This window comes from Callospermophilus lateralis, chromosome 18, assembly GCF_048772815.1.
Source record: "Callospermophilus lateralis isolate mCalLat2 chromosome 18, mCalLat2.hap1, whole genome shotgun sequence".
NCBI lineage: Eukaryota > Metazoa > Chordata > Mammalia > Rodentia > Sciuridae > Callospermophilus > Callospermophilus lateralis.
Genome location: NC_135322.1, coordinates 64,891,250 through 65,033,541, shown reverse-complemented (window position 1 = coordinate 65,033,541; position 142,292 = coordinate 64,891,250). Strand labels below are relative to the sequence as shown.

Below are 142,292 nucleotides of genomic sequence, written 5' to 3'. Positions count from 1 at the left end.
ATAGATACGCCTAAATATTTTTGGAATTTCACCTACTCAGCTCTGAGGGAGGCCGGGGGCCAGATTAACACATGAGCCAAGACCTCAATGTCGTAGCCAAGCTTTCGGGGCCATCGGCCAACGCAGCACCCCCTCAAGGTCAGTCTCGCCTCTCTGCTGACAAAGCCATCCTGAAGGCTGAGCACGCACCTGCCCAAGGCCACCAGCACGCGGGTTTCCAGCCTCGACGTAGAATGGGCTGCACCGGCTCCAGTACTGTTTCCTGTTTTCCTCTGAGTACACTCTTCAACTTTGCAAGCCAGTGTTCTGTCTCAGCTCCAAGGCAGGGTCGGCCCCGTGGACGGCTAGATGGGGCAGTCAGCATAAGGGGGCTTGTGGTGTGGTCAGGCACACAGCACTGGGCGAACGCCAGGTGAGGAGGACACAATGCCCAGAACCTCAGGGAACACTCCCCAGGTGAGCCAGGAAAGACTCAGAATCCCTGGGGGAAGCTCTGTGGCTCCAGGGACCCTGCCCTGGTATCCAATCACCTGGGTCCAGCTGGTCTCCTCCAGGATCAATGCTGGCCACCAATGAGCCTCCAATACCAAAAAGCACCTGACCTCCAAGTTCCTCTTCCTGGGCACCTTCCAGAAGCATCCCCACCCTTCTGCCCACCAGGAGGCAAAGCAGACCAGAAGCGTGAGGACCTTTTGCCCCAGCTCTGTGAAGCCCTCCTTAGGGACTTCAGTGACTCAGACTGTCTGACTGGGCAGCTCTTTGCCTGGGTGGGGTTCTCGCCTCCCAATGACTGCCACTGGCTCAGGCCACTGCCCAGCACTGGCAGCCTGGGGTGCCAGCCTGTCCCCGCTAGTGATGAGTTTCCAGGTTGCAATAAGGGAGACCTCCTCCTGCAGCTGCCTGTTGGCAAGAGCCCCTGGCCTCATTTGCCAGTCCTTCAGCCAGTGCCTCCTGCAGGCCCCCCCGCCCCCCGGGAAGGAACCTCAGCTCCTGCAGCCATCCTCTGGCAGCGGGCAGCTCAGCAGTGCGCGTGGTGGGGAGGAGTGGGCCTCCTTGGGGCCGGGAAGGAGTTCTGTGCCTGGCACTGAGGGGGCAGAGCGCTCCCACCTCCAACTCCCTGAAGACTCCTCAGGAAGGACGGGGCTGACTGCACGCCCTGGAGAGGGGACTGGAGAACCATCCAGAGGCACCTCCTGCCCTCGGGGCTCGGGCTCAAGCCTCTTCCCAGTGGTGACTCCTACACCCAGGACCAGCCTCTGCAAGCAGAACTCACCTCTGCAACCTGCTGGGGGCACCACCCGCCCCTTCCAACAGTGGGCAGAACAAGACCCAGATGCCATCCACTGCCCACTCCCTGGACTTCTTCCCAGTGTCCAAGTCCAGGGCTGGTGAACTGAGCACATGCCCAGTCGACCTACTTGCTCCCAGGGACAGCAGAGGCAAGAAGAGAGGCATGCTGGGATAGCCCACTCTCCTGACCCCCTGAGCACTGGCCATGGTACTCCTGAAGGGCTGGCCACGGCCTGCGCCTCCATTGCCCTCTCTGTGGGACTCACACCCAAGCTGCGGGCCGGGAGCAGTACCATTCACCACTGAGTGAGGGACTCTGTGAACTCCTCAGGACTCGGCTGCTTTGAGCCCCAGGCCCGGAAGGGACATCTGTGAGCAGAGAAGGACATCTGTCAGCCCCACAGGGTTGTGCTCATCGGGAATGCCTAACACCGGAGGTGCACACGCTGCAGAGACGCGCCTCGGGGTGTGGTGGGCAGAGGTTTGGGCCAGGGATGTTGCGTGAAAAAAGAGTGGGCAGCTCCAGAAGGAGAGAAGCCCACAAGACCAAGGTGAACTCGGAGCAGGTTCCCGGCCAGCCCAGGGCTCCTCCCAGCCACGGGCAACCACCCCACGAGCTGTCTGCTCTCACTGCCCTGCCCAGGCACGCAGTCCGAGGCCAGAGCAAGGTGGGAGTCAGGAAGGACTGCAGGACACCCTAGGGCCCTCAGCATCTGCTCCCCCGGCTGTCCTGCATCACCTCTGTCAACCACTGCCACACACCAGGGGTGGCGGGCAGGGAGGCGCTGCTCTGCCTGGGCTGGGAAACCCCCCGGCCTCCCTCTCCTGCCTGCCACCCTGAACCTCTTGTACCCTGGCAACAGTGTCCTTCCTGTGGCTCATACCAGCAAGAAAGGGATAGAACTGCTTTCTGTCCTGACAGTGAAGCTAAGTGCAGCCACCCCTGATGATGCTGGGCCCGTGGGCCTCCCAGAGCTTCTCCGCACTGTCCTGTTCCTGGGCAGCGCAGCGGGCGGGCCCCTTGGTAAAGTGGGCCTGGGGGCTGGCCCTCTACTCTGCAGCCCCTCTGTGACAGCCCCACAGTCCCCAGCTATAAGCACGGGTGGACGGGGGCCACCAAGGCCACGGTCGGCCTGCCACCTCCAGCCAGCCAGACACTCCCCACACAGAAGTGGCTGTGAGCTGGGGCCGGGCGGAGGCAGCGCTCTCTGGACAGGGAACCGCCCCACTTCCTCTTGAAGGATTAAGACACTGAGGGGAAGAGCTCAGCCCAGAGCCACACACACCCCCAGCCGGGTGCGGTGAGCTTCCTGGGCTGCTCCCACCAGACCCAAGAACTCGGGCGGTCATCACTGTCTCCCCACTGGGAGGCCCCCTTCCCCGGAAGCAGTCGGTGGTCCCTGTCTGAACTCAGGGTCTTCGATGAATTCCCCTCTCAATGGGTGTGGGCAGCAGAAGGTGGTGACCAAGCCAACCTCAGCCACTGCCACATGGAGAGTGAAGGGCCACCAGTGTCCACACTCCTGGCTAGCTACGCTGTCCACCTTTTCCTGCACCTGGCAGGGCAGGTAAAGCCAGAGCAGGGGGCTGAGCTTCCAGGACAGCACCTGTGAGAGACTTATGGTCAGCCCGGCCCTGGCCTCCAACCCTAGCTGTGGCCACAACTGCCATCTGAAAGGCTTTTTTTGTTTTTGTTTTTTTTGGTACCAGGGATTGAACTCAGGGGCCCTAAACCACCAAGCCACATCTCCAGCCCTATTTTCTATTTTGTATTTTATTTAGAGACAGGGTCTCACTGAGTTACTTAGCACCTCACCAGGGCTAAGGCTGGCTTTGAGCTCTCAATCCTCCTGCCTCAGCCTCCCGAGCTGCTGGGATTACAGGTGAGTGCCTCCAAACCCCGCAGAAAGGCTTTTAAAGGAAAAACGTGGCTTTCAAAAGAAACAGATTAGGAGGTTGCAAACAAAGGAGATGAATAAACAGTGCTGGGAGAAAGCTCTAGAACACGGGTGGTATGAGCCCAGATGCCCCGCTCCCTCCAGAGCACAGGGGCCCTTCCCTCCGGCAACCCATCACATCTGGGCCGGGGGTTGTGCTAACTCTCCCGTGGAGGGTGGAGGAATTGACCAGGAGCCCTCTGCCAAGCACCATGCGTTGATTAGAGTAGGGACATGGGTAGCAGAGGTGCAGGGCAGAGGGAGGGAATGACCCTGGCAGTGCTGACTGCACAGGAGGGCTCCCAGGCAGGGTGAGGCCTGCGGGGGCTGGCGCCTGTCCACATGGCCTACCTCCTGGGAAGTACCCAGTGCCCACACAAACATGGCCAGATGTGGTGGACAGTGCACCCTGGCTTTCAGGTCCTGGATTGTGCAGAGGTAGCCGACTGACAGCTTCCTCTTGGATGCATCCCATCAACACCCATGAGCACTGGCCCCAAGAGTACCCAGCCCTGCCGTCTGGGATCCAGTGGCTTCTCCTGCTGACCAACCTTGCCACCACACCCCCGCCCTTGGCGGACACCATTCATCAGCTGCTGAGACCAGACGGGCCAGAGTCCTGTGCACACGGCATCTCCAGCATGTGACCCTGTCCACGGACATCCTTCTGCTCATCCTGCCCGAGACCACTGCTGCCCTCAGATCACACCTCAAGCACTATTTTGGAATGTCCCTGGATCTGACTTTGTCACAGAGGACTGCATAGGAGCAAGGATCAAAATCCCCCTGAATATCCAAGTGGGGTCCCTCCAGGGGAAAATGGCCAGGGGCGCACTGGAGCGAAGGGCAGGTTAGAGCTGAAGAAGGCCTGCCGGGAGCCTCCAGGGGAGTTTGGCCTCTCTTACCTGGGAGATAGGGACCAGAGAGGGCATTTCACAACAGCACAAGGGCAGAGAGCCCCATCGGGGTGCCGGCTGCGCAGAGGAACCTCAGAATGGATGCAGAGCCACCCACGGCACCATCAAGTGTGACGCCCACAGGCACAGGTGGACTGGGGTGGCCCCACAGGATGGGGTCCTGTCTGAGCGATGCCAGTATCCTCAGTTGAAAGTGGCCACAGTCGATCCACTTGTGACGGCTGAGACCCACAGGCCCACAGCTCACCGGGGCCTTCTGGGATGTGAACCATCTGACGGATCCTTTTCAAGGCATCATCTGGGAAGCAGATGACTCAGTGGACTGCCCAGGTTGCAGGTGGGGTCCAGTGGCTTCCTGGCCAGGTGACCTCAGTGGCTGTTTACTCTTCCCCGAGGTCCAACTCCTTTGACTTTGAGCAGAGCTTCAGGTTACTGGCTTTGGTGGGCTGTCCTCTGGCGAGGACTGAAACCGCCCCACAGACCCCTAGCATACTGGACACAACGAGGTGCTGGTTCCTAAGAGCAGCCCTGGGCACTGTCTGGCACACTGAAGCCCAGTGACAGACTAGGAGATTAGCATCTGTGCCACTGAGCACCCCAGGCAGCCTGTGTGGTCAGCTGGGAGCCGTTTCCACCCCCACCTGCTCACCCACGGAGGCAGGTATCCCAAGCCTGTGGGTGAGAACACGTTGACTACAGGCAACAGGCACCAGGAGACCCACATATCATCGCTTCCAGGAGCAGGAAGTGGGGGCAGTGAGAGTGCTCAGCTAGCCCCCCATCAGGGGTTCCGTGCTGGACCCAAGGAAGGGGCTGCAGACAATGGATGACACCCAGCTGTGCCCTTGGGACTACTTCTACCTACATGCACCTGGGGCTACCAGATGCCACCAGCCCCAGTGCACAAGGACCACGCCAGCCACCAACAGCCATCTCATCCTCAGAGCTGCAGACTTGCAGGATCGGGGGCTGGTGCCACCTGAAACTGAGCCAGTCATACAGGTTTAGAGTGGAGGAGAGGGCTCCCAGTGGGGGTATCTTGGGATACCACACCAGAGAAAGCAGACCATGCAAACTTGCGCATATCATCTCAGGGGCCTGTGGACACCAGAGGGCCCGCAGCGTCTCGCACTCTGCAGCCTAACCGAGCACCTGGCACAGATGCCAACTCCCAGTCAGTCGAAAGAGTCACACATTGACGGGTGCTGGGAGGCTGTGGGGACAGTAGGCACCGGACATGGTAACCACCCAGACTGCAAGGTGCTCCTGTGCCATCGTGTTGGGGGAGACCTCCTGCCAGCGTTGCTGAATATGGGTTTCCATAGCCACTACACCCTCTGTCCTGTCTACTTCAGACATGGGGGCGGGGCCGTCACCAACACAGAGGATCACTCACCAGCGCCTCAGATCACCAGATCGCCCCACTCAGTGGACAACACCGGGGGAGCAGTGTGACTTCTGAGAGCGGTAGTTAGCGGCCCTGTCCATTTCTCCCTTCTGTCCATCCCGAGCCCTGACTTAGACCGTCATGAGTAGGCTGGCCGCCATCTTTCCTGTTGTGACAGGCCAAGGCGCACCTTCAGATGGACCTGAGAAAGCTCCCTGGCTATGTCCCCTGCCTCTGGTGACTTCCCAGGAGTTTCAGGAAGTCAATGCACAGAAGCCACGATTGTCTCAGGCGTTCACTGCCAAATTTTGAAATGGGAACCAGGCCAGGAAGGGGCTGCTTTGAACTGTGTCCAAGTAGAAGGGTCACAAGAAGACCAGTGCTTTTAAATATCATGAAACAGCTGTTATCAACAGCGCATGCCTAAGACAGACATGGACAACTGCCCACTGTCTGTCCCAGACGGTTGTGGCACCCCAGCCCCCTGCTGCCCGCCGCCTCCCTACTTTGTGCAAAGAGCGTCGTGAGACGCACATTTAACAGAACGTACAGCTAATCAGGTTTGTGCGTGGCATGTCCCCCACGTCCACTGAGAGATAAGCCTGCCACCTGGGACATGTCATAGAAAGGGTAGAACAACAGGAGCCACCCGCAGAGAGCGTTGATTGACCAGGAGCCTCCTTGAGCATGACAGATCAGAGCTCAGCAGACTCTGCTCCCACCGCGTGAGTTCGCCTGTTGAGTCCTGGTCCAGCAACTGGATTTTCAATAGGAAAACAAAATACTTTGTTTTGCCTCGAAGCTGTTTCCAGATTGTGTTGCATGACCTTCCCGCGAGTCTGCGAGCGTCCATCACAGAAGCACGGACTGCCCTGCTGGCACCAACCCAAGCTCCTAATGAAAACCCTTCCTCTGGCCGCCCAGAGGCCAGTGCCCTTGCAGACACCGCACTTACCCTGGAGCAGCAGTGTCCCATGCGTGCCCTCCTCTGTGACATACACCTGCAGCAGGACAGCCACAGGTCCCAGGTGCCCCCAGCTTCTGTGTGTTCGGTCCACATCTCTGGCTGTTTGCTCAGGCTGGCTCTCGCGGGGAAGTCTCAAGTTCCAGGCAGCCTGGGAGTCCTCTCCCCTCCACACGCTTAACCCTGCTCTGCCCGGTTCAGAGGGATCCAGAAGGGTCCATCTTGCCCGTCAGGGCGCACAGCCCGCTGCTCTCCCAGGGCAAGGCTGTCCTCGCCTCCCTGCGTTCCTGCTCGCTGGCTCCCTAGCAGACTGGAATGCGTGGCTAAGATACAGGAGGCCGGCGGTGCAGGATGGTGTCCCCAAGGCGCTGGCTTTGCTTCAGGCAGGGAGCACCCCTGAGAGCAGAGACGCACATGCCCTTGTGGGAGACGAGAGCCCTCCTGTCTGGGGCCACCTTCTGTGGGTCCCTGAGGGGAGGCCGGGGTGCTGCAGGGCTCCCTCACCCCTTGGTCCCCAGGGGGAGCCCCCCAGTCTTGGCCCTTTCAGGCCTGAGTCTGCTCGGCTGCAGCCACCTGCCCACATGGGAGAACCTCGTCAGGGGGCTGGCTGCCACGGGGCACGGGGCAGCAGGACCCACACCCTGCCTTCCTCAAGCCCCTGGGCAGCCCACTCTGCCCATTGCACTCCCAGGGAAACTGAGTCATGGGAGCTCAGTCACGGCCAAGATTTATCCCATAACTAGCTCCTGAGCCACATGGAGAGACTTGGGGGCACATGAGGACAAGATGGCAGCAACTGTCACTTGGAGCCACAACACACCCGACGTTCCTCTTGGCTACGTCCCCTGGCAGAATCATGGTCTTCCTCTCCTTCCGACGTTTCTGTTTTTGACGCTTCCCATAATAAGCACATAACTTTTATAACCTTCCTATAATAAGCATGTAACTTTTATAATCCTGACCTCTCCCTCACTTCTCCTCACTTGTTGGATTTTCCTTTGAAATTTCTCTCCTTTTCACTTCCCTGTCTCCTCTGTCATCTTCCCATCCGGGCTGACAGTCCAGCTTCCCTGCATCCTGCGGGCTCCCGCAGCCCCTGTGCCCTTCCTGGGCACACCAGCCCCATACGGGAAGCTAGGGAGAGCAAGCCCACCATCACAGCTAAGAAACCGCATCCTTCACGCCTCAGCAAAAACTGGCTCTGGCTTCCTCGAAACTTCTAGAAAGGACCCCACACTGTGGTCGGGAACATACATCCCCCTACCTGCCAGCCAAAGTGAGCCGGCCCAGCCTGGGGGACAGAGCTGAGCATGTGAGGTGGAGGGGGACCCACTCCTGTTCTGCACCTATAGCTTCCTCTTGGTGCCCGGGCCCAGAGGCACATGCCACCCCTCCACAGGCCCAGGGAGCACAGGGAGGACAACGGCCAGGACCCACGCCTACACTACGTGGTCCTCTGGGGCTCTCCCGTCTGTGCCTTAATGGAGGTGAAACTCAGTTAACACGAATCCACACTTTGAAGCCCGATTTGGCAGCATCCGATGCAGGTTGTACCATCGCCTCTACATGGTTGGGAGCACTTCTTTCACCCCCAAAGGAGAGCCTGCACCCACCAAGCAGCCGCCCCCTGGCCCCACGGACCTGTGAGCCCGGTGTGCATCTGCCTGCTCTGGTGAACAGGTCCTAGGCCGTGCGCCCTGGTGCCCGGCCCCTCTCCCTCCCCATGTGTCCTCAAGGTCCACCTCAGGCCACTGTGTGCGGGCACTCAAGGCTCCACACTTCCCACCTCTGAATGGACCAGCTTCTGCCTTCTGGCCTCGCAGGAGCTCTGGCCATGGAGGCCATCCTCATTTCAACTGGGGGCCGCGCCAGCCCTGGATGTCGAGCTGAAGCTGGCTTGACCTCGACCCCCTCAGAGTCGCTGAGTTCTGCACGACCAAAAGCCCAGTGGGACCAAAAGCAGATCCCAGAAGTTCACAGGAAGCCCTGTCCTGGGTGGCGTTGGATGCTTCTCCCTCACCAAACGCGATCATCACAAAGCAAGTCAGGTGGCAAGCTCCCAAGGCCACCGGGAGGACGGCCTCCCGAGGACCTCACAGCCACAATGCTCATTGGTTCCATTTTGTGACCCAACTCAGTGGCTCTGCACTCCGCTGCAGGTCTCGAGGCCCTGGGGTAGCTTTGCTCCTCCTGGTGCCCAGCCCCGTCCAGAGTGGGGATCACAGCCCCGGGCCACACCAGCACGTTCTAAGCTGCTGGTGTCTCCAGACCCTGCTGGGGTTCGGCTGGAGCACAAGGACCGGGTTAGGACATTTTGGACAACACCTCTTCCTCTGTGGGGCAGAGTGGGCCCCAAGGCAACAGCGTGCCCAACTCTAGGAAAAGCTGAGAAGCAGACTCCGCTCCCAAGTGGTGGATGCGAGTTGGCCATCAGGAGGGCTGACCTGCCTGTCAAGCAGCCATGTGGCAGAGAGCTGAGTGAGGCCTCACGCGGCCATGGGGGTGTACACATGGTGCAGGTCAGAACTGAAACATCCAGGCAGCTGTCACCAAGCGACTTGTCACCTGCCTGCTGGGCTCTCCATCCCCTGGCCTGAGCCTTCGGGAAGCCATTGACCTGCAGCCATCTCCTCCACCCAAAGCCCCGGAAGCTGCAGCCAGTGGAGAAAGGAAGGGGTGGATTTGCCGGTCAGAGCCAAAGTCAGGGCAGCTGAGGGTGGTAGAGGCCACAGGTGAGCTGGTTTCTCTCCCCACCGACCAATCGACTGATAGAGGTGAAGGGAACAAGATGCACCATAGCAGCAGAGGGACGGCCGGGCTGCGGGGCTTTGGCTAGACTGACCCTTCAGGTTTGGGCCCTTTCCCGGCTCCTTGGGGCAGAGAGCATTGCCCCTGGGCACCTGCCTAGGGTCCCAGAGCTGGGCCATCAATATGGCACAAAAACCTGCAGGTCAGGCTGTCCAGAATGAACCTGGTGGTAGCTCCTTGGCTCTTCCACCTGCCCCAATGCCCAAGTCCCGGTCAGGAAAGGAGGGGCAGCCACGAGGCGGGAAGCCAGCCTGTCTTGGGGTGCCAGCCGTGCTTGGGCGGTGGTGCTCCAGGACTTCCCCCCCCCCATTCTGGCTCTCAGATCCCTGGTTCTGCCTCCACTTGCCAGTAGCAACCTGACCCAGCTGTGACAGCCATAAACATCTTCAGACATTGCCACTGTCCCCTGGGTGGGGCACGAATCCCTGGGTCCTCCTGCACGCGGAGGGCAAGGCCTGTCCTTGTCTCCCCATGAGCCCACCAGAACCAGAGCAGAACACAGCTTTCTCCTCAGCAGCCTGGGCCTGGTGTCCACTACGCCCACCGCGCTGAGATCATTCTTAAAATCCCCTGATTGCAGACACAGAGCAAAGGCCGGGAAGAAGCTGGGGCCCCCTTGGGGAATCCTGGAGTGGCCTGGCCTCCCAGTTGGGTGGGGCATGAGGCAGAGGGAGCCTGGAACTAGGGAGAACCTGCACCCACTCAGCCTGGGCAGGAGCCAGCAGGCCTCTGTGGTCACACCCGGAGGTCCTCACAGGGTGGCCATGCGGCCCAGCCCCATGGAGATCCTCATCCTGAGAGTCTGGCCACCCAGGCAGGGGAGGACACGTGCAGAAATGGAGAGACCTCAGGGGCTAGGTAGGGGCTTGCAGGGCTCTGGGCCTAAGCCCTGAGGCAGACCAACCCCGGGAGGGAACTGGGCATTTATTTCCTACTGTCAGGGCTCAGACAGGCCATGACCCATTCAGTTCTTGGGGCAGGGGCACTGTGTCACTTACCCAAGCACACAGCAACTGGAAGGACCCGAGGCCCACGGAACAGAGAAGTGCTTGCTCCCCAACAGAACCAGGGCCTGTGTCCCAGTGCTCCTCCCTCCCCCATGTCCCCCACCCAGGAGGGCTGGAAGCCTTGAACCCTTTGAGAAATCAGGGAGTCAGTGACCAGACCCAGAAAACTCCGGGTTGTGTGGGCTACAGCTCATTTGATCTTGGGGCTCCTTCCAAACCACGCATGGGGGCCCTGGCACAGGGCGAGTGTGCTCGGCTCACCACTTCAGCCCCGTGCGTGATGGGAATCTCTGGGGAGCTGTTTCTACACCCAGGATGCAAGCAATGGCCTCTCTGCTGGGAAAGACAGTGAACCCCACGACACACCCCACCAAGCCCAACACGTGTCCCTAGCTCTGCTGTCCCTGGCTGGTCCCAGGTGTGTTATAGCTGCCAGGGACAGGAGGGGAAGGTGACGGGGAAGCAGAGGAGGAAGCCGGGCCTGAACAGCTGTTCCTTGAGACCTCGGGGCTCTGGGTGACATCTGCTGGCAGCCCCCTAGCCCGGAGCACACCGACTCTGGGCTGGAGGAGGTGGTACGAGGCGTCTGATGCTGCCTGGGTCAAGATCTGCTCCCTGAATTCTGCAGAAAGGGAAATGGGTTTCCATCCCAGGCCGCGCAGCTGGAACCTTCCTGGCCCCAGCTCAGCTTCCTGCTGCTCTGGAAAAAAGTCTCCCTCCTCCACAGAAGCTGCTGGCCCAGCTGGCCCCCATTGGAGGACAGAGGATGCTGGGCTCCTTTGAAAAGTCTGGGGCGGCCTTGAGCTGTGGACTGCTTGGAACTCTTGCAGGGAGTGGGAGGGTCACACACACAGAAGTGGAGCCACCTCAGGTGCTGGGCAGGAACTGGGACTTGAAATGCAGGTCACCTCGCCACCTCCCAACAGTGAGAAAGACCCTGTGCTTCTCTGGGCGCCTCCTGTCATGAGCTGAGGGGTCTGCACCAGGCCTCCCTGGCCCCTGGGGCACGGCCTGCACTGCTGGAGGGGAAGCAGAGGGCTGCAGGCCCACAGGTGAGGCCGGGCCCACTGCGCACACTGCCGGGTGGAGGGGAGGCCTCAGAATTTCCTGGCGTCTGCTCACTGGTGTTGCAAGCAGGGGAGAGTGTCAGGGACGGAGGGAGATTATGTAAGCAATTTTCCTCCTGAGCCTTCTTGGGCACAGTCAGACCAGACCATGTGCAAAAGTATTTCAGGAGACTGGCAGCAGCTGTGTCCCCACAGGATTAACCCTTGTGGGGACCTGGATGGCTCCCCCAGGGGACTGTGCCGACAGGAGACACTGGTGGGTAGGGGTGGGACAGTGTGGATTTGAAGGTGGCAGTGCTGTGTGATTCTGCTTGTGTGGCCTCAACACTGTGCCTCTGCCCCTCCCCCGCTGGAAGACGGGCAGTCGTGATGAGCACTGCTCACGAGGCCAGTCAGGGTTCTCGGAGGAGACTCACAGAAGGCGACTCACAGACGGCACGGCCCACTGTCCCTGGCTCTGCCGGAGGTGTAAGAAGGAGCTGGTGACAACTGCCGCCCAAAGCCCTTGCCTTCCAGGACCAGGCCGGTTTCCAGCTGTGCCCATCTGCCTTTGGGGAGAAGCGGCCATGGCCGGGGTCAGCTGAGGTCTGGGAGGGCCCCCTGTCAGCCAGGCAGGACCTTGCAGGGGTGAGGGCCACAGGCCAGGGAGCTGCGAAACCCATCAGGGGAGCTGGGTCCCCCAGGTGAGGTGGCCGGGCTGGGCCCAGTGCTTCCACCCTCTAACGCAGCGACGGGAGGAGTCCCGTGGCTACTACCTACGCTCAAAGCGCTTCTGTGTCGAGGACCCGAGGGCAGCCCGCAGGGACCTCCTCTGCCTCATCACTGGGTGCTCCTCCCCGTGTCACCTTCTGGCCCAGGGAGAGTCCGGAGTGAAGCTACAGCTGAAGGTGAGGCTGATTTTTCCTTTTACAGCTCAAATGAACGGTAGTGTAAGGTTTCCCACCCGGAGAACCATTCTCTCTCCCCCAGGAAGTCAACCACGGTGGCACTCTGGTAAAGACCTGACGGCGGGTGCAGGGGGACACGGGTCCTGCAGCTGCTGTGGGGCAGCGGGCGTGGGTGGGCACGGAGCAGAGTCCTGCTGCAGCTGGAGGGCAGCCCTGCCAGCTCCAGTGCACTACTCCCCAGCCAGGTCAGGCCTGGCCCCACACCAGGGACACTGCCAGGCCTGGCCCCGCACCAGGGACACTGCCAGGCCTGACTCTGCCTCGTCTCCCCCGTCCTCTCGCTCCCTTCTGCTGTCCGACCACGGGAGCACCCTGCAGCTCTGTCCCCTGGGCAGGGCGGCAGGGCTGCTTGCCTCACAACAGGCAGAGCTGGCGTCCAGTAGGAGGGTCAGACCTGAGGCTTGGGGGCCTGAGGTCCTATGGATCTGAGCTGTGGTCACCGGGCCAACAGGCAGAGGGCCACATGGAAGGACTTGGCCAGGGCAATGAGACCCAGGGATGTGGAGTGCTGCCCAGAGATGCCCTCAGCTGGTGACCAAGAGTAAGTACAAAGCTGGGGTCACACTGCTCCAAGCAGCGGGGCTGAGCGGTCTCTGGCCTCCAGCCTCTGCCTCAGGCCTGTGGCCATGTGGAAATGCCCATCCTGCCGCTCCTCTCAGTCACCTCCAAGCGCTCAGGGACACTCGGAGAACTGCACAGTGACTGTATTGTTTTCACCAGCCTCTGCCCTCTGCTGGGACATCACCTGACTCTTCCCAGGGTAACACAAAGCAGTCGCTCATCCACGAGCAGGCTGTGACCCCTTGTATGCCACCATGTGACCAGGCACAACGGGGGAATGGCCATGGGTCCGGCACCCAGCTCCAGGCTGCAACTCTACGCTTCTGTCCTCCAGGCACACCACAAGGGCCTGAGGGGACTAAGAGCTAGGAAGAGATGAGGGTCCTGTGGGTGAGGGGAAGCCCTACACTGACCTGCCAGCACCTCCCACAGCCAGGTTCACTGAAAAGACAGCCCTGGGGCCGGGGCTGGCCACAGAAAGGTCATAACGTGTCAGCTGTCCATCACTGTGACCAAAACACCTGACATGAACAGCTGTGGGCAGAAAGGTTCACTTAGCTCATGGTTCCAGAGTTTTCTGTTCATGTTTGGCCAATTCCACTGTCATGGGCCTGGGGGCAGAGAAGGGGGGCAGAGGGTGGAGCAGAACTGCCCAGCTCACGGCAGCCGAGAAGCAGAGAAGCAGAGCCAGAGATGAGAACACCCACCAGCATACCACTTCCTCGCCTCTGTGGTCCACGAAGCCTTCAGTGGATTAACCGGCTGATGAGGTCAGAGCCCTGTGGCCGAGTCACTTCCCAGGCCCACCTCTGGGCACTGCTGCATTGGGGACCAGGCTTTCAGCTCATGAGCCTTCAGGGGACAATCTAGACCCAAAGCACATCAGACAGCCATGGGGTGATAGTGAAGCTGCTGGCTTTGTCCAGGGGCAGATGCTCTATGCCTGCCTCCCAGGCGGGGAACCCCATCCCACTCTTCCAGGGACACATGCCGGAAGCCCCTCCTCACCTAGGGCTGCTGCCCTCTCCCGGTGCAGAAGAGTGCAGCTCCACCACAGTCCCCTTGCTGAGGAACCGCATGCTCACCTGTGTTGGTGGCTGCTATCAGGGCTCACTTGCCATCTCATGGCTGCTGGGTTCTGTTGGCTTCAGATAAAACCAATGGGAACACAGTGCCCAACCATCCATCCTCACTAGATGGGCACTAGATGCAGCCAAGATCTAATCTGATTTCAGGGGACCAGAAATGGAGGTGGGCAACCACTGTGGCCCCACACCTCTGCTGGCCACTGCCCCTGCACATTGCCAGGCCCAGGACATGCACATTCCTCCCTGTTCCCATCCTATCTGCTGCAGGTGGCCCAAGGGCCCACTCTCACCATTGTCCCGTGGCATGCCCTGCCTGCTTCCAGATTGCGGGGGCAGAGGACAACTGGCACCACAGGTGCAGAGGGGGCACAGAGGATAGTGATGAGACAGGAGGCTAAGTGGGCGTGGTGGGGAGCGTGTAGCACTTCTCTTCTGATGCAGTGGATGAATGGTCACCATCATCATGAGTGGAAAGGGCTGGGGTGATGTAACAGGGTCAAGACCAAGGGGAAGCCAACGGGCAGCCGGGCAGAGAGGGAACTGGCATGGAAGGACGAGTGGCAAAAATGCAGCCAGTCCAACATTCTCTCCCAGCTCACAGGAAAGGCAAAGCTCTTGGCTTTGTCTAGGTGAGCACCAGGCAGTGGGGGTACAAGGAGCAGGGGCCTGCCCAAGGGGTGACCAGTCCCAGCTCCTGCCTGGTGGAATGAGTGGCCAGGGGCCAAACAAGAAGGAGGCTGCTGTTCTCTATGGCCTGAACTCTCGGCAGCCCTCCAGGGCTTAGTCTTGTGGTTTTCACATGAGCATCATACTCACCTTCGTTTTGATCATTCTTGATACCTTAGATATAGTTTAATGCTATTTTAATGACTTTTTACAGCTTCATTTTGAACACTGCTGGTAGGAAATGGGGCACAGTGACATCCTGTGTAATTTTGATCCCCAAACCTTGCTGAGTACTTTCAACACTTCCATCTATGTTTGGAGTTACTTTGGGTTTCATGTTTGGAATCTGCATCTGCAAGTGATGAGTCTCCCCGCTCCATGCCCAGGGCTTGGGCCCTGCCTTCTCTTCCTGTGGTTCCTGGGGAAGGGGCTTTTCCCTGAGTGGGAGCAAGGTGAGCACTGGGGCTTCGGGGCTGTGCTGGTGGCTGAGGACGGCCTTTCATTTCTAGAACCCTTAACCTCCCTTTGTTTGTCCCCTTGAGTCCTGGGGGTTGAGCCTGCAGTGCAGACCACTGAGCACACCCCAGCCCTTTTGATCTCCTTATTTTAAAGGCCCAGGCTGGCCTTGAACTTGCCACCCCCCTTCCCCCACTTCCATGCCTTGCATTTTTTACTCAGAGCACGTGAATTTTGTCACAACCTACCTGCTTCTGCCAGGGTGGTCACGTGACCTCCTGCTCTGCTCCACTGACAGGTGGAGTCACACAGAATGCCATCTGAGGTCAAACTCACTACTAACTACCGTAGTCTCTATGAGGACCTCAATGGCTTTGCCGATTAGACCAGTTACTGCTGTTGCTGAGGGAGCTCACAAGAGTCCGAATCCGACAGGACCCGCAGCAACCCCCAGCAGCAGCCAGTTAGCAGGCTGGTCTGCGTGTTGTGGGACTGAAACTCACGTCTGGGCGAGACCACTGTGGCTCTCTCCCCACTGATCCCGGGCTGTGAAGCTGAAGGGTGTGCCACCCCCTCCTGTGTCCTGGGCCTTTCCTGCTCGAGCCACGTGCTGCCTGTGGGTTTCTGTTCCTCCCCATTCCCTCCTCTCGGGGTCCACGCTGGCTGGCTGCTGGAGGCCGGGTTGTGCACTGCTGGGTGTAGCCTGACAGCCTTCCCAGCATCCATGCTTGCACCCACTGGGCAGCCCAGTGACAGGAGCTGAGCGGCAGCCCCAAGGGACCCAACCCAAGTGGTGAGGTCCACAGGGGCCCAGTGCCCATTCATCCAGTCACCAGCGCTGGATCAGTAGCAGCCAGGAGCTGCCCACTCTGGAGCCATCCCCAGGGTCCCCAGACTGCTGGTACATTGTCCCTGTGCCTGCGGGATGCCGTCAGCACTACCAGCAGAGACACCCACATGCTGTGCCCCTTTCCCTCCCAGCCCTCTTCTGGACGGCCAGGGTCTTCTAGCTGTGGCTTCCCCCTTCTTGATTGGTTATACCCTGTGCCCAGCACCCTGTGGGAAGGCTTGCGGCTTGCGGGCCTGTGGTGGCCTACGAGCTTCCTGTCCAGGGTGTCCTCAAGGGCTCCTGGGTCTCACCTGCTTCCACCTTCCTCCTCTTAGGACCCCAGGAAGTCATTTCTTTAACATGGCCGATTCCTAAGGGCACCCACATATGCGCCACCTTCTCTGTTCCTCCCACACCTCCCATCTGGGGTCACCTTCCTACTGCCATGGGGTGGCAGCTTCTGCCATCTTGTATACCTCTGGGCATTTAAAAACCTGTAGAATGAAAGCAGTGTGCAGGTACCACACGCCTCCCCCCACGGCAGAGCCCAGGGCAAGCTGAGCACCATCCCTCCTCGCTGCCCGCTGCCCAGTCCAGTCCAGTCACGACGCTGCCTGTGTGAGATGGGCACAAATGGGTCATGGTGTCTGCTCTACACTACACGTGACCCATCTGTGTGACCATGAGGGTGGCTGGGCCCTTCCCACAAGGCATGTCCCATGGGAAGAGCAGCATCTGAGAGTGACCAGCTATGGGGGCCACCCCTGTGTCTCCAAAGCTCTGCAGCCGGCCACCACCCTCAGAGGCACCACACCACCCTCCAGGCCTCCTTGCAGCCTGTCACTGTGCGGGGCCCAGCCGTCCACATCCCTCACCCCCTCAGGGTGGGGCCCAGCTGTCCATGCCCCTCTGCAGCCTGGGTCCCTCAGACCCTAGCGACTCTGGAGGCCTCGTGGTGGTTTCCGTGTAACCAGAGGGTGAGCCCTTCCTCAGATGCTTACTGGCCCCTCAGAAACCCTCTGGTAAGTGTCTGTCCTTTGCCATTTTGCTGTTGTGGGAGACAAAACCCAGCAGTGAACAAGTTGTGGCTGTGACCCTCACTTCTCAAAATGATCGGGAGGTCAGAGCTGCGACCTTGCCTGGGCCTCCATCCCATTCCCTCTGCTGCTTCCTAGAAGAACCCTGTGCCTGGTCCATTTTGAACGCGGAGTCCTCATCTGGGGTTCTTGGTAGATTCCTCGGGGGTCCTATGCTTGTTCAGGGGATGGCTCCCTCCGACCTCAGTCCTGAGCAAGTGAAATTCACAGTCATCCCCACCTTGCCAATCCTCTCCATTAGAGTGGACACCTCTGTGTCCAGTTAGGAGGACTGTGCTCTCCCCCAGGCCAGAGCAGAGTGGCCTTGGTGCCTCCGGCACGTCTCCTGATACTCCGAGCACAGCTGGCCCCATAGCCGACTTCTGCAGTGCGAGGCTCGGCCCAGCACCAGTGAGCCTCGCGACCCTCCTGCAGACCATGGATCGCCTGCGGTGGCGGCCACCACCTCTTCAGTCTGCTCGGCCATGTCCTTCTCACTACCCCACGCTGCCTGTATCCCGGTGGCACGGAGTCTACATTCTTGGCCCTCTGCAAGCTCGAGTACATTACTGGACAAGCATGTCCACTGCCACAGAGCCCCTGCAGCTCTGATGGAAATCACGCTGGGCGCACCCCTCAGGAGGACGGGCCTCTGCAGAGCCCAGCTTTCGATGCCCAAACTGACCACAGCCTCCCTTTTCTTAGGTTTTCTTCACTTCCCTTCAACATTCGTCTGACACCATCTGTTGGACCTGTTTCTACACAGGGCACTCCTGAGTGTATGAGAAACGGCACTTGTGTTGATGTTTGTTTCTGGCAGATGCATGTGATGGCCTGTGGCCAGCAGCTGTGCCCTGGCAGGCTGGGCTCCTTCTCACACACCCACCACCTCTGCAGACAGCTTCATTTCTGACTTCTTGACCCCTTGTCTTGACTCAGCACTGCATTTCTGCTGTCCTGTGGAACCAAGGCTCTGGGCATCCTGTCCATCCATCTCTCGCCTCCCACCTACAGCCAAGGGGGTGTCTGTCTGAGGGTCTTAAGGTTACCTTGCATCAGCCCAAGGAAGTTCCTTTCTAAATTTGCTCAAGCTTCCCTCAGTCGTGAGTGGGTTTTGTACTTTACACATTATTTTTCTGTTTCACAAGATGACCATGTGGTGTTAATATGGCGAACTGTGCTGATTGAGGTTTCAGATCACACACAGCCTTGCTGCAGCCCTGAGCCCAGCCCCACCGGGTCACCACCTGCCAGCGCCAGCATCACAAAATGCCACCATTTTCGCCTTTGGTTTCCGAGGGCTTAGGACCGTCAAGAGGCTGGAGATTGTCTTTCCTTTCCTCTCTGAGTCACCCTGGCCAGGCACTGCCTCATGAGGCAAGGTGGGAAGTGCACTTTGCCACCGTGGCCCCAGGGAAGCCCGAGACGGTGGTTGCTTCTCAACATTCCCCACACTGGCAGTCCTGGAGCCGGGCTTCTCTTCCATGGCCAAGACCTCAAGTCCAGGTGAGCCTTCCTAAAGACAGGGCGGCTGAGACCGCTCCCTCTCCCTGCAGCAGGTTTGCAAAAGGTGTTCTCCCAGCAGCCTGTGGCGTGGACTGGTGGAAGTGGGGTTTCAGAACAGCCTGGGCCTTGTTGTCGGGAGGCTGCGTGGTGACTCGGGCGGCCTGTGCCTGCATTCCCCTCCCTGGCTCTTTGAGCCAACTCCAGTTCTGAGACTGCACTTGAAGTTTTGCTCTCCTCGCTCATCTCCACTTACCTTTAAGCCTTCCTGTTGTGTATTTGTCATTCAATTAAAGATACTTTCCTGTCCATGTTTCCTTTTGTGCAGGAGCTGGGGAAGCACCCACACTGAGCCCAATCTTACCCATCTGACCTTTGAGTTACTTAAGTGTGCTACTTAGTTTCCAAATTTTCTCCCCAGCTTTCACCTTGATTCCACTTGTTCAGGGAACACTCTATAGGACTCCTCCCCTGACATTGGCAGTCTTGATTGATGGTCTGGAGAAAGGCTGACTTCAGTGCTGCCCACTGGAGAGGAGGGCCGCGTGGGCACACCTGAGCTCGCACCTGCACTCGCACCTGCGCTCCCTCACCCACGTATTTGACACCTTCGCAGATTTTCACATGCAGTTTGTAGACATTCGTCGGATATTGAAGCTGAAGTGCTGACATTGTTCTCTCCAGGGCAGTGAAAGCTTTTAAAACAACTTACCTCTCTCCTTATACATTTTAAGGGTTTTCCACTATTTTTTTTACATTTCAATGAGTCAATTTAATAAAGACCCCTTGGATTCATCCACACTTCTGTTCTGTTCGTCCAGCCATTTCTTCTTGTTCCAAGAATCTGTTCTGGGCACATATTCCTGCTTCAAAGAGAACTCCCCAGAAGGTCCTTTATAGGCAGTATCTTCGGCAAGCGACACCTCAATTTCCTTTGTTTTTTCTTTTTAGAACTCAAGTACTTAACCACCGAGTCACATCCCAAATCCTTTTTGTTATTATCACTTTGGGACAGGGTCTTACTAAGTTGTTTAGGACCTTGCCAAGTTGCTGAGGTTGGCCTTGAACTTGTGATCCTCCTGCCTCAGCTTCCTGAGTCACTGGGATTATAGATGTGTGTCATCACATGAGGCTCAATTTTTTATTTAAAAAAAAAGTCATCGACTTCATTTTTTGTAACTTTGAGATATAATTTCATACACCAAAAGCATTCACCTTGTAAAAGTGAACAGGGTCATTCACAGGGTCGTGTGAACATCACTGCTACCTACTTCCAGGATGTTCTCACCACCCAAAGACGACAGCCGACACCCCACCTAGGCCCCGCAGCACTAGTCTGCTGCCTGGTGTTCCATGCAAGTGCAGTCACACAGGGTGGCCTTCTGCACCCTCTTCTCGGCACCGTGCGGCCCCTCTGCGACTTCACCCCAGCTCCGTGCGTGTCAGTGCTGCCTCCTTCACTGTCAGACAACACTCCGCATTGTTTCTCCAGCACCTGCCGGTCACCTGGGCCCTCCCCACCTCTTGGCCATCATGCATAACACTGCTATGCGCACTCACATACAGGTGTGTGGGACAGGCATTTCTGTGTTCTAGTCAGCCTTTCCCTGCTGTGGCCAAAAGACATGACTAGAACAACTCAGAGGAGGAGAAGCTTGTTTGGGCTCATGGTTTCAGAGGAGCCCACCATGGTCGGCCGCCCTGCTGCTCTGGGCCCGAGGTGAGGCCCAACATCACAGTGGAAGAGCGTGGTAGAGGAAACCCCAGTCCACAACAGCATGAGGCAGAGCTCTCACCCTCCAGGAGCAAAAGATAAACCCCAAAGGCACCCCCCCAACCCCGCCTGCCTACAGTTACCACCCAGCTCATCCATTCAAGTGGATTAATTCACTGCCTGGGGCACAGCTCTGCTAATCCAATCTTTCACCTCGAATGTTCTTTGTCTTACACATGAGCATTTGGGGGATCACCCGTTATATAAACCATAATGTTCCACCACGGTCCTCAAAAGCTCATGCCCATCACACAATGCAAAATACAATTATTCCACTTCCAAGACCCACAGTCTGACAGTTCCAGCATTGCCAAAATCTATCTCCAAAATCTCATGAGACTCAAGGCCAACTCATGGATGTTCTCCTCTGTTAAAATCAAAACCAGCTACATGTATCCATATAATGGCACAGAGGAAACATTTCTATTCCACAAGGGAGAAGGAGGGGCGCAGAGAAAAGGGGTAAGACCAAAGCAAGACTGAAATCCAGCTGGGCCAACAAATCCCGTAGCTCCACGTCCAACACCTGGAGATCATGGCATCAGGAGGACCTCTCCACAGGGCTTGTGTGGCTCTATCCTGGGATCGTGCTGGTTGCAGCCCACGTGACCTCTCCTGTGGCTGATCTGTCTCATTCCTGCAGCTTTCCACAGCAGGGGTCCCTCATTCCTGGCATCTCTTAGTCTCAGGGGTCTCCACAGCAGCCTCAAGTTCCTTCTCCCATCCTCATGCACTGCCCTCTCAGGGGCTGCCTGCAGGGACTCCAACACTGCCACCTTGTCCCTGGCCTCTTTGGTCTTCCTGTTGAAATCTCGGTGAAAGTCCCATACCCCCTAAATCCAGCATTCTGTAATCCTGCAGAACCAGCACCATATGGCTGCCACCGAGGTCTCCCACCATCTCAAGCAGTAGCCAAGCCTCCTGGGACATGGCCACAGCAGCATGAGTGCCTGGACAGGTGAGTGTGCTGAAACAACTTCCTCGGCCACTGTGCAGGTATGCTGCCCCAGTGGGTTCTTCTCAAAACAATTTTTACACCTGAGCCTGAGATGGATGTGGTCTTGCCAGTTTGTGAGATGCCTCAAATCACCTTTCCTATTATGTCTGTGTGAAGTACTTAGCATCTCTTTAGTGGTTGTAATCTCTTCAACAATACCTTCTTTGGCCCTCGTTTTACACACATATTTATGGCCAAACTGCAAGTTTTTCAACTCTTTCTGCTCCCAATTATCTCAGTATACTTGCTAAAAGCCACCAGCAATACCCATGCCACCCTCTGAATGCTGTGCTGCCTTGAAATTTCTCCTACCAAATTAATTAGTTCACTAACTTTGAATTCAGTTTCACATCAAGTCTCAGGACATGAGCAAAACGTAGACAACTTTTTGGCAGAATGTAACATGAATGGCATCTAATCCAGTTTCCAAGAGTCGTCTTTCTCCTCTGAAACTTCATGAGCTCAGTCTTCACTGCCCACAGTCTTGTGGGCATTCTGGTCTCCTGAGCAACCTCCAGAATCACCCACTAAGCTCTAAGGCCTCTCCAGCCTGTACCTCTGAACTATTCCACGTTTCTTCCACAAACCAGCTCAAAATGGCCAGGTTAGTCATGGCAATAAACCCATTTCTCAGTCATCAGTTTCTGTTTTAGTCTGCTTTTCATTGCTGTGACCAAAAGATGTGACAAGAACAACTTAGAAAAGAAGTAGTTCATTTTGGTTCATGGTTTTAGACATTCAGTCCATGACTGACTGGCTCCATGACTCTGGGCCAGAGGTGAGATAGAACATTCCTGGTGGAAGAGCGTGGCAGAGGAAATTTACCAGTTCATGACAGCCAGGAGGAGAGAGAGGGCAGAGGCAAGCAGGTGCATGACATGGCCCCAGTGACCAATTTCCTCCCATCACACCCTTCCTGCCTCCAGTTACCACCCAGTTAATTCACTCAGGTGGATTAGCCCAGTGACGATGAGCTTACGGCTCCAAAAACTGATCATCTCCCCTGTGAACCTTCTTATCTCAGCTCACCCATGAGCTTTCGGGGAATACTACTTGGCCAAATCATATCACCTCAGGGGTCTCCACAGCACCTCAGGTGGTCATCTTGAAGGAACTGCTGGGTCACTCGTAGCATTTCTGAACAATAGTTTGCTGAAGACCCAGCTCTGTGCTGAGAGCTGCTTCTCAGACCCTGGCTTCCTCTCATTCACAGACTGCTGCCCTCTACTCTCTGGTCTGCTCTCTCTCTGGTCTTCAGTGTCCTCTCAGCATGGCTTCATTCTGGTCCATACAACCCGGTATATTTTCTGGATTTCAATACCATCTTCCTTCTGTTCTTCATTCTCCCTGGGATCCACCTAGACTGCATGGATTCTCTCCCCTGAAGACTCTGCCTTGGATTCTTCTCCATCCCAAATCCTGGAGCGTGGCCTCCCTGAGGTCAGAGCTGGGAACCTCGATTTGTCTCCTCCCAGGCCCAGCTCCCACAAGTAGACACGGACTATACTAGGTTGCCCTGGCCTTCGCCCCTAGGTCAGGTGTACTCGTGGGCAGGACCCTGCCCAGGAGCCCTGAGAGGGTGGAGTGGGCAGAGTTGCAATAGTTTTAGAAGGCAACCTTGAACTCTTCCCAGAAGAAGGACTGGGGCACCATGTTCTGAGTCGGATTTCATAAACCCCACGCACACGACTGTTGAACAGTGTGGGCAGAAGCAGGCCAGGTTCTGCTGGTCACCTATAATTCAAATCACCCCTTGCATTTCTATTTGAAACTATTTTTTCTGCCTTTCAAAAACCGCAGATGTTGAGGCAAGCCCTGTGGGAAAGTCTTTCTCCAAGGATGCCCGGGCCACACTTCCCGAGCTGGTGCCTTCCTGAAAGAACAAGACGTCTGGGCTGATGTAGAATTCAGTTTGCTTCTGAGGCTCCCCCAATAACTGAAGTGGGCTCCCAACTGTTCCCAGGAATACCCCAAATGCCTGCCACCACTGTGGGAGCCTGGGCAGTGACTGCCAGAGTAGTGTGGGCCTGGGGACAGCATCTGGCGAGGACCCCACCTCAGAAATGGGCACTCTCAGGTGAACCATCTCTTAAGGTGAAATAGCATTGAAGCTGCCTTGGTCATAAATACAATTTATTTCATTAAAAATGCATAATTACAGTGTGTGGGAGAGCATCCCCCTAGAAAAGTAGGTAAGCAATCTTTCCATCAAAACCGCTAGCCGTCTCTTGCAAACATGTCTCCATGGCGCTGAAAAGAGCACACCAGCAAAAGCCTTCTGTTACGCCACTGTTTTTCTTTTTTTTTTTCCAATTTTCTTTTTTGTTATAAACACCATAGCAAATTAAAAAAAGCTGTTTAAACAAAACACCGTCATTCTTGACTTTCCAAGTGTGCTCAACGTGTTTGGTGCTGTGCTCCCCTTCTGGACCCAGCAGCATGACTCAAACCAGGGCCCTCTTGGCAGGGACAGCCAGGGTACCCTGTGCAGGAGGAGGCTTTTGGATGCGCTGCAGAGAATCCGCACAGTCGCTTCCAGGTCAGAGTGAAAACCGGGCATGTGGAGACCAAGGCTGTCAGCTGAGCCAGGCCAGTGCAGTCCTGCTGTGATGGTCCCTCCTGCCTCACTGTATCTGGATTGCTCCATGTTCAAGCTGCATTTCAGGCTGCAGGGTGGGCTGCAGGGTCTCGGCCGTCTGCAAGAAGAACAAAGGAAGACTTTCCTAGAAAAATGTCCACCAGCACAGGTTCCAGCAGTTCCCTTGTCAAAAAGCAGCTGAGGACCTTCACACACAGCGTGGACCACACTCAGGCAGAGCTCAAAGAGCTCCAGCATCGCCATCATCCCGACTTGAGTGAAACACCCAGGACACATCAGTACTTGGCAGCAACAGTGACAGACCCGGCCCATCCCACCTCTCCTGCACACACCCTCGGGACACGGTGGCTACAGCCAATTCCCCATCCGCTTGTCCTGGATGTACTGGGGAATAAATAGGATTAATTAATGTTCATACTTTGCTGGACACATTTACCTAGGGCCTCAGGTATGACAAACTGCTCTCCAACATTTCAGAAAAGCACTTCAGACAAAGCTACATCAAGGACCTGTGCACATGTCACAGCTTTGTCTGAAGATAAGGAAGATTCACCCTATCAGTGACTTAAGTCTTCCCTATCAGTGCCCAGAGCACACTCTAGTGGAGTAAACCACCAGGCTTCTGTGTGCACCCAAAGGTGCAGCTGAAGGAGACAGGACAAGCCAAAGCACCACCAGAAGGCCAAAGTCCCCAGGGGAGCTGGCACATGACAACTCCTACCATAGTTTAAGACTGCACTTTCCAAAGACTTGTGACACTCAACATGCTGTTCCCTTAAAAGAGGGAGGGACTTCTACTTTAGGAGGAAGGACCAGCATAGCTATCACCCATTCTGTCAGCAGAAGCCCTACATGGCTGGGCAGGAATCATGAAAGGAACAAGCCCGTGTCAGAGGCCAGGCGATGCCATCACAAGCTATGGCCACAAGTTTCCGCAGAACTTCAGGGTGCTGATGAGGCAGGGGACAGGCCCTTGCCTGGGACTGAAAATCTTTCCATTGGGAAACCACCTGCCCCAAAGCCCACAGGCAGAGACACTGCAGCCAGAGGTGGCCGAGCTACCCAAGGAAGCACTGAAAGAATGTGGAGGGACTGTAGCAGCTGCAGGATACCAAGGGAACCCAGCACGCCGGAACTGAGGGGCCTCCCCACCAGGTGGGCCACAGAGAGCTGCTACGGGTTCTCCTCCCGACACTCCCTCCCAGGGGGTTGCTTTGTCACACCTTATATTCCTCCTCGGTTTATCTCCAGTGTGCTCAGCCATGGGGTAAAAGCTGACCACCTTACCCAGCGTCTGGCTGTGCTCCCATGGCACGGCTATGAGGCCTAGTGTCAAGCAGCTGCTTCACTGGAACCCATGTTCTCAGACTCAGCCCACTGCAGTCTTGCTGTGAACTGGGAGACTCATGAGACCGAGTGCTGAGGTCACTAGGGTACTGCCAAGACCCTCAGGCTCCAGAGCCTGAACACCAGGCTGACCTTGGGCCACCTGCTTGGATCTGCTGAGCCCTACTTCTTCAGCAACTGCCTCAGAGGAGGATCTGCTCTCCCCAGGGCTCAGGGCAAACATCCAGCATAGGCCCTAAGAAGTTTGGGGCTTTAGCTCTAGACACCCAAGGTTGGTCACAGTGAGACACAAGTGGATCATTATTAGCTCTGGAACAGAGAGAGAGGAGGGGAACAGACCCACCAACTGCGACCAGAATTTGCAGAAGGGCTGGGCAGGCTGGAGGCAGAGCTTAGACATGTTCCCAAAGTGGAGGATAAGAGGTTTGCCTGACTACCTGTGGTCAAATCAAATAAAGCCCCTCAAATGGGAACAGCTCAGCCTCAGTGAGGTCAGTGGTCTAAGCTCCAGCCCCAGCATCGGGGCTCCTGCGTGGTTTCAGATGCAGGCAATAGCACAGTAGCCTGTTTGCTCCAGCAGACTCCTGGCCCTCTTAGAACTAACTGGTGGTCATTCTCATACTAGCAGGTATATACCCTAACCTCAGAGCTAGTTCCAACACCCAGCCGGCTGCAGAAGGTGAGAGTGAAGCTAGGAGCTCAGGCTTCCCACTGGTGGTTCACACTGGTCCCTGAGACAGGTGCGGGTGGGGGGACAACCCAAGAGAGATCACGAAGCCCTCTCACTCAGCACCTGCCCAGGCAGCACTGTGGCCCCTCCAATGTCCACAGCAGTGAGCCTTCACCAGCATTCCCAAAGGTGCCCATATTGGGTTGGGTGCTGCAGTTTCCAGCTTCCAGGAGAAGCCTGAGCATGGCCAGCCCAGGGCGGAGCCCAATTCTGCACAGCAGATGACCAGAGCCTGCACTGAGCAGGTCCCCAGCACCAGGGGAAGGGGGAGCCCCCGGAGCTCTGCAGAGGATTGCAGCCCCTGGATGAAGGTGTGCTGAGGCAGGCGTGGTCAGATATGGGGCCACCCCAGGCCTTCCTATCACCAGCCAGAGGCAAGCTCTCTGTCCACCTGCCCCTGAGAAACAGGCTGGGACTGGCTGGGCTCACAAGCACTCACAGCCCATGGACCGCAGGAGGACTGACCTGGCAGTCTGCCCCACAGAGGTGTGACCCTTGACAGGAGGGGCAGTGGGCTCTCAGGAGAATAGGGACCTGGGCCTTGGGCCCCAGAAGTGAACTCTGAGGAGGAGAAAATAGGGCAGAACTTCATTTTTGCTTCTGAATTCAGATAAGCCTTTCCTCATCTCAAGTATCACTTTAAATCTGGATCTGGGCCAGGTCTAACCTCTCACCTCCAGGTTTCCAAGCACTTATAAAAACAGGTGTCTTCGTCTGAGCTGTGAGCCTTTCAGTAGTAATCTACCTCCCGCCAGGAAAAAGTCAGACAGAAAGCCTCTAAGCCACGTCAGCTCTGTGGAAGCCGGCAGCTGGGCCATCCATAGGAGGGCATCCTTTCCAGAGGGATGCCAGACTTACCTGTGCTGTGGCCGTGTGGTCACTCACTGGTGCCAGCTGGACGTACTGCACCTGGATATCACTACCCTGGAGAGGTGACCCGTCCACTCCGGCTGCGGCAGGGTCTGAGGAGGCCACAGCAATCAGCTGAGCACCCTGAAGCACCTGGAGGGACAAAGTTGGATAGAGCCAGACTCATCAGTACAGGGCTGCAGACGACACCTTCTTCCAGACCAGGACAAGGGTGGCCCCAGGCCCACACAGTGTCCCATGCTAGCTCATGTCCATGTTTAAGCAGCATTTGGCCAGGTGGGCCAGAGCAGCACTGAGTGTGCCCAGGTACAGCCAAGCCCACCTGACCTGCTCATGCCCACCTCCCGCAGACGGCCCCCTAGGCAGGACTTTAAAGTCTCATGTAAAGAGTAAGCTAAGGCTTCCAGTCAGCCAGCCAAGGGACCTGCTGAGGGTGCTCCTGGGAATGTCGACACTGATCAGGAGCCCCCATCACGCAGGACATGATAGGCAAGTGCAGGCCACACAGAAGAAAGAAGTGTGAGCTGAAAACTCAGATCCTCGAGATCACGTGCAGCAAAGCATATGCCAGCAAGAGCTCTGGCTGCAAAGGACAAAAGCAGAGAGGAGCCTCTGGGCCAGAGGCCCAGGGGTAGCCGGCAACAGCACAGACCCCTCTGCCCCCATCGGTTGCTTCCCTCTGCCCTCCTGACCCTGCACAACCAAAGCGCATACCTGGGATGTGCCCAGGAGGCAACAGGGTGATCCCATCTCATCAGCACCCCGCACTGGGGTCCACTTTCTGAGGGGACCACCTGGTGCTCAGGCATCTGAGCAGATAGCCCCAGTCAGGATGACCCAGAGCAGGCAGGATTGGCTTCTGTCTCCAATGGCACTGGACATTCACAAGCCCAAGTTGCCAGGAGCCACGGAGTCTTTACATAGGTCCCACCCTGAGAGAGCCGAGATTCACCCTCAACTCCTACACACAATCTCAGCTTGCACACCTGTGCAGGAGACCCCTCACACAGAGCCTGTCCCCAGGAGGCAGCAGACTAACACAGCCCAAGAACCCAGGAGCAGCTGCACCTTCAGGCACACCCCAGAGTGCTCCTGAACCATGCTGCTGGAGGGCAGACCCACACCAGCACATGCTTGCTCCTCAGTCCAGGCCAGGGCTGGCAGAGCAGGGCCACACACCAGGCCCACCACTTGATTCTGCACCATAGTGGTCTGGCTTCACGTGGTACTGAAAAGCCTTTGTAAATGGAGTGATGGGAAAAGAATCAGAAGAATGCCCTGTGACATGCCTGCCATAGTTTGTTGTGGCTTGTCTCCTCCAAAACACCCATGGCCACTGCTCCAAACCCAGCCCCTCACTGCTATCTGAGGCTCCAGCAAATGAGGGGGTATGGGCTTCTCCTCAGCCTCATGTCCTGTCAGCCATTCCACTGGCCACAGCCATTACTGAAAAGCAAAAGCTTGGGGACAAGTGGCACAGGGCTGCAGGACCAGAAGGACAGTCTGGCAACACTCTGCCTCCCTCTCTCTCCATGAGCTGTGTGTCCAGCTCTAACTACACAGGAAAATGGCTCACCTACATGACTAGAACTCAAGCAAAAGCACTCAACAAAAATGTGCCTGGTACCTCCACCCAGAATGCACCTGCTGCCACAGTGTGCCCAACAGCAGCCTGGCACTGCCCGCCGTCTGTCCCCCAAAGGAGCAGTAGGCAGAGCCACGGCGCACACTCGGTGGGTAACAAACAGGCAAGCGCCTTAGATAAGGCTCGGCCCCTCCTGGGAGGAAAGAGAGCAAACACAACGACCCAGTGTTTTCACAGAATCCATCAACAAAAACATCTAGGTCCCTTCTTCCGGTTCGTATTACTGGATAGAGTTTTATTATTTCTGCCTCAGAGCTATGCTTTTCCAGGCAATGTGGTTCTGCTTTACCTAAGCAGCTCAGTTTAAAATAAAACAGGATTTCAGGAAAAAGCAGAGCTCTTATTTTGGGGGCGGGGCTTTGGTGTCAGGGAGACTAGCCTAAGTTGCTGGGGCTCTCCTGCTCCTGCTGGTGTGGTGGCGCCCCTCTACAGGGCCCTGCCTGGGCCCAGGGCCACAAAGGCTGCTCCATCTGCAGACACACAGCTGAGGATCGAGGGATGAGACAGTGCCGGAATGGCTGCCCATTGTAACCACAACCTCGGAGGTTAGGGACATTCCCTAGATATTTATTTCCCATTAGTAGATGGATTGGACAGTTCTGCTTCACAATTTTATCTTGAATCCTTAAAGTTCTCTGTCTTGGCTAAGATCCTTTACACGAGGAGTGTTCCTAAGTTCTCTTCTCCCTGTCCCAGGCCGACGTCGTCTGGCTCTCGGCAGTGTCCTAGCCGCCATGGCAGTGCTGCCAGGGAAGCCCTGCTGGGGAAGCCCTGCCAGCTGCTCCTGGCCGCATCCTCCAGGTCCCCACTCACACTGGTCCTTCTTCAGCAGTGGGGCAGCAGGCCCACATCCCCTCCCAGCCTGTGTGCTCCAAGCTGAGTGGTTGGCCCAGGACGGATGGACCCAAGTCCATCGGGGAGGCAGATGCACAGGCCCTGCCCAAGAGGGGGTGCTACACAAAAGGCAGGGCAAGGGGGCTCCACCAGGGACACTATTGTTTGGTGTCCTGTTGAGACCCCAGGATCACAGCAGCAGGTGGGGTGGGGGGAGGGGGAGGGGACACTAGAGGGAGAGAAAGTGAGTCTTAAGGGCCTGACAGAGGGCGCTAGGAGCCAGAGATCGTACTGGAAAGAGGTCAATGGGTCTGGGCTGCAGAGAGTCCAGAGCTCCAGTAGAGAAGCCATGGGGCCTGGGCAAGGCAAGGATAGCTGAAATCTCGTGGAGTCAGTGACCGTGCTGCCCATGACCGACTCTTCAACCAGCCCGACTGTTCGTTCTGTTCTATCTCCTTGTCCCCAGAAAATGCCACCTCGTGGTTCAGAATCAGCAAGTTAGGCGCTGCCCCGCACAGTCCTTGCAGGCCTGCTTCCCGACTGCCAAGCAACCGACAACCTTCAGGACTGCAGCCCTGAGAGCAGGGCAGTCGGCCATCCAGCCGCAGGGGCAGCCAGGACAGTGTGCTCAGCCTGCATGCAAGGGCCGGGTGTCAATGGGCACATACAGCCATCTGGCCTCCTGGATCTATCTCACTGTCTGGCTGCCCTGCAGACACACCTAGTATCAGGAAGGCGCCCAGGGCAAAAAGGGTTCAGAAAGGTCTGCTTACTAATTATTTGTCAACTATGCCCTCACACATGCTTCTGCACACCTGCTGACCCAGACCCTCCACCCCGTGGCTCTGCCACACTTCCACACCCCACCTCCAGCATCTCTGACCCCAGGCCTGCGCTCAGCCCCCAGATCACTCTGGTAACTCCCCTAATGTGCTGCTGTGAGGCTGAGCTCTGCAGAGTGCATTGTTATTTACCTTGTCTCAGGTTCCAGGGTCCAGGACCCTGTGACCCGGCACTTATTCATGCATGGCAAATGGAAAATCTTTGGAAGATACTGGCCAGATAAGAAAAACTTACAAACCTGGGTCACCTTGTTTCTAATGGCAGTATCAAGTGTGGCCTATCCCCAGTGGCCAAGGCTGGGAAAGATTAACCTAGGCCCACTGAGTCATGGGTGATGTAGGGATGGGATTCTGGTCAGAGCTTGTGCCAGGGAAGCTCATGGCTCACAACTAGAAAGACCAGAATGGGACAGGCAGAGGGGCTAAGGAATGGGTGGTGACTTTTCAGAACCACACAGACAGAGCCTTTGGGTGGGTGGAGGAGGCAGAAGGAAGGGAGTGTGCCAAGACGCTCAAGCCAGCACCTTGCGGCCACCAACTCCGCCTGGCTGGTTAAGTCCAGCACAAACTTAGAAAAGTTCATACAACTTAAAATTCCAATCTAAAATATTAGGTATTAGAGCATAGTTAAGATTGTGCAATTTCACATTTTAAAATAGCCTTCAGTAAACATGTTTGAGATCAAACTGTAACTACTTTTAATGAATGACTGGAATCAGGCAGTTTGTCTCTGGTCCTGACCAAGTTACTCAGAGATGGTCCTCAGGACATCCCACAGCAAGCCCCATGAACATGGCCAAAAAGTGACTTCCACATGGTCCACACAGCCAGTTAAAGCTGAAGAACTGTAAGGTCTGAAAACTCAAGACTCTAAATTTGCAGACTAGAGTGACTGGAGTGACTGGTAAATGAAAGAAAGGAAAATGTTCTCAACTGGGAATGGATTCCAGAAGTCACGACTTTCAGCATCTCCACTGTTTGGTTTTGGTGAGTGCTACAGTAAAGGACGACACCCCCCATATGCATAGGACTGATGGCTCCCCTCTGCTGCACCACCAGGCCATGCAGGGAGAGGCCTGGGGAAGACTTGTGGATATTAAGAATGACCCCAAGTGGGAAGGAGAGGCCTAGTGACCATCTGCTGCGGTCACACACACTCAAGGTGGGCTGTGTCAGGAGTCCGAGTCCAGCAACCTGCCTGCTATTTGAGGGTACAACCAGAGACGGAGCTACAGTCGCAGCCTCTCCCCAGCTCTCGTGCTCAATTTGTGAACTCCCATGTGTCCTGGAGCTGAGGAGAACTGGGGCATGCTGGGAGTGCCAGTCCATGCCTAACACACTCCCACCCCAGTGCCTGCAGCTTGCTGGAGCAGGATGGGCCCAACCTAAGGAAGTGTCCTTCCCAGAAGAGGAAAACGTGGACAGAAACAACAAAGTCCACAGCACCACCGAGACTGGGCTGTTGCGGCCACAAGCCAGGGAACACCAAGGAGGCGGGAAGGACCCTCACCCAGAGCCTTCAGGGGAGCGGGGCCTGCACTGCCAGTGTTCTTCTTCTGCCCCCAGAATCATGGGAGGGTGCATTTCTTTTAGGTTCGGCTTCCAGGAGAAACCAGTGGTTTTGGGGTCAGAGCACAGAAACACTCTCTCTACTTGAGAGCTCAGCTGCAGTGTAGACACCCTTGTCTACACTGGCTTCCAGTCTTCTGCTTTGTGAGAACATCTCGGCTCCTGCTCTCTCCCACAGCTTCCCAGTAGAGCCTACAGGGCAGCTCTGAGCTCCTTCACAGGAGCATCCAACAGTCTCCCCAAACCACTCCTTTTGACACTCTCCACAAACCCTCCACAGCAGGGTGGGATGAGGTGGGCTCTGGGCCAGGGACCTCCAACACAGCTGGGTCCCTGAGAAGAGCATCTGGAGGTCAGTAGGAATCTGAAGCCCCTCCATTGTTAGGGACTGCCAAAAAAGTGCTTCCACAATTCAGAAGGCACAATTCAACAGGGAGAATGGACCCCTCTGGACTGCTCTGACCTCCTGCAGGGCAGCCCTCGAAGCCATTCAGCCTTTCCTCACACACTTACTGTGCCACTGGACCCCAGCCAGCCCCAAAGCAAGTGACACTGCCTGGGCACCTAAATCTTCGGCCAAGGCCATTTCCTAGGTCATTCAGTATGCTGACGAGCCACAGGGAGAGTGCCACCTGGTCTGAAAGACACCTGGGATATCGAGAGCCAAAATTCTTTCAGTCCCCAATCCCCTCCGAACCAGAGGCAGCAACCAGTGGTGTCAGCAGCGGTGAGGCCTCCTGTCTCAACGCTGGCATGAACAGGAGCACATGCAAAGGTCCCCACCTGTGACAGCTCCCATCTTCAGGCCTGGGTGGGGCTGCACTGCCAGGTTCTCCAGCAGCCATCAGGACTGAGTCACCCCAAAAGGTGAGTCACAAATATGGCTCATGAGCATCACCTCACAGGGCTCCAGGATAGATAGGCAGAGGCCTCCAATCCCAAGCACCTTTTTGAGCATCTGCTGGGGTCTCAGCCACCCAGTAGGCCCAACTATAGGAGGCATATGGTGGCCCCTCCATAGGTACCAAGAGAGGCCTGCTGGCTAACACCCCCTCGACTGCCACCCAGAGCTCCTGTGCTTAGCATGGTGGGGAGGGCTGAGCTTTAGGTGGTGAAATGTCCTGATGGCCAGTCGGCCCTGCAGGCAAGAGTCCAGCAGAGGGGCCAGTCCTTGATGATGTACTATAAGCTGAGCTCGACTTTGCAGAGGGCACACCTGATGTCACAGCAGAGCTGTTGTGGAGCATGTGGAGCCACAGGGTGGCAGGACACCACTGCCAAGACACGTGCTTGTCCCCTGAATAGTACCTGCTTCTTTTCATTCTGAAGCAAAAGTCAACACACCCAGTGCTATCTGCAAGGGCCCTGAGTTGCTGGACAGCTAAATGCCCAACAATTACACCCTAAACTGCCCCAATCTTCCCTGGAACAGGCGCCAGCAGATAAACAGAGACTTCTTCTCGGTCTGGGGATGGGAAGAGTCCTTGAGAAAATGAAGTCCCAGCACTGCTAACAGCAAAAGGACTGGGCCTGGGAGACAGCCAAGGCACAGATACGGCTGCAAGTGCAGGAGGCCGGGGGTGGCCAGGGAGGCAGACGACAGCCAGCAGGACCTCAGCCTACACAGCCGGAGGAGGGGCTCACACCCCCACGGCCACTGTCCCTCCAGGAAGATGTGGTGGACAAGACTTGACCCTTCCTGGCTCCTCAGGCCCAGTTTCCTCAGACTTTGAGTTCAAATGACAGAGGACCCTCTGGCATCCCTGGACTCCTGCGGTCACCAGCATTCCTCAGAGCACAGCACCGGCCCCAGTCCCTGGAGGTTAAGAGGCCACACCTCCAGTCTCCAGAGTTTAGAAAGAGGAAAATGAAAGGCAGGAGAGGAGAGTGGCACTTTTAATATGTCTAGGCACCAGGGGAGAGTCAGCCTTAAAGGACTCCCCAGAACCCAGGTGGCACCTCCAGGCTCCCACCTGCACCCTGCCTCAGAGGCCCAGACCCTGCAGTGGGGAACCCACGGCATGGGTGAGCACCAGGGTGGTGCTCTAATGTGCGCTCCCTTTGAATGTGGGCTGGCCGGCCTTCGCAGCTAGCTGGCTCTCAGCAAGTCCTTCTGAGGGCAGCAAGAGGCTACCTCGAGTCCAAGAGTTCAAATCGCTTGCAGATGGTTAGGGTCAGCTGTGAACACAATTCTTGAAGGGAGTCTTTCTCCAAGTGACACAACACCCAAGAATCCACACTGTGCTCCAGGAGTCCCGGGAGTATGGCTACAGGAAGGAAGACAGCCCAGGCTTGCCTGCTCCCATGCTCCAGGTGGGCGGCGCCACAGGAGGAAGGAGTGGGCTGGGGGGGTCTTCGTCACAGTGACCCCTCAGCCCTTGCTGCTCCACAGATGGAGTTCCAGCTCAACAAACGCCATCAGGACATATTTGAGCTTGTTAAATGCTCTAAGTAAAAACTGCAATCATTCATGACACAAGGGAGACATGGGCTTTCTGGTACTGACAGCACTCTAGGACGGGTCCCTGCACCACTGGCAGCCCGGGCACTATCCTCACAGGCCCTGCAGATGCCACTCTGAGCCCACAGCCACCTTGGGGCTGGGCCATTGCCCACCCTGACAGGCAGGAAACTCAGCCTCCAAAACCAGACTCATACTACTTTGCTGTGCATCCCACAGCCCCCACCAGCCCCCACCAGCCCCCACTCCCAGTCCCTGAGGACCTCAACAGAAGGAAGGGAGGCAGAGACCACATTTCCCACAGCAGGATGCCCTCTACCTCCAACAGCAGGGCACGCAGGCCCTGAGCAGGACTCCAGAGTCAGGCAGACTGGGGCCAGGTGGTCATCTCCGTTATGGACTACCCACGTGGTCCCAGCAGAGGACCCAGCACTCAGTACCCTCTACCAAATAGGACACTGGGCACCTCATCTGCTAGAAAATGGAACAGGGTCACAGGAGGAAATAACCCACAACCATCCTAGAAAAACCTGGAGACATCAAATACAGGACTGCCTGCCAAGGTGTCGTCACCACACAGGGAAGCCTGAGCCTTAGAGCCACACAAGAAGCAGGGCAGCGGGAGCTAGGACTGGCGGGAGGAGCAGCCTGCTCAGAGCTGTGGCCCCAGGCCAGACCCTGGGGAAGCCGGAGGATAAACTCCTCCCCACAGCTGAGGCCAGCAGGGCCAGTGGGTGAGGAAGAGCAGGTGCTGCAGTGGAGGAAGGGTCTCGCAGCTGGGGTGCAACCTGCACACAGAGAAGATCCTGCCTAGAGCATGCCCTAGCCAGAGGCCATGTCAATCAAATGTCAACAGTTGGGTGTCTAGGGAACAAATATACAGTATCCTAATTGACAGAAGAGACCTCATGACTCCATCATTCACCCTAAACCTGGCCAAAAGGACCAGTGCAGGAGACCCAGGATGGGAGGACCAGCCAGGACCTCCAGGCTACAGACAGCACCAAGAAAGGCATGTGGCTATGCAGCCATGGCCCTGGCACTAGCATAGGCATTACCTTGTTTGTTATTATTAGCTCCCATTTGCAGTGGGGAGCGGAGCCTCAGAGGCTGACTTGCCCAAGATGCACGGCCAGTAAAAACAGACGAAGATAGAGGGGGCCTGGACGCCCTTCTCCCAGCCAGCCCTCGCCTGGGACAGACCCGTCAGTAAAAGTGAGATGAGAGCTGCCCATCAAGCGGCACCAAGAAGCCTGGAGCCTCACCTGACTTCAGGAATGACCACCCTTCGAAGCACCAGGAAACTGTCCACACCAATTCCTTCCTCACCAGCTTCTGTTCTGAGGGGAAGTGGTTCCAGGAGAGTCTCAGTTTCTGGGCAGCTCACCTGCCCCTCAGCCCAACACCTACTGAGTGCTGACCACTTCCCCACATTGTGCTCATGGCGCCCCAAATGGAGACTCTGAAAGGACTCGCCCTTTTTTTTTTTCTCTTTTCCCCTATTAAGACCAATTTTTAAGGAGCCACGCCTCCTGCCACTCACTGCCTGGTGTCTATGCAGATGGCTAAAGGCCAAGGCTGGCCAGCAGCTACCATTTGTTGCTGGCATCACCTCCTCAACTTCCTGGATTTGCTGATTCACTGCCCTGGTCCCAGTTTACCTCGCCTTGGCCACTGTTCTGGGACCACTGTTGACTCTAAAGGTTTCCAGGACTTTCTGGCTTCATGCAGCGCACCCACATCACCATTCCACTCTTTCCTTTTGGTATTGTCCACCAGACGATGGGTGACACGAGACAGCAGCACTGATTCCACAACTGGCTGTGCCCAGTGGGGGCTTTGAGGTGCCAGCATAGTGGCAGGGGAGGACAGGTGGGGTGTGGCAACATCCAGCGGGCCTGTCCTCGAGGCAGACTGGTGTGGAAGTCCACAGAAGGCACAACACAGTCCTTGCTGCCCTCCACAGCTCCCCAAGTCAGAGAGCTGGGAACAGGAGACTCCAGCCACTTCAACACGAAGGAGCACCACTGTAGCCAAGCAGCCCCCGCAGAGCCACATCACTACACCTAGGCCAAGGACTCCCACTGCCCAGAGGAACCAGACAGCCACCTGCAGTGCACCCTCAAAGCCAGCAGGTGGACAGAGGAGACGAGGCCACACTCGAAGCACAGCTTCCTCCTCAGCCCTGCCTCACTCACCCCTCAGGGTGAGAGCAGTCCTCATCAGCCCCCGCCAGGCACAGAGCCCATGGCTCTCAAAGGCCACATTTGGGAGCAGCTCCTTCCATGCCCTCTGCCCCCTCATTATCCAGTCTGGCTGTGAGGCCATGGGATCCTGAACTCCTCAGGCCTGACTGCTGACCAGAGAGCTCGGGGAGGCTCAGTGCAGATGACCGACCTCCTGGCCTGGCATCTGTTCCTCTGGCCCAAAAGGCAGGTGCTCAGTACAGTGTGGCAACCTCCTCTCAGTGCGACCCCAGGTCAAGCGCATGGAGAAGAACCTTCCACCTTGACACAAGTTGGACTAGTCAGAGCTCCCAGATTGCCGAGGGAAACCTGGGCCTGAGCAGGACAGCATCAAGTGTCCTCACAGGTGCTCTCCACGGTCATTTCCTTGACCCAGGAGATGAGGCACCTGGAGAAAACACTGCCAGCCTTGGCTCCCCAACAGCCTTCTAGAAGGGTCCCTGGGCTAAAGGATCTTCACCTCCTTCATCAGCAGCTCCACCTGAGCTTACCAAGCACCTACACACCGTAGGAGTGGGCCTGGGCTGAGCCACCCCCAAGAAACCATCCGCACTGCCAAGTGAAGGCACGATGCCCACTGCCCAGGAAAAGAGGCATGTTGAAAAGATGCTAATAGAAAAGCTTTGGAAAGGCCCAGGAGTCACCAAACCACGTTCCAAACTTGATGCTACTAGAAAGAAGCACACAACTGCCCAGAGGTCATGATGGCTCAGCTCACTGAAGCTCTGAGCTACTCTGTGAGCTTTCAGGTCATCGCTGGAAACTGAGAAGGAGCAAACACATTCCACATTTGGTTGTTTAAAGCTGGTCACACATTAACACATCAAATGTCGAACTGTGACAAGTGAATTATACTGCAATAAAACTGTTTAATAAAAAAAGAGGCCTGGGCAGAAGTTCATTCAGGGAAACAGAGACATACTCAAGGGAGAGTACAGGCCGTCTCCAGAGCGAGGAGCAGCCTCCATCTGCCACACCTGAAAATGTCAAACATGGAAGTTTCAAATGTCTTCACTTGACTGCATGCTAACTTATCTACCCTAAGGACTCAACGAGGAATCGTGGATATTGATACATACTATTGTCCACTCATTGGGTACTCTGAGGAACAAAAATGGATCTAATGGTTTTAATACTCCAAGTCTTTCATTTAACCTTTCAAAGGTATACTGAGAACCATGAAGTCGATGCAGACGACCCACTCCCTCCTCGGCTGGCTGGAGATGTGTCTGCTGTGGGCCAGGACATTGCAGCAGCATGGAGTGTGGCAGCCCAGGGACCTATGGGACCTCCTCACAGAGCTACAGGAGGCCCTTCGGACACCGCTGCTCCAGCTAACTGGACCTCGGCAGGTCCCGTGAGGGACTGCTTCTTCCAGGCCCTCTCTTAGAAACCACAAATTTCTTCCCAGCCAGAGGCTGGATCCAGCTCTCTCCGGGCTCCTCTGCTGCGACTTCTGAGGCACAACACCAAGGAATTCACAGGGACAACAATGAGAGCTAAGCACACAACACACTCGTCTCCTGAATCCCCAGTCAGCACTCGAGCTCCTTGCCACCAGAGGAAACAGAACCAGGAGAGCGGGCATCAGGGTCCTGGCACAGCATAGTCGGGGAAAGTCCTCAGCCTTCCCTTGTCCTGCCGCAGCCCACCCCCGAGAAGGCAAGGGACCCACAGGAACAGCTATCCAGGGCAGTCCCCAAAGTCTTGCTCGACCTGGGCAGGAGGATGATTCTGAAATTAAACTGTAGTAGTGGCTCACCTGCAAACCACCAGCTCCTGCACTAAGGCCATGCTCAAGCCGACAGATCCTAGGCAGTCCATGCTGCCTACACTAGGCCTGCCTTCCTCTAAGGGGCTCTGAGCCCACGCTGGGCAGGAGGTAGATCCTGAAACATGCCATGTCCACACTGCAGGCAGCCCCACATCTCCACCTTACCAGTCTAAGACTCAGGAGTGAACATTCTGCTCCCTCCCCTAAGGAAAATGTGGCTTCCACAAGGATCGCAGGGACATGCCACTCCACTCCAAACGGGAACTCTCACCACTGTGCAGTGAAGCCCCTTGCCTTGGACAGGGCAGCCAGCTGGGCCTTCCAATGATCCCAGCTCAGGCTGGAGCAAAACTACCCTTGAGCCTAATAAACCCAGAGTCATGAAAGACACTCACCTAGTTCCTTCCAAGAGCCCTTTTCCACAAGCTGGGCATTCTAGGGGCCACAATGCCAAACGAGGAGGACACTGCTCCCCTACCCTTCAGTCTCTGGTCACCTTTTGCCCACTCCCTAACACCATGGCATCTTTGGGCCAGGAAACACCAGTAAGTAAGCAATTGGGGTATGTTAGGGCCTACAGATACCAAGAGGCTCCTTGAACAAAGTCCCTCTAGCTGCTAGATGAGGCTGCTCTGATATCCCCAGGGCTGTTCCACAGGCTTCCCACACAGACTTGCTACGCCTGGGACCCTCCAGCATCAGGGCTCCTTTTCTCCCTGGAGCCCTTGCAAGAAAAGGGTTTCAGAACAAAACTGCCCTGAGCTCTGTGGATATGGTAGAGTCACACAATGAGGTTGCACCACCAACCCCAAGGGCAACAAGACCACCCAAGACCAGAGACAGGTGACACCTGATTCAAGAGTGCTCAGGAAAAGTCACTCAGTGCTGAGTGACACAGATAATCCTATGTTTTGGATCTCAACTTAAAGCCCTGAGAAGGTACTAAGAAAGAACTAACAAGTATGTTTATAATCATTTTTCTTTAGCTTTGTTACAATTTTAAAAATGTCGATCATGCCCCCAGAATAGGAGTGGGCTGTGTGCAGCCTCTCCACCCTTACCCAGCTCGGGCGCCACAGAACAGAAGGGCCATCCAGATTCTGTCTCTGCCAGGAGCTGTCTTCAAAAGGCTGTGAAAACAACCCTGTGCCCAGTCTCACCCTCTTCTGGCCAGCAAGGGCCTCCCTGGGGCCTCCATTAGAGGCTCTTCAGCAGCTACAGAATTCCTACCAGGAGTGTTTGCTGGAGGGCTGCTCTTTTCCTCCCGAACTAAAGAAAGTAAGTGGTTGGAGTGTGACAGCAAGAGCAGGCCCACCTTGTCCTGACCCACAGCTATCTGCACAAGCCCCACCAGCAGCTTATACACACACAACCAGAAAATAATAACAAATTCAGGGGAGCTCCCCTATGAGGCAAAACTACGGCACAATCCCACAAAGCCAGGACAGTAGTGCCAGAGCACTGCCCTGCCTGTCTTCCAGGCAACTGCATGGCCACCAAGAGGGAAGCCAGCCCTTCCCTCCCAGCTCCCTCCTGCAGGTGCCATCACACCCAGGCAATGCTGGAGAGAAGGCAGGGGAACCCCAGGCAGGGGACGGTGGGCAGATGTGAAGTGAAGACAGAAGAGAACCTACCTGCCCGTCCTGGCCGACGTGGTGGATCTGTAGATTGCCCTGCAAGCAAAGGGAAAAGGAGACACTCAAGAACAGAAAAACAACACCATGACCCATGCAGACAGGCACAACCTCCCATGCCACCTGGAAACATCTAGGAATCACTAATTCTACAAAATCCAACCCCATGTAGCAATGAAAATTAAAAAAAAAAAAAAATATATATATATATATATATTTTAAGCTTAGTCTCTAGGTACTTATTTTTTGGTAAAACAAAACATGCACCCATTCCCTCTACCCTGACTCCAAATAAGAATCTTTTTTTCTTTTTAAACCTTTATTTGAAACACTTGAAATACTTGAGCAATGCAAATGGTACCGATACAGCACCAGCATGGCAGGCCCGAGCACCACATGGCACTCAGACCACACTTCCACTCCTCGCCAAATGAGCTGGGCGAGGCTGGTAGGCTCTGCTCCATGTCACTATGCAGACAATGTAATTACTTCATGTTAAACAAACAACATGAAGGTAAGGATTTCTTGAGATAAGAAGACTGTCTCCATATCCTAACTTATCACAAAGTCACCATTAATGCTACAAGTAAACTGTTGTAATTTATTTGTATTTGATTCTTAATGGATGGAAACAAAAATAATTCACAGATTGATTTGAAAGCTGAAGAAAGAATCAAAATTGAAAGTAAAAACTGAAATTCAAGAATGAGCACACCGGCTATTTTAGCATAAAACAATAAAAAAAAATTGTGTTCATTTTTTTCTTTTACTACAGTATCTATTTTCTCTCCTTCGAGTGACTACAAGCACCTGCCTCTCTTACAAGCAAAGTGAAAATTCTGATTGGATGCCTGGGCCATCTAGGAAACTGGAGAGTCAGGACTGACATGCTAATAGCTGTCTGTCCGCCCCTCCATGTTTATGCCTTTAATGACAACCCATTCCCCCAAGTGCAGCACAGCACTCACCTGGCCAACCTGCCCATGCTCTGCTCCCATCCCTCCACGTGAGTGCAGGCCTGAAGCCTCAGAGGCCTGCTCCCTGTGGGACACCAGCTTCGCACTCACTGCCCCCAGCACCTTGCCCTTGCAAGCCAGGCCTAGCACTCTTCCACCCCTTCATCAGTCCTCCAAAAGCCCCCTGGAGATGCTAAGGCACGGAACCCTCACCCCATGCTCCTTTCCTCCTCTCTGGACCCTTCCCTCTCCCGCTCCTCCTGCCCCCTCCCTCTCTTCCTGCCCCCCTTCATCTCTCTCCTACATCTGCTCCCTCTCCCTCTCCTCCTGCCCCCTCCCTCTCTCCCCTGCACCTGCTCCCCCTCCCTCTCCCCTGCATCTGCTCCCCTTCCCTCTCCTCCTGCCCCCTCTCTCTCCCCTGCACCTGCTCCCCCTCCCTCTCCTCCTGCCCCCCTCCCCGTTGTCTCTCCCCTACATCTGCTCCCTCTCTCTCTCCTCCTGGCCCCTTTCCCTCTCCTCCTGCCCCCTCTCCTTCCTCTCCCTCTCCTCCCTCTCTCTCTCCTCCTGTGCTCCTGGCTCCTTCTCCCTGCCCCCTGTGAGCATGCTTCCCTCCCAGTGAGCCCACTGAGAGCTTCCAGATGTCATCCCTGAGCCCTTCTCCTGGAGAATGGACACAACTGTCTGGGGCCAGCCAGCTCTGGGAGGTACAGCCTCTAGCACTGAGTCCCCACAGCAGCCTGCACACAGTCAGAGCTCAGCCAGTTATCCGCATGCTTCATCGGCAGGTGAGCCCACAGGTACCCTCACACCAGCTCTCACCTGGAACTAAACTTCTGAAAACCTCTGTTCCTCCCAACTAATGCACACCCACTTAATGAGAGCAGCAAGGCTGTTGTAAGGACATGAGGAAAATGTCCCGTAACATCTGAAAAGCTGAAGAGCCATCAGCACCTCTGAGCCAAAGGACCTTCTCCTCAGAGGTCCTCAGAGGCCCTCAGAGGCCTCCAGAGGCTCTGAGCCTCCCAGCCCTGCTGGACCCTTATCTGCTCCACCTTTAGCACAGGGTCAATGAACTCACCTCACTGTCCTGCGTGATCTGCACCTGCTCCCCTTGAGGCACCTGGGCGATGTGGAGGTGGCCCTGTGGGATCCGCAAAGAGAAGACACCAAGAAGCATCAGAAGAAAAACACACCAAAGGAAACATGAAGCGTGTTCCGCCAAGTCTGACCTTGACTCAGGGAAGGCTAGGTGCCGGCCAGTGCCTTGCAGTGTGCACAAGCCTGGACCCACGGGACACTCCTGAAACCCACCTTCGGGACACAGCGTCACAGATACCAGTCACTCCGGGAGGAGCAATGCACCCCGGGAAAAGTGTGCTAAGTCTTTTAATGCCACTAGACAGGTAAATTTTAAGAATGTGAGCAACATTAAAATAGAAGGGAGACAAACTGAGAACAACAGCTTGCTTTACGATGTTTCAGCTTAGGGACAGAAAGCTGGTGGAGTGCCAGGAAGGGCTCTGGCTTTCTTGCAAGAAGTGAGGCAGGCAGTGGAGGGCAGGCTCAGGGCAGCCCGCAGATGCAGCTTTAAGTCAGAGCCCTGGGAACTCCACCACTGAGCTGCATCCCCAGCACTTTTTATTTTTTGAGACAGGGCCTCACTAAGTTGCCCAGGCTGGCCTGGAACTTGCCATCCTCCTGCCTCAGCCTCAAGAGTCACTGGGATCACAGGTGCAGCACCACACCCATCACTCCTACCAAATCTCTAAGAAGTCTTCCGACCCCTTTTGCTACTCCTAATGTCTGCCACAGGAGCTCATGGGGTGTGTGTGTTTGTGTGGAGGGCCCTTGCCCCAGCCCTTTGGGATGACCACCAGCAGGACCCCAGCAGCCCCAGAATAAAGAATTCCAAGTCGCTGAGGCAAGTCTCATGCTGGGAAGTGACCACTGGATGTGACCCTGCATGTGAGCCCATTCTGTCCATAACCCCAGGTGTGGATTACCCACAAAAGGTTAAACTGAGCCACATATGTGCTACTTGCAGTAACATTGAGACACTGTTCACAGCATTGAAAACTTGGCACATCATGAGTTACACAATCCTAAAGAAATGCTATGCAGGAATAAAGGCCGTCGTTCCCATTGAAGGAAGGACCTTTTCCTCCCTCGGGAGAAGGGCGCCTGAGTCTCGGAACTGAGAACTATTCCCTCCTGGGAGGACAGACAGTAGCAGGGACCCTCAAGTGGCCAGGACCTCAAGCAGGTTGTGCACATGTAGATGATGCCCACATTATTACAGGACAGAAGAGGAGCCACGAGGGACCACTAGTCATCCTGTAAGGTGCTTTTCCGTGACAAGGCCATCAATAACTGCCATCACCCACTAGCTCCAAGAGCTCATATTACAATCACTTCATCCTGAGCTGCAGGTGTCCCCCGCCCAGTCCCCTCCCCAGTCTTCCCAGTCGCGTTGGCGAGAAGATACATACTACTTGCACCTGCCCGTCCTCTCCAATCTGGTGGATCTGCACCTGCTGTGCGTTGGCCAGGGCGTAGTGCAGGGCCTGCGGCTGCGGCTGCTGGAGCTCACTGGAGGGTGGTGGGGTACCCAGCATGGTCTCTGTGGGAGCACAGGAGTGGGAGCATAGGGCGTCACACAGACAGCCTCAGTGTAGGTTCCTTCTGCCCCTCAGTTCACATAAGACACACCTCACCCTTGATGTGGATCAGCGGGTCCCCAGTTTCCCGCAGGGTCACTAATAGTAAGTTTGGGATAACTGAAATTTCTGACACAAGACCAGAGAGTGTAAAAAATCAGGGCCACTGTCATAACAAACCCCTGCTACTCACGTAAGCCTGGTCACGTGAACAAAGAGCACCAGATGTAACTGCAGGGATGAAAAGACAAGACCCAATGGTGTGAAGCCCTGTTTGGGCCATCAGTCCATCGTGTCTGCTCCTGGAGCGTAACGGTGACTAGGGAAGAGGTGCCACTGCACAGTGTGGTTACCAAGGGAGGGACAGCATGCCACACTCTGCAAAGGGAGGGAGGAGAGGGCTCCGAGAGTCTTCACCACAGGGGAGTGGCACACGTCTGCAGACACGAGCAGGCCTGGCTCACAGCACGATTCACGCTCACATCCAGCAGGACTTGGTGTCCCGTCACTACCTACCACCGCTACATTTTTATCTGCTAAACTATTTAATTTTTAAAAAGTAATAAACAGGGGAAAGCCTCTTCCACTCAGACACACTTCAAAAACAAAATTTTACTTTGTATGTTTACCCAAAGTAAGATATATTTGCTTTGATGTATGTTCATTTTAATGGTAACGGTCCCTCCATTCAAATTTTCCAACACACTTAGAACATTAAGGGCTTAAGAAATTTTTAATGCATATATATTTTTCTTGTAGAGAGTTATGATTGATCAATTAAAAAACATTTAAACATAAAAATATATTACAGTGGGAGAAATTTTTGTGAAAAAAAGTTAAATGTTAATATGAATAGAAGAAAAATGAAAAACACAATAACAACTCTGTGGGGGGTGGGGGTGTACACACGGCACACTGCTTGGCACACTGCTCGGTGAATGTGAGCCTGGCCCTAGCTGGGCATGTGCTCTGCTCCACCACTGAGCCACCCAGCACTCTGAAGCAGCTCCTAGTAGGCGTCGGACTGCCAAGGCATGTAGATTCTACTGAATACATTTCTTAAAGTAACATAACAATAATAAGATGATAATATTTGCAAAATGATAAAAATTATATTTTTTTAATTACTTCAAACAATATCAAAAATTTTTAAATGGCCATTTTTTAACAAGTTGTGGCTCAGTGGTAGAGTGCTTGCTTAGCATGTGTAAGGCACTAGGTTCGATCCTCAGCACCACATAAAAATAAATACATAAAATAAAGGTATTATATTCATCTACAACTAGAAATTTAAAAAAAAAAATTTTTAAATATGCAAGGAAGCCGGCCTATAATTCCAGCTGCTCGGGAGGCTGAGGCAGGAGGATCATAAGTTCCAGGCCAGTCTCAACAACTTGGTGAGATCTTGTTTCAAAATTTAAAATAAAAAGGGCTGGAGATTGTCTCAGTGTTAAAGCACCCATGGGTTCAATTCCCAGTACCAAATACAAAAAGCAAGAAAAAACATTTCAAACTTCATTATGAGAGGTACAAGAGCTAAATATTTAGAGAACACTACAGCAGCTAATAAGAGCTTTATGACTGATTCCCAAAGTATTTCTGCTCCAATTGGAAAAAATAATAATAAACAATGGAGTTTGATAGTTTCCAATGGTTAAAAATATGCCTAAGAAGAATGGTTCTACTCATACATAGAATTCTAAAAAAATCCTAGAAGATAGGATTTGTTAGTATGATACAAATGATTTCCAAACGGAAGATTCAAATCATTGAAATTACCATTTGATCAAGGGCTCACCACAACTGTATAATGTGAAGACTTAGTTAAATCCATAGTTTAAAGCAGAGTAATTTTAACATCTAGAGCAAAAATCTGCACTGGCCACTTGTTTGTGATCAGGAGCTACAGCAGTGACCAGAGGTGAACATGCTCACACCAGCGCAGGTCAGAACTGCACTGAGGAGGTAGCGGGCTGCCATCCAGTGGGGCAGGGAGCCACAGACAGGGCCCGGCCAGGGCATCCCCCACTCTCCTGGCCTGGATCCTCCCAGCATCCAGAGCACTCACTGAAGGAAGCAAAGGCAGCCGTGCACAGAGTGCAGGCAGTGGGCTTCAAGAGACGGTACTCTTCAACTCTAAACACTGGCCACTACTGTACAGATGCCCAGCCACGGTTTCCAACTCACCAATGAGACTGGTTTTTTTGTGTTTTTTTTTTTTAACATTTATTTTTCAGTTGTAGTTGGACACAATACCTTTATTTTATTTACTTATTTTTATGTGGTGCTGACGATGGAACCCAGGGCCTTACATGTGCAAGGCTAGCACTCTGTCACTGAGCCACAACCCCAGCCCTTACTCAGTGTGTTTTAAACAGTAAAATTAAGCCACATTAAACTCAAGCACGTGTAAACATCTGGGCGGTGTTGCCAGATAGCATGGTACAGTGCTTTCATAAATCAGTTTTTAGAAATTCTCTCGAAACTAGTGTTCTATGACTTGTATTCAATCTGGAAGTAACAGATAATCTTTAAACAGATTATCCTTGGCACAGGATCCCATCTACAGTATTTATTTGTTTTGAAGTTCCTTTTCTGTTGGTTGAGAATTCAAAGGTGAACGAGACAACCCCACTGAATTACAACCTCACTGAATAACTCAGTAAAATGTAATTAAGCCATAATTGTGGCTTAATTACATTTTACTGAGTTATTTCTGTCACCAAAATAGCTTTGTTAGACCAAGAGTAGACACAAAAGGAACAATGGCAGATTCTAGAAGTCCCTTAAAGTAATAATTAAGTCCACTGAAGTTTACAAAGCAGAGAACTTTAAAAAGAAGGTGCTCTCTGTCCTCAACTCACCCGGCACTGTGAGGGAGCACTGTGAGGGAGGGAGGAAGGAGCCTGGGCCTGGGGCAGCAGCAGCCACACTGACTGCTCCCCTGAAAAGGGAGCACTTCAAGCCACAGGGACACCCCTGTGCTGACCACCCTCAGCTGGGGTCTGGCGACTGGCCTTGCCCTCTAGAGTTCACTCCTACTCCAAACACTGGGCACAGAAGGCTGATGGGGCAGTGCTGCTTTCACTAGGATGGAAGTGGAGACAGCTGACCAAAGAGAAGGGCGAGGAAGGCCCGCCCCTGGTACAAGGCCTCGCCTCTCTGAAAAAGCCATATTCAAAAGCCACCTCAGTCAGCCCGCTGCCAGGGTCTCCCAGACATGGCACGTCTGGGACCTGCCCAGGGCTCAGATACTGAAGACCCCCGCACTGCGGCCAGCTGTGCCCCTCAGAGACCAGCACACTTAGTGTGAAGAGACCCATAGCATCTTAAGAGAAACACTGACATCTTGATAAACCATCACTAAACTGAGTCAGACATTCCATTGAAAGGAACACTGAGGACTGGAAGACAGACACTGATAAGTTAAAACAAAAACAAAAAACGGTAAGACAAGAAAAATCACAGACCACCTGAGCTTGAGAGAAAGGCATCTCAATTTCCACCTGCAAAGTCAGCAGCGGACCTGAAGGTCAACCTGCCCAAGACCCTACACATTCAAATGCACAGCCTGGCTCAAGGGTGGGCATGGCTGGTGGTGTGGTTGTCACTTGGGAGCTGGTTAGAAACAGAATTTCAGGTCACTGCCGTGGTATCTGAATCAGAATCTGAATGCAAGGTTTTTCCAAAGTGGTCCACCTGCAAGTGGAGCTTGCAGAAGGCCGGTCCCACACCTCATCCACCTGAGCACCAAGTCCCAAAGCCATCCACCCGATGGCTGGAAAGGTCTACAGAACACATTAGGAAAACATTCATGAAGAATAGGAATGGGGTGCTGGCCGTGAGACCCCATGATGAACAAACCCGGCTGGGCTGCGTCTGCCTCCCACGCCTGCTGGTGCTGTGCCCCTCTCAGCATCCCACCCAAGGCAGCCCAGTTCATCCAGGAGCCACTTCTCCAGGCACCAAAAGGACCAATCACACCCTGAGGTCTCAATTTCAAACCCTTTCGCTTCCAAAGACAATGGCCTCACATCCCAGCACTACCACAAAGCCTGTCTCTGAACAGTCCTTTCAAAGGCTCCAAAACATTCTGTGACAGGGGCAGGCTAGCCCAGAGGCAGCAGTACCTTAATGTGCAAGGTGCCCCTGCCACAGCAGGACTCAGGGAGCTGAGGCGCCTGAGCACAGAACAAGGAGTCCAGCCTTGGGCGAGGAGGCCCTGCTGCCCGTCCCTGCGGTGACGCATTTCTCCTCCTCGGACACACCCCAGGGATCTTCAGTGCCCTAGTGATGCAGGACACCACATCCAGTAGTTTTCAGATTTGTGAGGAGACTGTCCCTGACTGGGACTTTAACTTGGGTCCAGCCCTACCAAATGACATGAGTGAAATCAAGAATGGCACTGTGCCCTGGTAACCCCTGCCCGCATGGTCCACATCCAGAAGTCCACTTGGCGCTTGTGTATCTTCTATTTCTTTACTTCCACTACATTCCTGCTCCCCCTTAAAATGCTTTAATAGACGTGTTGATGCCGGGTCTGTTCGTTTAGACTGGTCTCCCTGCACCCTGGTTTTGCTGGTCACAGTCTCCCTCCCTCTGGTTCTTTTGATTGGATATTGGGCCTTGTGCCTTTTTCCATGTCAGGTGTCTGGACTGTGGCAACTTTTCTCTGGGGACAGTTCAGCCTGAGCAGGCAAGGCCTTCTGGTGCCCCTGCTAGAAGCTGGACTTGTCACAGAGGGTTCTGCATTCTGTCTTGTGGGAACCGGACGCCTCTCAGCCCAGGTGAACTTAGGAACCTCCCTCTGGGCAAGTGCCTCTAGGACTCACACAGGCAACAGAGAGCCTGCCCTCTCCCCACAGCTCTCACTGCCTCAGCCCTCACAGCCCCAGCCCGGCTGTGGGCTACACTTGACAATCCTCACTGCTTCACATTCCAGAGGGGTTCGGAGTGGGGGCAGGTCCCACTTCCTTCTTTCAGGGAGCACAGGCCTGGCCACCTATTGCCCAACGTCCACAAAGCAGCTTCTCAGATCCTGTCCAGGTGTCCTATAGACTTCACTCTGGCCCTGCTACTGCATGGTTACTAAAAGCAGAAATCTCCACCCCTTGAATTAAACAGCATTTTAAAAACTATAAAATTAATACAGTGTTCACTGGAAATAATGTGGAAGCCAGAGTCAAACACAAAGACATAAATGAAATAAAAACGGTAACCCCACTAGCTAGAGACAGCCACTACCAAGATAAGCACACACAGATTCCAACGCCTTCTCCACGCCTCCACACTTGAACAAAGTGGGAACACAGGTGACCACAGCTTCCACCCTGCCGCCTGCCGCCCACTGACAGGATCTCGTCCCTGCCCGGAGCCACGACTCCCGCTGCTGTGTCCATGCAACAGGCACCCTCTCTGTCCTGTGCAGAACGTCACCAGCACAGTTCTCCTCCAGGTCCCGCAGAGCTCCCGTGACAGGACTCCCTAGCCAGGGCAGCCAGGCCCGATTCCTCCTTCACAGCTTCTTCCTGCAGCCACTCACAAGAGCACTGCCCAGGTATGGCTTGTGTGGCCTACACAGCAGCCACATCCATCTCAAGGACCTGGGCAATAGCCAAGGCTGAGGTCTGATGACCCCCCCAAAACAGCCAGGAGGAGGCCGCTTCCGCAAGGATGTGCACACAGCTCCAGACGATCTGCTCTGCAGCTCCCAGAAGAGTGTCTCCAATCAAGTAAGCACTTGGGAGGGCCACCCCGTCCACTGCCGAGCCCTCGGGTTCCTAGAGCTCCTGCCAAGGAAGCTGCTGTGGGGAGTCTAGGAAAATTATTTAATTCCAATACTTTATAAGTGTTTTGAGATGTCTCAGGGTAAAGGCAACAGAAAGGCAAAGTCGCACAGCATGGCTGCAGAGCGCTCTTCCAGGGAAAGCCCCTCTCCAGCAACGCCTGCAGGGAGGCGAGACTGCGCGACTATTTGGAGAAATCTGGGTCCGTAAACTCGAAATCAGAAAAAGAGAGAAAAACAATTTGGTACTCCCCCAACCCTCCACTTGTAGTCACCTGCAAATAATAATGATAGTGTTGCTTGTGTTGTTAAGTCAACCAGACGCTCAGCAGCTCCACGGCAGCAGGAGAGGAGGGTCTGAGCAAACCCTCCCTCTGCTCCGGAACCCACAGGAACTCGGGGCCGAGGGCCAGGGTGTCCCTTGGTGAGATAACCAGGACAGGGCTACTGTGCTCTCTCAGCCTCACCACGCTCGCTCACGGACCCAGAGGGAAGGGTCCCGGGGCCACTGCAGACTCAGCCAGGGGGAGGCCTCCCCCTGCACTGAGCCCCAGGGCTCCACTTGCACCGCCTGCCACAGGGCCTACCTGAGGCACTGTACGAGGACGAGGACGGAGTCCTGCGCGAGAAGCTCTTGACCGCCAGGCTCTGGCCTCGCTGTTTTCGCCGCCATGCTGTCCGGCATTTGGAGTCAATGCTCTGTTTGATTCGATACCAGTCAGACTCTGTGATTCCAAATTTATAGAAAAGGTGACCTGGAAGAACACATCCCAAAAAGAGCAGTGAGGTGCAGCCTTCCTCCAGGGCCCTGCTGTCTGGGAGTGACCTGAACACTGAAGTGGCCAGCTGCCAGAGCTCAGCTACCAAAGGCTGACCCAACCCTCCAGAAAAATGAGCCAGAAAGCACATTTCACCAGAGAACAGTCGGGGGATAAGTGGCCTTCCAAGACCAGGTGCAGGCTCACCTAGTTATACCTCCTTCCAATTCACTTAACTTATAAAGGACCTGGCCCAACTGCATGCTGGGTGAAAGAGGTGTCAGGCTTGCTGCAGTCCCATCCCCCGTCTGCCCCCAAATCATGAACAGTATCTCATGTCCCAAATGCCAAGAGAATCAAATCAGGATCCCAACAATGCAGTCAGATCTGGTTTTCCAAAACTGCACTTGTTACTCCTCTGCCCTCTCGGCTACCCCAACCCTATGGAGCCTGACCCCCAACAGTCCCACCTGCCTCAGCCCCTGCTGCACCACCCTCACAAACACTGGAGATGAACTTTGTCTCCCTGTGCATGCCAGTAAACCCGACTGTCCTGGCACATAGCACATGCCCAGCTATCCCATAGACACAGGGAGATCACAGCAGTCTAAGGCTCTCTTCCGGCACCCTTCCAGCGCCCTCAGCTCTGACACTCGCTAATGGACTCCCACACCTTTTCACCTTTCTCCCTTGAACACAACACCTCTAGGACAGGACTGTGTTGTGCAGTGCTTCTGCCCTGGCACCCCTGCACACCTGGCAGAAGGGCACCACCTACACTCCAACGTGAAGCAGGGATGGGGCAGGTGGGCGTGCACCTTCCTGAAGAGCATCTTGGCAGAGCAAAGTGCCCACGGGCACCCATGTGGCCAGTCACTCTTTCACAGACAGCTCTCAGAGCATCACTGATGGGTATCCAGAGGAGCTCCCAGCCAGCTACGAGGAGATAAGGGTCTAGAAGGCCCTTCCTGTACCCAGTGGCAACGTGGGGATCATGAGGCCTCTGTCCTTCAGCAGGTTCCTCTCTGCTGGCCATCCACTCCAAGGGAACAGATGATACTAAGAACTGTCATAGTCAGACGCTCACACTGAAATACTGTTCTGAGAACCAAGAGCCCTGGGTTTGAACCATCCACTGAGAGTTAACTATTGCCCTGTCCCCACACACCTGCTCCTGTGGGGAGCAAAACACCAGAACTAATCAAAACAAAGGAAGTGTTTGGTTTTTAAGTACTCTATTGAGTATCAGAAGGTTTGCTGTGGTGGTGGTGGTGGTGGGGACAGCTCTTTGAGAAGAGCTCTTGGCTTTTTATATGAGCGTGTCCTTAGGGCAGAAATGAATGGCAACCAAACTCTGTGACTAGATAAAAAGAAACTGGATGAAAATGGGGCAGGACCCCAGCATTAGAAAGAGCAACCAAAAGCATGGGAGCAACACTCATCATCTTACAGAAAAGAATACCTGTAAATTAAGCAGCAAATTTTGTGTCTTTGACTTTCAGGTCACCTCTAAAGAAATCACGGAATCATCACTCAATAAATACTTACTGAGTGATCACAATGTGCTGCGTATGGCTTTACTGCAGGGCAAAGCCTCACCAAGTCAGGACACCAAGCAGGACAGTGACCACTGCAGTGACAAGGACCCACTGCAGACCACAGCCACCAAAGAACCCACCACTAACCAACTACCTTATTGTCTGATTCATGTTTAACAACCTCAAGGAAAAAGAATATTCACCTTCATGTCCAAGTCAAACATCAGGTAGGAGTGTGCAATGGCCTTACAATCCTGCCTTCCAGTGCCACCTGGGGGGGGGGGGGGGGGCCTCCACTGTGGCCCTCAGCACAGCCCAGGCCCCAGCAAGATGCTCAGGGAGGCCAGGCCACCAAGCTGCTGCTCTGCTCAGGCTGCCCCACCGCTGCCTCAGTGCGCTGGGGAGACAGCAGGCAGAAGACACAAAGAACAGAAGTTGCTGGCACCGGCCCTCGGGCACCTGCTACCCACAGAGCCGCACTCAGCTCACTGGAAAGCAAGGTGGTGCACCCTTGCCACTGGCGGGAGCCACACCTGTCCACTGGGCTCAGGGGAGGCCCCAGCCAGCTCTCACCCTGCCCTTGCAAGCTGCCAGGCAGTCTACCCTGGGGCAGAAAACACTCCCCACCATGTAACTGCCTCCCCACCCTCCAGAACTCCTACTGTGGACTTGTGTTCAAATCACAAAACCGGATTCCCAGCTCTCCCTGGCCAGCCTGGCTCATAGTGGACCTGAGAGGAGCTGCGGGGGGACAGGGCAGAGGTAACACACAAGCAGAGCTCAGTCTCCTGTCCTCGGTGGGTGGCACACTCAACTTATCAGGCATGAAGGAATGATAAATATGATCCCTGTTAACAGAATCTCAAGCTCAAGAGAATGCAAAGCAGGAAACTGAGTGTCAGCAACTTATTTCTTGAAATTACAGACCTAACTAGACAGCAGCTGGCTTAGAAAAGCAACAGGAATCCACACAGCTCTGAATGGGGAACTGAGCGATGTGTCCTCATGGTGACACTCCAGGCAGGCGCAGGCCCAGGCCCTCAATATCCAGAGCCTCCCTCACAAAGCCCAGCTGGTGTCCCACTACCACGATTGCACACACGGGTATGAAAAAGATAAGGCTCCTCAGCTTGCCGAGCCCTGGTGCTGCTCTCTGCTGCCTGGAGGCACAGTGTCCAGGTCCCTGCCCATGAGGGGTCTTCTGCTGGTCTCCATCAGTCACAGGGACCTGACCTATGCCACCTCTAGGTCAAACTGGGGTACTCATTGTGCCCTGCCATGCTGAGCAGGGATGGACCAATGGGAGCACCTGTGCACAGCCATGTCCTGACCCCAAGGCACACATGGGCAGCCTCCCCTGTCACCATAGCAGTGGAGAAGAGACAGCACCCAACCAGCAAGTTCAGGAGAACCCACATCCTATACGGTAAGTTGAGCAGCATCCCCTCGAGTTCTCATCCTTCCAAGGAGCTCCGAGTGTGACCTCACTGGGAACCAGGGTCTGTGCAGATGTGATTCATTAAGTGAAAATGAGGTCACACCAGTCAGTATAACTGGTGTCCTTATAAGGAAAGGAGAAAAAGACAGTGGAAAACACTGGAAACAGGCCCTGGGGCAAGGCGGCAGGGCTGGGGCCAGGCTGCCACGAGGCGGGAGTACCAGGAAGCGTCAGCCACCAACAGAAGCCAGGAGAGAGAAAGCCCCAGCAGAGGAGGTACAGCCTGCCAAGAACTGGACCTTGGACACACGGCCTCCAGACCCATCAGAGAACCAACCCCTGGGTCTCCAGCCCCAAGTCTGCAGTGCTCTTTGCAGCAGTCCCAGGACCCCAACACACCCTACAGGGTGCCCCAGGTGGGGTAGACAGATGGCTCCCCAAGGTAAGCGTGCCTGTGCCTTCTGCCAGGAGACTGCCTGCTGAAAGGGGGGACTGTAGCCGTCTGCAGGTCACCTGGGAGTGTGGGACTTTGTGCCAACCAAGCAAACTCCCACCAAGCACCAGGAGATCTCAGGGGTCCCTCATCCATACCAGCCTTCCTCACAGATGTCCCCAAGGGTCAGGGGGTGTCATGCTGATTGTGTTTCAATTCATTTCTGGCAACTTGCAGGTTAGGACTTGCTCTTCTGCATAGTTCAAGCAGAGGCTTATATCACCGATAGGAAAAGCTGTAAGAACCGCTCCTGAGCTCTCAAACAACAAGACACACTCTTTAAAAGAATGTTCCAAGTTTTCACAAAGTTACGAGAATGTGCTACTTTTCATGGAGCACAAACTATTTCGTTATCTGCCTGAATTCTGGGAGGCCCATTGATCCTTGGGAGCCCTCAAAAAGCCAACATCCCAGAAAACAAGTCCCTCTTTCAAATAAACATGTCCCCTCATTTCACAAAGACAGTACTTAGAGATGTGACCTACCATGTGTTTCAAAATGCAGATTTTTGCAGGGGGAGGGATATTGTTTTTCTTTTTGGGGGGTGGTGGGGAGCGGGTACCAGGGATTGAACTCAGGAGCACTCAACTACTGAGCCACATTGCCAGCCCTATTTTGTATTTTATTTAGAGACAGGGTCTGAGTTACTTAAGGCCTCGCTAAATTGCTGAGGCTGGCTTTGAACTTGTGATCCTCCTGCCTCAGCCTCCCAAGCCCCTGGGAGGCACATAAGCATGCACCACTGAGCCCAATAGGGGAAAATATTTCTGTCCACAAACAGGAAGGAGAAAAAAGTCTTCCCTAACTGGGATGGTTGTGGCTGTAGCCTTGAAGCTGTGGATGTCACGGCAGACTCTGAAGGAGCAACAGAGGGAGGCAGGGGTGACAATGCTGGTCTGCTCTTCATCAGCAGCTGAGCTGAGGCCTCAGGAGGTGGGCCTGTGTCCATGTATTTGTTTTGTGTTGTGTTGTGAGGAGCAATCAGCAATAAGTATCAAAGCAAGCACAGGGAGAAAAGGCAAATGAGCACTTGGAATGTTTCAGGGTCCACCTGAACAGACAGTGGTGCCTAACTTGCAAAGGCCTCGCTGACACAGGTGGGCCAGATGGACTCCCACTCATCCTGAGGGCTGCACCCAGCAGAGGGACCTGAGCACGCACTGACCCTTCCCAGTGGCCTCACAGGCGTAGAGGGCCACATGTACTGACAGAGCCCACAGCAGCTCTGCCGAGTTTCTCCCCGTCACTAAGGAAGCTGAGGCAGAGGCCAGCAAGGGGCCAGTAGTCATGGGATGGTCCTAACCAACAGCCTGCCCCTTCCCCACAAGAGACTGACTCCAGCAGGAGCTGCTAAGGGGCTGAAGCGCAGTGAGCGCCAGTCTGGGGACTGCAGGGCAGTGAGCCCTGCACACACTCCATGGCCTCAAGGAAGCGCAGTGAGCGCCAGTCTGGGAACTGCAGGGCAGAGCTGTGCACACACTCCATGGCCTCAAGGTTCCTTGCTTCCCCTGGACCCAAGACCTCTGGAGCTCCACCTGGTGTCTAAGAGGACACACAGGCTGGGCACTCTGAAGGCCAACCCAGGAGCACATGACACAGACCACTGAGCCCAGCGTCCTCTCCAGCACTGCACACGTGGGCCCCCAATCCAGTCCACCGGATGCCTCCACAGCTCTCTCCACCCCCCAGCCAGGCAGGAACTGGGACAGGCCCACTTACACCGGATCCCATAGATGGTGAGCGGGTCCAGCTGCTTCTTCCCATGCTTGCCCTGGCCGGAGAGGTTGGACACGGCCTGCACCTCACGGTGGAAAAGGTAGTCCAGCAGCGTGAGCGCCATCTTCTCGGCCGTTCGGCAGTTGGTGCTGATGTGCAGCATGTCAGAGGGGATGATGGCGCAGCGTACCCTCATCTCAGGATTGTTCTCATCGCCCAGCCAGGTGCCGTTGGGGTAATCCTCTGAAAAAGAGACGGGGTCCTCCGTGAGCCAGCTTCAGGGCATGCTCCAAATAAGTGCTCATATTCCAGATGGCCCCAGTGCTTGGCTCAAACAGGCTCAGGAAAGTTGACCCACAGCCAATCCCCCAACCTCCCTGTGGCTGCAAGAGGGTGGGCTCCAGTCTGACAAAGACAGCAAGCGTCATACCATGCCCACAAAGGTGACCTAGGTTGCTTGCTCCATTTCAAAAAGATGAATGTGGCAGCGTACATGGGGAAGACACTCTGCCCTGCACTCCAAGCTTCCTCGGGAGCTAGACCACCTTGTGACCTCTGTGAAGGCAGGGCACTGAGGGCTCACAACTCGTTGGAAAGCTACCCAGCTGGGTCCTGCCCAAAGCTTGTGCAAACGACCAGGTGTGGCACACTGTAGGCCAGCAGCTGGAGCCGCTACAGTGCCCTTGGGAGCAGTCCAGGACTCACACAGGCCCAGGTCATCCCAACTCGGGCAGAGAGGGTATCAAATAAGCTCTGGGCTCAGACACCAGAATTTCTTTCCACCCCAGCAGTGCAATGAGCTTCGGGAAACAAGCCTCACATCTTTCCGCTGCTTTAAGCTTTGCCACACACCCAGGCAGGAACAGACAGAGGCAGCGGCTTGGCAAGGGCACCCACTTTTCCTGTGCATCCTCTTGACTGTGGGTGTGATGGCCACAGAGTACCCTTGTCCCAGATGAGAGCTCAGTGCACCCATCTCCACTGTGACCTGCCTCTACAAGAGGCCATGTGATAGGGCAGCACCATTGTCATCTGCACTACAGGAGCCCCCAGGAACACGCCATCTCCGCAGTACACCTGAGTCCTGTCCCAGCATTCCAGACAGCTACCCCTCCCTTCCCGTGGCCTCCCTCTGGGCCTCCCTCTGTGGATGGTCCAGCAGTGAGTGTGGCCCCTGCTCAGAGCACAGGTTCCCTAGCATCTTCTCCAGGCCAAAGCTCCTTCCTCCCCAAAAGCGTTTTCCTCAACCATGTGGTCACACTTCTTAACTCGCGATCTCACAGGGAGGAGTGCAGAGTGACAGCTTGAAGACATGCATTGGGCAGGTCTGCAGTAGCAACATCCCCAGAGCCCAGGGCTCGCACACTCTGGCCACCTCTGACCCCAACTCCAGTGTGAGCCTCGGGCCCGCTGCTCTTCTCAGACAGCCTCACCCAGCTCCCTGAACCAGAGGACTGCCGCGGAACATCAGGGACAGGCAGGGAGCCCTGTCCACGGAAAACATGGTCCCTGGGGTGGGGATGAAGCCAGGCTGGAAGCACTGCTCAGGGCGCCTCAGGCTGGGCTCCCTGGATGTAGCTAAGGATGGAAAACAGCTCTGATTTTCAGAACTGAGTAAGAGATGAAGAAGAAGAACCATTTCTCAGAGACACTGATGGTTCAGAAGTGGAGAGGCTGTGCCACGGGTACCAGCTTAGACACAGGCACCATGGTGAAAATCAGCCATCCACTATTAGATTCAGCCTGTGAATAAAAAGTCAAGTGGACACGTGACTCAGAGGCACAGGGAGTCCCCGGCAGGGGTTGCCAAGGTATCACGGGGGAATGCTGAAGACTCCAACTTCCAGGGTACTTACTAACTGATCTGCAACTATGTCTTAGACAACCTTGTGCCTGCCACTGGGTGCAGTGCTCACCATCTAAGGCCTGGCTCAGTCACAGGTCTTAATTCTAAGGCATCGAGCTCAGCAGTCCAGTTGCAAAGCCAGGAGAGTCAGGGCTGGCTGCCCCAAGGATGGAGAAGGAAAGAGAAGGAAACTTAGTCGAAGCTTCAAACAGGAGGTGTTATCACTGACACCAAGAATCTCTGCACTTAATATTTGGAGATTGGGAGCACAGGGACCCACCGTGAACATGCAAGGAGGGGCGGCAGCACCCTGTGCTGTCAGAAGCCGAGGCATTGGCTATACCTGCAAACACCACTGGGACCCAACCAGGCCAGCTGCCGCTCAGTCCTTCCAAAGACCATGTGGCTCCCACCCATCCTGCCCCAGCACCCCAGCTGTACTGACCATCCCTCCACCCACAGCTCAGAGGAGCCAAGGGCAAGGGAGCAGGTTCTCACTTCCCAGACACACTGGTGGGCTCTGTCCTGTGACTCTGCCTCCCCAGGACCCCTCTGGCCCTCAGCCGATGACTGCAGTTTTCCTAAGCTACTTGTGAGTCTCCCTGTGGTCAGCACTGTGTCATACTGGGGGTCACTAGTCACACACCACACTGTCCAGCAAAGCACAGTGAACAAACAAAAAAGGGCACTACTTTGTGTCCCGCTGAGGGCCTCAGGGCTGCTCAAAGACTTGGACTGAAGTCACTCCGCAGCATGACAGCTTCAGGCAGGAGAGCTCTTCTTGCAGGCAAGTTTTCAGAGCAGATTCATTGTCATGAGCCAGTACTGGATTATAGTTTTCATCCACACCAAAAACTAACTTTCCTCTGGCCTTTGTAAAGGCCTGCCCAAACTGTTCACAAATCTTAAAAGCAATATACTGCCTGAGATGGGAGGAATGCTCTGACAACAAATGATAATCAGGAAACCAAAGTCAGTACCCACTGCCTTCTATCCTGAGCAACTATGCACCAGCCCAGCAATGGACTAACCTTCACAGCAAAGAGTGTGCTTCTTCCCCCAGGATAGGGGAGTTAGGTTCATAAGATTTCCACGTGATCCACGAAATGTTACTGTTATGCTACTTACAATTATCTGCTCCATGAAAAGTACCATGATTTGGGGTAGCCAGGACCCTCGGGCCAAGGACCCACTGACAATGAAGCCACGTTTGTACAGCACACCCACGCTGGACACCTGCAGCCAGAGCCCTACCACGTCACAATAGATGCTCATGACAGACCTTCATCCTTCTTTGATGACCACGCGAACCAGTGGTCATCAAAGAAGTATCCGGAATGGGAATGGGGGCCAGAAAGACTGCAAGGGAAGGACATGCTCTGAACTGAGTGAAGATCCCAGGCCTGGAGGACACCACAAGAACCATCCTATTGGGACTTGATAATTATCTGACACAGAATTTGAGAATTTTAGAAATCCATTCCATTGACACTCCACAAACTACAAATTACAGAGACATCAATTTAGAAATGGATACATTCTACCATTTTCTCTCAAAATGCCTTTTTTCTTTACTTACCCCTCCACCATGGGCTATTTTTTTTCTTTTTTTCTTTTTTTTTTTTTTTTTTTTTTGAGTGGGTAATTGTAAATCGGCCAACGATTCTATTATGAACATATTACCAGTAATGTGCAAACACTACTACTTGGTCACTGATTAAAAAGACTAGGTCATCCAGTCACTCCAGAGGGAGAGTCCAAGGCCCTGCCATGGGCCCAGTTCTCTGTGGCTGGACACCTCTGATACCCTGGTTGCTCGCAATGACACAAACAGCTAATGAGGTCAAAGTCTGAAGCATGATGTGCATCCTGCCACACCTGCCTCCTACCTTCCTTGGAGGCCACTGGTGAACTCCTACCTACTAAGCAGAACGTGCCACATGCTCATGACTAAGCCAAGTGTCCCAGGCTGCATGTCCTGCCACCCCTGGCACAGCAGAAACAGAGGCAACAAGCTGGGCTTGAGACCACTCACATCCCAGGCCAGTCTGTCTGGAGTAACTCTGTTCCCTTAGGTCACCAGCCTGGCCATGTCACTCTTCTCAGAGGCCGAATCATGATCCCATGAAAATGTGCTCGTGTATAACAATTTATGCTAAAATACATGTAAGATAAATGTTCAAAGAATGTTTTTGGCAAAATTTCCTCCTTTGCATATGTATGGCTGACATTTTGTAAACACAGCAAATTGTTATTAATCTGACTTGGCAGTGCACAACGCCAACAACATCCTGCAGGACACGTCTGGCAGCTCTCTGACTGATGGCCTCTGAAAAAGAAGATTCCCAGCCTCTGCCTGGCTGCCCTTGCTCAGCACATCACAGTGCCAGAGGCCACCATGCTGGCTCCAGAGCACTCAGAACCCGGCGGAGACAAGAAGTCACCAAAGTACAGTCAGCAGCCAACTTTGATATGCAGGATGAGTCAAGTTTTGCAGGAATTATTAAATGCCTCCACTGCAAGAATTAAAGTGCTTTATTAGAAACCTAACTGAATTCCTTAAATTTTGTGCATTTTAGCTAATTTGCTTCTCTAACTCCATCTGCCCACACTTCCAGTGCTCAATGACAGGAGTGCACCAGGACCCAAACCACCAGTGGAAAATAAACTCAAGAACTGAGTTTAGTGGTCAGTGCTCTGAACAATTAAGAGTTACCTTCTTTCTCATTCAAATGAAGTTTACATCATCAACAAAAGTAAAAAAAGTAGTATAAAACTTGAGCTGTCACCTTTGCAGTATAATAAACTGACTCCACGCCTGATGGAAAATGGCATTTGGAATTCTTAAGTAAACACTGCTTTGAGGGGTTGGGGCTGTAGCTCAGTGGTAGAGCACTTGCCTAGCATCTGTGAGGCACTGGGTTTGATCCTCAGCACCACATAAAAATAAATAAAATAAAGGTATTGTGTCCATCTACAACTAAAAATTAAAAAAAGAAAACTGCTTTGAAATTCATGATTCTGTAGACTTCAGACACTTAAATACTTACACAAGACGACAAAAACAACCTGTACACTTGTAGCTCTTGGCTCTTACCAGGAACCACAGAAACACTCCAAAGACAAGCCTACTACCCAAGAGCACCCCGCATGTGTACTGCTTCTCCAACAGGCACCTGCTGCCCTGATGCTCCCTGTCCAGCAGCTGCTCCAGCCAGGGCAGCACCCGTACTGGGCAGATAATCTGTGTCCCAGCACGCACAAGTCCTACCGAAGGTCAGGGACGCCACTGCCCTCAACAGTGAGTTGATGAAAGAGACCTTCAGGACTGGCTGCTCTTCCAGGATTTACAGACACAGCAATCACTTAAAGAGGACCCTCCGTCTCCAAACAGGCTTCACCAAACCACTGAACCAACATGGCGGCTCAGCTAGCCGAGTTCCCAACAGGACATGCTGCAGACGTGTCCTTCCGGACATGACATGCTGCAGACATGACATGCTGCGGGCGTGTCCATCCCCCAGAGATCAGCTGGGAAGGTGGAACTATCTGAACTCTGACCTTTCTTCAAAACAAAGTAAAATCTTAAACTGGAAAAATGCCTCTAGTCTGATCCTAACACCCTGTGCTACAGCTCAAGATCCCTGTGGCAGAAACAGTCAGCTTTCCACGTGGTCTTAACACTGTGCTTGAAGCCTCTGCAAGAAGCATGTCTTAAAAATAAAAAATCAAATAAAGACATATGTCTTACATGGAGCGGCATCTCGTATTTAAAGAACCTGAACTCAGACGTAAAGAAACCCGTGCTTTCCCTAGGAGGTGAACAGCACAACGTCCAGACACCAGTGCTCCCCACCTTCCTCTCAGCGCCAGGCAGCGCTTCCCCAGCAGACACGTGTGACGCTGACCAACCACACTCAGACAAAAATTTGTAAGGGGGAATTTTTGTTTAAGACTCCCAGGGATGTTTTGCTCTTTAGCTGGAGTGGTTTACACTAACTGAACCCAAGGCCTACATGGCTAACCAGACCAACTGCACAAAATCCACGTGGAGGAGGAGAGCAACCCATCTCCCCTGTGGTCCTGCAGTGAGCCTCACAGGGTTCCACGAGGAGGGAATCGGCTGCACCCTCTTCTCCTCACACTTGGTGAAAAGGAGCCAGTTGCCCTCACCTGGCGGTTCACCCATATGTAAATACATAAAGCATAATTTACAGCAGCCACGAAGTGGAAGTAACTCAAATGCCCATCAACTGACAAAGGACAATGCTGTTCAGCTACGAATGCTACAATGCTATGCAGCTACTGCTGCAGGCCACCACCTGGACAGGGAGTCCATTTAGTGAAATGTACACAGCAGGCAAGCCCCTTGAGACAGAGGGGGGCTGGAAGGGCGAGGGTGGAGGGGGAGTCACTGCTACAGGAGGAGGGTTTCTTTCAGAGAGATAAAAACATTCTAGCTGGGACCAGTGGCACACGCCTATAATCCCAGCAACTAGGAGGCTGAGGCAGGAGGATGGAGTTCAAAGCCAGCCTCGGCAAAAGCAAGGCGCTAAGCAATTCAGTGAGACCATCTCTAAATAAAATACAAAATAGGGCTGAGGGGTGGCTCAGTGGTCGAGTGCCCCTGGGTTCAATCCCTGGCACCTACCCTACAAAAACAGTTCTAGAATTAGATAAAGGTGATGGTTGTATCCTTATGAATACACTAGCCACCATGAAATCAGCCACGTCTGTCCCTGACACAAGTACCCAAGGTAAGACAACTGAGGAGGAAAGATTTATTCTGGCTTGGGTTTCAAAGGGTTTAGTCCATGGTCACCTGGCCCCTTGGCTTTGGTCCTGAGGTAGCACAGCATGTCATGGAGGGAGCACAGGCAGAGGAGGCCGGCTCAACTCAGGGTGGCCCTCCAGGAAGCAGAGAGCCCAGTCCTAACATCCTCCCACTAGGCCCCGCCTCTTAAAGGCTCCACACCTCCCAATAACACTGCAGACCCCAACCAAGACTTCCAGAGGTGCCCGTGGGGGGCATTCCAGAGCAAGTGTCACAACCACTGAAATGGATGCTTTAACACAGTCGACTTTATGGTATACAAGCTTTTTTTTAAAGGTTACCTCTTTTTTCCTCACTGTTCTGCCATCTAACTCCTAGCAATTTAGTAGAAGTAAAAGCAGTTTCTGAAAAAACATTTAATCGAGTGTTTCAGCCATGGTAACCAGTTTCTCTAACAGAAAACTCTTTATTAAGCTGACAAACCTACATCCTGTTTATAGGAAAAAAACCAATAACTGAGATGGGGAAGCAGGAAAACCTTCCTGGTAAATGAAACCCAGCCTCAGAGCTCTGCAGACACAGCGGAGTCGGCCTGGTTCTTGCCGTTCTCCCCGTGTTATTGCTCTGTATTGTTCTGCTGCAGTGCTGGGGTCAAATCTAGGGCTTTGTGCATGTTGTTCATGCTGTGGTAACAATGTCACTTATGGTGGCTACAAAGTTAGTCACAAGAGCACATGAGGGCTCCAGGTGACATGAAGCCTTTCAAAGGCACATGGGGCTGTCTCCACAGGCCAAGAGACAGGCAAGAAGGTACCTCAGACCCCTCAGGAGAGAAGGACCGTCCCCACCTTGGGGCTCCCAGAAGCCCCGGGCAGGGATCCAGGGAACACAGACAGACCCAGCTACCAGCCTTCCCACCCGTCCGTGCAGACCCCGGTCAGGAGAGGCAGCGAGTGCCATAACTAGAACAAACAGCATCTCTCAGCCCAGCACCTCGGGGTCCACGTCCAGCTGCGGTGCAGAGAGTGCGAGCCTGCGGCTGCCAGGGAATGAGGACAGGGCAGGACTGCCACCAGCAGGGAGCATCAGAAAGTTGCTAAATGCATGACCTGGAAGTGACGTCTGTATCAACGTGGAAAGAGCCTACTCTAGAAAACAGTGAAAGGTGAGCTGCAAAGTCATCAGGTGTACACGCGGACACAGAAGGACCCCACACCAGGGACAGAGCCCAGGGGCACCTGACCATGCAGCACATCCCAGGCCATGTATTGTTATTTGAGTAGGCTCCCACTGAGCTGCTTAGGGCCTCGCGGACTTCTGAACTGTCATCCCCCTGCCTCGGCCTCCGCGGCCTCCTGGAGCGTGCACCACCACCACCCAGTTCCAAGCTATTGCACTTCACCTTTATTTCTACATCATTTCACTTTTCTTAGAGACAATAAGTGTGTACTTCTTTCCTAAAATGATGAAAACAAGGCTGTCACAATCACTGTGCTGGCCAAGCAGAAAAGCAGCCCTAGGGACACACCTTCCGAGTTCAAGGTGATGAGGGTGACGTTGCTCCCGATGCTCTGGCTCCCCGGCTGGCCGCAGCTGGACACAGAGTCGCTGGCCTCCGAGCCGCTCTCCCCGTCCTCATAGTGGCTGTCGTCCTGTCCCGGCACCTTCACCACGATGGTGTTCTGCCGCCGCCCGGGAACAGCGCTGGCGGGAAGCAAGCACAGCAGCCTGTGGTGAGAGTGACTTGGGCAACACGCCGAGGTCAGCCCTGACTCACTGGACAGTCCTCTTCCCGGTGACCACAGCATCTGACTGAGCATGGACCAATGGACCAATGTCTCCCCACACAGCTTTTCTATGAAGACTAATAGCAATTTAATGGAGAAACAGTCTGGGGCTGAAAGAAATGGTACGAAATAAAATGAAGGTTTAAAGAAAATATTTACACCACAAGAGAGTGGATCGAGACTCACTGTGACTTGGGCCTGGAACGCGGCTTTCTGGGTGGAGAGGCTATGCTATGAAATGCTGGCTTGAGTAAGAGTCATTTTTAGGGCTGTGTTGGAGGAAAGACAAAATGAAGAGGAAGGGAGCCCAGAGCTCCAGATAGCCCATCCCTCCGCTCAGACATCCGAGAGGTGACTCAGCCTCCAAAACCGCAATCACACTCCCAGTTATTCCCACGGACAAACCATGGTGTGGGTTTCTAAGGCCAGTTTCGAATCCCAGGAGTTCCCTGAGAGCTACTCTCATCACAAGGGCTGGTGGCATGCAGCAATGAAGTCCTGCCAACACAGCAGGGCCACAGGGCCAGCTGCAGAGAGCACTCTAAGGACTACTGATGACTTGCCTTCTAAATGGCCCTGTCAACATCCCTGACCGTGGCCTGCTCAGCACCCAGAGGGAAAGGAAGCACTAGTTCCCTGTTACAAAGTCAAAAAAGGCGTTTAAGGTCCTAGCTGTCCTCAGAGGGGGGAGCTGCCCATCACGCTTCCTAAAGTGGCTCCTCCACTCAGACCGACCGGCTGGACTCGGCCCAGCAGCCTGGCTGGCCTTGGGGCACCCCACCGCCCACCCCGAGACTGCAGCTGCTTCCTACAGGGCTGGACCAAGACAATGAGGAACCAGGACAAACCTAGAGGAGCAACAATCTGCAGAAGAGACTGAGAAAAAGCAAAACAGAACGTTGTGAAGACACAGATGGAAACGAAAAGCAACAATGACCCTCACAGGGATGTGCACAGCTCACAGCATTGGGCAGAGGGCACCTGTGGTGGCTCCAGCCACCCCTGGGTGGGCACCAGTGCTCTCTGTCCACTCCCACTCCACCATACTTCCACTCAATGTGTCTCAAAAGAAAAGGGTGCAAGAAAAAGCCAGAAACTCAACATGCCCATCTCATTCAGCCAACTCAAGAGAGGTGTCTGGTTACCTGACATGCTGCTTATAGGGACAGACAGAATGACCAACTGACCACTGTGAAAACATACTGCCATCCCCCTCCATCACGCATCAGCTCCAACACAGACGTCCCTTGGCCCCTCACTGTGTGGCTGTGAATCAGGGTGTGGTCTCTTGGCCTACCCCCACTCCCACACTGAGCGCTGTACTGGCCCTCCTGACTGCACAGAACCAAGTTGTGCCTGCCAGGATCACCCGTGAATAGAGAAGGACCACATATTTCAACCGTGCCCTGGCTGGGGACATTGACTTATTCTCATCACAGAGGCAGGGAAAGGTGGGGTGGTGCGTGGCTACTGACTTGCTAATGATATTTTCCAGGGAATCCGGTGCCCTGTTGCTCAAGGGGTCTTCCATCTTGGCTACAATGGCGTTCTGCCGATCATTGTTGAGTATTACTGTAGTCTGGGGGACGACGCTACGGAACAAAAGAATCACAAGAAAAAGAAGACCTTAAAACAACAACATTCATTGTCAGCACATCAGAGTCATTCAATACATCAGCTCCCAGTGCCTACTCGAGGGAAGAGGGAGGGAGGGAGGTGGTCCCAGGCAGGCATCAATCCATTTGCACCAGCTAAGAATAAACTCAAAGGGAGCTTCTTAACTGAGAGTTCACCTTCCTAACTCACAGGTACATTCTGCGGGACAGCTGGGCAGAGAGTACTTAATAGCCTGTGCACAACAGGCGGAGGCACCGCGAGTTGTCCAGCATGGGTGTCACACTGTGAAAACCAGCCTGCCTTTCCCGACCCGTTGCAGCTGATGTCGATGTAGACCAGTGTCACTGCGCACACCAGCACTAGGGAGCCAGGGGCAGCCGTCGCATCAGATGGCCAAAAGACACACAGTGTGTGCTACCTGCGGGCTCTCCTGGAAAGCACACAGGCCACAGCCACGGGGCCTTGGGCTGTGCTCTGAAGAAAAAAGATTCTAGGAAAGGTCAATGGCCACAACCCAGAAGCCACCAGAGCCAGCAACACCCTGGAGGAAGCACTACAGGCGTGCAACTGACTCCTGAGGCACAATCTCATTTGTATTTTCAATCATTGATTTTTCAACCCTTAGCACTTTATGGTCACAAGAAATTTTCTAAAGTATGCCTTGCTGTGATCTGTTGGGAAGCAAAAAGAACTAGCACTAAAAATACAAAGTCATACTACCAGTGAATAAAACATCCTTTCCTGGGAAAAAAGACTGTTCATCTGTGATTGGCACACATGAAATCAGCCTGGCGTCACAGCCATATGACTGAACCACCCGCCTCAGGTACAAAAACAGCACCTCAGTAGGCCCCCCAGTCTGTCACAGGACCACAGCTGGTTTTCCAAGGCGGAACATCATTAAAAGGTATTATCTTTCGATCATTCTACTTGTTCTTTGGTAACACGTAAAGTAACCCACCAAACCATGATGAATTATCCACCTGTCAGGTATCAAAAGGAACCGGGTAGGGCTGGGGTTGTGGCTCAGTGGCAGAGCCCTTGCCTAGCACATATGAAGCACTGGGTTCAATCCTCAGCACCATAGATAGATAGATAGATACAGACAGACAGAAAGATAAATAAATAAAGGTCCATCAACAACTAAAAATATATATATTAAAAAGGAACCAGGTAATTTTTCCTTCCTTTTTTGCAGTGCTGGGAATGGAACTCGGGGCCAGGTGTGGGCTTGGCAAGTGCTCTGCGGCTGAGCTGCCTCACCCTCCAGGAGACTCTGACTATCTGATCACTGCAGCCAGGGTCAGCCTCTAACAATCTCATATGTGCCAATCAAGGGACTAAAATGACTTCTATGGGTTTGATATTTATGCAAGCCTATCAACTTTGAATTGTACCAAAGAATATTTAGTACAAAGAATATTTCACTTTTCAAAAGCTAAGCTATGGAACTTCAATATCACATGGAAGAGCAGCTGCCAGGCACACACAGGGCCCTCGATTCCATGCCTAGACTCACACAAAAAAGTACTAGTTATCTAAGGGATGATATGAGAAAAGTATCACAATGATATTAAGTGCCAAAAATGCACAAATAAATGTAGATGTGCACGTATGTGCGCTGGAAGCCTTTCCCAGAAACTGGGGTGGAAATGATGAACTTTCCTGGAGGGTCTGACATTCTGAACATGCCCATGCTTTCTCTCCAAGCCACAGGCTGGCCACAAGCCATGTTTCCTCTTTTTCACTCACTACTTCTGGGGTGCCTGGGATGGAAAGGGATTTTGCAAACAGGATTAAAGTCCTCACTGGTCCACCCCAGTCCACCAAAGGAGAGATTATCCCCGGTGGTCCCTTCAGAGGTCTGTGTACCCCCCCAGTCTGGCCTCCAAACAGCTCCTGCCTGGAGGCCCAGACTGCTATGCCTTCCCCCACCCATCCACAGACTCCACACCTGCTCAGCAGGCCACAACTGTGTGGGTAGTTGCTTGAAATAAATCCCTTGTGGCTTTAGAGTTCTCTCTCTCTCTCTCTCTCTCTCTCTCTCTCTCTCACACACACACACACACACACGTACCCATGCATGCCCATGCCCCCAACTGGTTTTGCCTCTCTGGTTGAGCCCTGACACATGTTTTAAATGATTACAGATTCACAGAAAGTTATAGACAAACAGCACATTGAGTCCTGTGAACCATTCCCCAGCATCCTCCCGTGGTGACACGTGTGTCATCTGTGCCACAGTAACAACATAGGAAACAACCCTGGGGCCAGACCAGAGCCCCTGCCTGGACTTCACCATTTTCTGCACCTGTGTGTGTCGGGGTGTGCCTGTGGCTCTGGGCAGCTTGACCCCAGGCACACATCTGTGTAACCACACGGAAGGAAGCACAGCAAGGTTGGACCAGAGCCCAAATGCTTCTGTGACACACAGAGTAGACTTCCTGAAACAAAATCCACAGAGCAAGCTACCGAGCACTGCTTCCTACACACCAGAACTTTCTAGGGAAGTCGGAATCCCCCAAAGAGAGATTGGGGCCTTTTCTCACTTTTACAAGTCCCCAGGTAATTCTGATGGGAGACTGTTTTAAAATCTGAACAACAGCCATACACAGTGACGCACACTTGTGATCCCAGCAATTTGGGAGGCTGAGGCAGGAGGATTGCAAGTTCAAGACCAGCCTCAGCAACTTAGCAAGTCCCTGCCTCAAAAATAAAAATAAAAAGGGCTGGGGTGTAGCTCAGTAGTAGAGTACCCCTGGGTTCAATCCCTAGTACCACAAAATTACTTAATTATTAATTAAAAGCAAAATTTTTTAAAAAGCTAAACAGCAAAACTATGCACATGTACACGTGGCACCATTTGGAGGTTCACTGAGCTCTCCGGGCTTCCTCTGGACTTGCACCATCTCTGCTGAGCAGTTTACTTACAAGGCGTGGGTCTGCCATGTGCAGGAGACCTGCGTCGCCGCACCGACTCAAGGAGCGCTTTCCAGAGGCAAGCTACCCTGGCTCCATGGCTCATGCAGCTGGTCCTTGAGCCTAGCCAGAGCAGGCCCATGTCTACTATTATAGAAAATTAACTCTTCTCTCCCTTGGCTCATCATCCACCCAAACAAGGGCCATCTCAAGCTTTGTTCAAGTACATGCAAAAAAAAACAACAAAAAAAAGGCTACCAAAATCAAGACACAAAAGTACCCTCTTCTGGGCTAGGGCTGTGGCTCAGTGGCAGAGCACTTGCCTAGTATGTGTGAGGCACTGGGTTCAATCCTTAGCACCACATGTAAATAAATAAAAATAAAAGCCCATCAACAACTAAACAAAATTTTTAAAAAATATCCTCTCCCTGAAAAATATAGTATTTAAACCACTTCTCATGAATTTGTGTTTGCCACATTTTAATACAAAAAGCCACTACCAATCAGTTGTTTGTAGTGGAAAGCTTGGAACACCACACATGCCATGGTCACGTGCAGACAAGGACTCAGGGCTCCACTCCAGGCGGCCCCCACAAACCCAAACCACGTGTGCCCTCAGTTCAGGGCCTCCCTCAGCAACTTAGCAAGCTGCACAGCCGTTGACCAATACTGTCCCATCCCCACTTTGGGAGCCAGGCCACCTGGCACTGCTGACCACACAGTGGCCCACTCTGTCTTCTGTGGGAGGCAAGAGAAACTAATCTGAATACTGAGCAAACACTTGAAGACTGAGCTGCAAAAGGGATGCCGACCTGCACCAGCATGGTGTGTCATCCTGTGCTGGTGCAGGTCAGCATTCCTTTTGCAACTCATGTTAACTACACACCGAGTTCAGTTTGGGAAATCTGTATTATATTAATTTTCTGTTTTTTTGTGAATTATCTCAAAGGAAAAAACGTCTCAGAAGCAAGCTAACACTCAAGAATTCAAATAATTTTTCTGCTTTCTAATTATAAGACAAGATGACAGATTTCTTTTAAAACTCCAGACAGTACACATTCTCCTATGCGTTTTCACATTTATCCTCCTGCATAATGTACAAGAACCTGGGTCAGGCCAGCACACACACCTGTCATCCCAACTGCTCAGGAGACTGAGGCAGGGGAACCTGAGTTCAAGGCCAGCCTTTGCAACTGTCTAAAAATAAAAAAAATAAAAGCACTGGGAATGTAGCTCAGTGATAGAGCACCCCTGGGTTCAATCCCCAGTACCAGAAAAAAAACTGGGTCACAGAAAATAAGATCACGCTCTGTGGGTTCTTGCAATGCTTTTCCAGTCTTAGTTTCAATAAGAGGAGGGGAAATGGAGGGACCACAGAAAAATAATGAAGCCAGACACCCCCAGTCCTCCAGCCCCAGTGTGGCAGGCAGGCAGGCTGGGGCATCCACAAGCCCCCACTTGCCCTTCCACAAGCAGCACTGTCCCAGGAGCACTGTGCAGCCAGACTACACTTCCTGGCCCCCTTACCTGCAAAAGCAGCCCTGCGACCAGTGCTCACTGCTGGACTGTGAACGGAGAATCATACCAGCTCCAGCCCTCCCCTCCCAGAGCCTGAGGCCAGGGCTGGCATGGCCAAAGAAAGGAAAGGCCCCGGGCATGGAGACTCCATGGGCAGCTATGCCTCGAAGGCCACATCCACCCAGCCCACCAGGGCACAGCCAGAGGCATTACCACCTTGCCAGCCCACATCCTAACAGCTCCTACCACCTAGTCAACACAAAAAGCATCCAATTAGCCAAGCTGGGACAAAAACTTGTTCTAAAGGTTTATTGCTATTGCTCACTGGTTAAAGATCAAAAATTCATAAAAGCTAAAATCCAAAAATAAATACTCAAGGATAAGTTAGCATTAAAAATTCCTTTCCAATATACAACAAGATAAGCAAAGCACAGCATTAAACGATCCCAACAGCCAAGTGCTCCATAGAAATGGGAAGAGCCAGGTGCAACCAACCTCAAAAAGTGGCTGCAGGAGGAAAGCCAAGCAGCTCTAGAAGGCTCGAGACCTGGCTCCTCAGAAGTCACACTGCACACCACAGAATTCTGAATCCCAAACCAAGAGCCCCAAGTCAGGACAGTGAGTCGGTGGGTAATGTACTTCTGATAAGAAAGCAAACAAGAACGGGAGACTGACTCAGGTGGACACCAGCACTCTGACCACATGTAAGAGAAGACTTGACTATAAGCCCATGGACAATGGACCTGCGCCAGGACCCTCCACCTCTCCAGATGCCTTATCCAAGATCCGGGTCTCTATCACCTTTTTCCAATATAAGGTTAAAAGGAAAATGGCCAATTCTCGCCTGGGATGAGCCTGGGGAAGCACCTAGCAACACCTGGTAAGGAAGGAAGTGCTCAAACCAAGAAGTCCACCATGACAGGGGCCAGCCACAGAACACCAGAGCCAACAGAGAGAGCACCAATGGCCAGAGCTGGACAACAGAGTGAAGAAATAAAGTCACACGATTCCACCTACTTTAATAAATACCCATGAGTCCACACTGATGTGAATAACCAGCTAGACAAATAAACAGGAAAGTTGAGACAACCGCCTCGTGAAGACAGGCGCACCTTGGGAAGTGAGAACAGTGCCCCACTCCTTAAGTGGAAGCTGGGCACAGCAACCTCCTCCAGGAAGCATGGCAGAGAGGAGAGAGGCACTCCCTCCTCGGGGCAAGTCTGGCAAACACTCTTCACCCAGGCAATCTGCACCAACACCAGCCATGGACGAGTCCTGCAGATGGTGTGGACCTTGATAGGATGAGGAAAAGGCACTTCACCTCTGGAGTGGTCCTCCAACACCCACCATCCCCATGAGATCAGAAGGAAAGGAGAAGACAAATGCCAGTGGACAGACATCCTGCAAAGCACCTAATCAGTATTTCTCAAAAAGCCATCAAAATCAAGGGCAGTCTGAGAAGCTGCTACAGACCAGAAGAGCCCACAGAAACATGGTGTCTCAATGCCACGTGGACCTACACACATTTCAGACACCATGGAAACACTGTGATCAAGATTAAGCTATTTAATTCTGCATTTAGATGAGAAGGAAAAATCACACAACATGAACCCAAGGAGTTCCATATTTTTTAAAGTCCTATATTTATAAGAAACTGAATTCATGATTTCAAGCCTAGGGCCCAGAAGGATCTTTGGCAAATTCTATCAATTATTTAAGGAAAACCAAAGCTGACCCTACAGAAGCACAATGAGAAGCAACTTCCCATCTCACTTTTGAGATCAGCATCATTCTAACAACACAGACTAATATAACATCAAAAAAAGGCAATTACAGACTAATGTGCCCCCTGAGCATGGATGAGAAAAGCCCCCACTAATTACAGCAAGTCAAACCTAGCAGCACACAAAAGAGGCGGCACACTGTGCTCAGGTCAGGTCACCATCACGGACACGCAAGGCTGGCTTCACTGGGAACCAGCAGGAGAGTTCACCTCGTTGGCTCATCTCGGGTAGAAGCATTCAGCACGGGGAGAGCTCCACAGAACAGGGAGAAGGAGGGGAACCATATCCTAGGAAAGAGTACCAGGAACACGTGCAGCTGCTGCCACACGTGACGGCGAAAAGCTGGAGGCTTTATCCCCGAGTCAGAGCAAGGGGACAGGGACAGCCCAACATGGAGACACAGTCCATGCAGTAAAGAAAGGTACAGAAATTTGAAAGAAAGGATAAATACAAAGTTATGTACCTTTTTTTTTTTAATCCTACAGAAAAGCCACTGGAGTAAGTGAATTTAGGAGCTGGAGTGTGGCTCAGGGGTAAAGCACCTGTCTAGCATGCTTGAGGTCCCGAATTTGAACCCCAACAAAAGTTAAAGAAAAAAAAATCTGAACAAGTAGAGATTGAAATTTAAAACACAGAATCTACACGTATGAAGTATGTGAAGACAAATTTAATAATACATTTGCAGTCGTTATACTCTGAAAATTGTAAAAATACTGCTGAAAGAAATTAATGAGTTGAATAATGAAGTGGTTCGATCATGACCCAGAGGTCTCAGCTCTCGGGATGGCAGTTCTTTCCAGAATGATCTAGTCAACACGGTCCCATCCACGAGTTATGAGAGATGCTGACACTAGAGAAGAGCTGCAGATCATGGGAACGCACACACTCTGCTGAGATGTCTGCCCACGGTGACTATCAGCCCTAGCTGTTAGACCGCCTCTGTCATCTGACCATGTCACTGATCCGCTAGGGTGCATGCATGTGAACCTCATGCTTCCTCGGGCAAGCACCCAGCTCTGACATGCACAGGAGATCACAATCAGGCCACCAAAGTGTACAGCTGTGCAAGAGAGTGTAGTCCAAGAAAAGGAATCATAAAATCAAACAGAAACATCTGAAATTCAAAATTAGATAAGAAAGGTTTAAACAAATCTGTCACGACCAAGATCAAACCATTTCTCCAATTCACTCAGCCCTGCCTTTAGTTTGCCACATCCCAAAGCCCATGAAATGCTTCACTGTGGACCAAGAATATCGACGGCCCCATCATGGAAACAGGCAGTGTCCCCAAGCCAAGACCCTCAGTGCCCAGTGGCCACAACAGTGATGCTCAGCATGAGCTGAGCTCTACCAAGAAGCCAAATGTCTACAGGGGAGTGGGGGTTAGGGAGGGTGTACAGAAAAGCCTATTCACCAACATCCATCGACACGTAGAACAAAAGATCCTCTGGGAAATAGAATCAGCAACCAGCATGCTGAAGGTTTAAATCCTTTAATTTAAATCATTCTTAACCACTCCAGGTCAATGGTCAGTTTTGAGGAAAAGAAAGAAAACAATTCCCTTTCCATAAATTTCATGGTACTCATCTCTCTGAAAGAGAAACTTTAAATCACTTTTATTTAAACTCTGAGGACTAGCACTATACAGAAACCTCTTATTTATTACAAATGCTTTTATATTGTAGAAACACAAAAAAGATTTTTTAATTTTAAAAAATAAATAAATTATTTTTAAAAATAACAAACACAAAATTTTTAAGTCAATGTGCTCAGTTAATAAAACACACACGGCAGAAGCCCCTGGCTTTGAGTGGATGACACGGCAGTGCCCACAGTCTCAGCACTTGGAAGGCTGAGGCAGGAGGCGAACTAGGGTCTAGAGTTCAAGGTCAGCTGGACAACACAGCAAAATGGGCGACAGGAGGGAGGGAAGAGGAAGGAAACACCTGGGCCAAGCTGCACAGAGTCACCAAGGTGCCAGCTCCTCAGGATGCACAGGCCCAGGGGACTCTCTCAGCCCAGCTCAGTTGCAGCTGCTGTCGCAACCCCAGGCCCGAGTTGCGCTCACTCCAGCACTCCAGGCTCGCTGTGACGTCCACAACGGGCTTTCTGCAAATGTCTGTGTCTAGCCCTAAAGAAGTACAGGAAAACGATTTTCACATCCGTAGAAAAGCACCTGTCGGCGCATAAAAGGGAGCCTCATTGAGCTTTGCTCTCCACACGGCACCTCAGCATCCACGGCTCCCTCCCCTCCTCCAAGCAGCTTCAAGGTCACAACTTCATGTCACTGCCCACAGAATGGAAATCACACAATATCTGAATTTATGGCACACTGACATAAAATCTATGAATTCACAGAAGTTAACAGAAGGGGGAAAAGAATGCCCACTTCAGAGAATCCAAGACCATTTTCTTTATCCTCAAGTGGAGCACCACTGCTGGATCAGATTCCAACCAACCTCACAAACAAGTTGATTACAAGGATTAAGCTCTAACTTCAAAGAAAACGGGACTTTTCTTCTCTTTTTTTTTCTCCTTGAATTTATTTAAAGAATTTCATCCAGGTGTAGAATCTGAAAATCTGAATCTGAAATGCCAGCCAAGGCTGGCAGTACTCCACCACCTCTGCATTCCAAGAAGGGAAAAGAGTAAGTAAATAACTCTGTTGATAGCAGACTGGTCCAGGCCAGTTTTAACTAGAAATTACCAACAAGCAGAGTGAACCTGTGTGTGCAAAGGGCTCAGTGGTGCATGCTCCTGGCTGTAGGGTCTGGGCCACATACACACTCTGCAAATGAAGGACGCGTGGCCTCCCAGGGGACAGCTGCTAAAGCAGCTCCAGAGGCCTCCTTACATCTCAAAGATCCCCATGGACCTGCCTTCATCTGTGAGATTACACACCCAGTTCTCAGTAAATCTAAACCACACAACAAGCAGTGGGCCCAAGGAATTATAGGTATTTTTAACAGCATTTGACTTAAGACAAGCTACCTGGGCGAGGTGGCACTTGCCCGTAATCCTAGCAGCTCCAGAGGCTGAGGCAGGAAGATCATGAGTTCAAAGCCAGCCTCAGCAACTGCGAGGCACTGAGCAACTCCGTGAGACTCTGTCTCTAAATAAAACACAAAATAGGGCTGGGATGTGGCTCAGTGGTTGACTGCTCCTGAGTTCAATCCCCAGTACCATAAATAAATAAAGAAAGAAGACAAGCTGATCTATATACTTCTTTCACTTTAAATATCTGAGGTCCGAAATAAACAATTCATAGAAGTACCTTATTACTCAAAGGTCAACCAATTTTTACCTGCTTTGGGAGACATTTCCACACTTTGCTACCCACATCTTCAATGTAACTCCCATTTGATGAAACGTGTCTACACATTAGTGACTTTCACTATGTCCTGGGATGGAGTTCTAACCTATCCTAAAGTCTCAGCGAGCATGGACCTGGTCACCACCACACCTGCAGGACCCTGGATCTCACTTCCTGTCTTTGTTTTGCAGGTGAATAAACCAGACCAAGAAGCAGCTGCACGGCTTTGCTGAGCATGTACGCAGGGTGACAGTGACACCCAGAGTCCTGCACACCTTGCCCAGTAAGATGGAACTCCTAAACAAGGCGCTCAAGGCTGAACCACAGCTGGCGCTCCTCCTTCTCTAAGCTCCTCCTCACATGGGGTCAACTCCCTCCCTAGCCCAGACAAGACCACCACCAAGCACTGATGGTGGGATTCCAGTTACAGATCTGACACCACTCTCCCTGGCTCATGAGGTCAGCCCGCCCCAAACACAAGAGCAGGAGCAACGGAAGCCTGGGGCAGCCATCCTGGGAACAAACGCACAAGGCTCTCAGGGCAGGGGCTGCTGTACCCTTCTGTTTCACCCTAGAGCAATAAGCAGAGGTGACGAGATGCAGGCCAAGGTGGCAGCCACGGGAGAGACACCACCATGATTTCCTGGCAAGAGCCAAGGAGGCTGAGATGCACTCCAGCACAGGGACAGTTGCCTGACGGAGCCTTCCCAAGCACCACCTGGGCACAGCACACACTTCTGACTCTGAACCCAGAGTCTTGGTCCATTCAACACAAAACATTTTACACAGTTTTAATATGACTTAAACTTTCTACGAACTCAACTATAAGTCTAAAAAGAAAATCATCCTTGCCTTTAATTTGAAACTTCCTGCTCACCATTCTGCAATATTCTCCCACCAGCTGGTATCTGTAACGTCAGCATAGCCCCTGGGCCAATCTGCACTAAATGAGCACAAACAGCAGTGCAAAGGGTCTTGTCATGGCTGACCATTTGGCACAAAATGTGTTACTTTATATGATATACAACTGTCCTTTTATTCCACCTTCACATTACATTTAGGATAGTCTATTAATTTTTTATTTATAATTCTTACTTTCTACACATCACATTTTAGAATACAGGGGTATTCCGAAAATTGTACTAAAAAGGTACTCGGTCCTTAGGTGTGCAAGCCTAAGAGAGACAGCATGCCAGCAGCGTCTGTGAGGAGAAAACATGGTGAGCTCTGCGACACCCACCTCAGAGAAACTCCAGCAATGATGCTCACCTCGCAGTTGGGACCTGAGAGGCCAAGATTCCTTCAGTGCCAGCTGCAAATCAGGGCCACCAGGCAGTGCAGCAAACATACCAGGGAGGCACGTGAATCCACAGCCCAGTAGGTATCCTCAGAGCTGCCCCAAACACACCAGGACAGGTGAAGCCCTGACCTTCCTGAGCATCTCTGAGCATCCCCAGGCCCCTCCTCTCCCTTCCCACACTCCCTCAGAAGTCCACAGAGCACCTGGTGTTGCTCTGGCCACCAGCACACAAGGGCAAGGTGGTACAGCAGCCACTGGACATGCCATCATCAAGGCCACTACAGCTCTTCCAGGTCATGGCTCCTGCTGTCACCCATTAACACAGGGCAGGAGGCTGCTGTCTTTCCATGGACTCAAGAGAACAGCCCTAAGTAGGAGGATTCCAAGCCCTCACCAAGTACAAAGACACAACTTGCCCACTGCCACAAACATGACTTCTTCTTAGCCAGCTGTGAGAAAGGGCACCAATGCCAACAGGACTCATGGTCACTGATGCCCAGAGCCTGAGTCTTAGCTCACCTCCTGGCACACTGCCTGGGCCTGCAGAATACAAGCAGGCGGAAGACCTGAGACATCTTTCCAATCCAACCAAGTTACCCACAGAGCTTCAACACAGTGCACCAACTGCTTCACAGGTCTCTAAGATGAGGGTCTAAATATTTTCTAACAGGCACAATAAAAGCTACAAATTTGAATGGAAAGTTTATAAACATAAACTCTGTAGAAAAAATATCTAAAAGACCAGTCAGATAGAGATAGAAAAAAGCAAATGTACGTCTGCAAATTTTGGTAGTTAGGTACACAGAAAAGATATATCAGCTTTATGTCAGACAGAAAAGCTCCAGAAGGAGCCTGTATTTGGTTTTGGTCTAAGTGAAATCAGCAGCTAGGAACCACGGAGTCAGATACCCAGTATCTATGGCAGACGAAGTAACAACCGGAGCCCGGGCAAGGACCTGAGCGTTTTTCCCACAGTGGCCCGAAGCTCCTCTGTCCTTACCATCGCACTTTGTTGCAGGTCTGAGTGGCGCCAAGTGGAGAGCCCGCCACCATGGGGACCTGGATAGGGCTATGCTGTTTGTTGGTGACCAGGTCCAGCTTCTCCTCCAACGATTTGCAAGTAGCTTCCAGGGCTTGCAGCTTGGCCTCAATACTATCCAACCGTAAGCATATTGTCTGGTTTATGGAGTACAGGAAAGACTGGAAGTGAAGAAGAGAAACTTTAGGAAGGATATCCTCAACTATGAGAAGGCAGCTCTAAGAACTCCAAACCGCTACTGCGGGATGGCAACGTTCCGGTGGCAGACCACCCCTACAGTGGGACTGGCTTTACAGGCACACTCCAGAAGCATGTAACAAGTGCAGTCTTCTGCACCAGAAACACGACTCCCTGATCATGGTTTTACTCCATGTGCAGTTGCAATTCTCAGTTTGCACAAACCCATGTAATAAACAACATATGGGGTCCTTAACATGTTACTGTGTTAGTAAGTTCACATAGAAAGCTAACAATGAAAACAGATTGCATGTAACATCCGAAAGGTCCAAAAACCACAAGCCCTGCATACCCATATCATGCCAGCTGTCCTGAAAAGATGACTGATGCAGTGTGCTCTGATGTGAGTCCAGTCGCCACCTTCCTGTGGAATTTTGGAACGGCAAGCCTGCCACCTGGTGGCCACCACAAGCAGCACCACATGTCTTGAGGCCAACAAGTCAGCACCACCTTGCATGGCTCCACACCCAGAAAGGATAGACACAGGACAGGCAGGAGGACTCTACTCTCCACCAGCCACCCTGCTAGGAGCCACCAGCAACAGAGATCCCCAAACTGGAGCTCAGGTGCTGGTTAGTGGCAGGGCCCCAGTGGTCAACACTGAAAATAGCGAAGAATGGGAAGAACATGGTCTCGTCTCTTCCCTCTCCTAGTTGGCCGTGACTGAAGGCTTGAGTGCCCAAGTGGACACACTGGAAGGGAGGAGATAGGCCAAGAAGAAGCAGTGATTGCCTCCAGCACGTGGGTCCTGGAGGCACAGGTAGGTGGAAGGGCCCACATGCTGGAGGCAATCATAGAATACCAAAAGTATAGCAGTAGCATACATTGTGTCACACTCCTGATATCAAACCTGAGTGAAGAGAACCAACACTCTTGACAGAGCACCTTCGACAGGCTGAGCTGCTCTGAAGAGCATGTGCCTCTGCCTCCTGCCCAGGTGTGCAGGAAGTGAGGAGCTCCCGCCATCCACACACCTCACTTCCACTCAGCCACGCTCCCTGCAAGACTCCACTCAAGAGTGCACTGTGCAGGAGCTAGGCTGTGGCTGCAGTAGAGCTCTTGCCTAGCAAGCGTAAGGCCCTGGTGCAACCCCCAGCACTACCTAAAAAAGAGTGCACTGTGCAAAGGAAAAGGCCTAGAAACTGTTGAAATCCATCCCAATGCCAACTGCTCTCTACTGGAGCAGGCGCTAAAGCAGTGTCCAAGAGGAAATAAGCCATGGGCATCAGGGTCCACCCCCAACACGCCATCACCAATGCAGAAGCAATGTCAGTGTAAGGGGAGACAGGCATCATCATGGGCACCAACTGTGGCTGAATCCTTGACATAAAAGCAACCCCACTCTTTTTTATAATTTGAAGACATCAAATATCTGCCTCCCATTCTTTCAACATAGTAAAGCCACATTTTTTTAATTCTAAATTATAAATAATTCTGCCTGGGGTTTTGGCAAAAATCACTGTGACACAGTAATAAAACTACTTACCAAAGAACAAAATGAAGAAAGAGTAAGAAAGAGTATTTTTAAATATATCTCTTACATGGAAGCGACAGTGGCCATAAACAGCTCAAAACTTCTCATTAACAGCGCAGGGCCCTGGCTGGGCCAGCCTGGGCTTTTAGCAGCACAGCAGCCTATGCGTGTGCAGCAGTGCCCAAGGACGACCCGGCCTCCTGCCTGTCCAGGACCTATCTGCGGCACACCAGAACTGAGGTGGCCTGCGTTGCTTTTTACTTTAAGCATTTCAACATTATCGACAATGAATGTATTTTTTGTTACAAATTAAACTGCGCTTAAACCCCAGACCCTTTATTTTAAAATAATACAGGGGGCTGGGGATGTGGCTCAAGCGGTAGCGCGCTCGCCTGGCATGCGTGCGGCCCGGGTTCGATCCTCAGCACCACATACAAAGATGTTGTGTACGCCGATAACTAAAAAATAAACATTAAAATTCTCTCTCTCTGTCTCCCCCCCTCTCTCTCCCCCTCTCTCTTTAAAAAAATAAAAAATAAATAAAATAATACAGTGTTACTAACATAACCACCTTCTCTATTTGTCAGTCTGAAGTAGAAATCTCACTGGGAATGTATATCTAAACTATCCATTTAAGCTCAGACTCCTTGGTAACAAAATGAAGGGAGCATTTCTACACAGATACAGCATGGGTAGAGGCAGTGTGTGAACAGGACCACTTTCCACATCCACCGCTCTCAAAGAGCCTCACACAAGCCTCTGACGCTGCAGATGCTGGAACCAGACAGGCAAATTCAAAGATCCAAAAACAGTTTCTTGAGTGAGTCCAACTTCAGGATGTGGGGACTTAAATGACAGACACAAAAGCCATCTGTCACCAACAGGCAGCATGGCCACAGCGCTGGTCATCTTCCCCCGTCTAAAGCAGGCCTATGGATCCACAGGAAGATGCCTCAGTCTAACAGCAGTTACTCTCTCCAACTAAGAAATGGCCTTATGCTCTTCTGTAGTGGGCTGAATAATGATTCCCAGAAACAGGACGTCCCAATTCCCAGAACACATGAATGTGGCCTTCACTGAGAAAAGGGTTTGTGCAAAAGTAATGAAATTGATGAAACCACCCTGGACTAGATTAGGGTGGGCCCTAAACAGAGGCTGCAGTGATGTGGGCAAGAATGGAGCCTCCCAGAGCTGGAAAAGGGGGCGGGGCCCTGCCCACACCTTGATTTTGAACTTCTAGCTTCCTGAAGTATGAAAGAATAAACTTCCGTTGTTTCAAGCCACCCCATTATGGCTCAAAACACTTAGGCACAATACACATAAAGATATGCATACTTTTACCTTTATAGAGGGATCCTGGCAATTGATTTCTAGCCGCTGGCGTTTCAAAGCAGGTTCATCTTCATCTGTCACTACATGATTCTCCAGGACAACTGAAAAATCAATGGCGGACACAGACACTTTAACATGAAAAGTTTTCTAGAGGTCTTTTAACATGAAGACAGTACACAGCACTGACAGCTTCACATTTTACTGGTGCAATGTAAAGTCTCAGGCAACTACCCAGAGCCTTCCTTAAGCCCAAAGAACACTGAAGACACCTAGGCAGGTCCTTCCTAACCTGCGGTGACCCTGCCACCCAACTGTAGGCCTCCCAGCCAGTGCTCCCTGAGCACCTGTGTGAATGCCGACAGGCTTAAACCATTCAATTACATTTCTTTCCAACCTTAAAATAAGGTTTTGTCAGATATCTATAATTCCAAATCAAAAAACCGGGTCAGCCTCAACACACTGCCGTATGCAGAAGCCCCCCTCCACAGTGTGGCTGCAGCTGGGAGCAACCCACCAGTAACTGGTCATCACAGCCTCCCTGGGGCTAAGCAAGTCAACCCAAATTCCAGGCCTACTACCACACCCCAACACCCTTCCTCACATCTAAAATCAAGTACAAACAGTACTGCAGATAACCACAGAGGCAAAGGCCAAAACCATCCACCACCACTCCATTTCTGCAAACCCCATTTCTATCTATCTCACACTTCCAGTCCTCTTTCCAAAACTACTCAATCTTCAGCATTCACACTGTGCAATTACAGGTGGAAGTTCACAGTCCACATTTTATTGGGCTTTATGCCAAGAGCACTTGCTCACTTCACTGCAGGTACTGCTGGAAACCCCCAGCGCCCCTGGTGTACTCCTCTGACCTCTTTCTACAGGTTCACATGTGACACGTGCTCATAGGAAAAAGGGGCAAGGACACCTAATTGCAGTTTTGTCTGCACCTCTCCTCATCTCAGCAATACAGGGACAGCGCTCTGGGTTACTGTCTTTGATGCACTCTGAATAGAAATGAGTGCCAGTATGTAAGAACACATGTCATACACGCAACATGCCACAAACACATTACAAGTACATATATGCATACACGTGAGCATATTTACTGTGGCACTTCTTTTTTTAGTTATCAATGGACCTTTATTTTATTTATTTATATGTGGTGCTGAGGACCCAACCCAGGGCCTCACACGTGCCTGGCAAGCACTCCCCCACGAGCCACAACCCCAGCCCTTACTGTGGCACTTCTGACAGCCAAAGGCCACAAGTCTGAAGCTCACAAACGGAACCACCTGTGCACAGCCTGCAGACCATCCGCCCTCTCTGGAACACAGCCACACTGTGCAGTCAGGTGGGTGAACAGAATGGCCCTCGTTCTAGTGGCGCTGACTGACCCCAACCACCTCTCTACTACCACCAACCACCAACCCCATCGACCACAGACACCCACTGCTATCCTGTCCAGCCCTCAGATGCCACCTTGCTTAGAAAGCCATTCCCAGAAGAGCAGGAACTCACAGCCATTCACACTGTGACCCCAACAGTCAGAGAGCCACCCCTGTAATGGACCGCTCCTCCCTGCACTTTCTGCACAGGACCGCTGCCTGGGTATGTTCAGAACACAGTGCACAGGCCTCTCGGTCCCACCGCCCCCTACACATGCTGAGTACTCCTCCCAGACCTCAACAGCAGGGAGAGCACCCGTGCCTTCAGGCCTGTGCACTCTAGATGACCCCCCTCAGAACTCAAGCGCCAAGGGCTCCAGCAGGCCTGGGGCCAGGGCAGTGTGCAGAAGCAAGGGGTCTGGAGCCAAGGACCAGCTCTCATGGAGCCCAGAACTGGCCACCCACTCAGCTTCTGCACACAACTCCAGCCTTGCCGAGTTCTCACTTAACAAAGAAAAAAGGAAAGCCCGTGCCGGTGAGTGCCTGGTTAGTCAGGGTTCTTCGGACCTTAGCTGAAGCCTCCTTACTCTCACTTGAAAACTGGCAGCAAGGCCAGAACTGGGGGAATGGAGATAACCTGGTGATCTTTATTTAACCTTCTAAATTCCAGAAAGGTTCAGAGACTTGTCAGGGGTGACACAGCTGGTTCCTTTTTAACTAAAGAAATTAAGAATGAATGCATGCTGCTTGATAACACGGAATGCCTCACAGCTGCAAGCAAAGGTCAGCAAAGCCAGTATGTCACAGGCAGTGTTCTAGTTGGAGAAGACAGAGGTACACATGCCAGCGTTCCCACAGGACCTTTCTACCAGGAGTGGGACTGCAAGTGGCAGTTATTTTCTCTACTGTACTTTGCTATCTTTGCACACATTGCTCTTTACAATTATGCATGAATTACCTTCAGTATTAAACAACACGACTCCTTGTTCATTTTAAAGCCATCAGGATCAACTGGAACAACAGGCCTGATGAAATCAACGATCTTGCATACTTTCAGAAAGGTAAAATACAACATGTGGTAGGTACATGCAAGATCAAAGGAACCTAGAAACCTTTGACTTGAATATTACTGGGGGAAAAAAAAAAACTGGAAGAACAGACACACCACCTAAAAGCAGCTAGGCTGCCAGGACTCTGAGAGATCCTTACTTCTTCTTTCTTGACTGTCTTTCACACATTTTGGTCATGTTACACAGCATCAGAAAAACTAATACACATGCCCGATGCCAAATCAATCCAACTTGTATTTATATACTGTGGGGCATTCAAAAGTAATAAGAAGGTAATATGGAAAAGCCACAAAGCTCTTCAGTATGATTGTTGCTTCTCACTCCTGGGAATGTTCTAGATTGCATTTCCTAGTCTCAAGGAAGTTAATGGTACGCGTGTGGCCAAGGCATGTGAGTTAAATCAATGCAAGCACTCTGAGGCTAGCCCCACGTTCCCATATGAACTCATCCATGCTCCCTCACTTCCAACAGCTGGTTCCAATGCCCATAGCATCTCCACTGGCCACACCCAGGGCAGGCCTCGGCCCACCCTGCCTGCCAACTGGGCTCATACTGGACTGCCTATGTCTTAAGCTCTACAAGGATCACATTTTTTTGGTGACGGAGAATCTTAACCATGAACCTACTCTGGATGCAGACGTGGGATGCAGGGCATTTGCAGGGTGTGTGCACATGCTTCTGGACCAGAGGTGGCAAGCTCCAAGTGTAGACAGACCACAGGGCCTCTGCACACAGGAGGAGCTTCACAAACAGGCCAGGAACTACACCTCCCATCATTTAAGGAACAAGAATGTGACGCAACCAGGATGAAAGGGTCCCCAGCCTTCTCTGGGCATATTCTACCAAAAGATTACCTGGAAGGCAGAACTGTTGGAACTTTAATGTTCAAAGCTGCTAAAAACAGGTGATGAAACTTTTTCTTCACAGCATTGCAGTACGTACATGTGTTTTCTAAAGAAACAGTCATTCACCTGCCAGGTACGAATGGACATTTCTAAAACTGGTAGGTGTAGTGATGGTGCATCTTGTAATGAGTCAAATGACTGGGGAACAGCACCTGACGGCTGCTCTCACACCCCCAGCTCTGCTCTTTGAGCTCCTCCATACCACAGTGACTTCCAGATGGAGTTTCTCCAACTAACACCTCCACACCACGCAAGTGAGACAGCATACTTTCTCACAAGACTAAAACTGCTCTGAGTTCTAACATTCCTGAAGAATGGCCAGGCAACCAAGACACTCAGTGATAGTGCTCTTGTCACTTTGAGCCCAGCCAAGCTGCAAGCACACAATGGTACAGCCTACTAAGAACTCTTGTAGCATGAGTAAGTACAGGCACAGTTTCTTCAGAGGAGGCTCCTGTAATGCTGAGGGTCACCTCTATGAGAGGCCTCACAGTACAGTATCATAAAGAAAGTGCCTGCTTAGCAGACAAGAGGAAGGTAGTGCTCAAGCACTGTCAGCACAGTCAGTCAAGCTGTTCTGGAAAATCTTGTTACCAAAGCACTAAACATATATAAGCCAGGCACAGGGGCACACTCTGTGATCCCAGTGACTCGGGAGGCCAAGGCAGGAGGACTGTAAGTTCCAGGCCAGTCTGGGAGACTTAGAAAGACCCTCTCTCAGAATGAAAAATAAAAAGGGCTGGAGGTGTAGTGCCCTTGGGTTCAATACCTGGTAACAAAAAAAAGTTAAACATATTCAGCGATCCTGCTTTTGGGAACTTACCCTACAAAAACATTTGCTAAAACATAGGTGCAGGGTTCTTCCCTACATGACTGTACACAAAAGAAAAGCATCAAGTAGCATGGAATGGCCCTCCAGAGGGCAGAGCTCAACACACCAGGGGATGTCCACACATAGAACACCACGTGGCTGATAAAAGAAGAACCAGCCTCACTCACCCTCACCAACACACAGCTTCCACAGTCGCTCAAACTATCAACCTCTACACAGGGCAAGTTGGAGATAGAAAGGTGTGGAACACAAGAGCCACAGGCTCGCATGGTGGACCCACATGCCTGTCAGAGAGTGCACGCAAGGTGGCAGGATGTGCAGAGAGGGCAGGTGCTGGGCAGTTGCACATCTGGGAAGGACTTGGGGGCCAGAGTGGTCAAGTGAGTCAAGGAGAGCTGACTGTTCACCCACCATGACTTGAATTCTCTTTTTTAATTTTTTTTTTTTTTTTAGTTGTAGTTGGACACAATATCTTTATTTTATTTATTTATTTTTATGTGGTGCTGAGGATTGAACCCAGTGCCTCACACGTGCTAGGTGAGCGCTCTACTGCTGAGCCTCAGCCCCAGCCCCAGCCTCAGCCCCAGCCCCAGCCCCCATGACTTGAATTCTCATATGCAGCATGCGTCACTGTTGCCTCTGCTTAATTTAAAAGAAAGAAAACTATTGGAATAAAGAAAATAATATTTCACCTACTGTCCCACAGCTCTGTACCTGGATGATCAGGACTCAGGTCTTCCACTGCGATTTGAACCACATCTGCTAGGTCCTGTTCTGACATCATCCAGAAGGAGCAGAGAGGGGCCGGCCCACAAGCAGGGGTCCAGCTCACAGGGCGCTGGGTGTCTGTCACCTACAAAACAAAACCAAGAAAGCAGAGAGGAACATTAACAAGTATGACCTGTGAGCCAACAAACTCCCACCACATGTGCTGGGGAGCTCCGTACTGTGGGTCTGAACTACAGGATGCCTCCTGCCCGGACCACGCAGGGCCCACTCTGAGATACAGACCCAGCTTGGCAGCACCACTTGGGCTCTCTTCTCAAGGGCAGGCCCAACCCCACTGAACAGCCTCACTTTCCCACTCCACTCTGTGGTCACCTTCAAAGCCAGCTTCCTAGTGTGGGTTTGGGGAACCTCACCCCACCTGCCTCCTGCAACCTCCTGCCCTTACCTGCTCCCCACAGGCCTCAGCCTGCTCTGACTGCCACACCCCAGAAAGACAGTGTCCTAGCTGCACAGCACCACTGGTCTCCAATGTGACCTCTGGTCCCATGTCCAGAATGTCTCCTAAGCAGAGACATTCCATGCCTGCTCCCATACCACATGGCACTGGGATTAGGCCTCAAGAGACTTTGTTTTCCAAAAACAGAAATGAGGCCACATTATCCCAAGTACAGTCTATCAACTCAAATCTAAATAAGTAATTTCAGAAAGACTAGATTAGAAGGAACCCGAGCAAATAACACAATAGAATACAAATACAAAAAGGAGAGAAATGAATAAAATTTTAAGAATGTAAAGAAGAGAAATAGATGAAAAGGTTTTAAGAAAAGGTAGCACAGAAGAGAGTAAAAAAAAGACCCAACATGCATTTAAGAGGAGATTCTACAGGCGAAAACCAAAGCCATCAAATGAAATACTAAAAATGCAATACAAGAAAACTCTCGTGGGCCAGGGGCGGCTCAGTGATAGAAAAATATAAGGCCGCATCAACTCCCAGAAACAGCAACAGAAAAAAAGAAAACTCTCCCAGAAGCTGTTGCGGGGGCGGGGAGGGGGGGTAAATCACTAAGGTGGGGGATACATTCTAATAAAAATGTAAAAATGCTATTCAAAAATTTCTTTACACATCCAGGCAAAAGACTAAATGACTTAGTAATGGTAAGAAAATTAGATGCTGGGACTGGGGATGTGGCTCAAGTGGTAGCGCGCTCGCCTGGCATGCGTGTGGCCCGGGTTCGATTCTCAGCACCACGTACAAACAAAGATGTTGTGTCTGCCGATAACTAAAAAATAAATATTAAAAAATTCTCTCTCTCTCTCTCCTCTCTCACTCTCTCTTAAAAAAAAAAGAAAAGAAAAGAAAATTAGATGCTTACATCAGAACAGAAGAGAATGAACTAACATATTTACAATACTAAAGGAAAGGAAATGAGCTAAGAATTCTACACCAGACAAGATCACTCTCAAGCATAAAGGAACAAGCTGTGACCAACATGCTGCACTCAGTAGGTAGCATCCCATGAGCACTTCCTGAAGAACATGCTAAAAACAACTTCAGGACTCAACCCCTGGAAGAGACGCACAGGAGGTCAGTGGTGAGCTCTGGACCCACACGCAGGGTAGGCCCAGACAAATCCCACAAAGGAGACAGCACAGCGTGGATGATACCCGCTCCCAACACGGCAGAGCGGAACACCTAAATGGGAGAAAAATGGGAAGCCCATACCCAACTGTAACAATTTCAGCAATCATATTGAGCAGTAGTATTTACACTCCCTTCTGGGAATGCTCTGTGTACAAATGAGCGCTATTATCATTCCTAATGTCTTTAAGAGCCTGGAGAAGCAGGTACAGTGATACGAGTCAAGGAAACTCCTGGGGGCTAAGAACTGAAATCCAAGTACAAACTTCCATGCATGTTCATATACACTCCACCTCTGTCTACTACAGAAGTATGGAAACAGCAATCAACAGGTGACCACCTGCACCCTTGGAGCCCAGGTTATGGTGCCAAAAGCCGTCTCTCCCCTAAGGAGACCATGGAGACATGGAGACATGTCTGATTCCAAGTCTGAGGCAAGTAATACACAAGCTGAGCCTAGAACATCCTGCAATGTCACATCTAAAGAAAGACCACAGAGTTGTGTCAGAAAGACTCAGGGGCTAACGAGAAGAAGTCAGTCCTCCTCAAAGGGGGAACAAATTGACCATCAATAAGAATGATAGTTGCAATGGGGTTAAATAGAAATATTTTTAAATTCATTAATTTGGAGGGTACTGGGGAACTAAGCATAATTTTTTTAAAAAATAGTAATAATATATCAAGCGTTTATCCTGTTTTCCTATACAAATTGTGTCACTCCTCTGAACAGAATTATCACAGCAGAGAAATGAAGAAGAAATGGTCATCATTTTGCAATTCCTAATAATTTGGGAATCTGGACCCTGGAAAGGCAGGGCTGGTAATATCAAAAAAGAAAACCAACATCATTTGCCTCATTAGTGAGGAATACACCACTGCCCAGGTGGAAGCTCACCACACAGAACACTGGCTCTCAGTAACCTCCTGCAGCTTTTTTTTTTTTTTTAACATTTTGTTTTTTATTTTTTTAGTTGTAGATGAACACAATATCTTCATTTATTTATTTATTTTTATGTGGTGCTAAGGATCGAACCTAGAGCCTCACACCTGCAAGGCAAGCGCTGTACCACTGAGCCCAGCCCCTTCTGCAGTTCTAAAGAGACTGCTCCAAGTTATAGCGGTTTCACTCACTATTTTTAACTTTCTGATGGTTCTCACACACACTCAGTAGGAACCACACTCAAATACTGGTCTTTCCTGACCCTCTGCTGATGATGGGCAGCCAAGGTGTATACCCTGAAGGTTCCCACTGCTCTTGGTGTGCTAGGCTGCTAGCCAGGGTGCTCCGCAGGATGGAGCACTGATGCATTTTCAACACAGGACCTTTTCTTTTTGGTGGGAGTACCGGGGATTGAACTCCAGGCACTCGGCCACTGAGCCTCATCCCCAGCCCTATTTGTATTTTATTTAGAGACAGAGTCTCACTGAGTTACTTAGTGCCTCACTTTTGCTCACTTTGAACTCACGATCCTCCTGTCTCAGTCTCCTGAGCCACTGGGACTACAGGTGTGTGTCATCGCACTCAGCTCAACAAAGTACTTTACACTTAGGGTTGGTGTACTAGAAGTGACCCATGGCAAGTGGTGGAACAGCCATGCTACCCCTCACAGGAAATGGAGAGGTCCGGAGAACTTGCTGAACAACACCACAGAGATTCAGACAGCAAAGCAAACCCAGACTGGGGGCATGCCACAAATAACCCATTAAACCACAGCTGAGCGGTACTGGGGTGGGGAGTACCAGGGATGCACTGGTCAGCTTTTCACTGCTGTGACAAATACCTAAAAGCAACTCAGGGGAGGACAGGTTTATTCTGGCTCTCAGTTTCAGAGGTTCAGCCCACGGTCAGCTGGCTGCACTGCTCTAGGCCTGAGGGAGGCTGAACATCATGGTGGAAGGGTGGAAGGGAGGCAGGTTGCCCTGCCCACAGTGGCCAGGAAGCAGAGAGCGAGAAGCAGATGCACTCTTCCAGGACACAGCCTCAGTGACCTACTTCCTCCAACAAGATCCCCAGCTCCTACAGTCTCCACCACCTCCCATCAAAGCCATCAATTATTAATCCATCAAAGGATTGAACCATTGATAAGATAAGGGCCCTCATGATACAATCACTTTCCAAGAGGCCAGCCTGAACATGTCAGCACTGAGGACCAAGCCTTTCACACGTGAGCCTTTGGGGGACGTTCTAGATCCCACCATAATAAGAGGCGTGCAGAAATTAAAGGAGACTTCAAACATTAAACAAAAACAGTCAAAACTACAGGACTGAAGAGTAGAAACCTGGGTAGTGGAGCTCTAAAGACAGGTGCTGTCCCACAGAAGCAAGGGCGTGCCAAGAGCAAGGGTGGCCGGCCACACGCTCCTGGCCTGGGTAGTAATGGGGGCATGCGCGGCCTAGGAGGCGTCCTAGTCCACCTTCCCTCTTCTGATTTCTATGTCTGCATCATACTCAATAAAAAGGACATTTTAAAAGGGAAAATTCAAACAAACTAGGAAAAAATATTTGTTGCACACAGGCCAAAGAGCTAATTTCCTTCCTTCATGGCAATAGAAAAAAGGTCACAAGCCTACTCAGAGTGCACAGCACGTCATCAAGTGGCATCCTCAGCCTTCTGTGTGCCTAGTAATGCACAACACAAACGAAACACCATCTCTCCACAGGTGTGCCAAAGGCCACCCAGGAGATACTATGGTAGTCTCCAACCTGCAGTGCCCAAGGCCAGTGCTGGGACTGTCTTCGGCCATCTACCCGGTAACCAGCTCCAGGTACTGGGGTCAGACAGCGGCCACCCTGCTTGACCCAGGTGAGCCTCCAGGCCTAGTGTGTGATGGTGCTAACCCATGTCAGGACTTGAGGGAAGGTTGCCTGGCAGTCACACTGAGGATCCATACCTCACATGCCATAAATCCTGTCTTCTCTTCCAACCTAAGCAGCAAAGCCAAGACTAGCTAAGGGATAAACTACACTTCTTAATGAAGGCAGCAGTCCTCAGTCAGATAATGCCACCCCACCAAATTCTGCATTGGTGGATTTAAGACATTTTAGGGTCACAGGCTGCTTTCAAAATTTTTTTTTAATGTTTTAAAAGACGATATAAACTCTTTTCTGAGAAAAAGCACAAAAGACAGGCAAAGTTTTACCAAGTTCTAGAGGCTACACAAATACCACAACTGCAGGCTGCCTATCCCAGTACCCCTACCCCTTGCTCCCCAACGAAGACCCCTAAGCAGGGCAGAAGGCCACCAGACAGATGCACCTCTAGCCTCCCCTACAGCAAGCTGTGGTCATGGGACACAGAGAGAGAAACCTCTGGAAACCACCTCAAAAGAGAACTGGCATGTGGCCTGGGCACTTCTCCATACCCTGTTCAGCTGGTTTCCAGGCCTGGGATGAGGATAGGACAAAAGAGCTGAAGGGTGGGGGAGCTGCAAGGAGGAGCCGCAAGGAGGAGCTCGGGCCCTCGCATTCATGGGACTGCCCACTGTCCTAGGCTCTCTGCCCCAGGACATCCTCATAAGAAAATAGAATAACCAACCTGTGATTTTAAACCAGGCATGGTAGTACACACCTATAATCCCAGTAATTCTGGAGGCTAAGGCAAGAGGATATACATTCAAGGTTATTCTAGGCAACTTAGCCAAACACTATCTCAAAATAAAACTTCTTTTTAAAAAAGAGTTTGGGATATATCTCAGTGGTGGAGCACTTACCTAGCATGTGCAAAGAAAAAAGAAAGAACAAAAGAAAAAAACCTATTTAAAAATGTTAGCCCTGGAATCACATTCACGGATGGGCCTGGGTCCACACATTCCATGTTAAATACCTGTTGGGCCAGGGGAAAATGACCAATGCAAGCTTTACCCTGGTTTCTAAAAGCTCTGCAAATGGCTTAAGAAAATACTGTGAACTCACCATAAAACCCTGTATCCTAACCTCCTCCAAATGAGGAGTTGTTTACTCAAAATGATTCTGTTGCCAGGATAGAGTCATTTAAAATTCTGTTAACAGTGAAGGTTTCAATAGAAAAACCAAGGCAATGAGCCCAAAAAAACTGGAACAGAGTAATGCCTGTGGTTGCCATTTTGGCAAATTAAACGTGTCATTTCTCAGAAGTCCTGGGGATAGTCCAGTCTTAATATAATAAAACAGCTGGGTTGAGATCAATGTTCAATAAAGACTTAGACAGTTTTTCCTTGGAACCTCCATCTCCCAGGGTACACGTGGAAAAAAGGGCACCCCCAGCCCCCAGCAATAACCCAAATGCTCCACAGCAGCAGACAGCGAAGTCAAGGGTGGCACAGCCATTCACTGCAGTCATGAACAAAACAGACTGACTTAACTACACGTACCAAGAAATGTAAACGGAGAGTTCCAGAGCAGCACATATGACACAACACCCATCCTTTCCCTAACAACTGCACACGCGTCCCAAGTCCACAGCAACTGCATGCAGTGCCATGTTCCAAGGCCTCCGCCAGGAAGAGGCACAGCCAGCAGGAGCTCCCTCCCTGGTGCTCTACCTTCCAACCTACTCAGTTTCCATAAGCGACTTATTCACTGGTCACCTGTGGAACTCTTTTCCTAAAGCAAAACAGTGGTAGATGAGGCCAACAGCGTCAAGCCATCATCATCTGCCTCGAAGCCCCCTCAGTGCACAGGCTGGGGAGAGCCCAGCTACACAGGGCCACAGAGACAAGCCACCTCAAGCCCAGCCATCCTTGAAGCCCACGGGCACTCTGGGATCCTAGACCCCAAGGCACACTTTCTCCACTCCCTTCAGACCTCCACCCCTTCCTCCTGTGGATTCTACCGATGACCTATCAAGAGCTCCCCTAACTCTGCCCCACCCAGCTTGGCTGGCCCCATGTCTCCCGGAAAGTCATACTGCCATCTTCAAAGCTGCCTCTGTGTCCAGACCAGTTTTTCCTATCTTCACGGCCCCCGGCAGCCCATGCCACCAGATGTCACATGACAGTCCATTCACCTCAGTTGTTCTGCTCCAGGAGATCCGTTCCCTCAGGGATCCCCACATTCCATCCTCCATCCTCCCTGTTGCTCCTGTGGGACTTTGCTCTGCACTGCCCCCCAGGCCACCAAAGTCTGTTTCTGATGACCCTGAATTACCTCCCTGCTGCAGCACCCAGGACTCAGTGCTGGACCCTCTGCTCAGGGGCAGTGGCACCTGACAGTCTGGCCTTGTGGCTCTGAAGCTAGGAGCTGCAGCTGCTGCATACCAGGTCCACCTCACAGTGCCCTGGGATAGCTCCCGGACTGCTCGCAGGTCAGCACATCTGCACTGAGCTCGCAGCACTCTCCAGGCTCTCTTCCCATCTCATCGCCCAGCGACTCGGGTCAAAACCCACTGTGCTGACTGGTTCTTCCTCTGCCCTCTTGCAGACTCTGGCCTCATCTCACCAGTCCGCCACCTGTCCAGACCCAGGTCTGTCCCCTCTCATCTAGACTTACGCACTGCTCTCTTCTGGTCTCTTGCTTCTGCCTGCCCAGTGATAGCCTCCAACACAGCTCTGGGATCACATTCAGCAAGGGTCAGTCCAGTTCCAGCTCCAAAGACCTTGGGACACTCCTGGGCCCTCTGAAGCAAATGTGGGCAACGACACTCTTATAAGTCCCCTTCAGGATGCTGCTCCTTGCTCACTCCATCCCATTAGCCCCCAAGTTCTTCAGGCAGGACCCAGCACAAAGCCCTTCCAGCCAGACTTCCACCTGGTCCCTCGTCCCAACCTGGGCTCCCACACCATCTCCTCAGTGACCCCTGACCACATCCAACTGAGCCCCATCAGCACCCACTCCTCGACCCTTTCCTCTTAACCTTCCACATATCATAGTATCCGTCACCTAGAAGGGAGCCCCACTGGGGCAGGAGCTCTCGTGGCTCTGCTCAGGGCCTAACACGAGTGTGCAGGCACCAGCACCCAGTTATCATACCCACAAAGAACCCAGAAGAACATTCTGCTCAAGTCACACACCGCACAGGTGTGGTGCCAGCATTCCCATGGAAAATCCCGCTGAGGGGAACCCTCACTACCCTGACTCGATCAGGGCATGCTGTACACATGTGGCCACACCACGCTTGAACCTATGAATATGAACAATCATCATGTTAATCAAGAACATTAAGTTAAAAATTAATAGAGACCATAGATTAAGGTCTTCAAAGTTCTTTGTGTCTATGTTCTCATTTCAAGAAAAGCTGCAGTATAATCACCTACATAGATCTAAGTGGTTACTTTAAAAATGTGAATGAGGGGCTGGGGTGTGGCTCAGTGGTAGAAGGCTTGCCTAGCATGTGGGAGGCACTAGGCTCAATTCTCAGCACCACATATAAATAAATGAATAAAATAAAAGTCCATCAATATCTAAAATAATATTTTTTAAATAATGTAAATGACCCATTGTTAACAGTGATGATAAAACAAGCTGTTATACATGTCAATAACATACAACAGTAGCTGTTCATCAGCTGAAATAGGTAACAGCAAATATATTTTTAATTTTGCTGTTACTCAAGTATTTTGGGAACCCATAAAATAAAACCGTGAAGGCATCAAAACAGGAATAAAAGAAAAGCTATTTCAATTGAAATAATTTCTTTTTTTTCTTTTTTATATTTATTTTTTAATTATAGGTGGATACAATAACTTTATTTTATTTTATGTGGTGCTGAGGATCGAACCCAGTGCCTCATGCATGCCAGGCAACCGCTCTGCCTCTGAGCCACAGACCCAGCCCTGAAATAATTTTTCACAAAACAGCTTTAGCAGTAAAGGTTAAAAAAGAAAACACTACAGATTATCAATTCTCATTATGTGAAAGGAAATAGCAAGAAAAAATAACTCCAAAAAGCCCCTGTGTTCCAAACTGGGAGGAACAAGGGTGACCCTGGGGCACCCTTGGTCACTAGTGAACAGCATCACACAGGTCACTTGGGAGGAAAGACAAAATGGATTCTTTTCCATCCAGTTTTAAAGCACAGCTATTCCTCATGGAGCTTTTTCTTACACTAACCTGTGATGAGAGCGTCCATGCTGCATATGATCTGAACGAGGCCACATCCACAGAAAACAAGAAACTACAATTCACACACACAACCTCCCAGGCTGGGGATGCTCTCCTGGAAGGAGCAACTGTCTACAGAGAAGCATCCCATGTAAAACACATCTACTGCTAGTCCAACCCAGAAGAGAGATGACAAAATCCAACTCCCTGCTGGCAAGCAGCCTTCGAGCCAGGAACAGCCCAAGCACAAGAGACGGGATCCTAAACCTAAGGCACCCAGTGTGTGCAATAGCACACAAAAGGCCCTGGAAACATGGCAGCATGGTAGGGAACCTCACCTGGCCACATGATGTCCCCATTCTTCATGCCATGCCATCTCCCTCTTAAGACGTCTGGCCAATCTGACTTAGAATGCTTAAGTCCACAATGCCAGAAAAATTAAGGACAGCAATTTCATTTTCTCTTGGAGAAATCATTAAGCATCCAGTTAGAAAGCTATGTCTCCAGGAACAAGGAAACATGGGAGATGGAAGATCACTCCATTCAACTTAACACTTTTGTGATATAAGAGCTGTAATAAAATAAATAGCCAGTGTGAAGTCAGCAAAGAAATCAACTTTTATTAAATGGAGATATGTATAAAACAGCTTACTTTTTTAGCCCAAAATTAGTCTGAGCTAGAATATGCTAAGATTGAAATGGGGGAGAAATTTTTAAAAAGACTGTAATAGGCTGTTCGGGATGAAGAACTCAGGAAGAAGCCAGAACTACTTTTTCCTGGGTATCCACATATTCTTGGGAAACTTCCGGCAACACTTAATTTAAATTTAAAATCAGGAAAGGAGGCAAACTGGCCTCAGGTCAGGTCCTCCCCACTTATGTTCCTAATGTTTGATTAATCTTCAAACTTCCACTTCTATTCGCCTGACACAGGTACATGTCCTCAACATGAGCCACGGGGGCAGGAGCGGACAGCCCTGCTGCAGTCCTGAGCCGCAGCTGGCATCAGCCTGCAGGGTGCCCAGCCAAGCAGAGGGCAGCAGGGCAGGCTGTGGCAGGTGCACAACAACTTCCCGGCAGCCTTCTGGGACAGGAACACACCCTGGTGCCTAAGTGTTTAAGCAAATAAGTTCAAAGATCATTATCACAACTCCAAATGCTTGGGCAGGAGTTGAATTTTTAAGTGTATGGCTAAAAGTTAACCCTGATCACATTAGTATGCAGAATCTAGAGACATGAATGAAAAGGCTTCACACTTTATGGCAGACACCCTCTGACCTTTTAGTCTCAGGACCCCCTCAACATTTTAAATTACCGAGGCCTCCAAAGAGCCGTGCCTGCATTCTTATCCCTGGCAATATTCCATATTTGAAATTACAGCACAAAAAATGTAAGACTATTGATTAGGCACTGTTGCTTAATATTTATTATTTATTACAAAAATAAATAAGAATTACAAAAATCAACATATTACAAATGAACAAAGCATTTTTTATGAAAAATAACTATAGTTTCAAAAAAACAAAACTTTATCAAGGGACATTGCTTTGCACTTTTACAAATCTCTTTAATGCCAAGTTCAACAGCAAGGAAATGCATCTGTTTCTAAACTGTTGAGACGAGTGGCTTTGGCTGATCCTGTGACAAAAGCCCAGGCTCACAAGGAGACACCAAAACCCAAGTCTTTTATTCTTCCTTGAAGGCTAGCTGCAGTGTGACCCATGAATACAGTGGTGAACTTCCACACTGACCACTCTAGGGTCCACCCACTTGCCTTGCATAGGAAGTGGAGCTTTTGCCCAAGTGTGACCTGTGTCCATCACCGACAAGACTTGCTGAGCAGGTCTTCCTGATATTGCAGTTACATGACATCATCCAGGCAGCCACCATGGACAAGACACTGAGAGAGAAGAGGCCCTGCTCAGCAAAGCAGTAAGGGATACAGATGCTGTCAGCCTGCTGCCGCTGGACCTTCCCTGCAAGCATTTCTCGGCTTAGCTCTGTGCCTCATAACGCTGTCTCTGGGTATTTTCTTGGGGGTCTCAGCAACCTGTCCCACTGCCCTCGTGCAACTGGGCACTGTACATGCCAAAAAAGCATCATGATCATTAACACTGGCCCTGACATCCTCCTTGAGGGTACTGCTGGGCTCACAGTGGCAGATACAAGCTTTCCAACAAGATTTTTACTTAACAGCTCAAATGATGTCACTTGCAACAAATCCCATTAGTGGTTTTCTTTGAAATGACAGGCTTCCGATCATTTTGTAAAAAAAAAGAAAAGAAAAGAAAAAAAGAAAAAAAAATCAGGTTGTAAATTTTTCTTTCACAGAGGTTGAGCTAGCAATCCAACTGCAGAGGCCTGTCCTGGAAACCCACCCGCTGGGAATGCAGGCGTGCTTCTGCACACTTCACCTCATCACAGAGGATCAAGAGGCCTGCTCAGCATGAAAGTCTGAGGAGAGGAAAGCCATCGAAAGAGCTGGAACTGGACTCTATGGGGAGGAGCCCATTGCAAGAGCACCACCCAGAAGTTACCGACAGGCTGGAACTGGAGGGTCTTTGGTTTCTGCTCAGCTGTGTGTGGTCTGGGAGAAATTTACTTAATAGAATGACTTCACTACTTTATCAAGGACATTCTGAGTGTTTTTAACTGCAAGGCAGTGGAGAACAGGACAACACAAACATAATTTGGGGCCACAGCCTTGATTCAAGCTTAAGCAACAGCAATCTTGCCCATCACCAACTCCCTGGCACCAGTGCAAACAGCAGCACAGAGAAAAAGACAACCATGTCTAGGCTATTGGCACTCAGATCGTCCGTGCCAGCCTCCTAGAGCTGAACTCTCCTCACCTGACCACTGGCTTCTTTTCCCTATAAGAACTGCTCAAAGGGATGCCACCCAGGCTCCCAATTGCTCAGGAAGGAAGCCTGCAGGCCCTGTTCCTCTCCTCATCTGCTAGCCTTCAATACTGACCCTGGCCAGGTACTGGTGGTCCCCCTGCTGCCAGTTCCCCTGATGTCCCCTTCTCTGCTCGTACCTGTCATTGACGAACACTCTTGCCAAGGCCCCGGGCTGCAAATGGCTCTATGGTGTAAATGCCACCTCTGCAGGGCACGCCACATTTACAGTGTGCTCCCTGTGTCCCTTCCAAACCACAAATGGCTGAGCAGGAATCAAGCCCTCCAGGCCAGCCTGTCAGTACCTTCCAGACTGTGCTCTTCAATAAGTTCCTCCCTGTGGAGCCCAGTTCCAGCATCTTCTATGGCCATCCTCCACTTACAGCATTAGCACCATTCCTGTGTAGGGTCCAAACCCTTCCCAGTCAGATCCACAGCCAGCCTGCATGTGACCTTGCTCCATTTTTTCACTGCACAGAGGCAACTGAGGCCATGGGTGGGAAGATGGGGTCCACAAGCCAAACCCATTTCCCATCTATTTCTATGAAGCCCGAGAGCCAATAATGGGCTCACAATTTTAAATAGTTGGGGGCTGGATATGATGGCACACACCTGCAATCCCAGCTACTCGAGAGGCCAGGGCAGGAGGGTTGTAAATTCAAGGTCCACCTGGGCAATTTAAGGAAACCCTATCTTAAAATACAATGAAAAGTGCTGGGGATGTAAGTCAGTGCTCCTAGGTTCATCTAGTACTGGAAAAAGTTGTTAGTCGGGGGGAGTGGCTCAAAAGAAGAACAATATTTCATGACATGAAAATTACACAAAATTCAAAGTCCAGTGTCCACAAGTAAGGTTTCATTGAAACATAGCCTTGGCCGGCTATGTCCACACTGTATGTGGCTGCTCTCACGATACAACAGCAGACCAAGGAGCAGACACCCTATGCCCCACCCAGAAAAAAAAACACACCTAGACTCTGGTCCTCAGCAGAAAAGTGTCCCAAACTTCACGGCAGGTATTTGGGGCACAACAGTGACCTCAATAATGATCTTCATCCTCATGGTAGGTACTGCACCATTCCCAATTCTCTGTCACATGCAGAAGTCATGCTAAAGCCCTCTTGGGAGCCTCACCCCTCATTCCCAGCTGCCAAGGCCTCCTGCTCCTTGCAGAATCCTTCCCATTCATAGGGCTAGATTCCACAGTCCCCAATCACTCTGGTCCAGCTCCTCCCTTTGGCAAACAGCCATGCACCAGGAGTTGACGCTGGGCTTCACTGGTGGGCTACCTGTTGTAAGGAAATCAGCGGAACCCCACAGAAGTCACACACCACTGCATGAGAGATTAAATGGTAAACTGCAGCTAACACCATATGCTAAACTTGGCCCCACTATCCTACAGAGATGGTCTTTTTACAACTTTATATATGACATCCAAAGGTACCTAAGTCCAGTCAAATGCCACTCACAACAATCTGCAGCTGGAGAGTGGCTGCCATACTTCAACTGGAATCTGCAATATGAAATAACCATGCTCACCTGCACTGCAGAACCACGCTCATCTATTTTTAAATGCTAGCTGTGGGCTGATAAACTGACTTGGGTTTAGACCCAAAGTTTGAAAGCTAATGCACCTGAAATAAAGCCAATCCCAACTTCTTTTTTTTTTTTTTTTTTTTTTTTTTTTTTTTTAAAGAAAGAGAGAGAGAGAATTCTTTTAATATATTTCTTTTTTAGTTCTCGGCAGACACAACATCTTTGTATGTGGTGCTGAGGATCGAACCCGGGCCGCACGCATGCCAGGCAAGTGCGCTACTGCTTGAGCCACATCCCCAGCCCAATGCCAACTTCTAAAGACTCTTGAGTTCAAGAGCACTGGGGCGCATGGTGTAAGTGGCCAAGGAGCGCTGCAGGAACTCCCACAACCACCACGAGGTAATCAAAGCTCCCAGAGCTGGAAACACAAACACAGGGAGGTCACGTTAAGGAGCACCTGGCTACTCCAGGAAGCAGTCTGGAGCACCTCCGCAAGCAGCCTGCTGGCCCTGTGCCACAGCAAGCACTGGCACAGTGAATGAGGTGCGCTGGACACAGGTGACCTGCCTCCTGAGTCTTCAGCTGCTAGCCAGCAGTCACCTGGGCCCCAGCCCATCACAGGGGGTGGGGAGTTTGAAGAGCACTGTGCCTGGAGACCACAGTTGTCAGGCAGCCGCTCCTCACACTAGGAGTGCACCAAGCCTCTTGAGCCAACAACTGATCATCATAAAGCAGGAAATATTCAGAGCCCTGCGGGCAGCTGGGCACATGGCCACAGCCCACCTGGACCCAAGAAAGCTGATGGTGAGGTTGATCCAAATGATACATCTAAGCATCATTTGAGATGAGTGAGAAAAAAATGTTTTTAATTTGAAAGTAATTTTTTGCGCTGACCTGTTCTTATAAGAAATATTGGCCCTAAAATTATAGAAATTCATACTAAACACTGCAAACTAACCTCATTTAAAAATAATTTATAGTGGGGCTGGGGATGTGGCTCAAGCGGTAGCGCGCTCGCCTGGCATGCGTGCGGCCCGGGTTCGATCCTCAGCACCACATGCAAACAAAGATGTTGTGTCTGCTGATAACTAAAAAATAAATATTAAAAAAAAATAATAATAATAATTTATAGTTCTCAACAGTGTCACCGAATAACAATCAATGCAGAGGAACACAGCCAAGCACAATTCACCACAAAACATGCAGTCAGGTCATTTCCCTGAGGCCAGGAGGCGCTGCGAGCCTGAGGCCCCAGGACCCCCTGAAGAACCAGGGGGGCTGCAAGCCCAACCAGACAACACAAAACCAGAAGAGTTAACTCTACCTCCAACAGTCATGAACAGCAACAAGGATGGGCACAAAGGCAGAGGCAGGGACCACAGGCCACAGCTGGGAGCTGGGCTGTATACTTCACACCATCTAACCTGTCCATGTGACAGGCAGCTGATGAGGGAGATCCAGCATGGGAAATGGACACAAGCGTGTAAGCAGGTCCCCAGTCCAGCCACAGAGCTAAGTGCTAGGCCCTACAACCCAGGTCTCTTAGGACAAGCATGACCCCTTGGGCTACTGCCTCCCGAGTCAATGAGCCAAGCAGGGCCTCAGGCCTCAGCACTATTGGGTCTTGGCAGCCTTCCTCAAGATCCTCACAATAAGACTCTCCCTTTTTCAATCCCTCCCACAAAAGATGCCCAGAAAACCAGAAAGCCAAAGACTGCCTGGATCTGCTCTGATGATGATAATCTTAAGCTGTCAAAACGTCCACACAGAGCACATAAACGTATCAAAGATAACTTTTGAAAAACTATGCTAGCCAGGCATGGTGGCGCACACCTGTTATCCCAGCAGCTTGGGAGGTTAAGGCAGGAGGATTCCAAATTCAATCCCAGCCTCAGCAACTTAGCAAGATCCTATCTCAAAATAAAAAGGGCTGGGGATGTGGCTCAGTGGTTGACCACCCTGGGTTTAATCACTGTACAAAAAAAAAAAAAAAAAAAACATGCTAATAGCAAGTGTCTTAATGAATCAGAATATTTCTTGCAGACATTTAAGAACCCGGGACACTTATATGCAGTGGAACAGACTTCCAAACCCATGCTGTGTTTCTGCAGGAGGGCAGCAGAAGGCACAGAAGCTAGAAGGACGGACGTCCTTGGTGGGAAGCAAGGGCGTGTGCTTCCCACACGTGCATATGCGACCCACCAACCTTGGGACTGCCCTGCTATTTCTGAGAAGGGCCTTCTCACAGCCAACAAACCCTCAACACAGCGACATGGCTCCTTGGAGGGAGGGCCCTCCACAGGCCACAGGACTGCTGTCAGGGCTACAAGCTGTCAGAAGTGTGGTGCTCGGACCAAGCCAAAGTGGGAGAAGACAAAGCACCCCAAGCCAAGAAAATTCTCATCACGACTCTGGACTATGACAGCAAGAAACTGATGTAACACTTTAAGATGACTACCAACTACTACTTAACTTCTTAAGTGTAAAGGAAATCGAGATGCTGCATTGAAAATAAATTATTTTTCATTAAAGAGATATAAATGTATTATCTGCCTCTCAGGAACGCTTTTTTCACCTTAATCCAGTAAAGACCTGACCTTTAGAGTTTAAAAAAAAAAAAGATAAATAAATGTCCATTGATGTACAAACACACACTGGAAAATGGTCTTTACCCAGCCCAATAGGAATGTATCCGCCCATCTGACCTACTGGCTCCTTTCAGCCATGGGCACCCTGCTCTCACCTGCAACAGTTGGCCTGGACAGACTTTGAAAACCCTGTAGTAGGGGCTGGAGATGTGGCTCAAGCGGAAACGCGCTCGCCTGGCATGCGTGCGGCCTGGGTTTGATCCTCGGCACCACATACAAAACAAAGATGTTGTGTCCGCCGAAAACTAAAATAAATAAATATTAAAATTCAAAAAAAAAAAAAAAAAACCCCTGTAGTCTCTGCCTCCCCAACTACCTGGCTCAGCCTTTCCAAAGATAGTGGCAGTCAGAAATGGCTATTCAAAGTGTTTTTTTGTCAAAAATAAACCTACCAAAAAATTAATAAATAAATAACCCTACAAGCCACACACAGTGGCACACATCTGTAATCCCAGCAGTTTGGGAAGCTGAGGCAGGAGGATCGAAGTGTTCAAAGCCAGCCTCAGCAAAAGCAAGGCACTAAAACTCAATGAGACCCTGTCTCTAAATAAAATACAAAATAGGGCTGGGGAGGTAGTTCAGTGGTCAAGTGCTTCTGAATTCAAATAGATAAATAAACCTACATAATTTTAACTTTACTGAATCCTATTTTGTAGACAGTCTGGTGCCCAATTTGTGATGTGAGACGCAGCAATTGTTCATGGGGAAAACCACATCCAAAGTCCACAGAAGAGCCTTTTTCTCTTGCAATAAGGGCATCACTGGGATTGCTAGTAAAATTTAAATAAGATCTACTTAGATAACAGATACCAAAATAAATTTCCTGATTCTGATAACTATATTATAGGTTGTATACGAGAACGTCTTGTTTTTAGTTAACAGCAATTTAAGTATTTAAGAATCAAGGTGAAAACATGGGAAGATATAAGCAAAGAGGGAGAGCTGTCAAGTAGATGAATAAAATATAAAACATTAATGTTTCAGAATATGGAAAAGACTATAACACAAGTTTTTGTATTTTTCCTGTGATTTCAAAGCCTGAAATTATTAAAAACAAACATATAAGCCCTATGCCTATTAAGAGACCTTGGGGCTTTTTTCCAAAGAAAGGCAGTGATAGAAAAAGGATGGATGCACTAACCATGGGAGCTGGTTTACTTAATGCTGATCACACTTGAGAAGGGCTGCCACAGACATGTTGGAGGCAGATGTTCCCTATAGAAACTGTTTATGACCTATACTCTCAGCGCCTTCACCAGAGAAATTAGATGTTTCAGTGGCTTCCCCCAGATCTGCCCCACCACCCAAGATGGCAAGTTGAGAGCCGGGGGGTGGGAGGCACTGGCAGAACCATCTGTAACAAGGGACAGCAGAGGTCCGGGGGAGACCGTGTTGAATGGGCTTTGCAGAGCACCTGCACCAAGTTGCTCCTCTCAGCCTCTCACCGAGTCCACTCCCACCCTGGGCACACTTTGTCCAGCTCCCACTGGTTTTAGTAGAAAGCATGGGGTCCACAAACTACAGTCCCTGGCTCAGCCAGCTGTCTGCTTCTGTAAATGTTTTATTGGGGTACAGCCTTGTCCATTCTGGCTTTCAAGGCAGAGTTCAGAGTCATGACAGAAACCACCAAGCCAAATACATTTTCTTATCTGGTCCTCCAGTTACTCAATTTCAGCTCTAGAGCTCCCAAGCATTTAACGACATGGATGGCATCTTCCCAGTCTTGAAACTGCATGGAGACTGAAGAACAAATCAATTGGGAACAACACTGGGAGGATCTGGGGTTGTTTCCTGCAGGGCTGGGCCAGAGCCTCCTTCACTTCCTGTGAGCTACAGGGAGAAATTCCTGATTTGGATGGAGAGTGGATGGACAGAAGCCCCAGTGAAGCAAAGAAGCAGGCCAACTGCTCCTGAACAGCTCACGAAGCAAGTCAAACGGAACTTGCTGTCAACCACTGTGCTCGTGAGGCAGCCCCAGAGCCCACCTTTTTGCTCATCTTTCACCCCTTTCAGCTTATCTCCCTTACATGGATGCATTTTGTACAGATCTGAATTGTGAAACTTTAAAATACTATAAAACATAAAAAATTAAACCCTTGCTTTGCAGAAAAAAATGAAATTATTTGAATCCTACAAATCTTTAAAATCCACATTGTTTTAAAACTGAAAGGCCTATTACAGTCGGGCATTGCTTAATGACAGGGATGCAAACTGAAAGCTTCATCTTTGGCAATTCCACTCTCCAGTGGACCTCCCAGGTGTGCCTAGGTAGCCAAAGGTCAGAGGCAGCACCACCTTATGGAACCACAGCCCTATATGCGGTCCCTCACTGTCACCATTCTGCAGTGTAACCACGATATGCAAGCTGCTTGTGCCCGCTGACAGCAGAAACATCTAACTGGAAATAGGACCCCAGGCTTATCAGGTTTGGTTTGAAACCACACAGGTGTGAGTCACTTGAGATCTTCAGGAGGCATCCAGGTGCAAGGGCAGCATGGCAGCAGTGGTGCGCCATTCCCCAGGACCATCCCTGGCTCCCACCAATGAGCCATGCTCAAAAGGATGGACTGTGTGGACACCCGAGGCCATCCCTAGCCTAGTCAGCTACTGCTCAAGCTTGCAGAGCTGCTCTTCATGAAGGCAGCAGAACCATGGCCTAACGCCTCCCCTGGGTCTTTAGGTTAAGATGACTTAGCTTTCTGCCACGTCTGAAGGAGACGTAGTTCATACCAACAAGGAAACACCAACAGCACACACAGTTTTCACTTCATTTTATCCAAACCCATTTCCTACTAAACTTTGCTTCATTTGATGACTTTCCATCTTGAGGAAGAAAAAAAAAAGAAAAAATCACTAGAAGACACAGCTGCATTCTTGGTGGCACACAGGTCTTTATTACTAAAAGGTTATGTCAGCACAGGGCCCTGTCCAAGTCCTCAGAAGCCCCCACCAGACAGGTTTCCCACCCACTCAAGTCACTTTCTATGCAACAAACCACCCGAGGAAAGGCAACGGTAGCCTGAGTTCACATGCACTCCATTCCCCCTATCAACCAGTGGTTTAGCTAAAATCTATCCCAGTCTTTTCACCCTCTTTGGCCTTTTCTGTCTTCTCTTTCCCAAATACGAAGCTCCTTACAAGAAGCAAATCTCACTGTCCACTCCACCATGGGGGACGATGTTCCAGCACATGTAATAAAATTGGACAGCTCTTGATCAGGCGCACAGGATACAGAGAAGTCAATTCAATAGGCACCAATTTCATGACTTTACAGTATTTCAAGCATACAACCTGCTTGTGTATGTCAATGTTCCGTTATATTTTAATTCAAGAATATTTCCAGGCTCCAGGCTCCAGAGACGCTAGCTCCTCCACTGGGATCCAGGGCCAGTTCCAAGCTCCACTGACTTATTCCATCCACACAGGATAGCACTTCACTCTGTACCGGGGATTGAAGTGAAGGGATCAGTGTTTCTGTATCTCTGCTCCTGAGAAGTAAGGGCAGAGGGGTGGGCAGAGCAGTCTTGTGCAACAGACCCATGAAGTCAAAGCCAAGGCCCAGAGGGATAAAGATGAGAGGATGACTTCACTTTGGAGCAGATGCCTGCAGGCTGGGAGGGTGTACAGCCTTCCCTGGCATGTTTCTGCCAGGGGCAAAATGAGCTCAAGCAAGCGTGGCTTCTTAACAGCAGAACTGAAACCAAGTGATTCCTAGTAGTTGCTTCTTGAATTCCCTAAAACTCCTCCCCAAAAGGAATACTTCAGAACGGTTCACGGCACTTCTACTGAACAGTTCCTGGTGTCTTTTTTTATGACTATCATACATACAAAGCAAAACAATAAAAATCTTTATTTACCATGCATATGAGGACCTTTTAAAGCTTTTATCTGGACATTCTTGTAGAGACCCTCAGTATATATTCTCCCCAAGAATATTTTCTTCCAGAGAAAATGTTTTTCAGGATTTCAGCAGCTGAAGGGGTACTGTAAGTTACATGAATGTTTAAAAGTCAAAGACTTCCGTGTCATGTAATTAATTTACTTATGCAACTAAGGTAGGGTGATTTACATAGTACAGATGACAACTATGAGGAAAAAAGACAAATAAGCCATACCGAATGCCATCAATAAAACCATCATTGCAAACTCATCTAGAATGTCTCCTGAGCACCTACTCACTAACTCACAAAACAAGGTTTTGGGCCTTTATTTCCTGGCACGGAGGTCTTTCTTGAGCGTTAATGTGCATTTGTATCACCTGGTCCTCTTCTTGCCAAAAATTCTGAGTTTCTGACCTTCAGGACCAGGACACTTGTGAGGAACGCTGGTCAGTTTTGTCAATATCCCTCAACATTTCGTTTTGACAAGACTGCACGTCTGGAACCAGCACCAGAAGTGATGTGTCCTCGGCCTACATCATGGGGGGTTGACATCGAAGTCTCATTACCAGTAATGTTAACATTGGTAGTTGATTGCATGCTTCAGGTGGCACCTGCTGAGTTTTTCCACTGTATAGTTACTATTTTATTTATAAATACCATGGTAGTACCATGGTAATACTTCGGGATTAGGTAAATAACCACAGGTTGGAAAAGGCATGACAATTAAATTAGATACTGAAACAAAAAAGGGCATGGTGGTGCACGCCTGTAATTCCAGCAACTTGTGAGGCTGAGGCAGGAGGATTCAGAGTTCAAAGGCAGCCTCAGCAATTTAGCCAGGCCCTAAGCAACTCAGCAACCCTATCTCTAAAAAATACACAACAAAAAGGGATGGGGATGTGGCTCAGGGGATAAGAGCCTCTGGGTTTAATCCCCAGTATCAAAAAAAAAAAAAAAAGTAGAAAACTGAATTGAATAAGGTCTATAACTTAGTTAACAGCCCCAATAAGACATTGTTTCTGGTTTCTATATGGCTATTTCATTATGTAAGATGTCAACATTAGGGGAGCAAGGGAAGAGAGTGGGGAAATAGACAAAGTAGTTTTGTTATTTTTCTGTAATGACTAAAAATTACTTGAAATTAAAATTTTGCCAAGTTTAAATTCTGGTTCCATAGATCTGGTGATTTCATAAACTCAATCGATGCAATGCTGATCCATGCTGTGGACCATTCTGCTAGCAAGCCTCTGGCAGACAGAGCTAAGATACTCTCACACAACTGGCATGTGGGAGACTCACTGGACTGCACCGAGGCTGTGCTCCAAGTGACTGCGGGTATGCCTCAAACTGCGGAGCGCTGAGCCCCTAGCCCAGCTCGGCCCAGTGTACATGGTCCTGGGAGAACCAAGAGTCTGAAATCGCAGTGTTTGCTGCACAAGTCTGACTGACCCTCCCCAGCTGAGCCTGAAGCCCCTTCCAAGTCTGCAGAGCCAGAACCATTCTCTCAATTTGAGACAGCTACAGGAAGTATGGACCTGACACCTTTCCCTTCTGCTGGTGGACATATCACCAAGACTTCAAGGAGGTAGGAGAGTGGGGTGAAGAAAAGTTTTGAATTCCTGCTCAAAGTGACTGACCAACTTATTCTTTTAAAATGATTTTTTTATTAATAGAGATAATAAATCCACAAGAAAGAGAATGTGGAGGCAAGCAAAAGGCTTCACTAATTTCTGACAGAGGATCCAACCCAGGCCACACAGGGAGTGGGGCTCTAGGCCCCACAGAAGCCCATGGGCAGGCTGAAGACCTTGGCAGAGGGGGCCAGGCCTGCCTCCTAAAGTCAGCCTCTGCTAAGGCCGCCACAAAGACCGGTGGAGTAGACCCCAAGCAAAGAGGACTTCTAGAGAGAAGATGCACAGCCCAAAGAAAATGTGTAAATTTGGAATTCCAGGTCCCACTGTACCAAGCTCCCAGAGGAAACCCACCCATTTTCAAAACCAGCCCCATACAGACCCAGGGTTCTGTGCCAGTTTCCTCTTGCCTTAGACAATAATAATGCAAATATTGGAGGAAGACCTACCATGTAAGGCAAGAAGCCAACATTTACCCCCCCCCCAAAAAAAAAGTGCCATTAAACAAGAAACTTAAACACAAGAGAACCTAAAATAATCCTCACTTCTCAGCGTCTAGGAAATAACACATTCATAAAACAGTTGTCTATTATAATAAAGAACAGGACACATACATTTTTAGAAATTAAGTTTGTAGAAAAAAATATTTAAAACAAAGCCAAGTACCATGGCACAGTCCTATAATCCTAGTGACTTGGGAGGCTGAGGCAGAAGAATCACAAGTGCCAGGCCAGCCTGGGCAACTTTGCAGGGTCCTCCTAAGCACCTTAACAAGACCCTGTCTCAAGACAAACTAGAAGGGCTGGGATGTAGCTCACCGGTAAAGCGCCCCTGGGTTCAACCCCCAGTAGTGGGGAAAATTTTTTAAACAGGATTATAAAACAAATCGAAGTCCTCCCTGGAAATGAAAGGTAAAGACAAGGTTCAAGAGGTGAATGTAATGCTTATCACCCACTAACAGGAATTCTTCAAAGAGGAAAGAGCCAAATGTTAAGGGAAAGCTGTCAAGTGACTCCAGAGAAGTGCCAGAGCTTAAGGACAGCAGCAGGGTCAAAGAGCACTCGAGTGGGACTCCACGCACTTGTGCACACTATGAATTGTCATAAAGCCTAAGACAAGATCCTAAGGACGCCCAGGGAGGGAAGAGGCTCCCTCTCCAAGGGGAGGAAGAATACCTGGAAGAGGCTCCCAGTGAAGCGATGCAAGGCACGGTCAAAGCCAGCCAGGTGCAGATAAGGGAAACTACGGGACGGCACCTGGGCAGGGCTGAGGAGTGACTGAAGCGGACAGAGGGAGAGGGCCGGGGAGGCCGCACGGAGGAGCCACTGTGTAAGGAGCCAACGGGAGCAGAAAATGCAGGGAGAAGAGGCGGCCGCTAGGAACAGCAGCGACAGAGCCGCCCAGGAAGCGGAGCGCTGCGGCCGCAGAACAATGCCGCCGTGCGGGCGCACTCGGGCGCCGGGCCGCCCTCCGCGCACGCCGGGCGCCGCGGACGGCCGCACCGGAAGCGAGGCGGCCCCACGCGAGGCCTCGGGCCGCGCGGTCGGGCCCCAGCGCAGGGCGGGCGGCCAGGAGACGGGGCGCGGCCCGCGGGCGGCGGGGGCGCGCGGACTCGGCCGCGGCGGACGCGGGCCCGCGAGCTCGGCGCCCCGCTCCCGGGCGTGACGACGGACACCGCCCGGCCCCCGTCCGGCCCCGAAGAGCGGCCGTTAGCGGCCGTTGGCGCGGCGGGGCGGGGCGGGGGCGGACGGAGATCTCGCTCTCGCTCTCGCCCCGCGGGAAGGGGGAGTGGAGGCGCGACCGGCTGCGGGAGCTGCAATTACCGTGTGGGCTGCGGAATTCTCGTGGTGTTTGTCGGGGAGATGCGATAATGGCGTCCGTCCTCGCGAGAGAAGCCGCCGCTCTGCGCAGGCGCCGCGAGCACCTCCCCGCGCCCCGCGCCCCACCCTCCGCGCAGCCTCCCAGGGGGCTGGGGCGGGTCTGGGACCTCAGGGGCGGGGCTTGCGCTGGCATCTTCTGCGCGCGCTGGCGCTGGAATGTGCTTGATGAGCATGCGCACGCGTCCCTCTCGCCTGTAAGGGTTGGCTCCCTGGAACGCCGACTTCCCGGTCTTACGCCCGGGCTGCTCGCCAGTGCGGGAGAAATCGCTTCAGCAGGCAGTGTGAGAAATGTGCATCCTCTCCAGGACCAAGTGAATAGGCTTTGGCTCCCCCGACGACTACACATCCCAGGATGCCCTGCGCCGCCCGCGCGAAGCGTCCCGGGACTCGTAGTCCCCGCGTACGCGCCGTGCATGCTGGGACTTGTAGTTCCCCCGGAGTCCGGCCACCGCGTCCCGCGCCCGCACCTAGGGCTGCTGGGACTTGTAGTAACGCGCGCTGGGCTGCGCTGTGCGCCTCGGGGTCCGCCTGAGTTTGGTGCTCGCCCACCTCCCCAGTAGCGGGCAAGTGCGCCGTGGAATGTGAACCCGCGGTGACCGAGTGCGCGCTTGCCGGGGTCGCGCCCTCTCCTCGCGTCCCCGCCCCGCGTGCTGGCGACGGACGAGAGGCCTTGGAGCCCCTGTCGCCCGGAAAGCAGGTCCTCCGCCTGGACTCCGCCCGCGGTGCAGAAAGGGCAAAGCTGGGGCCCGATCCAGCCGCCACAGTTAAGCCTCCTACCCAGAATAGCACCCAGGCCCTGCGACCATCCAGGTTCAGGACGCCCTGGAATAATGCTGGGCCCAGCGATCTCCCCACTGTCCGAACCATAGGCCTCGCAGAAGAACACCGAGCCTTGGCCACTGTTCAGGTTAAGGCCCAAGAATAATACTGAGGCTCAGACATAGGCTGGTCCTGGGCATTTAACAGCAAAAGCACCTTAAAGACCTTCCAAGGAAGGGACCATGGGTGCTGGACAGACAGTGGTGTTTAAAAGGGACCAGTCCTCTCCAGAGGCCAGGAGGAGGGTCAAAGAAAGGAGAGAAATTGCTAAGCAAGATCTCCTGCTGAAAGGGGAAAGGCTGGGTCTAGAATCCGGTGAACTGGAATCCTGTTGCTCAGCATCCATTTTGAATATAAGTTGGACTAACTCATGCAGAAGCAGGGCTCAGTTCCTCAGGCCTTGGGCTGGTTCCTGGGCCTGCAGCCTGCTTGACTGGTCCTGCTGACCCCAGCCCCCTGGACTGTGTGGGCATGCCATGGCCGCCATCTCAGTCACTCCTCACCTGGAGCTGCTGCTTGCTTTTCACCCTCAGGGTGAGGGGGTTGTGTGTTACTTCAAATTGTTGGGAGGTGCTGACTACAGGCACAAAGCACAGTTACATGACCCCTCAAGTGTTTTTGTACAACTTTGTGTCCATGGGAAAGACTAATAATAACAGTCCTGCTAAGAAAGTGTTCACAGTTACCACTTTTGACTGGCCTCAGGTCCCAGGTGTGAACAGGCTCCCACATGGTGTGAACAGTCTGGTTGCCTTCTCTTTCTAAAATTATGCTTCATTGTTCTTGGTAAACAAATGCTGGCTTCCTGGTCAATTATCCTGTTATCAACTATCACCTGGAGCGGCTCCCTGAGGCTCCCTAGGTTCCCTGAAGACATCTACAACCCTGCCCCAGGCCTCACCTGAAGATGCTAGTGCTGATGTCCTGGAGGTTCAACCAAATCCCTGCACCAGGTGAGGGGAGAGAGATACAGATAAAGGTATCTCAGTCTGCTCTCCATCCCTCCCATCTCTGAACTCTGTTTTTTCCCATTGCTGGGCAGAGTCTTGAGAAGGGTCCCCGGCAATGACACACACACGGCTACCTTAATAAATTTCCTTGGAGAGACAATGTCTGTTTATCCTTAATTTCTGCAAAATTCCCATTGCTCAGGTCACCTGGCCATGCTGTCCTGATTGGCTGAGCCTGAAATATGTCAGAGAATGGGGTCAGCCCACCCCTGAGCCATGTGGACGGGGGAAACTCAGAGGAAGTTAGCAGAGGACAGGGCCCAACTATCGCCGGCATCAGTAGCCTTTGTCCTGAGCTCATGCCTGAATGCACAGGAACACCAGTGTCCACATGGGTGTGTCCATTTGGTGGTCCTTTCCTCCCAGCAGTCCGTTGACACACCTTCCAGAAGGAGAGGCTGAGTGCTTACAGGAGCACAGGAAGCTCTTCACTCTGGGTTGCTGGCTGCCGGGTTTCCCACCTTCCCTGCCACCCTTCAAACGTGGGACAGACGGCAGTTGAGCCAGCACCTCAGCCAGGCAAGTGACAGTTTGAAGCGCCCTACATCCTTCAGCATTGCTGCTGCAAAGCATCCCTTGGGCATGGATGGCAGAGGGAACAGGTGTGTGGTCTGCAAAGTCAACAGAGGTGTGCAGGGGCTGGGGATGTGGCTCAAGTGGTAGCGCGCTCGCCTGGCATGCGTGCGACCCGGGTTCGATCCTCAGCACCACATACAAACAAAGATGTTGTGCCTGCTGATAACTAAAAAATAAATATTAAAATTCTCTCTCTCTCTCTCTCCCTCTCTCTCTCTCTTTAAAAAAAAAAAAAAAAAAACAGAGGTGTGCACCCAAAATCATGCTATGAAAAAATTCAGGGGAGAAGAAATGAGCAAATGGGCAAACCCACCAAGAAATGTCCATGTGTCTGGAAATTTTAATCCAATGCGGGTCTATCCTATTTGTTTTTAACTAGGATGTAACTGCCCTCTGCGCTTTGGGATTGTCAGGGGAGCATTCGGTTGCATATAGAAATGGATTTCCATTTCTGTCACATAAAAATAAACACTTCTCTGGGAGCAGTGGTGCACCCAATGTCATCCCAGCGGCTCAGGGGGCTGAGGCAGGAGGATGGCAAGTTCAAAGCCAGCCTCAGCAACTTAGTGAGGCTTTAAGTAACTTAGACCCAAAGTAAAAAGTAAAAGGGGCTCCAGATGTGGCTGGATGCATGAGGCACTGGGTTCAATCCTCAGCACCACATAAAAATAAAAAAGATATTGTGTCCACCTAAAACTAAAAAATAAATTTAAAAAAAAAGAGATTGTGTCCACCTAAAAATAAAATATAAAAATAAATTAAAAAAAAAAAAAAGAATGAACCGCCCCTTCACAAGAGGGATGCAGGGAAATTTAGGGCTGCTGTCGAAGGGTGGGCTCCCAACTTCCCTGGCCACTCAGTTGTTTCCGTAGAAAGCTCTCCAGCCTGTGCGTCGATCAAGGAGGACTGATGGATGAGTCATCTGGCAAGTGAGGTGCGAGGTGGACTGTGCTCCGTCTCTGTGCTCTGTGAAACACTTGGAAAACAGAACATTTCAAAAGACCAGAGAAAATAAAAATGGAAGTTCCGTTTTTTTCTCCCTGCACTTTGAAACATTGTCTGGGCCCACAAACTCCATTTCAGAAAGCACAGGCCTGGAGAAGCTTGAGTTAAGCTCTGGGCTGAGGATGAAGAAAGCCTCACACCAGCAGAGAGGAAAGACCTCGGGACCTCCCCTTCTCCACCGCAAAATGCCCATAGTTTCCCTTAGCCTGCCGCGGCAGGGTCTGCAGACAGCAGGACAGCGCGGGTGTGGAGAGCGCTGACAGAGTTAGGGAGGGCAGGCAGCTAGAGACTCAGGAAGGGGTTCAAGTCCAGTCAGGCTGCTGGCCACATTCCTTCTTGTCCAGGGCACTCCATCTTCTTTCTCTTCAGGCCTTCAACCGATGGGATGAGACCCACCCAGATACTGGAGGGTGAGTTGCTTTATTGAAATCCACTAAGATTTAAGTGTTAATTGCGCTATATAGAGAACACCTTCATAGAAACATCCAGAATGATATTTGGTCAACGTTCTGGGCACTACGACTCAGTCAAGTTGACACATAAAATTAACTGTTTCAACTCCACATGAGAATTTTCAACTCTAGCAGACAATTATAGACCTGTGACGCCCACTGAATGACACTTTGTGTGCAGGGTAGACACAGGAATTTAAAGGTGTCCGGTTGGGTAAACATGAAAGCTCTTGGTTGGAATGCAAAGGGAGTGGGTGAGAGACAATCTCCCGGAAGGCAACTCGGCAGGAATATCACAGTTGAAGCATATTTGTCCTCTGACCCATAAGTGTCCCAGCTAGGAATCTCATTCAGCGATGTTCAGGACAGTATCAGGTACAAGATCAAAAACAAAATGACATTCTCATCTGTTGAGCTAGTCGTTGAATAAATTTCAGTACATCTTTCATTGGAATATTCTGTCATTTTTAAAGAACTATGCACCGATACAAAGATTATTAGGATAAATTATTAAGTGGCTATGGGTGTAGATCTACCCGCATGAAACAAGAGGGCCGCACTGTGTGGTCCCTAAAGCAGTCCACCCTGGGCAAGGCGGACTTCGCGGTCCACTTCCAAGCTGCTCCAGACATCTCTGGGGTCTGAATGTGCGCTGTTCGTCCTTTTCCAGGACAGAGATTTCTGTCGGTACGGCCGCAGCACCTGAGGTGGTGTGTAAGAGGCACCTGCCAGGAGGGGAGGGACAAGATGACGGATATTTTCTAAGCAAAGCAGAGACCATGGGACAGGAAGGAAGACCCAGACCCACAGGACTGCATGGATGCCGTCGGCCTCAAAGAGGGAGACTGCGGATGGTGGAGTGGCCAGGGACAGGCTGCAGAGGGCAGCTGACAGCTCAGCACAGCAAGAGCCCAGCTGCTGGCTTGGGCCAACTGAGCCTCGACAAAGCACTTAGCCTGCAGCCCCAGGAGGGCTTGCAGAGGGCTTCCTGCAGGCAGGACACTGGCGCTGACATTAGTGAATGAGTCGAGCACTTGCAAAGGCCCCTGTGGAAGAAGAGGTAGCCCAGAGGTGGCTCTGCCGTAGGAGGACAGCTCACGCTGTGAGAAGGGCTGTTAGAAGCACAGGGCCCAAGTGACAGCCCTTCCTCTGGCTCATCCTGGAGGTTTGCCGCTCTAGGGTTCTGGGGTCCCCGCCCTCCCCAAGACCACAGGCTGACACCAGAAGCAGCAATCACAGCAGCTCTGTGGACAGAGCTGCCGAGGGAGCAAACACTGGCACGCCAGGCGGTCTTCCTGTGGCCTGGCCTCGTCAAACATCACAGGCCATGGGGCCAGGGTGACCCAACAACCTGCCATCCACATGCAGACCCTTTCATGCCTGAGAGCAGCACGGTTGGTGTTTATGCTGAGACAAGAGGCGCTACCCACAGGCTCTTGCTCCAGGGGGGGTGACTGGCATCGAGTCGTGTCTGTTTAGTGGAAAGGGGCCTCGCAGGTCCCCCAGCAGCCCCGAGCAGACAGGCCACCTGCTCACCTGCTGTGTCTCCCTGTGCCTGCAGCTGGCCCCACTCCTGAGCTTCTGCCCCATCCTAGCTCACGCACCCAGCAGAGCCCTGTGCCTGCTGCTGAGTGTCCTGTGGCTCCAAACCAAGGTCAATACCACAGGGAACCAGGACTTTGCCCGTCCACCCGCTCTCCCGTCCTCGCCTGTGCTCACAGCAGCTCCCCATCACGTTTTCTAACTCCCTGGTGGACTCACCAAGCTGTTTACCAGACCAGAGCACAGTGTCCTGAGTGTGTGTCCCCAGCGAAGGCCACTTGTCCCCATGCAAGCACTCCGAGCCAAACCACACACCATCTCACACAACAATCTGGGACAGGCACGGATTGAAATTTAACCATCTCAGGGGTTTGGGTGAGCTCCTCAAAGAGGCGGTATGCCCCACTCACTGTCCTGACCAAAGCGTGGTCAGAAGGGGAAGTCACCCTCCTTGGGGAACAGCCAGAGATGTTCAGGGTCACGGTGCTGGGGAGGGACCCCTGCAAGCCCTCAGCTGTGGCCTTCTTGGTCAAGCAGATGTGGGGAGCTTCCCAAGGTCATGCAGCAAGGCCAGCACGATGGTGCTCCCAGCGTCCCTGCACCCAGAGAAGTCAGAATGAGGCAGGTGAGTAGCTCTGCAGACGCCCCGGGTGCTGCTGGAAGTCTGTAGAGTCGCAGGAAAGTTTCCAAAATGAGAGCTTCCCAAGCAAGCCAGCTTGGATTGAGATTCCTGCTGTCTCTTTTGCATTTGATGACCCTGAGTAGGTCATTTACCCTCCATTTCCTGGGTCCGCAGGAGGGTGTGCTGCTGGGAACAAGGGTGCTCAGTGCTCTCGACCTTGGATGGGCCCTTCCTCTTTCTGGTCTTAGATGCTTCCTCTGTGCACCGAGGGTCGGCGTCCACGGCTGTAGGTTCTGTTCTAACTCGAGCATGTCACTTGCTCCTGCAAGAGAAGGCGGGGCTCCTGGGCAGACCCACTGGAGATGGCACCAGTGACACTTCGGGGGGCTGACCCACAGCCCTGAGCCTCAGTGTCCGCATCCGTAAAACAGGCATGCCTAGATGCTGTGTCCCAGGCACAGGGGCACGACGAGCGTGTGAAAACCTGGTGCACACCAGACTCCGGGTGGACATTCCAGCCTCTCCAGGGCTGCCCCGGAGGGACACCAACCTGATGTTGAACCCCGTCTGGAAACCACAGGAGCCCCTGGGCTCTGCACTGGCTCCGCTGGGAGGCAACTTTGGCCTGCGGTGGGGGCACTTGGCCTGAGGAGCACGCCATCCCTGGGCACTCCTGGTCCAACTTCAGGAGGACTCTGGTCAGGAGCTGCTCTGAGGGGCTCCCAGGAGTCAGTATGGAGAGGAGAGCCATGTCTGCACCCCACAGAAGGGTCTGGAGCAAAAACCTCATTACCCACCTTCACTGTCCCATCCCCAACCCCTGTCCCTTCAGCAACAGGGACATTCCACATGGGGTCCCTAGAGTAGTAGATCACCTGCCCCCCCCTCCAGACCTGCCTCTAAGGTCTCAACAGGGAAGGGAAGACACTCATGCAGAATGTGGATCTCCCCGGGCCCCTCAACACTGATTCCCAGAAGTGACTTCCACGAACAGCTTTGGGCCAGCCTGGGACACTGCTCCTCGCCCACAGAAATGTGATTGCAGGCGCTGGAGGCTGTTCAAAATACACTTCAAACCCAGCCTCCCTTCTCTTCTTAGCATACCCCTCAACAGCACCAGAACACCAGACCAGAATGCTGGCCCTGTCACCTTGTAGCTGTGTGCCCCTGGGCAAGCATCCTAACCTCTCTGAGCTGAGTTCTGTCACCTGTAAAAGGTAGTTAATAACAGCTTTCACCGCACAACGTTGTTGGAAGAATGAAGTGAGGCGCTTCCTGGGAAGGCATGGGGCAGTGCTTGGCCGAGCGACTACCCGCTGGAGGGCAGCTGCTGCTAGGGCTGCTCAGGCCCAGTGCGGCCCCTGCGTTAGTGCCGCGTTACCTGGCATGCAGCTGTCGGGCGTCGCCGCCATCAGTAACCCGGCTTTGTACACTGGTGCTGGAGAGAGCGGCACTCTGTCAGTTAGGCTGTGTCCCCACACTGCTCCTGGTGAAGCCACAAGCTCTGCCCTGGGAGAGCAGCGAAGGGCTGGACGGCGGAAGAACACGGTCCTCTAGGCTGGAGATTTATTTTTTGGTATCACGCAGAACATTTCATGGGGTGGGTGTGGATTGTGACTAAAAGTGATGAAAAACCACTGTTGATGTGGCCTTGAGAGGAAATTCAGAACGTGGAGAAATGGCGTTAGGGTGTCTTGTGTGGCGTGCGTGCGGGGCCACCTCTTAGCCATGTGCCGTTCCTGTCTGTGACCAGTGACGCTGTGCTGTAGCCTGAAGCCTGCCACGGTGGAGAGTCTGCATGGCGTGACTGGCCAATGCGACCTGTCAAAGGTCTGGTCCCTGGGAGGGCCAGGGTTCAGCCCCTGCCCCAACCCGCACAGGCCTCGCCAGGCACCGCATGAGCAGCTGTTTGTGGCTCCTGGCTGTGGCCTTCTGGGCTTGACTCACCCGGTCTGCTGGCTGGTCGGGTGCCCTCCATGTCCAGTGTGCCTGACGGGTCCCTGCTCCTGGCCAGCAGCCGCCTGAGCCCGTCTTCTTGTGGCAGGGACAGTGGTCAGCAGCAAGTCCCACCCTGCACACACACTGGGTCAGGCCTGCTGACATCTCGTCTGTCCCAGCCGGTCACCCACTGACCCTTCCAGGAAAGCCCGGGAGACGGGAATGAAGCATGCTAACCAGAGTCCCCCTGGACATGAGGTGCTGAGGGAACAGGAGCAAACACCGGGCCCCTGGACAGGGACCTTGGCTTCGGCCGGCCGTGCCGCCCTGTGGGAGGTGCTCTGTGTGGGTGTTAGGTGACACAGGTTTATTCCCGTCCCTTCCTGCCTGGGGCCTGCTGCGGTACCTGAGGCTGGCCTGCCTGCAGTGCTGGCCCTGGCGACACAGGCCTGGGTCGGTGCTTGAAGCCCGTCGGGTGTTCCCATGTTGTCGCCCCGGCAGGCGTGGAGGGTGACGTGCCTCTCCCCGGCAGCAGGCTCTGGGGCCAGCACAGCCATCTCCTTGTTGGTGGCCTGTGTATGCAGACAGTACCCGTCTTCGTGTCAGGAGGTCTGGGCTCCCCGACGCCTGCGCGTTGGCTGGGTCTGGAGGGGCTGCCTGGCCTGCTGACTGCCCGCTGCCTCCGAAGACGCTGGGACGCAGCGGAGGCTTGCGGGTGGGCTGCGCCGAGTCTCGCCCCCCAGCAGGTGTGGTCAGGACGTGGGCTGCGCTGAGGGCTCTTTGGAGAGTGGGGACATGGAAGAGCAGGACTGCTGGTGTTGCTCTGTATCAGAGTGGAAGCCAGAAGGAAGGCCACAGACAGGGTCCCTGTGGATGCTACACAGTCCCATCATCCGCCACAGGAGCCCTCGTGGATATCTGCCAACCACAGGCCTGGCCGCTCCCCGGAGCAGCGTTGGCCACTTTCTGTGGCCTGCAGCGTCTCTACGGGACGTGAGGCAAGAGCAGGGGCAAGTGTGTGTCCATACCTGTTGCAGGGCGTGCCAGTGCACGCTGTCCTAGCTGGCCCGGGTAGGCCTGTTGCAGAGGTGCGCCCCAACACACTGTACTCCTCGTCCCCACACTCCAGAACACGGCGTCTGGGGAGTGCTGACCGGGGAGCAGGCCTTGGGGCCCAGTGTCCCTGCCTTGCACGTTTAAAGCATTTAAAACGGCACTTGGACACTGGAGGCTTCGCATGAATTCTGCATTTTTATCTTCTCTTGGAAGAGCCAAAGGACTGCAGAAGGACTCTCACTGCCCAGGCTGAGAGCCACTGCCCACTAGGTGCTCTCTCCACGTCCCACGGTCCCCACCTCTCCCAGCTGCCTCCCCGCGAGGGTGAGGTCACTGAGCACATCACCTCTTCATTTACAGAACTTTCCTTGAAATAGGGCTCCTCAGGAGGGAAACCAGGCACACGATTCTAATGGTGGAACTTCAGGTCTTGGGAGAGTGGAGGGCAGGGTGGGTGGCTTCCACTGCCAGCCACCAAGAGCTGGCGAGCCAAGGCAGCCATTCAGCAGGGATGCAAGAAGGCTGGGTCTCAGTCGGGGCTAGTTCCCTGGTCTGTAAGGGGCAGGTGGCCAGCGACGCCAGGGCTTCCCACCCAGAGGCCATGTAAGCACGGGCATATGAAGGGGCAGAGGGCCGGCTCACGCTCTGGTTAGAGACACCACGGTTGCCGTGCACGTCACCTGGGGTGGGAAACCAGGAAGGAAAACTGGAACATAAAGCAGAAAACCCACCTACCGTCACCACCACCATTTCCCACGAGAAGGACTTTTCTGTTTTATTTATTCGTTTATTTTTGTGGTGCTGGGGACTGAGTCCAGGGCCTTGTGCCATGCAGAGCGAGCACTCCACCACCTGAGCTACATCCCCAGCCCCCAAGAGGGACTTTCAATGCCAAAGTAGAAAAGATACAGTCTCAGAATAAATACTCTGTTTCTACAATCTTTACGTCTAATTTAGAAAAGTGTGATGTGTTCTACTGGCCTCTGATGCTTACTTGTTAAACAGCGCCTCCTAAAAACAGTTCATCAGTGTGTTAAAGAACAAAACACAGCGCTAGCCACTGGACTCTCAGGGTGGGAGACATGGTCCCAGTAGGACTATAATTCTTTATTTTCTTTTTTAAGAGAGAGAGATGAGCTCTTACTCTCTCTCCTCCTCTCACCCTCTCTCTCCTCCTCTTACCCTCTCTCTCCTCCTCTCACCCTCTCCTCTCCTACTCTCTCTTACTCCCTCTCCTTCCTCTCCTCTCTCCTCTCTCCTCTCTTCCCTCTCTCCCCCCACCTCTCTCTCTCTCTTCCCCCTCTCCTCTCTTTCTTCCCCCTCTTCTCTCTCTCTCTCTCTCTCTCTCTCTCTCTCTCTCTCTCTCTCTCCCCTCCCTTCTCTTCTGCGACTGGCAGCTACGGTCCTGCTAATAAAATCTCGGACAGGTAAAAAAAAGAGAGAGAGAGAGAGAGAGAGATGAGATGAGATGAGAGAGAGAGAGACAGAGAGAGAATTTTTTTAATATTTATTTTTTAGTTTTCGGCGGACACAACATCTTTGTACGTGGTGCTGAGGATCGAACCCAGGTGCGCGTGCCAGGCGAGAGCGCTACTGCTTGAGCCACATCCCCAGCCCCAGCACTATAATTCTTAGTTCTTAGTTTTCTAGAATTTTTCTGAAGATGCCCTTTGACCCTCAAATCTGTGGGTAGGAGTTTATAGGAAAGAAAATAATCCAGATGAGTGTACAGAGAACTAAGACAAACTTCATTACAGCTATTTAAATTTATGAAAAGTTGGGAAAATTCTAAATATCATCACTAAAGAATCCGGTTTAAAAATCAGGGCATAGCCAGGTATGGCAGCAAGCACCTGGAATCCCAGCAGCTCAGAAGGCAGAGGCAGGAGGATCCCAAGTTCAAGGCTAGCCTCGGTTGCTTAGCAAGGGCCTAAGCAGGGTGTAGTGCAAGTGCACCACTAAAAAGTGATCCCTAGGCTGGGGGTGGCTCCATGTTTAGCGCTTGCCCTGGGTTCATCCCCAGCACTGGAAAAAAAACAAAAACAAAACCAAAATCGCACCGTTGTTATTTCACCATCAGATGAGCTCTTGGTGCTTACCAGATGACATGCAGAGTAGGATCCTCATTCATTTTGTTCATTTAAAAAAAAAATGGGGGGGCGGGGGGGGGCACTGCGGCTGTGGCTCAGTGGTGAGCGCTTTCCCAGCATGTGTGAGGCACGGGGTTGGATCCTCAGCACCCCATAAAAATAAATAAAAAAATAAAGGTATTAGTTCCACCTACAACTTAAAAAAAAACCTCTCTATGAGGGCATTTCCCCGGAAAGCAGCCTGGGCCCTTCCACCGGGGAGCAGCCCTGAGCAGCTTCTTTTTCTCCTACAAACCTTTCTGTGTTTTCTGAAATGTTCTTTTTATTTTTTTAGTTGTTGATGGACCTTTATTTCATTGGCTTACTTATATGTGGTGCTGGGAATCGAACAGAGTGCCTCACGCATACGAGGCAAGCGCTCTGCCACTGAGCTACACCCCCAGCCCCTCTGAAATATTCCTGATCCTGGATTTTCCTTTAAAATCAAGCTCAAGGCACTTGGGGGTGGACCTGGAGTGAGGGGCAACTCTGCTGAGCTCTCGAGGCTGCTCCTGCGGGTGGCGTGCGTCCTGTGACCCTTCCCGCAGGACAGGGCCCAATGTACTGTGTGGCCTGCCCTCCCCAAGCCCTGCTGGGCTCCCTGTGGCCACACTCTGGACAGTGGACGCAGGTCGAGGCCCTCCTAGCACATGCAGGCAGTCTCCACTCTGGGAGGGAAGGAGGTTCCAAGACTCGGGGTCCAGAGCGCCTGAGTGAAGGGCCCTGGGAAGGCACATAGGACTTAGCAGCTGGGTGGCCTGAGGACTTCCGGGCTCTCTGCTGGGCCGGCTTTCCCCTGCGCCGGCCCTGGGCTGTGTCCCCCATCTCCATCTAGTGGCTCAGTCAGGGTCTCTCTCCCTGTGTCCCTAGGCCAGGTCTCCAAGTCAGGGGGCACCAGGCAATCTCCCATCAACATCCAGCCAAGGGACAGTGTCTACGACCCCCATCTGCAGCCGCTCAGAGTGTCCTATGACCCCGCATCCTGTCGCTGCATCTGGAACACGGGCTACTTCTTCCAGGTAGAATTTGACGATGCTGCTGAGCAGTCAGGTGAGTCTGTCTGGCTGGGGGTCTGTCTCCTCTTCTGCTGCACCATGAGTGGGGTCAGAAGCTTAGGAGGGGGACAAGAGCAGGGAACAGGAGGCCCAGGAAGACTGAGGGGACAGGGAGATGATGCCCCTTGAGGAGGGGAGGCCCCTTCACCTGCCCAAACACAGGTTTAAGGGGACGCAGCCTTGATGAGGTGGAGCAGCTCCCTCCAGGCTGGGCCCAGGTCAGAGCCAGATGGCCTGGTGGCACAATGCGGGTGCCACTTCTCAGACAAAGCTGCTGAGCGCAGAGCTGGGAAGCTCAGACCCCCAGCCGCCAGCCAAGGCCAGATGGCACCCTGTCACCCCAGCAGCCTCTGGGCTCCTTTTTGCTCTGTGCATGAGGAATTCCCACATTAATTTCGGCTTCTTTCCTATTGCAAGTGGCAGACACACGACTCCAACTGGCTTAAGCAAAGAGGGAAATTCGTTGCGTCCCCAGGACAGGACCAAGTCCAGGGTGTGTAGCCACGCAGCCTGCATCTCAGCGCCCTCTCTGGGCTCTGCTCTCCCTGGTGGACTTGGGCTGCCTTGGGCTGGGCCATGACTTTCCTGAGGGTGGCAAAGGTGAAGCCTGGGCTGAGCGGATCACAGTGACTCTGTCTAGCCAGGGGATGACCCAGCCCTGGAGCAAGCTGTGGCCAAGGGCGGAGGCAAGTGACTCCCCTCAGGATCGCAGGAGTGAACAGAGTAAGAAGGAGGTCCCTGGGACTTGGCGGCCTCCCGTGACCAGATGGCCTCTGCTGTTAGGCCGCAGCCACTGTGTAGCTACTTCTGTCTGTAAAACGGGCCCCAGCAAGCGTCGAGGACCCCTGCTAAGTGCTGACCCGCTGTTGCTAACTACTGCCCCGGATGGGAGACCAAGTCCATGCTGCGTGGTTTCCTCCCGCCAGCCACTAGGGACCTTGAGCACTCCTTTCCCAGTCCCCAAAACACTCACAGTGGCGGCCACGGCTCTCTACCAGCAGGCCTGGGGACAGCACAGTGCCAAGGGTGGCCCACTCAAGAGCTCGGCTACTCGACACTCAGGCTTGGAACAGAGCATGCGTCACTGGGGGACCTGGCTCCAAAGTGGGGGCTGTTTGCTGCCGTCCCCAGAGACTGGCTCCACAGCCCAGGGCAGACATGGGTGCGTCCTTACGCGTGACATGTCCATCTTGTACAGACTCAACATCCAGCGCCTGAGGCTCCCGTTGCTTGGCCACCACAGGCTCCTTCTTGCCCCCCCAGCCCTACCTTCCGAGTGTCCTCTGCACAGACCCTACGTCCAGTCCCATGGACTGTCCATCCTCCTTCCACCTGCTGTCCTCTCTCCCTAGCACCGTCTCCATCTTCACCTAATGAACACAGACTCCTTCCTTGGGGCTCAGCTGGGACGTCACCCCCGCAGGAGGCTGTCCTTGTGTCCTGGCCAGTGTAGTGTAGGTCCCCCGCAGCAGCCCTCCTTGCCTGGCATGACACTCCTGACCCTGTTTCCGTCACTGTCTCCTTCTCTGTCCCCGCAGAGCACAGGCTGCTGGAACTCGTCCCACAGTCCTGAGCACATGCACAGCTCGGTGCTGAGTGAGAGGTTTCTCCTTTGACCCGTCCACAGCTGGCCAGGTGCCTTCTGATGGACGCTTTCCTAAGGCGTGCTTCTCCACCCATGTCTCTGCTTCCTTCCTGTTTGGGGGGCAGTGGCCTCAGTGGCGGCTCTGACAGCAGTGTTGCTGGTCCCTGGGCTCCACTTGTGACAGGCACCGGGCAAGGCCACACCTGCAGCTTGGCCCCTGCCTTCATGTTCCGTGAAGACGCAGCCAGAGCGGACCTCACCACATGGCCCCAGAGGCTGGACTCAGGTCCCCCTGGCTTTCAGACCAGAGGTGACACTGACAGCCTCGGAGCTGACTCCCCGGGGCTCGGGAGCTCCTCTTCTGGAGCCCTGGCAGGGCCTCTCTGCCAGGCCAGCACAGTGGAGCACTGGCCCCCAGCGGTGGCCCTCGCGGGCCTGGGAGAGCTGTGGGGACCTCCCTTTGCCTTGTGATGGCTGCTCGGCCCCCGGTGGCCCCCGTGGCAGGGCGTGATGTGGGGTTTTCTCGTCTTCCATCTGGTTTTGTCTTTAGCAAGACCCGGATTGAAGCCTAGGGCCCTTCACCACGCCACACCCCAGCCCTTTGTATTTTGAGAGGAGGTCTGGCTAAGTGGCTAAGGCTGGCCTTGAACGTGGACCCTCCTGCTCAGTCTCTCCAGGAGCTGGGATTACAGGCACGCGTCACAGGCCCAGCTTCTTTTATTCCAGTGTTTAGCCTGAAAACCGCAGGGTCTGGCCACAGCCTGCTTATTCTGGTAAAAGCCCTGAGCTGTGGGTACGGTCAGCAGCGTCCTGGTGGCAGCAGAGGCTGCATCATCTGAGGCCACCAGTGCCAAAGCCTGCTGACGGAGGGTGTTGAGTGGGGCTGGTGCACTAGAGCCCTTCCCCTGAGCACCCCTTTTGGACTACAGGACTGCCCTGACACCGAGCAGCACCCTGAAGGGTCAGTCAGAGTCTGTGGCCTCAGGCTGGGTTCAACTTACTGGCAAGTGGCACTTGGCTTGAACCCTGCTGTGAAGGCTGGAGGGTCAGCAGACCTGGCTCGGGTCACTGGGTCCTGGGCAGGTGGCAACTCCCCCGAGCCTCAGTTTCCTCGTTGCAGTTGGGCTGCCCTGCGGGTCAGAGTGTGGGTCAGTCTGTTGGGCACAAAGGTCCCTGCCCAGTGCCCGGGTCGAGGCGCTCCAGACCTGCCAGCTAGCCGTGCTCACAGCATGCCCTGAGAGTCCTGCACCGTGGGAGCTGCCTGAGCAGGGACAGGAGACCCTAGGCTCAGCCCACCTCACAGAGGGGAGCCGAGGGCGGGAGGGGTGAGTTCCTGGACCAGGCTCACAGTGGAGGAGCCAGGTGGGCCTCCAGACCCAGTCCTGACACTGCGCCGCAGTGTGCTTACCACAGAAAGCCCCAGAACAGGGATTTCCAGTCTTTAAATAAACACCCTTGCCATTGGCTGGCGGCTGTCTTTGCCAGTCAGTTCTAATTTTGGAAACATTGTCACAGTGAGAATCTTGGGTTCCAACTTGAACATGCCCAAGCTGTTGGCCCCTCCCTGGCCGCGCCCCCTGGCCGCCCCCCCCTGGCTTTAGCTGCAGAGGCTCCTTCTGGCCTTCTCCAGCAAGGGCTGTGCTTCTGCTCCCGCCCTTTCTCCTGGAAGTCACCCCCGATTCCTGGTCCGTTTCCACCTGTGTGCCACCAGGGGGCGCTCCAGCCCAGCCCAAGACCCAGGCACCCTCTCCTCACAGAGAGACCAGGCCAGCCTCTCACACTCCCTCCTAGCAGAGCTGGCGCAGGTGTCTCCCCGGTTTTTATTTAATTACGCAGCAGTTCTTGTTGTTGTTCTGTTTTGTTTTTTGGTGTGTGTGCGAGCTGGCTGGGTCTCCAGCCCGGGGTAGCCATGGTTTCAATCAAGACCCTTGTTTACATGCAAGTGAGCAGACGCCCGCCCGCCTGCAGAACAGGCCCGTTCAGGAGGAACATTCTGGCTTGCCATGGGAAGGTGCCCAGGATCCCAAAGGACAGACTCTAACTGCAAGTTTCTTACTTAAGTGGGTGTTGTGTTTTGCTGCTGGTGAGGCTTTTCTGTGAAGCGTTCTGGGCAGCTGGGCCTCTGGGGAAGAGTGCTCACAAATCCAGGCCCCGCGGCGTCCTGCTGCAGGGGCCAGAGCCAGCCTTCTGGGGTCCAGCCCGACCTGCAGGGCTTCAAGTCCCTGAGGAGAGCAGGGCTGGGCAGTCGCCTGCACCTCCCTGTCTCTGGGCTCTGCTCCTGCTCTCCGCTGCTCGGCAGGTCTAGGTGACTCCTGTTTCTCCTAACCCAGCTGCAGGCCTTGGAGGATAGAGCCGGCCCCAGAGCCAAGCCCTTCCTCTGCCTCCGTACATGGCAGAGCCAAAGTGCCCAGCGGCCGCCACCAGGAAGGAGGGCCGGGCGACTTTGTGGGTAAGCCCTGCTGGTGGAAGCCCAGCCGCGTCCAGCTGGTGCAGGACCCATGCTTTTCTGGGGACATCATTCCTTAGGGAGACCTGCTCCTGTGCCTATCCAGGGTCCTAGGATGTGTGAACTGGAGGGGACAACGAGCAACAGCTGGCAGCTCTTTTTTAAAAATAGTGAAGGAGTTGAAGTCCTGAAAGGCTCTGTGATGTGTGATCACCACCAGCATCGTCATCGTCACCTGACAGCATCTCACAAAGTGACAGTATCTCCGTTTTCCTGCCAGCAGGCCTCCTTTTAGAGGTAGAGATGATCTGGCTCAGAGAAGCTAAGCTACCTGCCCAAGACTACACAGTGAGTTGGAGGCAAAGCCAACTTGCCAATCCAATCTTTGAGTACTTGTAGTGTCCTGTGGATTTTTCTAGAAATCCTAGACAGTTCCCAAGCTGCCAGAAGAAAGGCAAAACCCCACTGTGACACACAGACCTGCTTACCCAGTGGCTGAGTGACTGGACAAACAAGTCAATGAACTGACCATTCCCATTCCTTCCTTCACCTGCAGGGGTCCACGGGCACCTTCAAGGACCCTTCCTTGAACTAAGTGCTGAACCTGGTGGGAAGAGAAATGGGCCTTGCCCTGAGATATGACAGGGTGACCCTTGGCTGGGCCTTGTCAACCGCATCCACCAGACTGCATCCAGTCCAGCTGTCCAGGGGGTCAGCATAGAGACCCTGCTGTCATGCTTGGCTGTCCCCGTGGTCCCTCCAGCTCGCCCCCCTGTGGCTAGCAGGTGCATCTGGTGCCCTGAGGATCCTGGGGTGGCCAGGACTGCTGTCCCTTCCCGGGGGCTCTCCTGGCCTGGCAGAACTGGCAAGCCGCTCGCTCACACCCCGTGCCTTCTGCTGCAAGTACTTCCTGTGAGGACAGATGCACTGGGTGCTCCCTGGCGTCCTTCACCCAGGGACATTCCCCTGTGCTGGCCACTCCGGGACCTGACAGCAGCAAGGCCCGGGAGGGCCATGCACAGCACACTGTGCAGCGGGTGAAGCCGGGCCCCGCGAGCTGCCAGAGCCGCTCCCCAGCTCTGCAGCCAGTGCCGCGCAGCGGCCGTCCCCGGGCACCCGGCACTCCTTCCGGCTGAAAACGAGAAGCCGGACTGTCTCCACATGAGCAGCAACTGAGGGTGGAACCACAGGCATCACATCATCTGGAGTCTGCTGAAGTGCAGACCCCAGCCCTGCCCTGGACTGTGGAGCCAGTTCCCCCAGGGATGCAGGCTGTGTTCTGAGCCTGAGCGTCAAGCTAGCCGAGCTCTTGAGGAGGCCACCCTTGGCACTGTGCTGGTGGGGAACAGTGCTCCCAGGCCTGCTGGTAAGAGCCGTGGCCTCCACAGCAAGTGTCTCGGGTGACTTAGAAAGGAGTGCTCGTATAGCCTGGTTGAGTGGTGGGCCTGGACTAAACAGAGCTGTGTGGGATGGGGACTGGTGAGCAGGTGGCACGTTGCTCCCCAGAACGTGTTCCCTGAAAGGCTCTCTGTGTGTTGTGTTATTGAGTTACTTGGTGATAGGACTTAAACCTCCTTTTTAATTAAAGAAAATCCCAGAAACTTATGGGACAGGTGTGCATCCCAGGCGCCTCTGCGCTGTGCAGGAGTTGAGGCCCTCACTGCCACCTGCAGGCCGCGTGCGGCACCTGCGTGCATTCAAGCGTTTTCTGTAAACAGGGTCAGCCTGCGCGGGCGAGGAGGTGGGCAGAGGGGACCAGAAAGAGGAAACCCTGCCCTTCAGCTTGTCCCTTCAACAAGGCACCGAGCTCCAGAGCGAACTTGTACAAGATGCAGATGGTGCCGCAAGCATCACCGGAGCCCGGGAGGAACTCAGAGTCACAAACTGCGCTTTCATTCACAGGGATCAGCGGGGGGCCTTTGGAAAACCACTACAGACTGAGGCAGTTCCACTTCCACTGGGGAGCAGTGGACGAGCGGGGCTCGGAGCACACAGTGGACGGCCACACATACCCGGCAGAGGTTCGTAGGTGACGTGGGCCAGGCAGCGCGAGTCCCGGGGTTTTCCATGTACCAGGCTCTCCTGCAGATGCCAGCCATCCCAGATGCCCAGATGTGAGGCACTTCCTGGGACCCAGGGCTTTCAGTGCCCCGGGCAGAGCAGTTAGCAACCCACCACCCACTTTATCACACCATTGTCCAAAGAGGAGGGTGATGCAGGCATGCTCAGTTAGCAGAAGAGACAGGGGGTCTGAATGGTGATGATCATGCATCGCAGTGGAGTGGTCAGTGGTGACTTTCAGACACAGAAAGAACTGGAGGCTGCCATCTCCACCCTGTGAGGACCACACTGCCTTGTCCACTGGTCACACCACTGTCCCCACTGAACCCTGAATCTGTGTGCCTCCCAAGTGACGGGTTGGTTTTGTTCATCTTGTCCCACAGTGCCTGAGCTCTGCCTGCTGTCCCCTCTACTCTGGCACACAGAGGCCCTGCAGGGTGGGCTGTGGCTCTCCTTCCCTGAGTGTTCCTTTCAGGTAGTGGCTGTGTGTCTGCCACTTGTTCCCAGTGGGGAGTCTCATTCGCCCAGGGAGGTCCTGGCAGTCGACTGCCAGGGTAACAGATGAGAGCAGGGGACCCACGGGGCTGTCTCCGAGTCAGGCTGGGCCTGGTCCCTGCTGGCCGTCTCTGGGGTGTGGAGGTCAGGTGGGAAGGCAAACCTGGCTGCAAAGAGGGGGTCTATGAAGGGAAATGACTCAGGGGGGCCCGCGGGCCCTGCAGCCCCCATTTCTAGGGTCTTGAGCCCCAGCCCCAGGGAGCTCCAGGTGGGCAGCGTTAGACACACCCTGGATCCCAGGGGCACGTGGCCAGGCAACTGGCTCCTGCTGGGAGTGAGGTCCGCAAAGAGCACATGGGCCCAGTGCCTGGGCAGAGTGCAGTGCTGGCCAGAGAGGGCTCCTCAGCACCCAGGAGCCCAGGGGCTCGTGGCCTGGGCCACCTCTAAGCCAGGCACCTGCAGGGCACTGGCCCCAGCACCCTGGGGTACCAACCCGCCGGTGCTCGAGCCCATCATGTGCCTGGTGGTGCGAGTGCGCAGGACTCTTCCCGTCCTGTAGGCTCTAGGCCATCTGCGGGTCACCTGCCACCCAGCACCAGAGTTCTGCTCCTTCAGCCCAGACACAGCGTCTTGACCCAAAGTCTTTAATCTGTGGTGGTCTGAATCCCCCAGAGTAGCACCCAAGGCAGAGGGCTAGCTGTACAGAGGCCCAGGCCCCTCCTGGGGGAGCCACACCATCCCCTGGACACTAGCCCACCTCCCACTCCTGTGAGGGACCCCTCCCCAGTTCATCCCCGGCCTCCAGGCAAACGCGGCTCATCTGCCAAGTCTGGTGTGGAGTCCAGCAGACGTCCGCCACCCCAGATCCATTTTCCTACATCAGAAACTGAAGGAGTGTTAAAGCCACGGGCGAAGTTCAGGGCTGGGCTCCAGGGTCAGGAGGGGGCAGCATCTGGAACCCACTTGCCCCGTTGCAGTCCTGGGCTGTGTCTGGCGTAATCCCGTGGCCCTCTTCTACCTTGTAGTCACAGTGGCCTCCCCCTTGCCCCTTGCCTGTGGCCTTGCCAAGTGCCTGGGAGCCCCAGGGTGCTGGCCTCCTGCGTGCCTGGCGGCCATAACACGATTCATTAACATGATGGAGTGGACGCTGTGTCGTGAAGGAGCGGCCCCCGTGTCGGCCCCATGGAGGCCGAGCGCCTGGTGTTTCCAGCCGCACCCGACACTCACACCCGGCCGCTGTGTTTCAGCTGCACCTGGTTCACTGGAACGCTGCGAAGTACCCAGCTTATGAGGAAGCTGTCCTGGGGGAGAAGGGCCTGGCCGTGCTGGCCGTGTTCCTGCAGGTAAGGGCTCCCGCAGGGCTGCAGCACCGGGTGGCCCTCTCACAGCCCGGCACAGAGGCGTGTTCTCAGCCCCCTCTCTGCTCACGTCTGTGCCCGTGCCATGCAGGTGGGGGCCCGCCACGAGGCCCTGCAGAGGCTGGTGGACATCTTGCCAGAAATAAAGCACAAGGTGAGCTCCGTGTCTGGGGAGTGTTACCGTGTTGGCCGGTGACGAGTCCTTGCTTCCCCGATGTTGAAGAATAACACCAGAAAAGCACACGCCGAGGCCAGGTCAGAATAGAGATTAGAAGTTTATTAAAGGACAGCAGAAAAGACTTCTCCTTCTCCCGGAGGAAGAAGGGGACCCAAGAGGTGGAATCCAGTCGGCGGGCAAAGGTGTTCCCCTTTTTATAGGTTTGGAGATGGAATGTAGGTTGGAGGGGTTAGGACACAGGTGGGCCCAATTATCACCTTTTGGGATGGGCTTATCATTTCCCTAGGATGGGCTATCTCCAAATCTGTTGGGGCTGTTTCCTGAGCTCCATTAACATTTCTTTGAGGTGGACTTTGGCCTTGGGCCTTTTCGGGACTTCATTAACATTCCATGAGTTGTCCTGCGTTTCCCTGAGTCATTCCCGGCAGGGCCTCCATTTTAGATTTCCCTCGGTATTAGACCCGATTTACCTAACTACACTGACCACCTAACTTTAAATCTGGCTTCAGGAGCAGCTAGCTGGACAGGCAGACTGTTCAAGGAGCCCCGTGGGCGGGGAGAGTGCGGTGGCAGGGGCGCTGTGCTGGGACTGGGGTGGGGTTCCCAGTGGGTCTGCCTGGCTCTGAGAGGCCACCTCTCCCCCAGGGACTCGCGGTTGTACTGCTGCCCCCAGACCCTGTTCTTCCTCAGCCCGCCTGCTGGGGTCGACTGGGGTGTCCCAGGATCAGGCAGCTTTCTGAGGGTCGGACACTCCTGCCTGCCCGTGGGTCTGCCCTTGACATCACTGATTTGCTTTTAAAAATCTTTAGCTTGGTCCCAGGCGATGACATCCTCTGGTCATAAAGTTCCTCCTAAAGCAAATCAGAACCTCACTCTTGACCCTGGGCCACCGGGCATGCTCTGGGAAGGTCTTAATTCAGATCACCCCTGTCCTGGAGAACATGGAGCCCAGCGGGAAGGGAAGCTGTCCCTACAGGCGACCTTTGCACACCCTAGTCACTGGTGAGGCTCAGAAAGGTGACCAGGAGAACAATGTCGCTTTTCTCCAAGGTCAGCCCAGAGGGGACTTTGATGGAGAGGTGGAAATTCCAAAGAAAAGGGTTTATTTATTCAGAACAAAAGAGTCCCCTGGAGGAAGGAGCCAAGGTGGCTGCAGGCGTGGCGGGGGCTCTTCCCCCTGGGCCGCAGGGCCAGTGGCTGCACTTGAAAGCCAGGCAGCCCTTCCTGGCCAGCCTGGAGGCTTTGATCTCCCACCTCCTCCCCTTGGTGCCGACCTCCAAGCCGGTCACCCCCACTGTGCTTCCCCTCAGGGGCCTCAAGGCCAAGGTGCCAGGCCCCTGCCAGAGTAAACCTGGGGTGCGGATGTTTCCCAACCAGCCCCGACCGGGCAGGGTGGGCTCCACCTCTTGGTGGGAAAGAAGAAAGCTGGCGGCACAGCCATGTTTATGGGGGTCTGATTTCCTCCCCTGGGTCTGCAGAGCTCTTCCCCCATGGGCTACACAGAATGTTCTGGGCAAACCCCCAGAGAGACCTGGGCTGGGGACTGCAGAGGAAGTGCTGCCAGGGCCTAGTTCTGGTTCCAGTGCTGATCGCTGGCCACAGTCTCCCCAGGAACCATAAGGCTGAGACTCCAGGGATGAGGGGGCTTTGCCAGGCGGGAGGCTAGCCTTGGAGGGCCTCAAGGTCAGGGATGAGGGGCAGCTGAAGGTCACCTGGCCCAGCTTTCCGGTCTGACTTGTGGGCGTTCCCACAGCAGCACAGGGCGAGCAGAGCCCTGGGGCAGCCTGATCCGAGGCTGGTCCACCAGTTCTGAGCTGCAGGGCAAGTGCTCAGCCTCTCAGAGCCCGGATGCCCGCTCGGTGGAGACACCGCAGGGGCACACCTGGGCTTCCCCATCAGGTGGTCCCCAGGGGAGGGGAGGGCAGACCCACACCCGCACACCTGCCGCGTGACGCCTGGGGACTCTACTCAGCACCGAGTTTGAGCCCCCTGGCTGCCGCGGCCTTGGTCACAACCGTGCTTTCCCTTAGCTGCCCCAGCGTTGTGCCCTTGGAGAGTCTTGAAACTCCGAGACCACGGCCTGGAGACGAAATGCTGGAGGGCGACTCTGGTGCCCTGTGGTTGGGCGGCAGTAGGAGTGGCTCTGGGCCAGGTGGCTTGCTGGGTACTCTGTGAGTCCCTCCCCAGGGAGGGCCACCTGAAGCAGCGCACTCCTCCCCTGGGGTTCCAAGCTCAGGAGACCAGTCACTTGGCACCATCACTCCTCCAGGCCAGGCTGCCTGAGCCCAGCACAGGAGCTGGGAGACAAGCGGCAGGGACCCAGGTGTCCCTCCCTGCTCCGGCCCTCCCCCGGGGCCTCCTAAGCACAGCCGCTCAGGGCACCCACTTCTGCAGGGTGCTCCGGGCTCAAGGGCACAGCTTCAAGAAGGAGCAGGTGGACGCACGGTCCCTTCCATGCCTTGGTTTCCACAGCCACCCCACGTCACTTCTGTGTCGTCCTGCCCACCACCCAGCCATAGGAACCTGCCTGGGCTCAAGGGGGGAGACGGCACCTCCAAATTTTGCTGGGAGGGAAATGACAGCACTCTACATAGGTCTCATCTTCAATCTCTCAAATGGCCCCATGGGTCCTTCCTCTGGGTTAGGACTGTCACCTCTTGGGGAACCAGAGCTCAGTGAGGCGAGGAACCTGCCCTGGGGCACACAGCCAGTAGGTGGGGACGGTTCATCGAGGGCAGTGCCACCTGCAGCCAGCCACCAAGACGCCCTGCATCACAGCGCCATCTGGGCCCCCACACAGCTCCAGCGCCCTCCAGCTGCGCCCTCCGCCACTGCCCTTTGTTCCTGCCCCGGAGTTTTGCCTTTTCTCCCCAATTTGACGCTCTCTGGCTGAGTCCTGTGGACTTCCGTGTGGGACGCCCATCCTAGGAAAGTCAGACAGCGGCTTATGGACCAGGACAGTGGTGGTGACAAGGCAAGGTCAGAGTGGAAAGTAGAGGTTTATTAAAGGACAGCAGAAAAGACTTCTCCCGGAGGAAGAAGGGGTTCCAAGAGGTGGAATCCGTGGAAGTGCGGTGGTCTCCCCATTTTATAGTTCCTTCAGTGATGGAATGTAGGTGGGAAGGCCCCAGGGGTGGGGCACAGATGGGCCAAAGAAGTCATCTGGGGCTGGGGATGTGGCTCAAGCGGTGGCTCGCCTGGCATGCGTGCAGCCCGGGTTCGATCCTCAGCACCACATACAAACAGAGATGTTGTCCGCCGAAAACTAAAAACAAATAAATATTAAAAAAATTTAAAAAAGAAGTAATCTGGGCAGGAAGGACTTCTGAGTCAGCGTCTTCAAGTTTGCTGGGAGCTGTTTCATGAACACTTTTTTGGGATGGGCTCTGGGCCTTGGGGACATTAACATTCCAAGAGTTGTTCTGCTTCCCGGAATTCATTCTCAACATGGCCTCCACCTTGGATCTTACTGGATATTAGACCCGATTTACCTAACTACACTGACCACCTAACTTTAAATCTGGCTTCAGTGGGACCCTGGAGCAGGCGCCTTCACCCATGGCCACCCACACACAGGGTGCCCCCGTGCCGCCTTCCAGCCAGGTGCCTTGAGGTCCTTGAGGAAGAGCCTCCACGTGGGGGGGGGTCATCTGCGGTGGAACGCGACCAGAGCACTCACACACGCACACACAGTGTGACCAGCCCCGAGGGCACGTGCAGGGGCAGAAGGCCACCCACCTGAGACCCCACGCCTCCAAGACACCCAGCACCAGCAACCCCGGAGCTGGAAAGCAGACCGGCACCCCGTGAGGGTCCTCTGGGGTGAGAAGACCAAGATGTGGGTCCCGCACCGCAGTGTTCAGCCACGAGCAGGAAAGCGGACCCTACTTCAGTGTGGGTGACACCTGAGGACATTAGCTCAGGGGAATGGGCCGGCACAACCACCGAGCGCAGGCCTCCACTCAGTGAGGTACACGGAGTGGTCATCACCAGCCAGCCAGGGGCCCGGTAGACGCCAGGGCTCCCCAGGGGAGCTGGTGGGTGGGATGTCGTGGGGTGTGGAGGGTGGCACAGTCCCAGAGCCCAAGATGGCTGCACAGCGGGAACATGCGGGTGCCCTGCTGCACTGGTAAAAGCGGGTGGGGACCAGCGTGTTTCATCACAGTAGAGCAGTGTGAGCTTTCCACGGCCAGAGGCTCTGGAAGGAGCGCTTTCCAGGGACGTCGTGAGCCTTGGGTGGAAACCTCCGTCCCTGCTTCAGAGTGAGGCACCTCCCCCGATGGAGGGCGGCCACCCCACTCCCTCCCGCTCCAGCACTGACACCATGGCCCCCGGTTCTTGCTCCCAGGACATGCGGGCGGACATGGGCCCCTTCAACCCCTCCTGTCTGCTGCCTGCCTGCCAGGATTACTGGACCTACTCGGGCTCCCTCACCACCCCGCCCCTGGCAGAATCCGTCACCTGGATCGTCCAGAAGCAGCCCGTCGAGGTGGCTGCAAGCCAGGTGAGTGGGCTGGGACGGGTCGTGGCCTGTGGGGGGTCTCCTCCTGGGGCAGCTCCACTAAGCTCTGTGAAGGAGCACCCTGGAGCTCGCCCTGACTGGGAGGAATCCCAGCTGTGTGGGCTGGTGGAGAAGGAGCCGGGCTCTGCCTGTCAGGTCTCCTGACACTGAGCTGCTGGGGTTAGGGTTAGGGTTAGGGTTGGGGTTAGGGTTGGGGAGGTGGGGAGACAGCTGGATCCTCACAGTCCCTGAGCCCACTGTTTGCACAGGACCTGCTCACATCCCCAATATGCCCCAAGTCATCACTTAACACGATGTAAGTGTCATGTAAATGGTTTTCTGGTTCAGGGATAAGGAACAGAGGAAATGTCATGTTCAGTACAGACAGAATTTTTTGGGGGGTAGTAGTTTTAACTTCTGCATTGATTGACTCCGAGGCTGCAGAACCCACAGGTGTGGAGGAGTGGCAGTGTGTGCTAGTCACCTATGACTGTGTAACAAAGAGCCCCAAACTTAATCACTGATAGTGGGTATTTATTTTCTCTCAAAGTTTCTGTGGGCTTAGGAACTGGCTGTCCTGGCTCGCAGTCCCTTGTGGGGTTACGGTGCCCCCCGCAAGCAGGAACTGCTCCCTCCTGACAGCTCGGTGGGGGCTGCAGGACTCATCCCCAGGTGCTGGCACGAGGCTGCTGGCTGAAGGATGGGGGCCTTGCTTCCTGTCCTGGTGGCTGTCCAGGGGCTTTGAGTATTCATATGGTAGATGGTCTCCGCCAGAGCAAGTGACCTTAAAGACCAAGGTGCCAATCGTGATGCCCTCCAAGGCCTTGCCTTGGGAGCCGCCTGGCATCACGTCCAGTGTCCTCTACACAGGGCCATCCCTGGTCTGGCGTAGGAGGGGCCTGTGCAAGGTGTGAGGGACCAGGAGCAGGACGGCTCCCTGCACTCTCCGTCGCTCTCTCTTCCAGGTCTCCGCCTTCCGGGAGCTCCTGTTCTCCCCGCTTGGTGAAGAGGAGGAGATCATGGTGGACAACTGTCGCCCACGCCAGCCCCTGATGGGCCGGAGGGTCCGCTCGTCCTTCAGCCCACTGAAGTGGGGATGAGGTCCTAGAACCATCATGTCCACATAGTGGGCAGCGCGGACCGTGCAAGGGTTCCCACTCTGATGACTGTGCTTCTCGGATTAAAAGAGGAAGAGCGTTGTTCCCATGATGTGCTTCTAAGTTGCAAGGGAAAGAAATCACTAAGGACGCCTCAGGGCACAGGGGACAGATGCTGAATGTCCTTGTCTTGTGGGACCCAGGGCAGCCACCCGGGCCAAGGCTGCCCACTCGCCTCTCTCAGCTACACTCGTCCCCCTGCATAGGGGTGCCCTCCACTGTCCACTCTCAAGGCCACTCCAGAGTCCCCACACCACACAAGACCAGGACCAACACCCTTCTCCCCAGTTCCAAGTCCCTGGGGGTCTCAGGGTCCTTGGCCACTGGAACACAGAAGGAGGGACTGCGTGGCCTAGAACAGCGGTGAGCTCCATTTGGGAAGCCAGGGGTCTGAAGTCGGGGTGTCTCAGGGCCGCGTCCCTCCAGAGGCTTCCACCATTGCCTCTCTGGTTAAAGGACCCTTGCGATCATGTGTCCACCAGATCATCCAGGATGACCTCCCGTCTCAAGCCCCTCGGATTGATCCCCTCTGTGGGCCCCCTTTTGCACACAAGGTCTCATAGCCACAGATTCCAGGATTAGGATGTGGACATCTCCAACTCCGAGACCCACACTGGGGCAGGGGGTGGGGGCTGGAAGGGGCAGGAGGAGGGGCACTCCACGTCGTGGCTGCCCCTCCCTGCCTGCTCTTGGACTCTGGCTCCTGGCTCAGCTCCTCTGCACTGCGGGAAGGCAGAGGCCCACTGGGCCGGGGCCTCAGAAGCCCCCTGAGCTCCCCAGGTGCCATCCTGCCACAGCTGCCACCCTGGCTTCCTGCAGTCTCTAGGCCAGGTCCTGACCCTGTGCCTTGGGCTCCTGCAGTGACTGTCCCACCTTCCTCTGCCTAGCCCCTCACCTTGCCCCATGGGGCTGGGTCTTGCTGCCTCCTGCCTCCACCTGGAGTCCCCTGGCCTCTGCACCAGCCTCCGCCGTCCTGCTCCAGGCCTTGCCCTGTGTCTCCCAGGACCCGCCGCCAGGTGTGCTCTGTACTTACTGCTTCTGGGCCTCGGGGAACTTAAGCTACTTGGGGCAAGGACAATTGAGCCATCTAGGACAGAGTCTGGCACGCGGCCGGGGAGGGGTGCTCAGGGAGTATCTGTTAGTGTATGATGGGCCAGCCTCAGAGCTCCTGGCAGCCCCTTCCACTGAGGGGACTGGCCCACCAGGAAGCCTGCAGGCCGCAGCTGAAGCCCTGGATCCAGACTGCCCGCTGCTTCACCTGGGCAAATTGTGAGCCAACAGCTGCCCTTCTGCCTCACAGCAGGAGTTTTTTGTTTTTGTGTTTTTCCTGATCATGTGCATAGATAAAATCCCCACCAATATAATATTTTTATTTTATAGCATTAAAATTCTTCCTTCAGGGGAGACAGGGGTTCTGCCAACAACCTAATGGCCCTGTCTGAACATCAGCTCACTGTCAGATAAACAACGGGAAACGGCACAGAAAAACAAGAAGATGCTGCTGTCTGTCCAGCCCAGTGATGACCCCTGTGGCTCTGGGGACACAGGATAAACCCTCACTGAGCTCCTCAAACAGTCTCAGGGATCAAAGCCGGTGCTGCACCTGCAGCTTCCTTTGGCAGAGCTGGGCCTGTCCCGTCTCAGGCCTTCCTGTGGTGGCCGTGACCGGCAGCCTGGCCCCAGCAGAAAGCAGCAAGCAGCTTCCTGGAGCACATCTCTTCCTGCAGAGACCAACGCGACGCCCGGCGATGGCCGCCCCTGGAATGTCCATCAAGGAGGCCACAGAACTCTCCTTGTTTCCCAGGGGCTGGGTGACACCTGGGTGGCCCGGAGCTGGTTCTGACACTGGATCCTGTCTCTGGGTCAGGTGGAGATATTCTTCAGTGTCCTTTGGACCCCCAAGTATTTCTTGTCATTTGGGAAAGTGCAGCCATTGCTGAGCCTCTGGCGACGGGGCTGCCGTCCGTGTGAACGTGAGTTTGTGGCTCCGTGGCCTCTCGTGGACCCAGGTCGGCTCCTAGGGTTCTGGAGGTCAGAAGCCCAAAGTCTTCCACTGAGCGGCGTCAGGGTGTGGGTGCCTGCGGGAGGCCCCGGCCCTGCAGTTGCTCGGCCCCTGCAGACAGGACACCAGCCCCTGGGACGGGACCTGGAGGGCCTCTGCGCACTAGGGAGTGTCAGGGTCACCAGCGTCACCAGGAGGCCCGCTCCTCCCAGGCCCCAGGTGTTGGCTCAAGGCTGTATTTAAAGAAGAAAGTGTTTTGCTTTTAGAAGATCACGTCTGTGTCATGTTGGCCGAGAGGTCATGCTGGCCTGGGTGTCCAGACACAAGTGGGAAAGCAGAGGTCTGCTGCAGGTGCTCATGCCCTGCTCCTGTGACCGGCTCCCCTCACTCAGGCCCTTTCAGTGAGGAGTGTCTGCCCACTGCAGGCTGCGCTGGCACCAGAGGCCGGGCACACAGCGGGCCGCACTCCCGCACCAGGCTGACCTTTCCCCACACACTTGGTCCTCACCCACCACAGGCCAGGGTCACATGGGGAGGCCGCCCTCATCCCGAAGCACGCAGTGCCGTCATTTACAAATCTCTCCAGGTGGCTGCGTGGCGTAGGAGGGACAAGAGCTGTAAGGAGTCCTGAAGCCCTTCCTTTCCTAGTGGGGAAACCGAGTCTCACTTGCAAGGCTGAGAAGCCTGCGGGTCTCCCCTAGGCACGGGGCCGGGCAGCTCATTGCTCCTGCCCTTCAGTGTGTGCAGTTAGTAAAGGAAAAGTGTGGAGTAAAGGAGAGAAATCCCTGGACGTCAAGCCCAGCCACCACGTGCCCCAGGAGGTGCCACCCTGCTGGCTCTGGAGGGGCGAGATGGAGGTCGGGTCTCGGGGTCCAGCTCTGGTGGAGGCAGAATCTACAGCCAACTCTCCACAAGCTGTCCGTTCCCAGGGACCCGGGGACAGAGGGAGGAAGGACCGGGCACCCGGGCTGGGGGTCCGTGGACTGTGCCATGCTGTTGTGCCCACCCCCTGGGGCTGGCAGTTTGCCTTCTTCATTTCAGCCATGACAGGGGCTTTCCCCCGAGAACACGGAGTCTCTGCCTCCTGAAAACGTGGTCTCGGGGGCTATTTTAAGAGCTGATGTTAGCCTAGAGAGGCGGACGCACCCGGGAAGGGACCAGGCTGCACACACAGCCCTGGAACGCAGAGGAAAGACGCAGGTCGGAGCCCTCAAAGCACCGGCACAAAAACAAACAGGGCAGCTTCCAGGCCTGGCCCCGCGGAGGGGTGGCCGGGGCTGCATTCTGAGGAGCCCTGGGCCATTGTCCTGGGAACTTCTGGCCGACTTGCAGAGCCCACGGCTTCCTCCCTTTGCTTTCATGTTCTGTCTCCTTTGTAAGATCACAGAGTAGGAGAACTGCTGCGGCTCCGCCAGGGCCTCCCCTGCACGGGCTGCTGTGGGCTGTGGCCAGGCCTCGCGGAGCGGCCCCCCGCCCCCAGCCAGGCTCTGGGGACAGCGCCCACTGCCCACTCCCCCTCCCTCTCCCCATTGCTGTCCCTGTGCCATCCAGGACCCCCGGCCTCTCTTTGCCAGGAACATTCCTAGGGGCCTAGGGGCCACCTCTCCCCTGCCGAGTCCCCGCATCTCCCCAGGAAGGCCCCGGAGCCCGAGGAGGTGTGTGCGCATGCTGACCGGGCTTCACTGCCTCCCCCTCCTGCCCCCAAGTGGGCTGTGGCATTTGCTGCCATGTCCCCAGCTCAGCACCCATGGCGCCCTCATAAGAAATGGTGCTTCCATCCACCCAGCACCAAAGCCAGACTTGGGGTCTCCCTCTGTCAGGAATGTGTGTCTTTAACTTAGACAGACACACCCGTGTCTTCCCACAGGTCAGGACTTACGCTCCGCGGCAGCAGCTCTCTGGATACTGTGGCCGCCCGCGGTCTGAAGCCTGGCAATGGCAGGTCCTTTATTCTGATCTTATCTCTAACATCTAAACACTCAAGCCACACATCTGCCTCCATAGCTTTTTGTTACAGAAGGGCTAATGGCAGGTCCTTTATTCTGATCTTATCTCAAGCCACACATCTGCCTCCATAGCTTTTTGTTAGAGAAGGGCTAAGGAAGGGTCAAGGCAGCCACAGGGTCCAGGAGGCTGAGCAACGGCAAAGGCGGAGAGCAGATGTGGACACAGAGTCGCTGCAGGTGGTCAGGTAAGACTAGGAACCAGCAAAGAGCTTGTTCAGGGCCACGGTCCACATAGATGGCAGCTTCAGGGTGTCAGTGTACAGGGGGGCTTGGTGATTGTCACAACCTGTCAAGCCCAAAGACAGAGACTCAGAGGATTGTCACTGAGATGACTGCTCTGGGCAAGTCTCGTGATGAGTGACCAGGTGATGCACTCAGGGTGCCACCCTTTATGGGTCTCTAGTGAGGGTGCTGCTTCATTCAGGTCTGGGTGTCTGAAAAGCTCATGAGTCCAACACGAGTTGGATCACCTACCATGCACGGCTTCTGATTGATCTGGTAAGCTCACGGTGGTCATTCTCATTAACATGATGAATTTATGTTTCAGCTACGACTAATGGTTCTACCAGCGGGTGGTGGTGGTTCACAGGTACAAACAAGGTGGAGTCGTCCACCTCAGCACTCAAACCCAAACTGGAGTAGCCTAGGGAAAACACTGGCGTCACCAGGGCAGGCGCAGCCTGAGGATTCCTGTTCCACATGCCATGGAGTCACCAGGGCAGGTACAGCCTGAGGACTGCTGTTCTACACACCATGGAGTCACTAGGGCAGGCACAGCCTGAGGACTGCTGTTCCGCACACCATGGAGTCACCAGGGCAGGCGCAGCCTGAGGACTGCTGTTGTACACACCATGGAGTCACTAGGGCAGGCGCAGCCTGAGGACTGCTGTTCTACACCATGGAGTCACCAGGGCAGGTGCACCCTGAGGACTGCTGTTCTACACACCATGGAGTCACCAGGGCAGGTACAGCCTGAGGACTGCTGTTCTACACACCATGGAGTCACTAGGGCAGGTGCACCCTGAGGACTGCTGTTCTACACCATGGAGTCACCAGGGCAGGTGCACCCTGAGGACTGCTGTTCTACACCATGGAGTCACCAGGGCAGGCGCAGCCTGAAAGCTGCTGTTCTACACACCATGGAGTCACCAGGGCAGGCACAGCCTGAGGACTGCTGTACTACACACCATGGAGTCACCAGGGCAGGCACAGCCTGAGGACTGCTGTTCTACACACCATGGAGTCACCAGGGCAGGCGCAGCCTGAGGACTGCTGTTCTACACACCATGGAGTCACCAGGGCAGGCGCAGCCTGAGGACTGCTGTTCTACACACCATGGAGTCACCAGGGCAGGCGCAGCCTGAGGACTGCTGTTCTATACACCATGGAGTCACCAGGGCAGGCGCAGCCTGAGGACTGCTGTTCTACACACTATGGAGTCACCAGGGCAGGCACAGCCTGAGGTCTGCTGTTCTACACACCATGGAGTCACCCAGGGCAGGCACAGCCTGAGGACTGCTGTACTACACTCTATGGAGTCACTAGGGCAGGCACAGCCTGAGGACTGCTGTTCCACACACCATGGAGTCACCAGGGCAGGCACAGCCTGAGGACTGCTGTTCCACACACCATGGAGTCACTAGGGCAGGCACAGCCTGAGGACTGCTGTTCCACACGCCGTGGAGTCACCAGGGCAGGCACAGTCTGAGGACTGCTGTTCTACACCATGGTGTCACTAGGGCAGGCACAGCCTGAGGACTGCTGTTCTACACACCATGGAGGCACTAGGGCAGGCACAGCCTGAGGACTGCTGTTCTACACCATGGTGTCACCAGGGCAGGCACAGCCTGAGGACTGCTGTTCCACACACCATGGAGGCACTAGGGCAGGTGCAGCCTGAGGACTGCTGTTCCACACGCCGTGGAGTCACCAGGGCAGGCACAGCCTGAGGACTGCTGTTCTACACACCATGGAGTCACCAGGGCAGGCGCAGCCTGAGGACTGCTGTTCTACACACCATGGAGTCACCAGGGCAGGCACAGCCTGAGGACTGCTGTTCTACACCATGGAGTCACCAGGGCAGGCGCAGCCTGAGGACTGCTGTTCTACACACCATGGAGTCACTAGGGCAGGCACAGCCTGAGGACTGCTGTTCTACACACCATGGAGTCACTAGGGCAGGCACAGCCTGAGGACTGCTGTTCTACACACCATGGAGTCACCAGGGCAGGTACAGCCTGAGGACTGCTGTTCTACACACCATGGAGTCACCAGGGCAGGCACAGCCTGAGGACTGCTGTTCTACACACCATGGAGTCACCAGGGCAGGTACAGCCTGAGGACTGCTGTTCTACACACCATGGAGTCACCAGGGCAGGTACAGCCTGAGGACTGCTGTTCTACACACCATGGAGTCACTAGGGCAGGCACAGCCTGAGGACTGCAGTTCTACACACCATGGAGTCACCAGGGCAGGTACAGCCTGAGGACTGCTGTTCTACACACCATGGAGTCACCAGGGCAGGCACAGCCTGAGGACTGCTGTTCTACACACCATGGAGTCACCAGGGCAGGCGCAGCCTGAGGACTGCTGTTTCACACACCATGGAGTCACCAGGGCAGGCACAGCCTGAGGACTGCTGTTCTACACCATGGAGTCACCAGGGCAGGCGCAGCCTGAGGACTGCTGTTCTACACACCATGGAGTCACCAGGGCAGGTACAGCCTGAGGACTGCTGTTCTACACACCATGGAGTCACTAGGGCAGGCACAGCCTGAGGACTGCTGTTCTACACACCATGGAGTCACCAGGGCAGGTACAGCCTGAGGACTGCTGTTCTACACACCATGGAGTCACCAGGGCAGGCGCAGCCTGAGGACTGCTGTTTCACACACCATGGAGTCACTAGGGCAGGCACAGCCTGAGGACTGCTGTTTCACACACCATGGAGTCACCAGGGCAGGTACAGCCTGAGGACTGCTGTTCTACACACCATGGAGTCACCAGGGCAGGCGCAGCCTGAGGACTGCTGTTCCACACACCATGGAGTCACCAGGGCAGGCGCAGCCTGAGGACTGCTGTTCCACACACCATGGAGTCACCAGGGCAGGCACAGCCTGAGGACTGCTGTTCTACACCATGGAGTCACCAGGGCAGGTGCAGCCTGAGGACTGCTGTTCCACACACCATGGAGTCACCAGGGCAGGCGCAGCCTGAGAGCTGCTGTTCTACACACCATGGAGTCACTCAGGGCAGGCACAGCCTGAGGACTGCTGTTCCACACACCATGGAGGCACTAGGGCAGGCGCAGCCTGAGGACTGCTGTTCTACACCATGGAGTCACCAGGGCAGGCGCAGCCTGAGGACTGCTGTTCCACACACCATGGAGGGACTAGGGCAGGAGCAGCCTGAGGACTGCTGTTCTACACCATGGAGTCACCAGGGCAGGCGCAGCCTGAGGACTGCTGTTCTACACCATGGAGTCACTAGGGCAGGTACATCCTGAGGACTGCTGTTCTACACACCATGGAGTCACTAGGGCAGGCACAGCCTGAGGACTGCTGTTCCACACACCATGGAGTCACCAGGGCAGGCGCAGCCTGAGGACTGCTGTTCCACACACCATGGAGTCACTAGGGCAGGCACAGCCTGAGGACTGCTGTTCTACACACCATGGAGTCACCAGGGCAGGCACAGCCTGAGGACTGCTGTTCTACACACCATGGAGTCACCAGGGCAGGCACAGCCTGAGGACTGCTGTTCTACACACCATGGAGTCACCAGGGCAGGCGCAGCCTGAGGACTGCTGTTCCACACACCATGGAGTCACTAGGGCAGGCACAGCCTGAGGACTGCTGTTCTACACACCATGGAGTCACCAGGGCAGGTACAGCCTGAGGACTGCTGTTCTACACACCATGGAGTCACCAGGGCAGGCGCAGCCTGAGGACTGCTGTTCCACACACCATGGAGTCACCAGGGCAGGCACAGCCTGAGGACTGCTGTTCTACACACCATGGAGTCACCAGGGCAGGCACAGCCTGAGGACTGCTGTTCTACACACCATGGAGTCACCAGGGCAGGCACAGTCTGAGGACTGCTGTTCTACACACCATGGAGTCACCAGGGCAGGCGCA

The 142,292-nt window shown here is 53.3% G+C and overlaps 2 protein-coding genes across 9 annotated transcripts; one reads left to right on the top strand and one right to left on the bottom strand.

Annotated features, from left to right (window-relative positions):
• Positions 1-23,402: 23,402 nt before the first annotated feature.
• On the bottom strand, positions 23,403-108,196 carry Banp (BTG3 associated nuclear protein). 8 transcript variants are annotated; one of them, XM_076837604.2, is made up of 14 exons: positions 108,106-108,196; positions 104,062-104,209; positions 85,016-85,154; positions 80,116-80,207; positions 77,025-77,224; positions 65,049-65,165; positions 63,315-63,490; positions 55,170-55,409; positions 49,811-49,978; positions 43,271-43,401; positions 41,860-41,931; positions 39,826-39,864; positions 26,809-26,952; positions 23,403-23,970 (listed from the first exon to the last, which is right to left on the bottom strand). In XM_076837604.2, the coding sequence occupies exons 3-14, from the start codon at positions 85,083-85,085 to the stop codon at positions 23,899-23,901; spliced, it is 1,521 nt and encodes a 506-aa protein (XP_076693719.1). In that variant the 5' UTR covers positions 85,086-85,154; positions 104,062-104,209; positions 108,106-108,196; the 3' UTR covers positions 23,403-23,898. The 8 variants fall into 8 exon arrangements, with proteins under 8 accessions (XP_076693719.1, XP_076693716.1, XP_076693721.1 ...); XM_076837601.2 differs by lacking the exon at positions 108,106-108,196 and adding an exon at positions 104,628-107,787; XM_076837606.2 differs by lacking the exon at positions 108,106-108,196 and adding an exon at positions 107,458-107,787.
• Positions 108,197-114,034: 5,838 nt separating this feature from the next.
• Ca5a (carbonic anhydrase 5A) lies at positions 114,035-134,170 on the top strand. The gene is made up of 7 exons (XM_076837589.2): positions 114,035-114,191; positions 120,182-120,361; positions 126,300-126,418; positions 128,201-128,296; positions 128,403-128,465; positions 132,838-132,993; positions 133,956-134,170. The coding sequence occupies exons 1-7, from the start codon at positions 114,035-114,037 to the stop codon at positions 134,088-134,090; spliced, it is 906 nt and encodes a 301-aa protein (XP_076693704.2). The 3' UTR covers positions 134,091-134,170.
• Positions 134,171-142,292: the final 8,122 nt, after the last annotated feature.

Coding starts and splice junctions, on each gene's coding strand:
- Ca5a (XM_076837589.2), top strand. CDS start 114,035: ATGTTCAGGGTCACGGTGCTGGGGAGGGACCCCTGCAAGCCCTCAGCT. Junction 126,419..128,200: donor GCCACACATACCCGGCAGAG/GTTCGTAGGTGA, acceptor GCTGTGTTTCAG/CTGCACCTGGTTCACTGGAA. Junction 132,994..133,955: donor TCGAGGTGGCTGCAAGCCAG/GTGAGTGGGCTG, acceptor TCTCTCTTCCAG/GTCTCCGCCTTCCGGGAGCT.
- Banp (XM_076837604.2), bottom strand. CDS start 85,085: ATGATGTCAGAACAGGACCTAGCAGATGTGGTTCAAATCGCAGTGGAA. Junction 77,225..80,115: donor GCCAGGATCCCTCTATAAAG/GTAAAAGTATGC, acceptor CTTCACTTCCAG/TCTTTCCTGTACTCCATAAA. Junction 43,402..49,810: donor GTCCTCGTACAGTGCCTCAG/GTAGGCCCTGTG, acceptor GTGCTCCCACAG/AGACCATGCTGGGTACCCCA.